At 41.4% G+C, this 144,179-nt stretch overlaps 5 protein-coding genes across 6 annotated transcripts in view; 1 reads left to right on the top strand and 4 right to left on the bottom strand.

The window, feature by feature from the left end:
* Nucleotides 1-33,279, bottom strand: part of srrm3 (serine/arginine repetitive matrix 3) — a gene marked incomplete at both ends in the record, with an annotated part of 41,949 nt that extends 8,670 nt beyond the window's left edge. Inside the window, 8 exons of the mRNA XM_083760192.1 lie at nt 4,122-4,296; nt 5,627-5,734; nt 7,000-7,050; nt 7,253-7,288; nt 11,416-11,484; nt 12,236-12,316; nt 22,491-22,592; nt 32,996-33,279. Coding sequence (XP_083616318.1) covers nt 4,122-4,296; nt 5,627-5,734; nt 7,000-7,050; nt 7,253-7,288; nt 11,416-11,484; nt 12,236-12,316; nt 22,491-22,592; nt 32,996-33,279 — 906 coding nt within the window. The remainder of the gene's footprint in view (nt 1-4,121; nt 4,297-5,626; nt 5,735-6,999; nt 7,051-7,252; nt 7,289-11,415; nt 11,485-12,235; nt 12,317-22,490; nt 22,593-32,995) is intronic.
* Nucleotides 33,280-72,380: 39,101 nt separating this feature from the next.
* On the bottom strand, nt 72,381-99,707 carry mlxipl (MLX interacting protein like; the record flags this gene model as incomplete). The annotated part of the gene is made up of 17 exons (XM_083760185.1): nt 72,381-72,627; nt 73,169-73,298; nt 73,867-73,990; nt 74,226-74,353; nt 75,024-75,146; nt 76,038-76,159; nt 76,756-76,990; nt 77,985-78,058; nt 78,290-78,911; nt 79,390-79,541; nt 81,776-81,856; nt 87,609-87,774; nt 95,186-95,227; nt 95,918-96,007; nt 96,245-96,327; nt 97,779-97,885; nt 99,343-99,707. The coding sequence occupies 17 exons, from the start codon at nt 99,705-99,707 to the stop codon at nt 72,458-72,460; spliced, it is 2,814 nt and encodes a 937-aa protein (XP_083616311.1). The 3' UTR covers nt 72,381-72,457.
* Nucleotides 99,708-100,396: 689 nt separating this feature from the next.
* c1qbp (complement component 1, q subcomponent binding protein) lies at nt 100,397-104,836 on the bottom strand. Its single transcript, XM_083767291.1, has 6 exons — nt 104,388-104,836; nt 103,834-103,984; nt 103,634-103,724; nt 102,207-102,302; nt 101,873-102,001; nt 100,397-100,846 (listed from the first exon to the last, which is right to left on the bottom strand). The coding sequence occupies exons 1-6, from the start codon at nt 104,644-104,646 to the stop codon at nt 100,697-100,699; spliced, it is 876 nt and encodes a 291-aa protein (XP_083623417.1). The 5' UTR covers nt 104,647-104,836; the 3' UTR covers nt 100,397-100,696.
* A 1,369-nt stretch (nt 104,837-106,205) lies between these two features.
* On the bottom strand, nt 106,206-118,443 carry dhx33 (DEAH (Asp-Glu-Ala-His) box polypeptide 33). The gene is made up of 12 exons (XM_083771970.1): nt 118,101-118,443; nt 117,109-117,269; nt 116,711-116,938; nt 116,405-116,575; nt 111,037-111,222; nt 109,975-110,086; nt 109,463-109,622; nt 108,413-108,501; nt 108,188-108,315; nt 107,277-107,480; nt 107,073-107,159; nt 106,206-106,983 (listed from the first exon to the last, which is right to left on the bottom strand). The coding sequence occupies exons 1-12, from the start codon at nt 118,315-118,317 to the stop codon at nt 106,675-106,677; spliced, it is 2,052 nt and encodes a 683-aa protein (XP_083628096.1). The 5' UTR covers nt 118,318-118,443; the 3' UTR covers nt 106,206-106,674.
* A 4,674-nt stretch (nt 118,444-123,117) lies between these two features.
* p2rx1 (purinergic receptor P2X, ligand-gated ion channel, 1) lies at nt 123,118-143,746 on the top strand. 2 transcript variants are annotated; one of them, XM_083769439.1, is made up of 13 exons: nt 123,118-123,421; nt 132,202-132,352; nt 134,843-134,914; nt 135,223-135,280; nt 136,645-136,732; nt 136,871-136,951; nt 138,575-138,716; nt 139,204-139,349; nt 139,543-139,633; nt 139,774-139,839; nt 139,957-140,058; nt 142,749-142,793; nt 142,954-143,746. In XM_083769439.1, exons 1-13 carry the CDS (start codon nt 123,285-123,287, stop codon nt 142,957-142,959), a joined length of 1,185 nt encoding a protein of 394 aa, XP_083625565.1. In that variant the 5' UTR covers nt 123,118-123,284; the 3' UTR covers nt 142,960-143,746. The 2 variants fall into 2 exon arrangements, with proteins under 2 accessions (XP_083625565.1, XP_083625564.1); XM_083769438.1 differs by having other exon boundaries at nt 123,119-123,421; nt 135,223-135,292.
* Nucleotides 143,747-144,179: the final 433 nt, after the last annotated feature.

Raw genomic sequence — 144,179 nt, 5'->3', positions numbered from 1 at the left:
TTCCAAATAGCCCTGTTAAACAATAAGAGAAAACGACACAAAACAATTTACCCACATTTAAATTACAGGGCAAGGGATTAATGAGAAACTTTGAACGTGAAATGTACTTTATGTATGTGATCTGTGATGTACGATTATACATAGACCATAATTGGCAGGTCACAACTAATGGTTAGATCTCCTGGGCAGGTATTGTTCATATAGAAACTTATTTTTTGCATGCACCAACATTTTCCTGTCAGTACTGCCTGGTAAACTAATGCCTGAGTTTGCGTGCTGGGGTTGCGCACCGAAAATAGCCCACCTACAAGCTCACAGTGGATTGCGCTGCTGTGGCAATTCACAACACATATCGTGCTGCAATGCATTATTATCTTTTAGATTTGCTATTTTCGGTGTACGACACCGGTGCGCTACTTATTTAATTTCATTTACAGCAAAAGCATGAACCTTGCTCCTTGCAAAAGAACAGAAAGGAGAGCCTTTCTCCACTATAAAAGGAAAAATAACTAAGCAATATAATAAAGAAACACACGACCACTGGTGCTAATGACAGTTGTTGGAAAGAGTTGAGGAAATCAATATGACATAACTGATAAGACGGATGTACTAATCCACCAACAAACAGAGAAATGCTGAACAAACTGAACGAACAGGAATGCATTCTATGAAAACGGAAATAAGAAATAAAAATGGACCTGGAAGATAGAGCGGGCTATTGGACTTCAGGATGAAGTTTAGGAGTAAAGAGGAAGGAGCAAAAATAAATTTAAAAATTAAATAAAAGACCTCTACGTAATCCAATCTTAAAGAACCAAATCATAATTGATGAAGTAAATTAATTTGGCTGAAGACTGTTGGCAAATAACAGAAAAGAGAGAGAAAGAGAAAGAGAAACATTGATGTCACTCAGGCTAGGGTGCTTTCTCACATTCTCATCTGCATAAAAAAATCACGTGCGTAGGCAGAGCGTTACCTACCTTCCATTTCAATCAGTGACACGTATGCAATATCAACAAAAACAGAGAAAGAAAGGAAAGGAATAAAAAAGGAAAAACAGGGGAGAAAGGAATGTTCTCCGCAGCGAAATGGGAAAAAGACAATGACCTCTTTTAGTATCAAAGCTAGATAATCGTCCAGAGACTAAAGGAGAAAATATATATATACTAAGAAAAAATAAATGGAAGAAAATGAAGGAGTGGGGGGGGGGGGGGGGGGGGGGAGGAGAATGAGGGTTTCAGGAGAATTTCAAATCAAACAAAAAGAAGAAGAAAACGTAAAGAAAAGAATGAACCTACATAGACTACATGATTTGCTGTCTTTTTCGCTTGTACAAATGCAGCCATATTTGTATCAAAAGGGGAGAGGATAAAGGAAAGTGGACAGAGTTAATTGTTAAATGTAAGGAAGGATATCGAGAGAGAATGAATGGAGAGAGAGGTGAGAGGGATGGAGTGAGGGAGGGAGGGAAGGAAGGAAAGAGGAGGGCATGCAGAGCTGGCAGATGACAAAGATAAATGGTTGAAGAGCAGGTTGGGGGAGGAGGGGATTGATACTTGAGTCACACAAGGCACAGATGAACAAATAAAGTAGGGGGCAGTGTGTCAGAGGGGGGTAGTAGTCACTGCTGGAATGGACAACTGGACAGTCAACCAGTACATTTAGAAAGGGACCCCCATTCACACGATAGCCAAGTTATTGTTCAGCACAGCGCAATATTACTTCTCAAGTGTTCCTCTTGGTCATAATTGGGCCATGTTCCTTCAATGCAATTCTTTTTTAATGAACACACCTAGAGAGGGGGGGGGGGGGGGGGGTTGGAAGTTTGGTCAATTTGTCATACTATTGTTCCATTAATATCAAGTTGAAGCTCTCATTAAAACTGCTTTGGGTCCCTTTAAAATACCAGTGTTAATTAATGAGTTGTCCTGGTTAGTTTGAGGATGGCACTGAATCCATGTACTTGTATCTGAAGTGTCTGAACTCTGAAAGCAATCATTCATCATCAAAAGGACTGCTACTGGAGGACAAATTGAGATATATATATATACTGTATATGTATAAAACCAGAGCTGCTGTATACGTGCTGCAGTACTAAACCATACAAAACAGTACTAAACAGAGATGCTACAGCATAGACCAAGTCACTGTTGGATACAGTAGGATCTGTCAAAGGTCTGTGGCCTCATAACCGTATTCCCTTCAAAACAGGGAGAGTGAGACATCTAAATGGAGGTGGGGGTGGGGGGATATTCCAGTTTTTGGTGGAGATTAACAAGAGTGGTAATATTACCTTGCAAGAGAAAAGATGCTGATGGTAATTTGACTGTTTAGAGACAATCAATTGTACCTCGATACCAGTAACACGACTGGCTTGTATCACATTGTTCAGAGACCTCCCTTGCCATTCTCCACTGGCTTGAACAGAAAAGAGAGTCGAAGAATGTACTGTCTCAAAGGACAAAGGGTGATACTGCCACCCAGAGGCAACATGCAGATCAACATGGTAAAACAAAAGTCAGCTTGTTTTAACGCCTGCCGGTTCGGCAGGAGTAGTTCAACGTCTGGAGAAGGGTGTGTACATCACTGAGCAGAACAATGTGCTTGAAAGAAATACAACTGCATTGAATAGAATAAACTATTACACATACCAGTTAACCTACTTGGTCCAGTTCCAAAGCATATGACTGCTTTTTACATAAACAAGACAGAAAAGTTTGCGAATTTATTAATGGGTAAATGCCACTCAAATCCTTAAGAAAAGCGGACAAGAAACAGTAATGAATGACACAAGCACTGAGAGAGAGAGAGAGAGAGAGAGAGAGAGAGAGAGAGAGGTGAGACCTTCTCATAGACACATGAAAGCTGAAATTGGAAATAGGAGACAGCAAATCTAAATAATTCTTCTGGAGAGAACATTGCAGTCCATTTAGTTGCTTATTCAGCAGTGAAAAACTATTATACTAGCTCGCCCTTTGGTTTAACGCAATGTCTTTTGTTTCAATAGCAGTGTTGTCAGTTTCATTCCAACACAATAACTGTTAGCTCAGCACTAATGACCCATTTAAAGTATGGAAGAGCAGTGTCATATTGCCTGATAGCAATTTAATACACCATACATCCGTGGTTAACGTTTCAAAGGGAGCCATAATGTGAAAGCACATGTAATACAAATTACAAATATATCACATCATAGCAATATTGGAGCAGTATTTTCGACATTGAAGCTTTATTGTAAAGTGGGCACTGCTGGGGCATATGGCATGTAGTCAGCCATTGTACGGCACTGTCCTAAAGCCAAATAAGAAAGGGTTACATCAGCAGAACCAGCTGACATCTGTGTTGCTACACTGAATCAGAAGCGTTGCTGTTGCTTCAAATACATACTACTGTAATTTGTTATTAGGGGTCAGACATCTACAGATGCCGTGATCGAGACTGAAACCTGACTGATTAATCTGTTCAAAGACGTAATGCATCATAGACATTTTAACACAACATCCACACTATGATCCTGACACAGGCAGCAATTCCTAATTCTGATTTATCTGCAGTATATATTTAATAACTACTCTGTCATTCCTAACCCAAGAATAAGGGATTTTGACTCTACCAATCTGTCCCTGGCTCAAATATTAGCACATCTCAGTGTTTGGAGCTAACCATTATTAGTGCTGGTTATATTTCTATTACACGTCGGATACTATAATGCTTCGCTTCAGCAACTCAGACGATTTGCATGTCCTCAACAGATCTACAAGAATGCCTGCCCCCCCCCCCCCCCCCCCCTCCCGCTTGCTACCAGAATCAAACACAAAATATAACGCAAGATGGCAGAGAGGTCCACAAAGAAAGTAGCAACAGCAGCACATTTTGGACAGGAGTGTGATCTACACACTTCAGTTCTTCACAATATATACAAATAAAATGCAACGCTTTGGACGAGGCATAACCCCCCCCCCCCCCTTCCTCCCCAAAATAACAATGTATCTACGGAACACCAAATCAAAGAACAGAATATTTCCAAAGACAAAGGTATCTCAAAGTTCATTTGAGGAGACAAGTGTGGTACAGACAGGGAGGGGAAGGACTGGGTTGGCGAAACAGAGGAGACTACATACATCGTGGCCTTTCTCGCCCTCGGCACCATGGGCGAGTCTGCTGGCTTTGCCGTTGCGGCTGCGCTGGGAGGAGTGGTGCCCGTTGTGCCACGTCGTCGGACTGTTGGGGCCGGCGGGGGACAGCGAGGTGCTGGACGCCTTGTTGTGTCCGTCCGTCTTGTGCTTGGACGTCAGTCTGCAGAGGAACGGGCAAGCAGAAAGAGACACTAGAGTAGGCCTAAGCCACAAGAGACATAAGTATCCAAAAATACAAATACCCAAGTAAAGTACAGATACTTAAAGGACAAATTTTATTTTTTTCAACCAAGGCTCATGTTTTAGGTTGTTATTAGAGAAAGTAAAAGGTGAGTGTAATTTTTTTTTCATTTGCCGCTTTCTTTCGTTTTAGGGATTTTAGCTGTTTTTGACAGGGGGGCGGGGGCATTCGAGCATGGGGCTAAATATGTATTTCTTTACAAAGTGTTATAGCGATTAATTTTTTTATTATTTACTATAGTCCTAGTCCTACTAGACCCCAAGAAATTACATTTGGCCACAAAATATCACGGGATCTACTGAATGTGTCAAACTGACATATTGAGTCAATGCCACACAGTGTGGCTTCCCCCCAGTAGGCTACCTTCACATTCAGTAGATCCTGTGATCTTCTGTGGCCAGATGTAATTTCTTGGAGTCTAGTAGGACTATAGTAAATAATAAAATAATAAATCGCTATAAAAGTTTGTAAAGAAATACATATTTAGCCCCATGCTCGAATGCCCCCGCCCCCCTGTCAAAAACAGCTAAAATCCCTAAAACGAAAGAAAGCAGCAAATGAAAAGAAATTAACACTCATCTTTTACTTTGTCTAATAACAACAAAAAACTAAAGTTGTCCTTTTTCACCCTTGGAAAAAGTATGTAATGTCCTAGCCCTTTCTTTTTCATGTATTTAGTTGACTATAATAACCCTGCCCCCCTCCTCTGCCTAATCCCAGCCAGCCTGCTCCCTTGAGGAAAGTCTGAAACAGTTCATGGAGAAAGAATTGTGAACATCTAATGGAGGGTAATCAATTTGTATTGTAATCTGTCCCCCGAGGATTGAGTATAAATGATTGCAGCGAGGAGTCTGACAGGTCTCTACAATTTTAACAGTCTGACTGGAGTAGTTTGCTGTATCATGGTGGAAATACCAGCATAGGCCCACGACATGCAAAGACATTCCAGCATGCAGCATCCAGTAAGTGATCGTACAGTAGTACACACTTGATTATTTTATTTTATTTAAATATTTATTTAATTTATTTTTGAGGGGCACTAGCCCCGACTATGCCCAGCTTTCTGTGTTTGTGTGTACCCCATAACGATGATTTGATTGGCTGAGCAATGTGCGTGCCCCATAGCGATGATTTGATTGGCTGAGCACGGAATGTGACGCATGATGATGTTTGATGATGCATGATGATAAGAGCGCCCCTCACTTCACACGAGTGTGATGTTTAACTGCTCGAACAGGTTTTAAAATACCTGGCAGGAGACTTGGAGGGGCTGCCGGTGGAGGAGACCGAGGCACTGCGGGAGCTGCAGCAACTGCCTCTGCGCTGAGACCTCCTGCTGGGGGAGTCACCGGGGGACCTGTTGGACGACAAACGCAACATGAACCCACCCACGCATTCAGCATACGTTAGCCACGTCGGCGATGGAGCTCATAGTAGTATCACAAACTCACATAATAATACATACAATTCTCAGTGTTCATTTAATGAGTGTAAAAATGGTGATATGTAGAATTGTCATCATGAGTGCTTTGCTTTATACTGTATGTGTTTTGTATTATATATCTTTGGAAAGTGTTTAATCTGTGAGTAAACCTCTTGAATTGAACTGCCTATATGGATGCTAAATGAATTTCAGTGTAAACTGAATTTGTATGATAAATGTGCCCAAATACTAACTGGTGATTTTAATGTGTAGTTTCAATATACTGAACAGTAGTATACACACATTAAAGCACTGTATGGCAAGATGTACTTCTTCAACATTCCTTGCGAGTCTGAGCTGGAGATGGGCCCTATTTTCGCCAGTGCTTTGCTTTTTTTCCTGCTTTTTGTTTTACCATTTTCAAAAACATATTTGAATAGTTCAAATTATCAATCTATCAATCACATTCTACAAGCTCACAACGTGTCAATGCAGATCGGCTAGTTGAGCAATTTTAAAATGTTTTCATAATAGTGAATAAAAAGGCAAAGAAGTTTAGCGATATAATATAAGGGGTATAGCATGGCGATTGCATTGCACAATGCAAAGTACGGTGCCAATCCAACTAAGACAGCCTAAACATCGTTCCTGTTTGCTCAGCTGAACCATGTTCATTGTTCGCTTCCCTCTCTGAAGAACACAAAGCTCCACTAAACTCACATCCTCATGCCACACACGCTCTGTACGTCAAACATTATTCGGAACGCATGTGGAAATAGGCCACGTTGTCTCAACAAGGGGCCAAATATAATCTCTCTCAGACGCAGTGTTGACATAATACGAGGCATCATCAATTGGGTACAGTCCTACTTGGCAGAAAAGGGGGGCATGCTTTACATAATGTCTCGTGGAAAACAACTTTAACTATCATGGATCCAATGTAGTCTTTTTGTTAATGATTTCCATTGTTTAAATATGTATAAAACCCGACAGAGAGACTTAATCGCTTTCAACATAGCACTTCCTATTTTGGGCATATCATTATAGCCAAACATTTTGGCTATACATTTTGTTTTTTCCACAATAAAACAAATATCAAATATTGCGATAACAGCAGATCTAACAGCATGCGATGATGCCTTGTGAGTGAGTGCAGAAAATAATAATAAAATAATAATAATAATAATCTTCTCTCTTACCTTTTCCTTTGCTTGTTCTTATCCTTGTGTTTGTTCTTTGGGCTGCCCGATCTGGAAGACATGTCACAAGTGATGTTCAACAATAGCATATATACCGGTACTGTACATTCCCCTCCTTACATGTAGTTCAAGGAAGGAACAGATCATGGTAGTGAAGTATTCCACCAAAGTCAGTTCTGCAGGAGCAGTGCAGTTCTGCTGTCTGCTGAGCAAAGCTCGAGCTGAACTGATATAGCCCATTTTCCTCACATACCTGTGTCTCCTCTTTCTCCTGGAACCAGATGAAGATCTAAAAGATGAAAAAAGAAAAAAAAAAAAAACTATGAATATCATATTAGCATGACTGCTACAGCATATGATCAGAAGTCATGTGTGATGCACAATGCCCCGGCCTGAACTAGCGAAACAGAAGTTCAGAACACTGTTAGGTACCCTCACAAAAAACATGCAGTAATCCTGGTCTCTAAACTGCCTCCCCCTGGCCAGCCGGGGTGCCTGATGGAGGGGAAAGGAACTGGTTGGAATAACGTGTTGTCTGTCCAACCTTCCACAAGCTACGTCCAACCAGGGAAACTCCCCCCTGTCAGGTGTAAAGGAGTGACTTGGACACTCATGCATGAAGGAAGCATGAGTTCAAGTCCGTTGCTCTCCCCAGGTTGGCGGAGGGTGTGTAGAGCCCAGGATCACATTAGATAATTGACACAGGGGTGAAAAATGGGTTACAAAATTGTGGGCTAAAAATGTAATAAAAAATAAAATAAAAAAGAACACTGAACACACGCTGTAAATTGTGTAAAAGCTTCAATGTTGCCGTGAGAGTTCTGATATGCACAGAATATTCTGAATAACAACCGCCCATGTTCTGGTTATGGTCATATATTCAGGATGAGCTCAAAACAAACACAGTACCACCACCAGTAACACAGAGCCGTATTTACAGACAATACTCTGTATTGTGGGTAATATTATATATTTATGCAAAACTCAAATGTAATATCTGGGGTGTGATGCCCAGATATTACATTTGAGTTTCGCATAAATGGTTAGATTATTGAATATGGCATCCAGATGTGTCATGTTTTAAACATAACTGAGTACGGTAAATAGTGCGACACACAGAAGACACAGGAGACACCGAGGAGACAGCTGTCTCTTATACTGTATGTGCCTTAATGTACGGCGCTCTCCATGGTTTTGATCAGAACACTGATGTTCTGTCATAATTTGTGACTTAACCAAGCATCTCGTTTGGAATATTAACGCTTCTAAAGAGAGATCAGACTTGACAGCGCGAGGTAATAATGGAACATTATACCTCCCGGTTTTGGTGAGGAAATGGAAGGTGGGGCTTTTCTGAGTAAAATCTGCCCATCTGCTTGGCACTCTTAGCCTACTTTTTAGAGTACCTTTTCCACCACTTAAATACTACTACTACTATTTTTACTATGATCTTCTCGGATGCGTTTTCAACAAGACCACCAACATCTTCCTTCTGGTTCTAGATTTGGAGAGTCTGTTGTCCCCTGACACAAACAGTATCAGTCTTAGCAGTGTTAGTCTGTTGTTAATGGTTTTCCATTGTTTAAATATTTATTAAAACCCGCAGAGAGACTTTCAACCTGGCACACTTCCTATTTGGGGCATGATTTACCCCATGACACAAACAGTGTCTGGGGTGTGATGTTCACCAGCTGCCCGTTGAATCATGTCAGCAGGCCATTCGTAGGCCTTCCTGTGTAGGACGGGAACCTCTATTGCTGTTTTTTCACCCTTGGAAACCCCTTTGGGTGTTTTTACCCTTCAAGGCAGCTACGGTTCTTGTTGCTATGTACAGTATATATCAGCATAACATTTTTGTAATGATATCCAGTATATATTGTACATTGTGGATTTTCTCTGTGCACAATTTTGCACCCTGTTACTTAAAGTGTATCACTTTGTATTATATTTCATAGGTAAGTGTACTTTTATTTCTGCCTCTTGGCCAGATCCCACAAGATTTTAGGTCTGAAAACGTAGGTCAGGATTTAGAAGGTTAAAATCACATCACCTCTGCATCACTCTCTCAGTTTGCATCAATCCAGTTTCCATGGTGATGACCTGTTTAGATTTCTCTCTGGGAAGTGAGATTTTATTTTCTTCTTTCTTTCTGTTTCAAATTCCCTCTCCTGTCTTATGCATTTCCAACATGCAGTACAGTACAGTACAGTACAGTACAGTACAGTACAGTACAGTACAGTACAGTACAGTACAGTACAGTACAGTACAGTACAGTACAGTACAGTACAGTACAGTGGGATGGTGGATGTGGAGTGAGTGTGTTGCGTCAATTCGCCGTGGCCCCGTGAGAGAGGCGTAATAAAGCTGTCATTGTAATGTATATACGGTCGCCTGCTCTAGCAGCAGTCTCGGTTTCCCCACCGGAGGGAATCAATTGGGGGGAGGGGGGGGGGGGGGGGGGGGGAGTTTGTTCAGGAGAGCTCATTTTTCTCCTGTCTTCCATGTCCTAGACACCATCCTCTGTCCTCTAGTGCAGTGGTTCCCAAAGTGGGGTCCCCAGCTAAATGATAGTTTGGAACCAAATGGACCCTTATGGGTCTGTAACTCTGAGAGTGTACAAATGGAGTTAAATGAACATCGGTTTTACAATATAAAGTGGGGGTCCCAGAGATAGAAATGCCATTAAATGGATGTCTGTAGACTAATGCATGTCAAACTGGAGGTTCTTGAAATTAATATATGTGGCATGAGCCTGGACCACTAGGCCAGCGGGCGCCCTAGGGAAAATGTATGAATACAGATATAAATTATCTGGCATACCTTGACATGAACACAGAGATTACACACATTTAATCATAGAGCAAGTGTAGCGATATTGAAAGGAAAAGTAATGAAACCCCTCTTTTCCTTTTTTCTTCTTAAAATTGTTAAATCCACCGCACAAGTCCTTAGTATTGATACACTCGATTATTGGCATTGCAAAACGATATGATACAAAGTCAATGTTGCCGTTTACATTTCGATATAGGCTACTTCGATTCTTGAAATTAAAATCGACGTTACTATATCGTTACACCCCTAGTGTATGTTATATACATGCAGCAGTGTGGATAGTACTGTCAGCCAACACTACTGCCTGAGAGGCTGATACCCCGGGTGCCCCTCATATCATTTATACATAATTCATACATACATCTACAATACCTGCAATGCAGAGTGTCTTTGGAGTCCAAAAGAGAGAGAGAGAGACAGAGAGAGAGACTATAGGTGTGTGTAGATTGTAGATGGATGGGAGGGAGGAAATGAGCACCAGGCAGTGCAGTGATGCTCAGCAATTTAGTGAGGGGTTCATTTTTCTTGTATTGCACTCTCGCCCATAGAGGCTCGGTTATTAGAGGGGTTCATTGAATTCCCCCCCCCCCCCCCCCCCCACACACACACACACACACACACACACACACACCACCACGCGCACGCGCGCACACACCACCACCGCCGCCGCACACACGCACGCATGCACACGCACACACACGTCAATATCGAGGAAGAGAGTTCTCATCAACAAACATTTCTGCAATGCCGAGGGATATGGTAACGACAATAAGCAATTGTGAAGAGTGCACTCCTCCCAATCCTCTCTCTCTCTCTCTCTCTCTCATTCTACTAACTGTGATTATTGCATCATCAGCAGAAGAGGTGAGACAATAGGAAAATGTAAGCGTCATTCTTTTTTTCCCCCCCACGGAAAAGTATTAAATGCAATCCATAAATCTATAATGAAAGGAGAGGCGCAATATCTTTTCTAATATCCTTCCTAGAGTGCCCTTGTGAATTCCATATCATATACTCAAGTGCTGCTTGAAAACAAAACAAAAAAAACAGATCAGTATATTTGCTGATGATTTACTTTTGTTTCTTGGTAGCTTTACACAATCCATTGTACATTACTGTACATCACATTGCTGTATATTCGTTTTTGTTTTCATCCATGAGGGCGACAGATGGACAAGAGTCCATCATGGCTGTCCAAGACAGTATTCTCTTAGGTTTTTTTGAGGGGCGCTATGCCCAGCTTTGAGGGGTTGTGTGAACACAAACATTGGCTGATGATTGGCTGATCACCCTATAGCGATGATAAGTACATATTGAAGATAAGAGTGAGGGCATAAAAGTGAAGACTCCAAAAGTAATTGTATTGGCCGGAATGACATTTGTGATGATTTGAATCGGTTGAGCACGGAATGTGAAGTATTGTATAAGAGTGCCCCTCACTTCACACGAATGTGACTTTGTTGCACACACACGCGCGCACACGCGCACGCACACGCACACACACACGCACACACACACACACACGCACACACACACACACACACACACACACACACACACACACACACACACACACACACACACCTGTCTCGTTTGTGCTTCTTCCCGCTTTTCTTCTTCTTCTCTCTGCGACTGGGTGAGGAGCTGTCAAACCTATAGAAGTGCACAGAGAGAGAGAGAGAGAGTGTGAGTGAGTGAGTGTGTGTGTGTGTGTGTGTGTGTGTGTGTGTGTGTGTGTGTCAGACAGACAGACAGACAGACAGACAGACAGACAGACAGACAGACAGACAGACAGACAGACAGACAGACAGACAGACAGACAGACAGACAGACAGACAGACAGACAGACAGACAGACAGACAGACAGACAGACAGACAGACAGACAGACAGACAGACAGACAACCATCTCAGATGCAGTAATTGGCTGGCTCCCTGCTCTAAGTGCTTTATCATCGTTAAATGACATTTATATTCCTCCCCTGATTAGTGTTCCCAGGGGCGATCCGCATCCATAAATTGCAAAACTGCAAACGTGCTGTCAAATATGATGTTATTATTTCATAAGGCTGTGCAGTACACTACCGTATGGATTGTAAAACATAAACAGAGGTCTGGTCCTAGGATTTCTTTCATAGACTGACTGATCAGCTAGTTGACATAGTTTAGCTGTACCTACCCTGGCCTGCATAGGGCATAGCAGTGGCGGCCATTTACAACTTCCACAGATTGAAAGCCCATCCAGGCTCCTTGTGAAAAGTGCCCTATGCCCTATATACCTTATACCGTATGTCAATCCGGGACAGAAAAGCTGTTGTCGTTCACATTCCTAGGCTGATTTGTGATTTTTGTTGCCATCCTTACCTTAAAACAAATCATCAGCAGGTAAGCCATGCATGCACTCACCGAGTCCTCCGGTGGCCGGATTTCTTCTTCTTCCTCTTCTTTGGGCGAGGGGACGGCGAGCTGCTTGATTTCCTCTTCACCCTAAATTGGTCGGACACAATGACAAAGACAGGGGAGAAGGAGGAGAAGTTGAGAAACAAGACAGATCAATTGCAAGACAGTTGTTATTACAATAATCTCTGCTGGTATTGTAATAACTTTTGCTCGGAAGATTAACACATATCACATTCACTACCTTGTTGACCGATAACCAGCCAGATCACATATCAATTACATCCATTTTCTCATTTCCTCTAATTGCTTGGCGGTCACCCGCCGTTAGACACACTCATTTACGTACTGTAGGCAGGCAGGCAGGCCAGAAGTTGTGATTCCACTCACTCTCTAATTACATGAAACCAGAAGGAGTGATTCCACTCACTCTCTCATTACATGGAAACCAGAAGGAGTGATTCCACTCACTCTCTAATTACATGAAACCAGAAGGAGTGATTCCACTCACTCTCTCATTACATGAAACCAGAAGGAGTGATTCCACTCACTCTCTAATTACATGAAACCAGAAGGAGTGATTCCACTCACTCTCTAATTACATGAAACCAGAAGGAGTGATTCCACTCACTCTCTCATTACATGAAACCAGAAGGAGTGATTCCACTCACTCTCTCATTACATGAAACCAGAAGGAGTGATTCCACTCACTCTCTCATTACATGGAAACCAGAAGGAGTGATTCCACTCACTCTCTCATTACATGAAACCAGAAGGAGTGATTCCACTCACTCTCTAATTACATGAAACCAGAAGGAGTGATTCCACTCACTCTCTAATTACATGAAACCAGAAGGAGTGATTCCACTCACTCTCTCATTACATGAAACCAGAAGGAGTGATTCCACTCACTCTCTCATTACATGAAACCAGAAGGAGTGATTCCACTCACTCTCTCATTACATGGAAACCAGAAGGAGTGATTCCACTCACTCTCTCATTACATGAAACCAGAAGGAGTGATTCCACTCACTCTCTAATTACATGAAACCAGAAGGAGTGATTCCACTCACTCTCTCATTACATGAAACCAGAAGGAGTGATTCCACTCACTCTCTAATTACATGAAACCAGAAGGAGTGATTCCACTCACTCTCTCATTACATGGCGTACAGCAGTGATTCCCAAAGTAGGGTCCAGGGACCCCCAGGGGTCCTTGAGGGAGTTCCAGGGGGTCCCCAGCTAAATGATATAGTTAGGAACCAAATGGACCCGTTAGGTTAGGTTATGTTAATTTAACTCTCAGAGTTAAATTAACATTGATTTTACAATACAAATATGCTATTAAATGGGGTCCGCAGACTAATGCATGTCAAACTGGGGGTCCTTGAAATTAAACGGGTTGAGAATCAACTGCTAGAGCTGTAAAAATCTTCTCTTATGGGGGTCTCTGGAATATCTCTTCAAAAAAGTACTGAAATGTAAAAGTAAAAGTATCAATAGTGCCGTGTAGAACTACGCCGTCCTGATTTAAAAATGTATTTGAGTAAAAGTACAAAAGTATTGGCATCAAAGTGTACTTAAAGTACCAAAAGTAGAAAGTACTCATTATGCAGAATGTCTCATTTCAAATAAATATTTTGAAAAGATTTGTAGATCAGCTAATTTCAAATGGCCGAAATGTATATAGGCTGGCTGAAGTATTTAATGCATGTTTTTTTGTAATAATAATCATAGTAACTATACTATCTAAAGCTTTCAAATAAATGTAGTGGAGTCAAATTACAATATTTGCCTCTGTGATGTAGTGGAGTAAAAGTATTGGAAAATGGAAATAAGTACAAATACCTCAAAGCTGTACTTAAGTACAGCCGGGGACAGCCTTTAAATTGCATACCATAGTGACTAGGACAGACCGTAATGGATTCCAAACCATTACACAAATAGAACAGGGGTGAGTCAGCCGAAGCAGACAACACCACTCTGCCCTCTCCTGCCTTCATTGTTTTAATCTTGTTTTCAATGCGTTTGAAATGTTTGTTTTTTGTGGCTTTATTATTATTTTTTTTATGGAGGGACAGACAGTAGACTGACAGGAAATGGGGAGAGAGATGGAGGGAAGACATGCAGTAAAGGCCGTCGGGATCGGGAGTCGAACCCGCGGCACACTGCCAGACTGGATTACCAGCCAAGGTGCCTGGACCGCTGAGCCACGGCCCAGGCCATCGTTTGAAATGTTTTTAATGGCAACATGGCCTTTTTCTCTTTCATACCTGCATTCATCGGTCACGTGACTCGGACTACACCAGTTTTCAACCCTTTCAACCCCAATTTTCAACCCTTTTCATTATTTATTGGGCATTTGAGCCATGGACCACCATTTGATGAGATTTAACCGTTCATACCCAAAACGTAGAATATTTTGTCCACATTTCCATGGTGTATTGATGTGGTATACCATTAGAAGAGATAACAGGCAAACGTTGATTAAAATTATAATTCTTCAACTCTTGAGAGTTGAAGATCTATAAGGGTCCATATAGTTACCAACTCTACATCATTTAGCTGGGGACCACCTGAAACTGAACTTTGAAAAGCGGCCGACCCACTCAGTGAATTGAACCAGTGCATGCCAAGGGGGTCCTGACCAGTGAATTAAACCAGTGCATGCCAAGGGGGTCCTGACCAGTGAATTGAACCAGTACATGCCAAGGGGGTCCTGACCAGTGAATTTAACCAGAGCATGCCAAGGGGGTCCTGGCCAGTGAATTGAACCAGTGCATGCCAAGGGGGTCCTGGCCAAGTGTCAGTATGACAATTTGGGAGTGAGGATGTTTAGCAAATGATGCTTTTGGCATATAAACAAACGAGCAAAGTGAAGTCTGCCAATATAAAAACACTGAGGAAAAACAACTATTATGGGCATTGTGTCCATAATTTGGCCATAATGACATAGTCACAAATGTTTTTGGTTTGTCTTTGTGCTTAACATTGATAGATATTTGAGCCGATTTTTTTAAATGTGATAAACCCATTTTAATATATATATATATATATATATATATATATATATATATATATATATATATATAATTTAAAAAAAAATCTGGCCTTTCCATAGCATGCTGAGCATAGACTGACACCACGCTAGACAGGAACGCCCACAAATGTCACATCCGGTTTTAGCCCGGGGTAAGAACTTTCTATGGCTGCCAATGCAACTCCGTTCAATCCTTTTTTTTTTTCTTTTTTTTTTTAGATATTTTTTTGTGGCTTACGCCTTTTATTGGTTTTTGAAGGGACAGACAGTAGGCTGACAGGAAACGGGAGAGAGATGGGGGGATGACATGCAGTAAAGGCCGTGTCGGGCTCGGGAGTCGAATCCGCGGCACACTGCGACTGGATCACCAGTCGGGTGCCCAGACGGTTACGCCACCGCCTGGGCCTACTCGGTCCAATCCTTAATCACATACGGACAAACATCTATGCCGATAATATCTAACTTGCGGAGGAGTCACAGCTTGACACTCTGAATACGCGCCGTGGTGTCAGTGTATAGCGTCTCTGCATGCTGCACATGTATGCAGAGATCATTGCATTAGAATAATGAGGACAGACAGAGAATCCTGATCATTTCTGAATGCAGCCCCACACAGACAAGAGCAGGCATGAATAATGACACTGAGGCCAGGGACCAACTACACGATTTACAGCTTGATGAGCCCTATATCCCAATCTGGACATCTGGCACCTAATATATAGGAGACATATGCGCCGGCGGCCGTCTAGGGCGCCAGCCAAAGGAGGGGCGAAATTGCAACAGAAATTAGGGTTTTAGTTTTTAGGGTATTCTGAATGATGACACTTGCACAATCTGCATTATATCACTCATTTGCAAGTCACATCACAGCGGGCAGGGTGGTTGGTAGGCAGACAACCTCATCTCATCTCCAACATTGTTGTACAGTCACTACAAAATGCTACCAAACTAAACCACAATTCATACTTTGAAAGTCAGTATTTAATTTCAACACAAAATATAAATGAATACGAAAAATGGTCTATATCAGGGGTGCCCCCACTTTTTTGACTTGAGAGCTACTTTCAAAATGACCAGCTGAACAAGATCTACCCACCGAAATAATGTATTATACCATTGCTAAAAATAGTTTCAATATATACCTGAGGGTGCTTTGGAATAGCGGAGCTGGCGTTACATATGCATTTGAATGGGAAATAGAAGGGGAGAAATGGAATAGGTAATGTTTTGTATTTATTTTGTAATGCCACCACAGACAGCAACACTCATCAAGCAATCGAGTCCCTTAATTCATATTTTTTATATTTCAATTAAATATTATAGGGGCATATCCTGCACAGCCTTTGTGATCTACTGGTAGATCGCAATCTACCTTTTGGGCACCCCTAGTCTATATAATGCCATCAGATGCCCAGTTTAGAGGACAGAAGAAAGTGAGAAGTGTGCAAAATATAAAAGGTGCAGTATGCCAGCTATGTTTGTTTTTGTACTGTATGTGTAGCGTAGTATATAGCAAGAGCAAGCTTGTCTAGGGTGCAAATTGTGCTAGGTCCGGTCCCGTGGCCAAAACAGCATGTCCAGAATAACCACGGACAGACGGCACAGATTATTGTAGCGTGCACGGGTTTGGGATTCAATTCAATCTGTGGTGTCCCGATCGAGTCGGAGCCGTCATGATTATATCAAACCATGTTTGATATTTATACAACTCTGAATGTGATCATTGGATACTGTACATACTGTACAGTACATCGGAAAGGAGCCCGAGCAATGTTTGAGTGAGAGTGTAACTTTCCTCTTCTACGACTTTGAACCGAGTTTTTTTAATCTTTTACCACTGATCTACTAGAGTCCACCTGCTTCATCAGCTGAATATTTTACCACTGATCTACTAGAGTCCACCTGCTTCATTTTGCTCGGGGGATAAATGTAATCTTGGAAATAGAAAAAATAGAGTCTGCAACACTGGTATGAAAAACTCAGCTCCACTGGTTTATTTGATTCAACGTTTCGATCCCTTAGGATCTTCTTCTTCTTCAGGAAATCCTGAAGAAGATCCTAAGGGATCGAAACGTTGAATCAAATAAACCAGTGGAGCTGAGTTTTTCATACCAGTGTTGCAGACTCTATTTTTTCTATTGTACTGCCTTTTGTCTAGCACCTGGGCTAGAGTGGAGGTGCATGCTCTATTTCCTTTATAAATGTAATCTTGACCATCAGGTCAAAATTTGCATAAGATCTTGTGTCTAGGTGAGACATGATCTTTGACTCACGATCTAAATGTCTCAATAGAAGAGCAAGGAGACAAAATATTGTATTAACATACACCATAGTGAGGCTTTAAACGTGTTAATTAAAACATTTTTCTTAATAATAATAATAATAATAATAATAATAATAACCAAATATTTTAACTGCTGCAGTAACTACTGGATGGTGTAAAGCTAACAAAAATAAAATAATATTATAGGTTAATTGGGGAGGCTAGCCTCGTTCCCAGCCTTACTCATCTGCGAACAGGCAGAGAATAGAGCTTTTAATTGGCTGAGGACCACTGGGCCAAGCAGTGGCCAAATACAGTACCAGCAGTAAGTCCTCACTTAACTTACTAAAGTCCTCACACGCAGACATTCGTCTCCATGCCCATATGAGCACAAACGCATGCTAGGGCTCTAAGTAACTAGTCGACTGTTCAACTAGTCGACTAGTATCCACTATTGACAATCAATCAATTTAAGACCAAAATAAAAAACCTGGAGGAGCGAGGACGTCTCTCTCTTTTAATGGAAATGAACTAGATGGCATTTCAAATACATAAAACAATGTCCAACAATCCACTTTGGTTTCCGGCTCTGTGCCACGTACCCTTTTCACTTATGACCAGCAGCAGCAGTGTACTGAAAACAGATCTGTTGGATCACGCATGCAATTTTAAACTATCTAGTGGCCCGTAAATGGACACTTCACTTCCATTTTGAAACCAGATTTTATTTTAATGATGTTTGGGAGACATTTCCCTGTGGTTTTTATGGGGGTAATATGTGTTTTTAGATATTTTAGTATTTCAAAGTGTCGATGATGTCATGGACACTGGGCTCACTTCCTTCCTGGACTACAATTCCCCATATGCTTTGGTGCACTGCTCCTCCTTGTGGATAGGGGAAGGGCTGTCTTACTGAGACAACATGTAGTCCAGGAATTAAGTGAGCCCAGTGTCCACAACATCATGGACAATTGGAAATACTAAAATAAATATCTAAAAACACATATTACCCACATAAAAACCCCAGGAAAGTGTTTCTCGTCTCCCAAACATCATAAAAATAAGATCTGGTTGCTAAAGGGGTGAAGTGTCCCTTTATTGCAGTTACATTAGGGAAGAAACCACTCATTTTCCACCCTGTGTCTGTCTCTTAATTTGTAGGCTTCGGCCCTGGTGAGGCAGCTGTTCTGAATGGGCCCTGGTGAGGCAGCTGTTCTGAATGGGCCCTGGTGAGGAAACTGTTCTGAATGGGCCCTGGTGAGGAAACTGTTCTGAATGGGCCCTGGTGAGGAAGCTGTTCTGAATGGGCCCTGGTGAGGCAGCTGTTCTGAATGGGCCCTGGTGAGGCAGCTGTTCTGAATGGGCCCTGGTGAGGAAGCTGTTCTGAATGGGCCCTGGTGAGGAAACTGTTCTGAATGGGCCCTGGTGAGGAAGCTGTTCTGAATGGGCCCTGGTGAGGCAGCTGTTCTGAATGGGCCCTGGTGAGGCAGCTGTTCTGAATGGGCCCTGGTGAGGAAGCTGTTCTGAATGGGCCCTGGTGAGGCAGCTGTTCTGAATGGGCCCTGGTGAGGAAGCTGTTCTGAATGGGCCCTGGTGAGGCAGCTGTTCTGAATGGGCCCTGGTGAGGCAGCTGTTCTGAATGGGCCCTGGTGAGGCAGCCCAGCAGTTTTCTAATAGGACAGCTCCCCCTGATGGACTATGGTCATGGTGTTCCTCAGGACCTCAACATATCATATCCCACACCCAGATAAGAGTAGGACCAAGCCTGCAGAATGGCTGGGCAATGTTGAAGCTGCCGTCCCTACTGGTCAAAAGTGGTACTGCAGGCCCATGCAGGCCCAGGTACTATGATAGGAGCCAACCAATCACATCAACGCTCGAGGGGTACTAACCGGAAGACTTCGATTCGTCGTGGCTTCAAAACGCCCCTGAGTAACGTCCATTGAAGTGAATAGCAGGGGGCGGGGCTATCGCTCCTCAATTAGTTCTCTAGTTATATTATAGCTCTATGAGTAGGACCCATTGCTGCTAGGAGTTACAGTAGGCTATATTCCCTTGGTCTGACTGAGGGGGGTGTTGGCTGAGTTGATGGGGTTGAATGCTTTTCAGTATAAGGAGAGATGTTGTTGTGGAGGTTATGGTGGCAAGATGGAAGTTTAATCAGGCTGGAAATGTTAGCTCAGGTATCACAGAGCTGCATGTATAGAGCAATTTCACAGTCTTGGGGGACGACCTTGACCTTGATGTGAGCAGTGGTGGAAACTGAAACTAAGTACATTGGTATTTGTACGTGTTGAAAGGGGAAACATTCCCCTTTTCAATCATGAGGAAATGTCTGTATCAGATAATAGTGAACAACTCTAGAAGCCTAGGGCCACATTGATCCTGCTCTGATCGAACAGCAAAAGGTGTTTTGGGCTCAGATGGCTCTGAAAAGGCTTACATGCCACATCCTCTCGCTCTCTGTTGCCATCTACCCTGAAAGAAATCAATACGAGAGCACCGGTGAACAGAGATATGAGCTGACCCAGCCATGCTTACTGCTAGGTGTTTATTGCTAATGACTGGAACATTAAGTTGTGGGGCCCTCTGTCAATAAAACTGGAGTAAGTTGAGAACCCTGGTTGAGCAGTCTGTCTGACTCACAGGCAGTCATCAGGAACATTAAATTAATTAACATTCTGGATTATACTGTGCACCCTTCTCAGTCAAGGTTCAAATAGTCAGGTATGTTGCCTTTATATGTGAAGAACACACGTTCCAGTTTATGTTTTCCGATTCCTTCTTAAACTATATGTCCCGTCTACAGTAGATCACTGAGGTCAGCTAACCAAATGCTCCTTTTTGTTCCTATAAGCAAAGCGGGTGGTGAGCCTTTTTCAGTCATTGCTCCAAAACTGTGGAACCATGGGCTACCTATAGCCATCAGGCTGGCTCCAACACTAACTATTTCTAAAGCACATTGTTATTGCTATGCCTAACTGTACAGCACTTTGCTCAACTCTGTTGTTTTAAATGTGATTTATAAATAAAGCTGGATTTGATTGGAATGGAATGGATATTTTGGGGAAACAAATCAGGTTGAAGTGCGAGTCAACAGCATGGGGCATGGGCATATTTTCAGGTCCAGAGAAGGGTAGAATACCCACGGTGCAGTAGCAAATTGGATTTAGGCTCAATATTGTCAGTGTACCTAAATAGTATTGCTATGCATAATTCAGTGTGCCTCTGTAGAAACTGGACTGACACAATACTGCGCTCGGTGATGTCTCTACTCTGTCATGCCAGCGATCAAACCATCAAACTACTAGCACCAACTGTAAGCTTCAAAAGGCACGTTTGCTTGTCCAGATGGTGGGAGAAAAGTAGCGCTCACTTTGTTACACTGATGTCCCATTTTGGTTGCACCAGAAGAATTATTTGCAATTTTGCAGTCGCACAAATGCAGGCAAGTGTATTTCTAGGTTGCACATATACAATTTTGGGTGCATAAAGTATAAGACTAAGAAGATATAAGATTTTTCGGTAGCACCGCTCGGAATTTAAACCGCTCTGTTGTAGTGTGATACTAATGTGATACTGGAGACATCTTCCAACTAAAGTGAGCATGTGCTTCACGATACACCGGGCAGGAGGCAGACGGCACAAAATGTGGTTCTTGTTGACACCAAAATTGCAGTGCGCTGGTTATTTGCAAATAACACCCCCTACCTACTGCACCGCTTCTTCCACATGAGCGCACGGCGAGTCCCCAAAATACTAAACATATGCGGGGGAAAGTCCTTGTTTCTTGTTGACACCAAAATTCCAGGGCGGTGGTGATTTGCAAATTACCACATGAGCGCTGACTCTCGCGCACCCCCTACTGAACGTTCAGCACCTCCTACTGTAAATATCTTCCCACGGCCATTTGAGCGCATGATGACCCAGTCCCCAAAATAGCAAACACATGCAGGGCAAAAACTTGCCACTGCTTTGTGGGAAATTATTCATTCTCCTGTCAGTTTTAGTATCTCCATCACAGCACTTTCACTAGCAAGGTCTTGCTGAATGTGTGTGCACTGTACATCTTTCTCTTTCTTTGGGCTATGGGCGGTTTCACACCGTCTTCAAGGTTCAAGGTTGTATTTTATTGTTACATCTGGTGTACAGGTACAGTACCTGAGAGTAAAACTTATATTTGGTTTGGCTTCCTTCAGACAATACAGCAGCATAGATAATAACAGTTTAATAATGATTAAAAAAAAGACTAAAAGATTATTTATTTTTTAAAGGAAGAGAGTGCAAATAGAGCAAGGATAGAATAACATAGATTCAGGATCATAATCAAATGTACATGTGCATATAATCTTGGTATAGTGTATATACTATACCAGCAGCATTTTGATATATTTTTTCCCAGTAGCTGCTACAGTACCTAACTTTGTGCAAACAACTTCACACTGCATTCTATGTACAACATATTACTGTGTGCAACTTCACAGTATATTCTATGTACAACAGGACGGGGGGGTGCAGTAGTGTTTTCCTTTGCCCTATATCTCAATGTGTAAATACTTGACAGCACTCTTTGTCTTTCCCCAATGCTCTCTCCCTTGCTTCATCCCTCCCACCTACGTCCCTCTCTCCCTTTTGATGTTTGTTATTACAGTGTGGTCTAGTTAAATGTCAGGTCCTTGCTGAGGTGCCGGGAATAAAGGGAGAGGGAGAGAGTCATTAGTCTACTCTAGCCTATGTGACAGGGAGCGTCAGAATCATTGCCCATCATTAGCTGGGAGACAACAGGAACCACTACACTACGCTGACTCCCTCAATCATCTCACAGAGACATTGTCAGACTGATTCAGGAACCCAATAACAACCTTGATGATAACTACAGCTGGTGTGTGTGTGTGTGTGTGTGTGTGTGTGTGTGTGTGTGTGTGTGTGTGTGTGTACATACACATACAAGCAGAACTTACATTTGTTGTGTGTGCGAGCCCTCTCTCGTGATCACGCCCTCTTTGTCCATCAACATCTGCCTGAAGGTGCTCACTTTCTGTCGAATCTCTTCCTCCGTGTACCTAGATGAGCATGAAAATAGAAGCAGCAGCAGTCAGGGAAAGTACACACGTCACACACAAGCCCCGTCGACACATTAGACTCATTAATCGTGGATGTCATGTCATTACTTGTTAGCAAGGTTCATAAGTCATGGGCTTAATTTCAAAAAGATGTCTCTGTGCCAGTGTGCCAGGAGGGCACTGTCAACACAGAAACTAAATGGACCAAGGAAGAAATGTACGTGGGAATAAAAGCACCAATCCAAGGGAATACGACCAGCTTCATTGGAATGGTCAATGGTTTGCTTGTATTCGAAAATGTGATTTATGGTTTAATTGATAATAATTTATAAAAATTTATTTTTTAAATTAGTTCCCATTCAAAGTAAGAGATATCAGTAACAAACTTGAGGGGTTTCCAGTCTGATGTGTTATGCAGTAAAAAGTAGTAGCACACATCGGCCTCATGGTGGTGCTATAAAAGCCCACTTTGGCCTATTACTTTTGGTTGTAGAATCAAAATGTCCCTGGATTCCTTAGGTCAGCAACTCCCCATATAGGCCATGCCCAAGGAAGAATAATTGTTTTCTAAAAAGTGTACAGTATTTGTTAAAATGTTGTTTTTATGTGGACACGCCCACCAGTAAATTAAGTATGTCTGATTGGTGGGTGGTGATGGGTGGAGATCCACCTGAACTGAAGCCACTCCCACAGCTGTTGTATGATAAAGGGGGAGGGGTTAGTTTTTTTTCATTGGCACATTTGACTGTCAAGTTTTCAACCTCCAGGAAGAAATCCTAAATACAAAGGGAAGACATCATTGCACATAACAACCACACCAAGGGGTCTAAGGGAAGTACTGTCACCTCATAGACACATGAATACAAAAACAAACAAAAATCACAGCACTTAATCTTTTTTTTTTGTCAAATATGTTTTTATTGAACAGATTATAAATTATTATAAACATTATGATATGAAATACTTTTTTTATGAAACAAAATGAAAGAAAAAAATAAACAAGACAAAAAAGAGAAAGAAATCCCTTAACCCTCCCACCCATACTGCTCAGTGACACTGCATACTATAATAAGATGATAGAAAGCTCATGGAAAACATAGAATATGGAGATAAGATGTTTCTGCCCCGACAGCAATGGTTTCTAGAATGACACAGATGCTTTCCAGGATTGAAAGGTATAACATACAGTATAGGCTTTCCTGACTTCATCGCTCACACTGAACAACACCTACAGTGTGCACACCAGTACACCCACTACAAGCCAGAAGCCACAATCACTGACAGCAGGCTGGTTTCAACACTTCTGGTAAACAGAAGTGTTGAAACCTGTGTGTGGAAAAACGGTCAAATCCCCAAATCCTGTCTCTATGAAGAGCCTCATTTATACTTTGACGCATGACAAACATTAGGCTTTAGAATTCCACCACTTCCATCCTTTTCAATTCCATTCTGTTGCATCCAATTGTTGTATCAACTGTAAATTGGCGTACAATGAAGAGCCAATCAGGAATTCTTGAATCATTTGACAATACTGTACATGGCATTTTTGTACTGCACACTGAGTTGCTCTTCAAGCAAATTCATGTCGCCTTCACAATCTGTTCAAGCTAATTACAGAGCTCATTAACTGTTCTGATAATGATCTATAAAGACCTACTAAAACAATATGAGTGATAGAGACTAGAGGGAGAGGGAGACAGATGCTTACGGAGAGAATGACAATTATTTATGCTATGATTGCTAAATAAACTTCAGACTTCAAAACCTCTCTAAGCTGTTATTGTTCTATTGCAATATAATTTGGGTGACTCAGAGCCCATAGCTCTACATAGTCAGTTAAAAACAAAGCAACAGAGACAGAGATAAGAAGTGGTGGTGGGGGATGGGAACGTCCTGGGAGAAGCAAGATATCACCCTCTCAGACAAGCAGAATTCAGACTTATAAAAGGCAACATTGGGATTGAAATATGAATGGTCACATTGTGACTTCATGGCAGCAAATATCTTGTTAAAGGCGTGGGCTGTCGTCTACCATACAGCTGAGCATAATTATACCTACATCAGTAGTTTTGCAGTGTACGTCAAAAGAGTTAATTTTGTAAGAGAAATGTGAAGGCCATAAAACGTGACTCTCTTTGAGTCTATCATATCCATCTACCGGTATCCATTTAATCGCATCTGAAACATGAGCTCTCCTTGCCTGGCATACAGGCCATATAAATGTACTAGGGAGCTGTCCGACCCATAGGTGCTGAAAACATACACTCTCCCTCAGCCACTCTCTCTCAACTCCCAGTGGATGCAAGATGAATTCTAAAAATGGTTTGTTTCATTTGTGTCATTGTGACCACAGCAGTGGTTTGAGGAGTGTTTGCCTTACTACGAGTATACAGCCATTTCAATACATAGGTATTCAAACCCGGATGCTATCAGCAGAGCTGTAAGCTCAGTGAATGAGAGAGAGAGAGGAGGGGAGAGCAAGACAAGCAAGCCGGTGTGACAGCACTGTCAGGTCTCGCTGTACAGCAATCTCTCTCAGCACAGCAGATGTCAGGGCAACACAATGGAGGGCAAATACCAGGATTTTATATTCATTGCTTTCCGTGCACAGAGCAGGAGCCATCACCTTAATGTTAACCACTCGCCGCTTCTGTACAGTACTATACTAACTGTTATTGTCAGTGTGTTTATTTTTTACTGTCTGTCATAACATGCCCCCGAAAGGGACGTGTACACAAGGCAAAAAGGGCTTGTGAAGATAATAATAGCAAAAGTCAAAATGTAGAATGAAGGCCTGTATTGGCTACTCAGAGAATCTTCACCTCTGTTTCCCTTCCTCCTCATTGCTCTCCCTCCCTGATTGGTTCCAGTACTGAGTGTTACGTTGTAAGTAAGTAGGTGTATTACTGGATGATACAATCAAAACACAGAAGAAAATGCTGTATAATTGCCCCTAATTTGTAGAATACTTTTCCTCCAGAAATCAGGGGGGCAAGATCTGTAAACAGCTTTAAGTAGTTGAAAGCCTTCTTCAATTTATCTTTTAATTAGAATCTTTTAGGGAACAATTATGTTTAATTCATTGTCATAATCAAAGCTTCACTTCTCTCATAATTTGGAATACTTGTACCTGTAAAGCCACATGCAGTCAGCCTTTCCTAAAGCAGAGGCCTAAATGGACTTGGCATTCTTAGCCAGGAAGGGGGAAATTTGATTAAAATCTAAATTCTTAGTAAACTGATGCATGAATGTGAAAGTGCGTATCAAACCATCTTATTTGAGGGAAGGAGTCACATGTTATAGGCCAAATGAAAGCTGTTTAGCCAGGACCTATGCCTACAGCAATGCAAAGACCCAGTGAGTTGGGTGGAGAGGGACAGGGACATCGATCAGAGTGGGGGGCTCCCCGTTGCATCAGCCATGACAAATCACCTCGATTAAAGAACCTGATTTAAGTAATTAGACAGCTCCGAGCACCTGCACACTTCCCCATTAGCCAACAATCCTGTTGTGGCCCAGCGACCATCCTTACACTGATAGTCATTGGCTACGTTTACATGGACAGTTAAATCCCCTTTTCATTCAGAATAAAAGTTAAATCCTATTAAAAGTTGTCATGTAAACACCTACAAAAACTTAAATCGGAATGAAAATGGCCAATCTGATTTAAACTTAGATCTGATGTAACTGACCGGATTATTCCATTTTTAAATCCTATTGAAACAATTGTGGACTCATGTAAACACTCATTCGGATTTAAGTTCATTCTGGTCTTTCTGTGCATGCTTGTTTCCATGTAATTGGTATGGCTATATTATGCTCTTGTTTTGCGATTAATTATAAGAAACTAGACATGTTTAATTTCTATAAATATATATAGTAATAATGGTATAGTAACATGTTTAATTTCTATAAATATATAAAGTAATATGGCATAAAAGTGAAATACTCAAGTAAAGTAGAAATACTACTAAAGTAAAACTTATTTACTTTCCACCACTGGACGTAAACATATCCGCCCCGCCCCCTATCCAATCAGAAGCCTTCCCAGCCCCAAACCTGATGTGGAATGAAATAATGGGATTTTAAAGTATTGTCCATGTAAACACTCATTCGGAATGACCATTTCCCATGTAAACACACAGCAAAAAACTTACTTCTGAATTAATTAATTCTGAAGTTTTCATTCTGAATGAAAAAGCCCTCATGTAACCGCAGCCACTGATTTAGCACGGCCATGACTATGTGTGGTGTCTGTTAAGTCTGAGTCATACTAAATAAGAAATAGCCAATCATAGCTCAAAATGTGTCAATGTGACAGTGTGACGCACTATTACCTAGGGTTCAGTAATGAAGCTAGGCTTGTTAAAATGTTCTCAGAATTGACTCGACTCGTGTGACAGGTGCCACCAGTCACCCAGGACATTGTCCCATTATGTTCTGGACATTTTCCAAGCTTTCACATTTTTGGGAACATATTTTTGATACAATCTCTAAAGGTACTGTAAATGTAACTCCACCTGTCAAGATAAGCATCTTTGGAACTAGATGTACTGTACCCATTATTTCTAAGCAAGCTAGTGTGATCAAATTTTGTTCCCTCATTGCCCATCACCAAATATTGTTTCACTATAGACAGGACTCGGCTGATGCTAATTATTTTAAAAAGCCCTCGAAAAAAGCTGATATATCGGCCGACCGATTAACCGTTTGGCCACTATCCACGGTACAGTTACAGTACAAACATTGTTTTGCTTGCTTTTGCTTAGTTTTTTTGCTTTGTGTTTAACGTGTTGATGTGTGTTGTTATTGTGTATCAGTATATCATTATGTGTGGATTCATTGTATTTGTGAGAAAAATGAAAAGATAAATACAAATACCTTAAAATGTTAATAAAATATTGTAAAAAAAAAAGAAAAAAAAGAAAAAGGAAAAAAAGAAAAGAAAAGAAAAGAAAAGAAAGAAAAGAAAAGAAAAGAAAAGAAAAGAAAAGAAAAGAAAAGAAAAGAAAAGAAAAGAAAAGAAAAGAAAAGAAAAGAAAAGAAAAGAAAAGAAAAGAAAAGAAAAGAAAAGAAAAGAAAAGAAAATAAATAATTGTGTGTTCATCTGGGTGTGTTCAAACCTATAGTGCCAAGAGCTTGAGTGTCAACGTAATGCCAGTGTAGTTAGAGAGATTGAATGGCTGTGGGAGCGGGGACTCCGGGGAGGCGACAGAATAAGAAAAGAAGGAAGGAAAAAAGGCCACATTTCTATTTCGGGGACCAAATTAAAGTGACCTAATAGGAATATGGCTTTAACTCTCAAGTAGAGAGGATTTTCAAGCTATGCACTCTGTAGACATAGATTTTCTGGTTATACTTTTAAAATGGCATGGAGGGGGATGCATAGAGGGTGATAGACAGACACAGAGAGAGAGAGAGAGAGTGAGAGAGAAACAGAGATAAAGAAATATAAATAATTCTCTCCCTCTCTATAAAGATCTGTCCTGTTCATCATCAATAGAGTGTAAGCAGATCATTGAATGGCCGACCACAATCTGCCATTGGCTCTCTGTTAGACTGCTTATTGTGTTCACTCCGACCTCCGACAGCAACGAGCATTTGAGGCCATGTTGTGCAGGCAAAACGGATATCAGTTTCGTATCAGTGGGGTCATTCTCCCTTTTGCCATTATGCTCTCTCCGACAACACAGCATAAGACGCAGGTGTTGATCAATTCAATTTTGGTTATCCAATTAAATATCGGACAAGAGGGCAATGGCTTAACATCGACCGGTTTGACGATTGTGTCACTTCATCTGTCCACTGACTTACAGCGATTGTCATTCCAAAATTAACTGAAAATATCGGATTTAACTGTGTAGGCTATTAAACTACAATATATATCTTTCGTTAATTTACTTCTTAATCTATTTCTCTCTGTCGCACACGCACGCACGCATGCACGCATGCGCGCACGCACGCACGCACGCACGCACGCACGCACGCACGCACGCACGCACGCACGCACGCACGCACGCACACACACACACACACACACACTTAAGGCACATACATAGTCTGGATTTTCGGTGGTGGGGTGACCACCGAACTACAACATGATGTCACGAGCCGCGGTGAAGAGCAAACCACCGCTCCAGCCCTTCTCTCTGTTTTTACTCACCACCGCTCAACGTTATTTCAGATCCGGTGGTCACCCCACCACCGAAAATCCAGACTATGAATGAGAATTTCATCGCCGCCGTTTCCTGCGACGCGGCCCGCAATGCACCCGCCGCCCCAAGTATAGTATAGTATTTTGGTGCAGCACAAGTGAGACTTCAAGGCAGCAACGCAACTCTCTTCCATGGGCTATAGACCGTAAGACTATGAAGCAATATAGCATTGGGCATAACAGGCAACGGATAAGGGATCTCTAAAAGCCAATGGCATATGTGGCACGGTGATTGGTTTAATTATTGTAGCGCCCAAACCACACCTATGCATAATATAACGGGTAACGGAGGTGTTTTAGGGATTTAGACAGGTAACCAAAATGCCAACTTTAGTGGGGGAACACCCCTTCCCTACTGCTAAATCCCAAAACAGTGTATTTAGAAAGATCAAACGAAAATGGAGCCCTTAGGGCCCTATTTCCGTCCATGCTAAACCCCATATCCCAAACCTCCTTGCCTTTTTTTGTTTTTTAATAGTTTGACTAAAAGATCTATATCGACACGTTGTGACCTTGTAGATTGGCTATTTTAACTATTCTGAAATGTTTTTCAAAATAGTAAAAAAAAAAGGCAAAGAAGTTTAGAGATAAGGGGTTTAGCATGGACGAAAATAGAGCCCTTATTATTTTCTTCTCTGTCTTCACAGCGGTCACATCCTCTTTATCTGTCTGCTTTTGTGAGGCATGCAGGTAAATACTGTATCTCCCACTGCGTCTTACTTACAACACTATTACTGCATGCTATGCTACTGCATGCAACGAGCTCTGCCGTGCACATACTGTACAGTACACTGTGGTTCATGTCGCCACTTGTGTAGCCTTTCTGAAGGAAACGAGTGGGAGGAGTGCTGGAACCTACATAGCCGCTTACAGTGTGGAGTTAGCGGGTGAGTGAATCTCTGTGAAGAAAGCTCATTACAGAGCTAGGGAAATGCTGAAGAATCTCAAAAGGGGCACTAGTCATTATGGCTCAATTAGCTGGATAAAAACACGAAAACAATTAAGCTGCCCCCAGTACCACTCACTGGGTAGCATTTCCATTTAGTAGGCAAATTAGTTTGTAAAAATGGCAAAATTCAACAAATCAACAAACAATAGAGAATCAATTGCTGGACAAAGGGTAATCTTTTGTTTTTGGTCAGTCATGCACCTTCTTCATTACGCCATGCAGAAATGGTTCTTCAATATCAGATCTGGAAACCTGCCGCCTGGAATGCCAGAATCATTCTGAACAAGTGCACTGAAAGACCACACACTGTTTCGCACAGATAAGCACCTATTCCTGTACAAAGGCTTCCAGCCCACCTAATGTTCAAAACAGGGCAAGAATCCCTGCAGAGGCAGAGGACTGTAACTGCCAATAAATGGGGGAGGATTACTACCAGACCTTGTATAACTAAATGAACAGACTCCTTTAATTGCTGGCCATCCACCTAATTGGCTCCCAGGGTGAGGCCATCACACATGACAAAACTATTCCTCCTGGTCTCAGCCCTGGAGGGATGGAGGCGGATCAAGGGGGCTGTGGGTTGTGTTATTGCTGCTGGTGTTGTCCCCTAGTGTAGCCTAATCTCTCGCCAAGGCTGGGTGGGGAGGGGGAGTGTGGAGGCTGAGCATCCTGGCTAAAATCTGAAAACAGGCTCCAGCCCACCATTTCATCTCTCTCTATCCTATTATCCAAGCATGCACTTTCTCATTTACAGAGCCATAGTAGAAATTTGAGGTGTGGGGGTCAATAAATGTGTTGAACCAAATCTGCAAATGAGATTCTTCTGGGGTTCCATCCCAGAGATTTTACACTCTGAGTCACTGTTGTCCTTCAAGTTCAAGTGTTCTCTCAACCTCTTCTTGTCCCAGCAGAGTGAGTGGAGATTGCCTGTAGGGCTCCTTTACACTTAACAACTTAAACACTACACTTAGTAAACTAAACTGGATCTGAGTTGGCTCTGTACTTGGACCGTTTCCCCCCCCCCATCTAGACCAAATCTCTTCAACAGAAATCGCTGATCTACGGCCATCTAGAGAACTGTAACAATCTCACCAAGACATTCCTCTACGCAAACATACCAAAAAATATTCAGATTTCCGGCTACGGCATCATCATGCACAAGGTGACAGCTGGCACACAGGCTTATACTGTGGGTGAAATACTGTATATCCATCTGGCCAGCCACAGCCAGCCTCAGTTAGCCACATAAATTGTACCTTGTAAAAATGAACATGGCTTTGGAGTGAATCCACTCCACATAAAAGGATCACTGCTGCCAACCGCTGAGTCTAAAAGTCAATGGTAGCTGCAGAAGCACCAGAGAGACTTCAAAGCCTGCTCAGAATGAGCCCCTGGACTCCTGAGCTGCTTATAAAATGTACAGTATCATTGATTGAAGGAGAAGATAAAGGACTGGTTGCAGGCAGTCCAGATCACAATGAAGTTAAACCACCGGCTAATATTGATTCAAATCTATTGAACAGGACATATGTTGCATTGCCGAGGCTTAGGTTTGTTTCAACATTCTTCATAAGGGATGGGTCTGACATGGCTGAATGTACAGTATGTGGCGCAGTATGAATCAGAAAGAGATTCCCAACTTATTCAATCAAACTCTGAGTTTCTCATTTAATCAGGAACGATCTCCCTTTCGACATTTTTGTGTAATGTATGGCAAATATTACAAATAATAATGCGCAATTGTTTGCAATGTACAAACACAAGGTCACAACTTTTAAGATATTTTTTTGCGGCTTACGCCTTTTATTGGTTTTTGAAGGGACAGACAGTAGGCTGACAGGAAACGGGAGAGAGATGGGGGAAGACATGCAGTAAAGGCCGTGTCGGGCTCGGGAGTCAAGCTCTGTTTAGACATAAAGCATCTGTGTGATCTGTGTGTGTGTGCGTGCGTGCGCGCACGTGTGTCTACTGTCTGTGTTTAGAACAGTCTGAGTCCTGAGAGAAGCCCTGCGATTGCGAAGCCGTGAGGATTAGAGTAGACTCAAGTCACCACACCAATTCCCAATCCAGCATGACCATATAGCATTAGCACAGTGAAGCTCTACCTCACTCGGGGCTGGAGGAGACAGGCAGAGCATGCTGATGAAACCCCCCCGGATGGTCTGGGCCTTATTTGTCCTTCACTCTCTGTCTCCATGGCAACCTCATTCTGACAGCTACAACCGGAGTACAGATCGAGCCACTGATCAGACAGTTTAATTTTGGGCGGGAACCCCTTTTGGTGTTAGCATTATGTTATGTTTTAGCTATTGAAAAATAGCAGATCTACAAGCTTGTAGGTCTGCTATTTTTGAAAAACCGAAGAACGACTGACATAGAAACATGGCTTTTTCAGAAAACTGTTTAGAATCTGATATCAGGTCAAAATGGGTTAAGAGTTACAATTATGTTTACAATGTCTTCCATAACATTACCATGACAATATGACTTGTTAATGTTAGCATAGCAGCCACTACAAACCGCCACGTCCAATCTTAGCTCTGACTCTGCCACTGCAGCAGAAGTGCTATTAAGTCACCATGTTTGTATAGACCAATTACCGGTATAAAGAACTTGGCTTCAGTAACTTGCTCTGCAGGGTAAGGCTTTTCCCTACTTTCCCTGCAGTGCAATGAAAATGCCCTTTTGGCACATTATCAGATTGTTTATGTACTATTTGGACACTGCCTGAGCACTCAGCATCCCTGTGGGTACCTGCCAAAGTCACGGTCTCTGCTAGAGAGGAAATATTTAATATATTGCATCAAAAAAAACAGGTGTCGACCAGTTTAGGGCCGTGAACAGACTTTTGGGAGGGCAGGTGGCCTGGTCTAATGTACTGTAACCTCCTGCCAGAAAAAGCATTGACAAACTGAATGAAGGAAAGAAGTAATTAATTTCAGGAGGACAGTAGCTATGGTAATGATTAATAAATAAGCCTGTCGTGCAATTATGGTGTTCATCGATATACATGCAAGGCACATCCTAAAACCAGACCCATGCCAACAAAATGACGTGGCGTGGCATGTATTGAATGAGATCAGGGCAGAAACTTGTGGTTTGCGAGAAATAAATGAGAAATAAAATATATACAGGCTGGCACCTGTGTACATAACTGTGTTAAGTTGACTACAAATAACAGATTTCTGCAATATGTACACTGTAAGAACACAAATGTTCAGCAATGTGTTACTGTCTTACCCTTGTTCCTCCATCATCTCTTGGAGTTCCATGCATTTGAGTTCCACCCTCCTTTTCCTCTCATGATCCAAAATCTCTCTGTGTGGCTTTTTCACGAGGACAGGCTCTGCTGTGGGTTCCCCATCGTCCTCTTCCTCTGGTTGACCCTCCTCACCTTTGGGTCTCAGGACTTGGGTCAGCACGGGCTCTCCTGGGCCTGTAGCCACCCCTGCCACCGGGGCCCCCGGCTGGGGGACCCCGTTTGCACCATCTTTGGGGGATGGCACCCTGGTCTCATCATACATGGTCTCTAAACGCTGTGGACACACATGGGAAGAACAGAGAGATGTTAGATGTGCTAGTGTTGCCTACAATAGTGCCTAGGTTGGTTGTCACACAACAGTGGATGCATATTTATTTTCTTCCATTCATTTATAACATTGACAGCAGTCCACAAAACTATATTTTAGTTTATATAATTTTATAGATATGCGTATACCATATATTGTATTATTTTTACAATCTTTTTTTTGCACTAAGTATATTCATTAAATGAAATAACATGTCATTTCTCAGTGTTGTGTGCAAAATTTGCACTGGCTGTTTGAGTTATACATAAAACGTTACCATTATGTGTACTCACAGGCCGGAGTACACATTTGTGCATTTGTGTTGAAAGTTTGCAAGTCATCCTACAACAACCTCACATATATTGTATGTTACAATAGGGACCAGCGGTTTCCAAGACAAAAAGAACAAAAAAACGTGTGTGGAACTTTGCCAATAAAAGTGGCATGTACAATAGAAATCCATGTGCATATGACCATGTACAAATTGTACATCATCAACATGACATCAGCCATTTCTGACAATATCAGGGATCCCTGTATGTACAATATAGCCCTAGTGCCGCCCTAGTGTACTGGTTAGTATGCCTTTCATGCGGAAGGTTGTGGGTTTGAACCCTGCCTGGGGTCGACGTCAGCAAGGGCATGCGTTCGCAATGGGTTCCTAACGCCAAATCAAATGGGTTCAGATCTGAGCCAAGTCTCCTGAGGAGGCGTGTCTGAAGACTGTCCTGGACGGGGTCTCCGGATGTAAAAACAAATCCATCCTGTATGTACAGTATGTCCATAATTATGTGTGATCGGCTTCCCATTAACTGGGTCTTACAGTAAGAGTATTGCACAACTGGGGTGGGGCATGCATTCCCTACTTGTATCATTTGCATCGTTCCCATCACGCGTGGTCCCCAAGTAGCATCGTACAATAATAGTAGTACTTATCATCTTCAGCATTTTACTCCCTGAGCCCTGAGCTCTTGGCATAACAGACAGAAAGTGAGCTTTCAGCTGTTTGACGATTACATCTTTCGACAGGTTGCAGTGTTTCTGCCTGAACTTAGCAGTTCACTTCACCCACATGCTTGTGCGTGCAAAGGCCCATGGCATGTGCAAATTACTGTAAACACACAGGTTATTTGAGATTTTGGTCACATGTCACTGATGGTTCTGACTTTCCACATTTTTGAGGGGCGCTAGCCCCTCCTATTATCAGCTATTAGTGTAGGTGTTCGTCAAACATGAATAAAATGTAAGTCGGGTCTGCCTACGCCCCCAGCCAGTGTAAAATCCCCGGTAACCTGAGACCTCTCGTGGCTTATTGCTTAAACATTGGCCCGGTTTGGCCAAGGTAGAGAACGGAGAATTAAATGCAGGAGAGAGGAAGGCCTTTGACGTGCTTTGAGTGCAGCACTGCCTATGCAGCGCCACTACCCCTCTACCAGAAAACTAATGGCTTCATCTTTCACTGAGGAGTCAAAAAAGACCATGTCAGGTACTGCATCACTGACACTACCGGTGTGAAACTGACACTGGATGCAAACCTCCTTTGCCCATGCAGCTACCATCAAGACGGCTAATGATTGTGAACAGCTCTCTCTGCAGCACAGTCAGCTGTTAATCCACCAGCCTCTGTAGACATTTTTAAAGCTCAGCTCAAGACCCACTTCTACAACACTGCTTTTAATTGATCTTTTATTTTTATTTTTAGGTATTCATGTCCTCACTGTATTGCATTACTGCTTGTTTTTTAATGTCGTTGCCTTGCTTTTCTTTTATTCTCCATTGTTCTGTAAAGCACTTTGAGCTGCATTTCATGTCATGAAAGGTGCTATACAAATAAAGTTTTATTATTATTATTTCAACTCATTGTTAGTCTTTGACTGGATAAATATAATGTGCATGTTTTTCTTTATAACTGTCACATGACTGTCCTGGCTGACAGTCACGACACACACACACACACACACACACACACACACACACACACACACACACACACACACACACACACACACACACACACACACACACACACACACACACACACACACACACACACACACACACACACACACACACACACACACACACACACACACTTATATTTTCTAATTTCTTATTATTTTCATAATCAATTAAATTGATGAGTTCTGTTAACCGTTGCCCCCCCTACAGTGATAATATTAATGTAATATGTAATAATGTAATCTTTTGAGAGTAGAGGCATCGATTTGACCTCCTCAATTCCTTCCACATTTTGCCCTTCTTGATTGAGCAGTAGCCATACTGATTTCTTTAACTTGACATGGTGCTATGGATGGTGGCCCAGGGTACTTTGTGTTTGGCCTGTGCTGGGTGTTAGCCAGAGAGGGAAGACGTAGCCCATGCTAATTGCAAGCTTCCTGCACATGCATCATGTCTAGGATCTGGTGACACTCACACCCTGCAGCTACCACCATATGCACACAACACTGTTCACCGGTCAGAAACTGACCTCTGACAAGCTGCAACAATAATGAAAATGTCACAAGGGGATCCTCCCATCTCAGAATGAGAGTGCCCATGCTGCCAGATGTGGAGCCTAAAATAGTAGGCTCAGCATCACTCTCTGTTAAACCATGCTGCAAATGTCAAGCCGTCTCATTAGGCTAACACATTTATTCTACAGGCATTCTTCTTCTACCCACAGGGAAGACGCGAAAGCTGTTCTCGCTCAAGTTAAAACAACTAAATCATCTAATTGTGTAATGAAACAATCACGGCAGAAGGGGAGCCTTGTCACAGAGGGCTGATAAGGTGGAAGCGTGGCTAATTGCATGCGAGTCCTCCACAGGGACTGAAGGTTATCTTGAGTCTATAGTATTAGTGGTGGCATCTGCCTTTTCTCCTAATGTTGCGGACAGCGCCATATTATGAGATCCACGTCCACATTTTTGTCATGGTTCACATTCACAATGCTGGGTGACAGTGATATTGGCCACACGCACCGGTTATTTCCGGTTTACATTTGCAGCGATGTAGTGGCTTTGGGAACGCATTCATTTGCTTGTGCTGCTCTCTCCAGGGAAGTCGAAATGGATCCTTTCCATTCCCTCCACGGGACGGCCTATGTTGTCTCTTCCCCACACATAACACATTGTATGGTGCAACCTCTGCTTGATTAGACGCTGCCGCAGTAAGCGCCTGCTGTGTCGGCAACCGCAGCAGCGTGTCCTGCTGACATCATCACACCTCGGAAAACGAAAAAACAGGCCCAGTGTAAATGACAGCCAATTATAGCAAATATGCAATAGTGCCGTTCGTGTAATGGGCACGAGAAGAGCTGCAATGATTTCCACACACAAGTGCCATATAATCCCTCCGTTACGTGGTCAGACAGCCCACGCAACGGTTGCTCATTCGTGCCATGCATAGACGGATGGACAGGAGCCGCTACTTGAAGCTCAATTATAACACTAGTGTGGCAGTCATCATGTCCTCAGGACGAAGACATCTTTAAACCCATTTAGGATGGGAACGCACGCACATGTGTCACTTCAGCGTTTAACTACTTTTAACCATTATTTTAAACTTTAGCTGATCTTTAGATCTGCTGTATTTGAAAAATCGTGAAAATGTGGCGTAAATCTTTTCTTAGAAGAAATTTTGTAGAATCTGGTCTCAGGTCTCAATGGATTAAGGAACAATTACTCTAACAAAACATTAGGCATGGGAATTAGCATCGATATATTATCCAGATACTTGGACCACAACGCTATAATGTGCTTTCTTAAAAAGGTTCCCAGTGTTGGCCTTTCCTCATTTACAAATTGTGAGAACAACCACATTCTTTATCCCCTGGCTGTGGGCATATTTACATATTATGTACCAATAATAAGGTTGCGAATACAAGCAGCCGAAATGAGTTTTCTTCGACGGGTGGCTGGCATCTCCCTTAGAGATAGGGTGAGAAGTTCAGCCTGGAAAGAAGCCAGCTTATGTGGTTCGGGCATCTGGTTAGGACGGCCCTGGGGCATCTCCCTAGGGAGGTCCTTGAAATACAGAAAAGGTCGGGAGCGGTCCATTATCATTGCTACATATCCCACCTTCTCCTTGCTCTCTCCATCACCTTCCTCTTTTTCTGTGTCTTTTTCACTCTTGCAATGTGCGAAGGGTCACCTAGTCCGAGCACAGACGCTCCAATAATTGGAGCTCGCTCAGCTGCACCGCAAACATGATTGCCCTGGTGGAAGTAACAGGGAGCCTGACCTTGACTGAAACTGACACGGAGAACAATTGGAAACCTTCCTGGGGCTGCAATCTCACCGCTTGGATTTTTAGTAAGCTTTCCCATGCACTGTATATGTCTCTTTCCATCCTCTCTCTCTCTCTCTCTCTCTCTCTCACACTCTCTCACACTCCTTCTCCAGAATAATCTGCAGCGGCCGTTGGCTGGAAGGTTTTGGTTTTAACAGTTTGGCACCTAGAGGATGTTTCCTCCTCCTCTCCTCTCAAGGTCGTCCGGCGCCTTTCATTCTGATCACGTGGTTTTGCCCGGAAAACAAGCAGCGTCAACTTTTGTCGTTATCGCTGGGACGGAGGGTGCATGCAAAATGAGCAGAGCTCGGGCTTGAGGGAAGCGAAACAGTAATACACGACGCGACACATGACCTTGTTTTCAGTGTCTGACTGAGGAATCACAAATTCGAAAGACTCTGCAATTCCGCTGCCACTCAGCACTGTTCCGCTGAATATAATTACTTTATGGCTGGAGCTTGACGAAACAACTGCCTTTTTATTTTGTGCTTGTGCAGAAAACAACGGCCGATTGCACTCATGCAGCACTAAATAGCAGAGAAGTGGTATCCAGCTGGTCTGTTCAGTGAATACTATAATAATAAGCCCAGAGAGAGAGAGAGAGAGAGAGAGAGAGAGAGAGGACAGAGAGAGAGAGAGAGGACAGAGTCATACCAGCATAAAATGAAAGAAAATTGCTGTAAAGTGGCCCCCCTTATTTTCCCATTGTGGGACCATTGAGGGTTGTGGCGCAGGGCTGAAATAGGCGTGGAGCTGTGAGAGCAGTAGAGAGAGATGTTGCGACTAACTGGAAGAAAGAGTGAGCAAATTAAAGTACAGAGGTAAACGAGATGCGATGGAGCCCAATGTTGGAGTCACTATACTATGTTGGGAAATACATTCTGCAGACAGCATTTAGAACTGGAAATGCTGTCTTCAGAATGCCTACATTCTGATGTGTTGAGCCACTAGCAATTGCACACAATTCAGCACGTGGGGATCATACACATATAAGACTAATGTTTACATGCTCTGAGATACTGCTCATTTATGTTGACCCCTTAAAAGTCTGGCTGCTTAAAAGTCCAGCTGCTGCTACCTTTAATCTCTCTATTATGACCATGCGATAGAAGTGTGAAAAACATAATTTTTAATTTTCTTTCATTTCATGACTGAGAGAGAGAGAGAGAGAGAGAGAGAGAGAGAGAGAGAGAGAGAGAATAGACAATTGATGGGCTGGTATTTTGTTGTGAAACAGCGTTGGCAGCTTCAGAGAGAGTGTGGAACAGAAATAACCCACTCCTGTCCTAATTCCAAAGCAGCAAATAGTAAATACCTATTAATGTAGAGAAAGACACAGCTGTACAGTTCATAATATGACCTCTATGCTGACTACTTTATAGGGTCTTCTGCATAGTCTTGTTGAGGGGCGCTAGCTCCTCCCACATCTGGCTTTCGAAAATTACTTCATATGACATGTACATTTTATGTAAATGTAACTCTAAGCAGCTACTATTACAAAGAACAATTGGGTACCGTAATTAAATAAAATTACTTACTTAATTATTAATTTGTAATAATAAATCACCAATTGTGAAATCAAAAGCGATATTTCCCTTTATGCCTATCATAGTTTTGCACAACTTAAGATAACTTAAGACTAGACAAAGTGCCAATCGGCACAGGTCTCCACCAGGGCAGGTCAGGTTGTGGCCTCATGGTGGCGCTATAACAGGCTGTTGAGGAAGATTTGGGCCGGAGGTTCGTGTTGGAGGGATGCAGGTACAATGTTTTTCCATGTGTGCATACATAAGTTGTATACAGATCGATGCAGTTATAGCTAAAAACAGGAATTGGCCTGTTATAGCGCCACCGTGAGGCTGATTTTGAGGAAAAAATTGTGGCATGTCGTCCTCGGCCTAGTGAAAATGTGCGTGTATAATTTAACGAAAATTGCACACTGTGTTTGTGATTTGTGGCGTTTTTTCGAAATGGACGAATCGTGTGAGGTTTGGAAGCCAATCTTAGCCAATCAGGATGGAAGATGGGAAATGCTGGCGCTCCGTGTTGATCACATGACTATGGAGATAGTGTATACCGATTTGCGAGTAATAATAGAAAATGTGTTTTACATATGTCGGCCTCCTGGTGGCGCTATAAAGAGCAGATGTGAAAAATTCCAGGCAAAGGTTTTTCCTTGGCCTCTAGGGAGTTGGCATACAAAGTTATCCACAGATCCGTGCAGTTAGAGGTAAAAACACTTTTCGGCCAGTTATAGCGCCACCTTGAGTCTGAGTTGAAATTGTTCATGTGGCATTTCGTCCTCGGCCTAGTGGGAATGTGGGTGCACAATTTCACGGAAATCACGCGATGTGTTCATGATTTGCAGCATTTTGTTTGAAACTGAGCACTCCTGTGAACTTCGGAAGCCAATCTTAACCAATCAGGATGGAGTCTGAGAAATCTGAAAGACCGGTTTCGTTGAATGGCTCTAGAGAGACTGTGTACCAATTTGCGTGATGTTTGGACAAAATCTGTAGGTGTACTGTGCAAAAACTTATTTAGCACAAAGCGGCCTCCTGGTGGCGCTATAACAGGCCGTTCTGGAAAGTTTGGGGCAGAGGTTCATCGTTGGCATCCAGGGAGTGTGTGTGCAAAATGTGGCATCGACCGGGTTAACGGTGGCCGAGATTAGCTGCTCACGGACACACGGACGGACGGACGGACGGACGGACGGACACACGGACGGACGGAGTGCAAAACATACTCTCCCCACATGCCTTCGGCCTGGTGGAGACAATAATGGGATGACCTCATAAGAATGAGTTTGTTTTGACAGTTGGTTTATAAAAAAACACATAACCGTTCACTGGTGTTATAGAAGAACTACAGTAAAAGATTATTCACAACAAACAACTTTGAGCACCGCCATGTGGTGTTGTACAAGGATACCGACAGTTTTTATAATCCTTGTTTTAAAAATGACTGAGAACATACTCTAATAAACAAGCAATTATTACATTACTTGGATACTGTAATTTTTATGAGGGAAATGAGCAATCTGTAATAGATATTATATTTAACTTTCCCAATGCAGATCATTCATTATAACCAGCGCATGGCGCTGATAACGTTCCAGAACACACTGGGCATCAGAACTGTTGTGTGTGGTTTGCCCTTCCTCGATCGCCCCGCGGGGATCAAGCACTCCTGTGTTCATCTCCTCTCTGTGCTCTCTGGCTGTTTTTCTTCTGCCCCAGCTGGCTGATGCCGCAGCCTCTTTCATTCCCCCACACTGCTTGAACTCACACTCGACTCGACCATACGACGTGGGGGGAGTGTGTGTGTGTGTGTGCGCGCGTGCTAGTATTGTGTTCTTTTCTGCAAACGAGTGAGTGTGCAGCGTCCCCAGGGAGAGGTGATTAGCATAGTACTGCACTGCTGACCAGATTAGCAGGGTCACTGGCAGGGGAGAGACGGACTAAGTGTCTGTTCGACCATGTCTCTTCCTTCCCAACATCTATAATTGGGTTTATTGATTACAGAATGTAACAAATCATCATTTAGGCTAGTATTGGCCATATTAATTGCACCTATCAACCTATCATCTGTCTATAGACAACCATAATTTGCCACTATTTACTTGAGAATATCACAGGTAAGCAGAGTTTGGGCTTTGGTCAAACAATGTACATTCTTCTACATTCATAGTCTACCAAACAACTATTCCACAATCTCCGAATGCTGGAACTACACCTCCCAAAATCAGATTAAGGAAGCTGCCATTTCCGTTCACGAAAATATATTTTAAAATATCTTTACATATATATGTTACTATGCTAAGATCACAAAAAGCAAAGCAAATGTAGCTGCAATGCAGCAATGCATCAGCATTGAATTTTTCCATTTGAAATCAATATAACTTGGGGCAGTCTGGTGGATCACAGAGTAAGGGGCGCATACCATATGTATAGTGCTTCATTATTTTTTACAACTTCAGCTTGAGTTGAGAACTATATTCACATTGAAATATGCACAATATAAATATATTTCATATCTTAGCATGTTAGGTCTGCATGGGGTTTCATGTGTAATTGAGATTAAGGGATACGTGTGTAATACCTCAAGTCAGTTTTACTACTTTAAATTGTGGGGCACCCACCCCAGCGGTCCAGGTGCATACCACATATGCACTGTGGGTTCGAATCCCAATTCTACGACCTTTGCTGCGTGTCACTCCCTATCTCTCTCTCTGTTTCCACTAAATACTATCAATAAAGGCATAAAAGGCCAATTATGGTCAATTATTTTACTAGTTAGGCCTACTTAGTGCCACAATTCTTTTCAATTTTCCAGTTTTGCATGTGTCTATGAGGTGACAGTACTTCATTAGACACCCTGGAGTCGTTTTTATGTGCAATGGTGTATAAACTTTGTATTTAGGGTTTCTTCCTGGAGGCTGAACCCTTGACAGTCAAACGGGCCAATGAAATAAACAGTAATATAGTGACACCACACTATCAGCCCCTCCCCTAACCCCTCCCCCTTTATCATACAACAACAGCTGTGTTCAGGTGGATCACCACCCATCAGGCAAACCAGGCATGAACTGGTGGGGGTGCCCACATAAAAACAACATTTTAACAAATACTTTTTGAAAACATTATACCTGATGATCATGTTTTAGGGTGGGAAAAAAATCACGGCACTCCATCTTTAAGAGTTTATTCAATTTCCGTTGGTGTCTTGTACTGTGGTGTTTTTTCATTTCATTCTGCTAATGCATTTCTGATGTAAAGTTATGAATGACAATAAAACATAACTTGAACTTCCACACAGCTGACCCAGGTTCCAAATCCGACACGAGGCATCTCTCTCTCTCTCTCTCTCTCTCTCTCTCTCTCTCTCTCTCTCCATTCATGTGATGTAATAACTCCAGGCAATACAGTCTGGTATTGCCTGGAGTATTATTATATCTAATTTGACATTCTGTTCTCTCTGCAATTGCTTTGATCTTCCTGGTCGTAATCGGCTATTTTCGGCGTGCAAGAACGGCACGCAACAAAGTATAAATCAATCCTTTATTTCACTTCTGATAACAAGGTAACACTGTATGGTATCATACAGTGTGAGAGAGCATCTCCTCCAACCTACAGATTCAGTTTTGAGCCTTATTGTATTGTGGGAATAAGCCTCAAAGTAGAACTGCGGTAAAAAGAAAAAAGGAAAAGAAAAAGTACCTTCCATCTAAAGTATAATATCCCAGAGGGATACAAAAACCAATTCTGGAACTTTCTCTTTTCAAGTTGTTATAGAACTTGACTTCTCATTGAGACTGTTCATCTTGCTTATAGAGGGGAGGTGAAATTGGCCAGTAGAATTTAAGAAATAAATAAATAAATCCCTTTCTTTTATCCGAGAATACAGTGGCAGAGCACTTTTCTCCAACCATGACCCTCCCCCAACATATCTCTCTCTCACTCTCTCTCGCTCAAAATGTCAGACCAGCGGATTAGACTGCCCCATGCGCTTTCGATCCAAACCATCAATCAATTATAGAATTCCTCAAATGTCAACAGACACACTAGACCAGACCTGGGCATTACAAGATTACTTGGAAATTAATTAAAATGTACTTTCTAATTTTACCTTGTGTGTACTAAAACTAAAATTGCTTTTATTTTGAAGCCTGCGTATTCACCTACCTATTCACGCAATTCCCATGCCGTGAATTGCTTGTGATTGATTGACAACCTGTTACCTTCCTTGTCACCCCTCTTGTCACGCCTCAAAAATGTCGGCTCATGCCAAAAAAAGAAAGGTGGATGCAGAATGCAAAAGTTCTAAAGTACTAAATATTTATTTACTGACGTCAGAGCTAATAATAATAACATATACTCTTACCAGCTTGTCAAAACAATGCCATTTACTGCTTTTTATACAGTAATAAAATTAATACTACGCAGAATTGAGTTCAGCCTTTTGGCCCTCCACAATATTTTCTGTTTCTCATTTGGCCCATTGGGAAAAATAATTGCCCACCCCTGCACTAGACTGTCCACGTCAGTGGCGGGGCTGTGAGTACTGTAATCAGTCAACACGATTTCTCAGATTTTCTTTCTCAGAACCCTTCCTCCTGATGGCCCACACTAATAACATGAGACTCACCATCAACTATAATTATGATTAACTGCATACATTTCCATAAAATGGATCATGAGGTTTTTCTTTGAAGCAAGAAAGCAATGGAGCATGCACTCCTCTGTAGGACCGTCACAATTATCGCATAATCGTCTAATCGCAATTATTTGAGATAATCGCAATTAGTTTATGAATAATCGTCGAAATTTACAAAAGCAGAAATAGCAGCTCTACAAACTAGCTTAGAAGGCGTCACTTCGGGACGTGTTGTAAGCTTGTTGATCTACATACTGTGAAATAAATAATTCAATCAATCAAGTATTTTAGGTGTATTATGGAGGTGAAAATAGTTTAAAAAAAAATGTCTTCAGCACCCAGATTATTTGGCACTAAACAAGACATCTCTATGATACGTCCTTTAAGATGAAAGGATATGGAGATAGAGCTAATCTTCTTATGCACCCGTCTGCCACGTAGTGTGGGTTGATGTGAGCCAACCATAAAGACAAAAAGGGCTGAACACTGACTGAACAGATTCAGCGGCTGCCGCAACTTGAATCACTCGCCTGCTTGCAGCCCAGAAACAAGGCTGTCTTCCTTTCCACCTATCTGCGCTGCCTGCTGTCCCTAATTAACATGCCACTTTGGAGCGCTGGAGTGATCAGCTTCCCTGATACAAAGTGACGCCTGTCAATTACCACCAGACATTCATTCCCTCACGGCAATCACCCTCGGACCGCAGGAGGGTCTCCCTCTGAGGCCTCATACACACACATCAAACGCATGTTGATGGCCGCCTCAATGCTTTTCCAATGGAAGTAATATGGTTTGTCTAAACATTTGCGTTTGATTGTCAGAATACAGCCATCAAACAAAAATGTTTGGTCAAACCACGTGACTTCCATTGGAAAAGCATTAAACACAGACAAGACACAGAACATGTGTTCTGTATGTGTGTATGGCCTATGTGTGTATGGGGCCTGAGATTCCCCTAGCGTTGTAGTCGAGTCCACCTAAAACGAGTCCAAGTCAACTCAAGACCAAGGCCGAGTGGGGTCGATTCTGAGTCACGACCGAGTGTGGGAGGGGGTCGAGTCCGAGTCAAGACCGAGACCGACAGGAGGTGAGACCGAGTCGAAACCTGATTTTATTTATTTTCTCATTTGACATAAATTCATAAAACACTGTGAGAGCAGCCATGCACATCAGCTGTGCTCCTTTACTTAACAAGATAGCCGTCTATAAGCTCCAGACAGCACTCTTATGATGTTAATGTGAATGAGATCCTCATAATATGGGTATGATCAAATACTTTCATTGTATTGTAGTGACTTGTGGGAGAAGAGTCCCGAGTCCATTGGTTTCATTGTATTGTAGTGACTTGTGGGAGAAGAGTCCCGAGTCCATTGGTTTCATTTTATTGTAGTGACTTGTGGGAGAAGAGTCCCGAGTCCATTGGTCCGAGACCAAGTCAAACTACGGGCGAGACAGAGACGAGACCGAGTCAATGAAAATGTGGACTGGAGACCGGACTCGAGACGAGTCCATGACTCGAGTACTACAACACTAGATTCCCCCTCACAGCCCTACACTTCCACTACCTCTGAACAATCTCCAGTGTGACCGTATGTACACATGTACACGTATGTACACATCCCACGCAACAACACTGAACAACCACACACAACAGCAGCAACTGAGAAAAAAAAAACTAGAGAGTTTCATACTGTATGTTGCACATTTCATTTCCCAGCGGATTAGAACTTGGCTGGAGTTTACAGAGGTATTGTTTTCCATCACATCTGCCATATGGGCTGATTCTAAATACAGGTTTAACCACCCACATATTTCCTCTATCATAATCTCCAGCCACCAGCAAGCCACCGCCTACTGCGACTGAACAGTTACAAATGAGGAAAACCATAACAGATTGAATGCTGATGAGTCATCAAGCTGAAACTTCTGGTTAATTAAACCAGGGACTGTATTGGCTCTTTGTCATTTAGCTGTAGACAAATGAGACACAATTAAGTTACGTTATTCTTAACTGGAATTGTTCTGTTTGCATTCCAACTACAATAACATACCAATATTTCAAACCAATTAAGTAAGAATAAAAAATAAAACACCTGCACTGTCTTCGATGCTCAATAAAGTAAATGCCCAAAAATCCTAAATGCTCATTCACAAAATCAATATAAAAGAATAACAAATTATCTTAAACGGTGAAAACACAAAAAAACAACAGTGTGGACTCTTATTATAATTAGATAACTAGAAATGCACTCTGTCGAGCTGCCAACGTGCGCTTTGCACACAAGTAGGCCATGTATGGCCTACTTGTGTGCAAGCAGAGCGTGTCGTGAGGTGCGCTCACCACTGCTGGTACGAATGCTGCTCGGAGTCCTAAAGCTCTCTGATGCTGTCTGAGTATGACTGCTGCCCTGAGTCCTAGAGCTCTCTGCTATTTGTCTGGGTACGACTGCTGCTCTGAGTCCTAGAGCTCTCTGCTATCTGTCTGAGTATGACTGCTGCTCTGAGTCCTAGAGCTCTCTGCTATCTGTCTGGGTACGACTGCTGCTCTGAGTCCTAGAGCTCTCTGCTATCTGTCTGGGTACGACTGCTGCTCTGAGTCCTAGAGCTCTCTGTCTGTTACTGTTTATTTAAAAAGATATTTACGATATATTTTATATATTTCCGTGAACATAATGACGAACACGACTCTCAGGAGCCGCAGTTGCAGACTCTAGATTGTATTCAAAGACTGTGGAATACTTCTCTGCCTTGAGAGACAACCTGCATGATACACAGACACAATCTGATGATGTCAATATAACATTCATCATTACTAAACTATTAAACTTGGAATCATATGACCATAATTGCTTGTGCCTGCGTGTGCGTGCATACTGGGTTCAATGTATTCTCACAAAATGAACTTCTTTGCAAGAGTTGCCATGGCAATAAACTAGTCGATCTTAAGTCATCTTATGTCTCTCATTACTGCAATTAGGCTACCACAGTGCATACAATTATTCCTTTCATATATAATATGCAATCAGCAATTTCTATTAATAACAGCAAAAATGTCCAAGTGCAAATTCAGTTTTGTTATAAAGTCTCCATGAAAATATCCAGCCGTAACACATCAAAATCCCATGTAGTCACAAAAAGATATGAATCCATAAATAACTCTAGATACTGTATGATCAAAATGTTTTCATTTCCATGGTTTCTTTCTTCACTTTATAGTCACTCCATTCATGTAATGATACCATTTAATCATATCTGTGGATATATGAAGATTAATTCAGTATTAAGATCAGGATGGATTATTTTAATCCTACATTCCCCCAATTATGTAAATTCACACAACCCCTGCACCACCATAGGACACCCTGCTCAGAGTGAGAGCCAAGGGCATAATCCTGTTCAGTAGAACTTCTTAGGATGGGTTAAATTCAGAGGACCAATTCTGGGTAATATAATGTGCTTCCAGGGAATAGCTTAAATGCTCTCAGTGATGCTACTGGATTTAAAACGTTACTGATATACCCCATGAACTGGTATGTCAATTTTGTAGTGAATTTGTAGTGAACTTTCAGCTGCCATGGCGCTAAAGAGCGGCTGGGCAATATATTGATAGTCTCTCTAAGTCTAAGTCGTCCTCAGACGAGCCCTCCATCGTTGCTTCCAGTCATCCCGGTTCTCCATATACTGTATGTATCTGGCCAGCTCGTTGGTGTCTTTGGCAGTGTCCTGCTAGTCTCATTCTCCTGGCTGCTATTTTCTGGCTCACCCTTGGCATTCCATCATACAGATTTGTGTTGGTAACATGTGTGCTAGCCTCTTACTGATGTTGAGTGCTGCTGTATAGTAGAACAGACTCTACCGTTGCGTAGAAGAAGCTAAGTTTGGTTTGACGGGGCAGATTGGAGTTCCATACACTGGCCATGCCGTTTAGGGCAAGTGCCTTCCTCACTTTCAGGTCTTGTTCGGTTGAGTTGACCCATGAGCCCAGGTACTTGAAGTCCTTAACTTCCTTCAAAGCAGTGCCTCCTGTTGTTGTCAGAGGTGGATGCTCTGATGGGATGTTATAGGTGACCTTGGCACACTCTGATTCCACTCTGGTCAGGAGCTCCTGAGCTTGTTCCACGTGGTCAGAGAGCAGGCTGATGTCGTCCGCATAGTCGAAGTCTGTCAGGACTACTGTTGGGTGTCGTCTCAACCTCCTTGGTGTTATGGTGAGGCCAATGTCCTGCTCTCGTCCATTGATAGCCTTCCTTAACGCATAGTCCGGGACTATGACGAAGAGGAAGGGGGCTAGGGTGTCGCCTTGCAGTACCCCAGCCAAGATGTTAAACTCCTCACTCTTGCCATCTGTCAACACAGATGTCAACACCTTGGCCCTTGTTCCTGCATACATGGTCTCTATTGCAATTGTAAGTTGTGAGGGACACCGTAGGCCTTAAGGATCTTCATCATCGTGCCTCTGTGTATCGAGTCAAAGTCCTTTTTGAAGTCGATAAAACACAACATGGCAGTCAGGTTGTTCCTTTTAACCTCCTCGATGATTCTCCTAGTTAATAGTTATCATCCATCACTGTAGGGCTAATCTAATTGTGGGATTATTTATATTGCTAATTTGTCTAAATGAACAACACTACAATGCAATTACTGAATCAGATTTATGAAATACTTCACAGTTCTTGTTGAATGTGATCCATCAAGTGGAGTAGAACATTTCCCATACATAAAAAGATATGATACAAATACTGTACGTTTTTCTTGTTACCATGATTTTTTTCTACGACATAGGTCTAAGCCTTAGACTCTAATGTGAAAGTGGGTCTCGCTGTGGCTAATTGGACAACTGTGTGACAGGCCAGGAAACCAAGAAGAGGTAGGCTACTATACTATAGGCTCCATATGGGAAGTTGCTCGGTATGCCAGCGCAAGGCTGCGGTGACAGCAATGACATCTGGAACGACATCTACACGACCGTGTGCAAGGAGCTTGTAGCCCTCGCTTTCTAATAAGCTGATCTTCCATTTTTCTGCTAATTAGAGGAGAGTGAAGAAAAATAAATGTAGCAGAGCCTGGGAGATATAGCGCTATAGTAGAGCAATGATGAAACACAACAATGCACTCACTCTAATGCAGGGGTGGGCAACTTTGACGATGGAGAGGGCCACTATATTTCCACAGTCACTCCAGAGAGCCACATTGCATAGTAGTGTTGTAGATCAGATATTTTTGCTATTATTTGAATTGAAATCCTTGATTATTTTTTGCCTTTTTTTTAATTGGAATCCTGAAAAGTAATTTTCGGGTGTGGGTTGGGTGTAGGGTTGTTTTTTTTGTCTCTGATTAATGTACTGTTAAACTGATAACTATGCTGAGTATATCAAATGCTGTGCTGTGAGAAGGATGGGCACTGCCCATGCCTTTTGATCACCTTCACGGGGCTGTTTCTTTTTTTCTTTGCTGATGTAAACTTTGTACTTGATTATGTTCTGTGAAGATGTTCAAATAAACTAAAACTAATTAAAGGTATATTCAGTGATTTCACTTAATTCAAATATCACTTATTTTTTTGTTTTGTTGTGATAATCCTCCCTACTATAGAGTGTGCTGGCCATATAAGGAGTTCCTCCCTGTCCCCAGTTAACCCCTGGGGGTCAAAAAACCTTAGGTTTCGTTTTTGACTCTCTATCCTGATTGGACGAAAGGCTGGGTCCCACAGCCAAAAACGAAACCTAAGGTTTTTTGAGTGAAATCACTGAATATACCTTTAAGACTTTCGATACCGGAGAATTCGCCAGTTTATCAAGTCACCGTGTCACAATGTCTTCATCGTTATGCTAACATGCTGTCTTCATCAGTGTAGTATGTCAAACTCACAGATGTTATAGTTCATTTCCAAAGTGATCAAATTATTTTGTACAATTAAATGGTCAGCTAGATAATGATAAAATGTAAAATGTGAAATGTGAATACCAATGACAAGTAGGCCTACCATTTCAGGATATTGTTTACTAATGAATTACATTGTTTCGGTACTTAAACTTTTACCATTCCTACTCTCTCTCTCTCTCTCAATTCAAAGGTGAAGTAAAACTAAAATGCACTAAATCGCTGTTGGTAAACTGGCGAGTTCTCCGGATACCGTCCCTTCAGCCGTGGTGAGTGAGTGTGTCATCAATGCGTGGTACGCAATTACCACAGTCGTCATTTTGATCGCTGCACCTCACCTTCTTCCGATGTGGCACTGTCATTGCGTGTAAATATTCTGTGTAAGTGGGAGATGGAGTGTGTGGTGCCACAGTGTTTTCTAGATTGCTGAACATTGTCTGAGGCTATACACTGCAGGTTCCATTCACTGATTTACTCCTTTCCTTTCATCGACAGGTTCACATGCGAGAAGGTATTCGGTTCCTACTGTAGTGTGTATGTGTACACAATGCGAAACCAAGTATAAAATCAGGCACTGAAATGGTTAGAGTCCATCGTCTGGGGACCACGATTGCACTCAGCATGTTTCATATAGAATAGGTTTTGAGATATCTTGTTTAGAATTGGAGCTTGAAAAGCTTGCTGCTCATAGCAAACAGCCTTACACGGGGTAGTTGAAAGCTACGGAACAAATAGGAGCCATAGGTGGATGTAAAGAAAAGTAATCTGCCATAGATAGACATTTGCATTGACATTGAGAGCCTAGCCTAGAGGGAAAACAGCAGAAGATTGAAAGATAACTAGGGCACGATGGAATGTCAGTCAGAGACTTGAGAGAGAAAGTAAGCTTTAGTACATTGATTGATGGAGAAATTAGTCAATAACCTGGTTACTTTTAGCTTCTCTTATCTTCTCTGATCTCACCCAAGCCTGAGGTGAGGAAGCCACATAATAATTATGTGGCTCAGGATCTTTCCATGTGCTTTTGATTTTTACAACATATTATGTTGTGATAAAAGCCAAAAGCACATGGAAAGAGTGTTAATTTAAGAAATCGATACAGGTCCCAATAACACTGTCCTACTTTAGATAATGAAACCAAGGGGAGAGGGAAGAAAACAATCCAACAGGCATGTTCCTGTGACTGGGTGACATTGGCCATCTGTCATCAGTTCCTTGCACACTGTACTATGCCCAATTGCACAACACAGTGACTCGTGTACAGCAACTCCGCAGCAGATTTCCCTCAAGTCCAACGAGGAATAAGAGAGTCACGCCTTTCCTTTGTATTACCCTCCTCCCTGCACATCTCAATCTGAAGCCTCCATGCATATAGAATGAGCTGTCAATGGGAAGTTGCACCTACTGTAGTTAGCATCTTGCTGGCAAGATGGAAGCCGTGTGCATATCGTCAATTGTCACACTAGTCTGGACCTACGCACACCCACATGTCTTCCGTGCCTGCTCAGATTTCACATCTCCACCGGCCATCTGTCATGGGGCAATATATATACGACTATGCTATGCAGTGGGAAACCCCACCAGGCCACACTGCACTGGCTTCACAGAAACTATACCAGACATGCTTGTCTGTAAAGCTCCATAGCATAAAAAAGTACTCAATGGTGTGTGTGTGTGTGTGTGTGTGTGTGTGTGTGAAATGGAAATAAAAAAAATGCTCAAAAGATAATTTTAAAATATACTTTTGTGAACGGAAATGACCAACAGATTATTCTGATTTCGGGAGGTGTAGTTCCAGATAGCATATATATAGCATTCGGAGATTGTGAAATAGTTGTCTGGCTATGCAAGACTAATGTGGGGATAACAAAATCGAGGGACAGAAACACTGCCACGGGTGAAATTGGTGGCGACACACATACACTGGACTGACATCCACATTAGGGAAGAGTCGGTGGCCTACTGGAGTGTAACGATCTACATTCTACAGTATCTGTTGCCGTCAGGAATGGATGACACTCTGCTCCTGCTGCAACCCAACCCTCTCAGAGACAGAGTAGGCATCACTCTGGGGACCCGAAGACAGCAGTGACCCTGGCTTGTCAACTCGGGGAGAGGCGGAAGTTAAGGATGGGAGATGGCGTCTATACAGGACTCAGCGGAATGAACGTGAAGGTGGGTGGGGGAGGGGGTGGGGGGGGTTTCCACTAAAGTTCTCAACGGGCCCAAACATTTAGGCCCGCCCCGACCCTACCCTAACTGGGTAGGGTAACTAAAAATAACCAAAATGTTAAGCCTGAAGCACGAAAAAAGCCAGAAAAAAAAAGAAAGAAAAAAAAAAAACACCGTGGTTCAGTGTGAAAGTGAGAACGGAGATCAACGGACTTATCGAAATAAAGGATGCATGTAACTCACGTTAGAATAGGCTGTTTCATTTCCATCATTCTAATTCCAGACAGTGGTGGTGGTGAAATAGCAGCTGCAGCTCCCTCCCTTTAGTTTCCTCTGAAGTGAAGTTGCTTGTTACGGGTAGCGTTTTAAGTTATATCACCATGGATCACTTTGGTGACGTTAATTAATGATTAGGTTGTATTCATCGCAGCCAGCTGGGTTAACAACGAGATAGCTCAGTGCAACGTGACGAAAACTTGACCCTTCAGCTATCGTGTGATCCGATTGATCTTATAAAACATTTTAGCATATGACAACTTGTTTGATGTGCAAACCAGAGGTAAACCAGCGGTAGCAACTAGCAAGCAAGTCTCACACCGTTCACTGTTCTCTCTACTGTACTGCCTGCGTGCAGTGTGGGACTACGGGCTGCTGCTCGGGCCTCGTACAGTACACACATGCTGGACGGACATGATCTGTTCTGTCTGTGTTTCATGGCCACCTCAGGCTCAATGCTTTTCCAATGGAAGTCACGTGGTTTGACGAAAAACTTTGATTTGTCACATCCGATGTCGTCCGATATGCGTGTACGAGGCCCCCCCGAGTCTGAAATGCCAGTGCGATGCGCCCCCGCCTCCAGTCCTCCTGTCACAAGTGAATCGCTTAGCGCAGCCCTCTTCATAATAAATACATACATGTATACACAATTACACATTACAATCACATTACACAAATAACAGAACTGCTATTTTTTATTATAATAACAGTCTTAAAAATAATTAATAAAAAAATAAAAAAATCACCCAGCCCGAGGCTAGGCCGGCCCGACTAATTAGCATATTTTTGGGGCCCAGCTCGGACCGATAACGTTGGGTCGGTACCGATCAGGCCAGGTTCGGGCAGAGATTGAGAACTTTAGTGTCCACACAGCCAAAGGACTCATAATAAAAGGTCAGGTCATGCTCAGACAGCTATTGCTTGGCGCCTCAAAGGTCAGTCAGAGCCCTTGGCTGCACCAGAGGTGCATGATGAGAAAAATGTCACCAGGTCCAATAGACCAGAAGGTCAATACCGGCACCATGCACTAAGCAGCATTGCCACAGCCTTTGTTTGAAATCTATTTCACTCAAGGTTACGAGTGGGGGGAAAGTCACCCTACGGTACATCTCACTGTAATGTAGCAGTTGGCAGGTGAGAAAAATAAATGGAAAAGTATTCCTTCCAACCCACCCGGGTGACTGTATAAAAATGTCCTGGTCAATGGAACACCTGTGTTCTCTAAGTACTCTCTATGGGAAAGTCACAACATTCACCTTTTTATGAATGCCTTTCTTTGCTCTCTGTTGTGTGTTGTGTTAAAAAAAACAAAAAATAATACACAGTCAGAACTCTGACATCTGGACATTAAAAAGTAATAATAAGCAATTGGAAAATTATCAAAAGAGGAGGCAGGATGATAGGACAAAATGGCAATTCAGCTGCGGTAGAATTGCTCTCTTGGAGCACATTAGCATCAGAGTACCTTGCCTGTCCACACTCTCCCATGTGGGCAGCTAGCTACCATGGCAGGCTTATTAATCCCAGGGGAAGTGGTGGACAAACGGATGAGTGTATCCAGGCTTGCTCTAATATCCTCTGGCCAGGCTGCGTTGCGTGCGAGTCTGTGCACCCCTCCCCCGACTGTAGCCATCTGTTTCCTGCCAGGCAGGCAGGCACTCTGGCTAAAGTCCCCAGCGAACCTCGGCCTCTTGTGGTTTTCCGGCTCACTTAGGAAATTGACCTGCTCATGCAGTTGTGACGTCTGGAGCACCGCACACTGCTGAAAAAGAAATGTTATGGGGAGGAGGACCTCCCTTCTGTGCACTCAAGACAGAGTGGATGAGACCAGTTTAATATAGGTGGTGTATCAAAAATGAAACGTTGGGCTGAACGTAGCATACTGACTGGTATACGTAGGGAAAGAGTTCCTGCAGACCCTAGCTGTGCTGTTGATTCTTCACCTGAGTCGGAGAAAGTGTCAGGAAGCTTGACATTTCGAGAGTAATGTATGGTGTATTCATGTCATCTTCACTCTATCCAGGCAGCTTTTGCTCCTTTGCTGGTTGCTATGGCACCCTGCATGGACGACATTCTTTGGAGAGTTTTTGAAAGGCCACTTGAATTGGCAACAGCCTAGCCTAGTCAATATTTAAACATTATACTGTAGCACTGAATTGCACTTGATAACTGGAGCAAAAGGTATTTCTCTTGCTTTCAATCCCTTATTCCTAATCGTCTCTATATCTCTCACAATAGCTAATACAATTTGTAGTGTTAAATAATGATAACAATAATAACAATAATTCACTGGATGGACTAAACACTAATACATGGGCAACTGGCAACACATGCGGCCCCCACCTTCACTTAATGTGGCCCTCAGGTTAATATCTGAATACTGGTACATTATTGGCCTAGTCATAACTAATTAAAGGCATTTCAAAAGCATTTGAAATTAAAAAAAATATATAACTTTTCAGGATTACAATTCAAAAATTGCAAAAGAATATTCAGGATTTCAATTCAAATAATATCTAAAATAGCTGATCTACAAGCTCAAAATGGTTCGCAGTGCAACGAAACAAGCTTGTAGATAGTCTAATTTTGCTACGAATATGCAATGTGGCCCTCTGGAGTGAGTGTGGAACTATAGCGGCCCTCTCCATCGTCAAAGTTTCCCACCCCTGGACTAAATAACTTGTGTTGTTCTGGACACCTCATGGTCAGGCTCTGTGATTCTATGTAAAAAGGCCCTATAGGGTTCATCATGCTCCAGAACTTTAGCAGCATGCCCCCATGGAAGCGGGCGTGACTGTTTCTCCCTAATGGGAAAGGCAGCAGGCGTGACATTTCCCCCGACAGCCAACTCCTATAAGCCCCAGTAATAAGGATCTGCTACACCACAGGGTTAATCAATGGGGTGGGGCTGGGAGCCGGGAGAGAATACAGAGGAGAAAGAAAGAAAGAAAGAAAGAAAGCCAGCCTCTGTCCCTCCGCATCGGAGCTTCTCTTCTTCCCAGCTAAGTCCTGACTAAAGTTCTCAACGGGCCCAAAAATTGAGGCCCGGCCTGACCCTACCCTAACTAAAAATAACTAAAAATAACCAGAATGTTAAGCCCGAAGCCCGACAAAGGCCCGACAAAAAAAAGAAAGAAAAACACCACTAAATGGCGGCGCTGTGGTTCAGTGTGAAAGTGAGAACGGAAATCAACGGATGTATCGAAATAAAGGATGTATGTAACTCACGTTAGAATAGGCTGTTTCATTTCCATCATTCTAATTCCAGACAGTGGTGGTGGTGACTGGTGAGTAAATAGCAGCTGCAGCTCCCTCCCTTTAGTTTCCTCTGAAGTGAAGTTGCTTGTTACGGGTAGAGTTTAAGTTATATCACCATGTTTCACTTTGGTGACGTTAAAATAGGTTTTATTCATCGCAGTCAGCTGGGTTAACAACGAGATAGCTCAGTGCAACGTGACGAAAACCTGACGCTTCAGCTATCGTGTGATCCGATTGATCTTATAAAACATTTTAGCATATGGCAACTTGGCAAGTTAACTGGTTAGAAGCTCGTTTGATGTGCAAACCAGAGGTAAACCAGCGGTAGCAACTAGCAAGCAAGTCTCACACCGTTCTATCTACTGTACTGCCTGCGTGCAGTACAGTACTACGGGCTGCTGCTCTGGCCTCGTACACACATGCCGGACGGACATGATCTGTTCTGTCTGTGTTTCATGGCCGCCTCAGGCTCAATGCTTTTCCAATGGAAGTCACGTGGTTTGACAAAACACTTTGATTTGTCACATGTTCGTCCGACATGTGTGTACTGGCTTCTGGCACGTGCACGACTGCACGTCACATTTTTTTGTACCACAGCGTGGTGCTGCACAACTAGCTTCCTGCCATGCATCTCGTCCATGTTAGAGTTCTAGCCTGTTGACACTCAAGACACTTTCCATTGAAGGAGGGACACAATGGACCCCCATGCACACTGGTGGCCAAGGGCCACTTACTTCTGCTTGGCGGATAAAGGTCAGATTTCACACTTTGTCCAAGGTGCTGCTGTGAATGGAGAGCAAAAGCTGCCATCTTACATTTAGAATTGGTGTACTATGTGTGTGCGTGCGTGCGGGTTGTCTCAGGTCCCACAACAGACCAATACTTAGTCCACAACTGCTTCCACACTTGGCACAAATATTGCTCATGGGTCTGGCTATACAGTATAGACACATTCCGAGACGGATCCCATGGTTGCAGGTAACGTATTTCCTGTAGGTGGAGACAACATAGCTGCGGTGTACTGGCTCTTCTACTACATTGAATGGGAAATGAGTCTGCTCAAACGTTACTCTTTTACCTGCTTTTTACTAACACTAACTTTACAAAGATGCCCAGAACATCAGGATGAACCTGTGTAGTTTATGGCTGCTCCAACAGTAGTGGCAACATTCAACTTTGGAGAGAAACGGAATGTCAAAAAATACACTGCGGTGGCTGAGACCAGAGCCATAGAGTAATGGTTGAAACGAAGCAGTGAAAGGTCCTGAAAGATACATAACGTACAGTCTACCAATACCCAATCTTTCTGTTGTATGAACACACGGCTGCTGTACTTTATACCTCATACTATTAAAAAGCATTTAAAGTATTCAAAGAGCAGAAGGGTACAGTTGCATCTGTAAAATAATGTATGTCTAATTAATATTTCGCTAACTGCATGAAAACTGCATGTAAGATTTATGTTCATTGTCAGCGCAATGGTCATTTGTCACTGATATAAAAATATTCATATCATACAAATGCAGGCAACAATAAATGGCATTCACTTTCAGGAGGTTGTAGGCCTATGTGAAAATAGTAAGAGATAAACAGTGCAATAATATTTGTGGTTTACTTTCACATTCAGACATTTGAATTGGAAATAAGCTTGATTTTTAGGATTACTCTTGGAAGACCATGAAGCTGAACTCAAGTGGAAAATGAGATTTCCAGCTTATTTTTACCCTATACCGTTTTGTGCATGAAGTAGCAAAGCATTATTGCAATACTAGGAACAATGGGGGTTCCACCGCACCAGTTAGATAATAAAGTATATTACGAAAGAAAACTGTCTCTCATCCATCCCCAAGGAAGAGTATGTTTGCTTCCTTCACTCCAACTGCAGCCCTTGAAGTCAGGGAGAGGCAGATAAGAAGAGTAACACATTCTCCTCACTACTAAACAATTATCATCCAATAACAGCACTGCACAGCATCATAAAAGAGCTGCTTCATTGCTGATTTAAGGAAGCTACCAAACCAGCAACTGCTTACTGCGAGAAAGCGAGACTTCGAAATGACAGCCCTTTAAAGTGAAAGTCAACAAAAGATATTTTATAGGCACCGAGAGGCTTACAGACACAAAGGCTGTCAGTGTGTCTCTTTTATCAGATTGGTAATATAAGCAGGCCTTGGTGGTAATACTGGTAAATTGTAGCTCCATTTTGCCAGCGACATGCTTAATCTTCATTTTGTCTTTCCACAGTTCCTGTCTGCTATCACGGCCCTGTGACTTAACGAGGGTGAAGCAGCAGCTTCGTAAGAGGAGATCAGAGCCTGAACTGCATCTCACCGTATACCTCCACCTCCGCCTAAAACAGTTTTTTTGTAATTTTCCCAGCAGAGATCCATAGGGAGCAATAAAGCCAAACATTCTCCCCCGGAAAAGAAACCGGCAGCCGCCCGGGGACAATATGAATGCTCAGCAGCTCTCTGCTGTTTGCATTCCTACTGTATGTTGTTTGGCTTAGCTGAGCTCCGAGGTTAGCTGCACCACCAACACCACCAAAATTGTCTTGATATACAACGTGATTATTTCTCTGATGTATTGCAATCAAGATGTATCAACCACATTTCTTTAGGGTTTGTGTTAACACAAACATTGAAGATAAAGTCCCCCACTCTCCATATATGGGCATGATACATTTGTGACACCCACCGCTGAAGCATGATCCTGTCGTTAATTCAAAAGAAAATCAAACATTGAAACAATATAATTCTCAACTTAAAAAAGGTTCATTAAACTTTTGACATAGTATTGCTTTAAGCTACTTTAAAGCATCTGTATTCATGAACCCTGAGAGGCTGAAACTGTATGAAAACAACCTGAGCTAGATAGTGAGCTTATTGTCCTACATTTACCTGACCTTGTAAGCTACTGACAGTGGCTAGTTTCACTATCTCTGGAGAAGAAAACAAAATCACACCTGTGTGAACTGAGAGGTGCAGGCTGCTCAGTGTGAATGGCCCTTTAGGCTGCTCAACAGTGCCACTTTAGGTCACCCAGCGGTACAGCTGTTCGTACTCCAAACAGACAGACATACACATTACACACGCAGGAAAAAAAGGTTACTCATATGAGGCTCTTTTCTTATTTTGGGGAATCCAACAAAGGGCAGCAAATTAAGCTTCCTTTTCATGTTGTCATGGACTGTAGAGTGCCTGATAAAGGCCGTCTACAGTGCCTGTCATACTGTAGGCTTTTCCTGTCATAGCATAGACTTGATAAAGATGCTTCCCATGCTGCCAATGCTCTCACTCTACAAATCCGGAGGAATTGTTTATGTCCGATGTATCAGAATTCTGACATAGGTTTGGGGACATAAAAGGCATTGACAGTATCGGATCTCAGTTGAATGTCCTCTGTTGATAAAAGCAATGTCTTCTTATGCCATGCCTACTGTTGGATGTTGAGCTAATTTATCAAGAATGAATCCAGAAAATATCTCTCCCTCCCAACTTAACCTTCACAAAGGTATATTGTTGATAGATATTTTAACTGGAAATAAACGTTTTATCACCCAAGTCATATTTATGCTTTTCTATGAGAGAAACTAGATTAGAACTATTCCAAAAAGCCCGATATTGTCAGAGCTACCTATCTCTCATACGGCTCACCCCCTTAAAAAAGTGTCTGGAGATTCTCAAGTGCTGCCTGCAGACTGAGAGGGTTGATTAAGTGGAAGATAGACGCCTTGGTGGGCATGCCATCTTATCTCTCTGCCTATACATCCATATCAGTCAAATATCAGGGTTTGAAATCCCTGTGTGGGACTGTGTCTAGCAGACATGGTCTGATACAGCTTCTAAATAATTCACTAGGCGCTATATCAATGTCCTTTACTTGTAATCTCTCTCTCAAGAGAGACTAGTTACTATATGCCAGACATCAAAGCACTTGGCGGAGGAGTAGAGCTAGCAATGACATTTTCTGTTGTTTTGTTTCCTTGATTAAATGTCACCCTGTAGGTTGCCTGTGTGTTCAACAAGTTAGTTAGTGCACTGACCATTAAGTTAAAATATTTTAAAACCCAATTGAAAAGACCTAACAAAAAATCTTCTTCCCAACATAGCATGTCATAGGACCTCTCAAAAAATAAAATAAAAACAAACAACAACAACAACAACGTGGGCCTGTTAAGCACTTTGAGACTGTAACTGTGGGTTAAAAGCGACATACATGTGAAATCACAAACAACACAGCACTTGCCATTGCTGTGTTTGGTGCGTATTTTCTGTGTGTGTGTGTGTGTGTGTGTGTGTGTGCGTGCGTGCGTGCATGCATGTGTGCATTTGTGTGTGTGAGAGAGAGAGTGGGTATTATTTCCATGAGAAATATATTTGCAACTGAATATGAAAAAGCAGAATGTAACAGGGCTTAGGCACCGATGAATACATTCTGAATGTTACACCCCATGGACTTCCCTGTAATAATTAGGGGCAAATTGTATTGTTCACCTAACAATAAAACTACAGTTCCCCAAAGCCCTTTAACTGTGAGATTCTTAACACCCCCTTATAATAATAATTGAAACGGGCTGTAAATATGTCAAGTCCAAGTGCACATTTAATTAGGGCTTTGAACATGACTGAGGACAAGAGGTCATGCATAATTTCTCTGTAGTCAGACAAAGGATGAATGATCCAGGCATCCAATCAGATATATGAAAGAAGCTTTACTCTTATGTAACTGTACACAAGATGTAACAATAAAGTACAACCTTGAACCCTTGAATTGGTATTGTTGCTGTCGGGCAGAAAACTTGTTACTCAGTATTCAGGAAATTAAAATAAATAAATGAATGTGGTCAAAGTAGTTATTATTTAGTCAGCTCTTTTCACTTCTTCTTTTCGTTTTTCCTTTTCACTTTTCACTGGTTAAAAGGCAGAGTGGCTGCTTGGGAACCAGAAGGCTCCCAGTTCACTCCCTAGCTGCCCTGCTGGCTCCCCCTGGGAGTTACCCAGGGCAGCCAGGGATCGTCAAAGTGTCCTTACTTAAGACACTGAACCCCTCTGCTCCCGATGAGCGGCTTGTTGCCTCTGCCCTGCCGACGGCATGTTAATGTGTGTGTGAATTATGGACTCCGATTATGCACTATGAGGTCAGTCCGTTGCTCTCCCCAGGTTGGCAGAGGGAGTGTAGCGCCTATTAGATAATTGACTCTGGGTGAAACAAAGCGGTTACAAAATCGTGGGATAAAAAATGTAAGAAAATAAAAATGTGTGTGTGAAATGTGAATGGGCGAATGCAACGCACTTTGTAAAGCGCTTTGGATAAAGGCACAATTTGCTATTTACGGGCTTGAAATTATAGACAAAAAATGTTCTATATCTTTCAAAAACGGTGAAAATGTGATGCATTGTGCGCGCATTTAGATCGGTTACATGTAGATCGGCATGTTTTGCTACTTTTGTGCAACACTGTAAGACAAAAAAGTATAAGATAGTTCACTTATTTATGAAAATACATAAAAAAACATTAACGATGGAGATACAAGGTTTCCGCCCCAACAGCGACAACATCCAATTAACCCATTTAGGACTGAGGCCATATTCTACACAACGTCTTCAAAATCATGACGGAAAAACCGTCATGTTTCTATATCAGTGGTTCTCAAACTACTTCATGTCAAGGACCCCGAAAATGATATGTATAATTGGCCACCGACCCCCATCTGAAAAGATTTGTTCCAGGGACTCCCAAGAAGCAAAGATTTTAGTTAAAAAATGTTCACTGTGAAAGAATATATATTCAATGAATTTTCACGATTTTTCAAAAAAGAAATTCAATAGTTAAAGTATAACATAATTGTTAAAAGCTATAAGGTTGTTCCAGTCTTTAATGGATCAATTTGAACGTATGGAGCAGACACTGACACACCAAATGGGACTTGCACCCATGACTTCAGGCCAGGGCTGCACAATTAACTGTGTAAAATGATGTCATGATTTTAGTTTCCACAATCAATAAATCATCATAAACAATGCAATATTATTACATGTTACAATATTATCTAATGTAGCCTAGTTCAATATTAAAAATGTTGACATAAGATAAAAGATGGACAAAATATATAAAAGAAAATATATATTAATGTTGCTCCACGTTATAGGGACTAAAACTCATGTAGTAATCATATCACAATGTCAAGTAAGATAATCAAGATTAGCATTTCAGCAGCATAATCATGCATAATTTAGATCTAAACTGACATGAGAGAACACGGGCGGGCGGGCGGGCGCACACGCACGCACACACGCACATATGAATAATCATACTTGCTTGATTGATTCACTCCACCCCCACAACAGCTGTGCAAATCTCCCTGACAGGGATCAGAATAGTGAGCTATGATTTGTACAGGGTCAGGGGCATAGCTTTCTTTGACCTCCACACACACAGAAGGGAACACTGGCTGAACTCAAACCAAGCACCTGTTCAATTTCTCTATCAAGGTCAATCAAAATGTCATTGGCTTAGCATTGGCCCTTGCAACAGGGCCAGCTTTCCTACGTTATCGAAATCCCTTGTTCATGCCAGGGGATTGTATATAGAGCAGACCGCCGACCCCCCCCCCCCCACCCCCTCACGCCAGTCCATGCTCTCACAAAGGAACCAGACTGATTGAAGTCTGGCCTCCGTGTGCCAGTCTAAATATTGGAAAGGCACGGAGAAGACTGCAGCCTGATATGAATTCCCACAATATACTGGGCTGGGGGGAGGGGGGGCATGGAAACGGTCAGTAGAAGCATTCATCTTTTTAACTCCCTGTGGCACTGTCTCCTACATTAATTTATTCCTCACCATGCCCCCAACCCCACCCCACCCCATCTCTCTGAGATATAAAAAGGGAATTTTACCATCCAGTTCATCTCTGCTCTTGTATTTTGCCGTTTCCTGCTAAATACATCCATCTTGGTTTCAACCACGATGAGCCAGACACACATGCGCACACGCGAACGCACACACACACACACACACACACACACACACACACACACTTGAACATACCTTTTCAAAATGGCGTTTACTCTGAGCAATTAAGATAAAGATGTTTACCGTATACAAACATGTTAACGTGCAAATAAATGCCATTAACACTCTCATTATTTAAATAGACCATGCACATAAACCCCACACCGGGGGGATTACAGCAATTTGCTCACTTTACATCCTGTTGTTAATGTTAAAAGACGAGACAACAGGTTCTGCGTGTCGTTACCCTGTGCAAGACAATCTCCCCGAGTCGTATCCAATGATTGCCCCCAACACATTAACTACAAGAGTGCACAAATGGACACTTTACGGTTCTGTAACTTGGAGAGTGTACACATTTGGTTCCATCTGTTCTGTACACTCAGTGTTAAATGTGGATGCTCTTGTCCTCTCCAGATCACTTGCTCAGCTCCATTGATGCTCTGAACGGAGGACTGACTCTCTGCAATCTTTCTCTGTCAACCTCTCTCTTGCATTCACAGTCTACTCCAAAGATACAATTTGATTAGCATGACTAATGTTGCCCTCGTGTCAAAGTGAAATATATGACAGATCTTAACTCAACAAAGAAATCAACAATAAACAATAAATAATATAATAAATATTATATCAGTGTATGTTACTGTATCCTGCGTTTAAGGGCTGCACACACACACACACACACACACACACACACACACACACACACACACACAAACACACACACATCTCTGAGCTAAAATATGACCTCGGGTTGTTTGGTTACTTAAGGCTTACCGGTAAATACAAGTTGTTAATCAAAACATAGTTTGCCATTGGTTTCTGGGGTCTCACAGCAGGAAGGTAATTGGGCTGTATTTTCAGAAACCTTGGTATATATATATATATATATAATATATATAATATATATATAAAAATGTTATTTCTTTTTCAACATCTGATTCCATTGGGCAACTGAATGCAATATAGTATGTTTAACCCCAGCATCCCTATTCTGGGGGGGAACATTTGCCAAACATTTGTGAGCTTGTAGATCACCAAAGAGATTTGGTGAAGTGAAAAAGTACAGTTGCAACTCAGCTCCATAATTATGACTTAAAACCAGCGGTTCCCAAACTTTCAGGTCGAGACCCAAAAGAGATTAGACGTTTACTTTGCCCGGGACCCAAACTAGTTGAAAATAGCAGATCTACAAGCACACAACGCACCGCTTTGCGTCACGTAGTGAGCTTGTGGATCGGCTATTTTCACTACTACTACTACTACTTAGAAGTGTATATATTATTTTAATATATACATACATATACATACATACATACATACATACATACATAGATACATACATAGATACATACATACATACATACACACAAACACACTAATAATTATAATTATATAAAAATGTGTGTGTGTGTGTGTGTGTGTGTGTGTGTGTGTGTGTGTGTGTGTGTGTGTGTGTGTGTGTGTGTGTGTGTGTGTGTGTGTGTGTGTGTGTGTGTGTGTGTGTGTGTGTGTCAGCCCACTGTTTGGAAACTTAAACAATGGAAGGTTTAAGTGGTTAAGTGTGTTTCAGAGACAATAGGAGTGTGTGTGTGTGTGTGGGGGGGGTCTCTACAGTCAGCATCCCAGCAGATGGCTTTCTGTTGAGGGTGTGTTGGGCACAGCAGCTGTTCTCATCACGTCTCACCATTCTTCTCACTCACACACACTCTCTCACTCAGTCAGTCCAAAGACTGACACACACACACACACACACTCTCTCACTCAGTCAGTCCAAAGACTGACACACACACACTACACACACACTCTCTCACTCAGTCAGTCCAAAGACTGACACACACACGCACACACTCTCTCACTCAGTCAGTCCAAAGACTGACACACACACACACACACACACACACACACACACACACACACACACACACACACACACACACACACACACACACACACACACACACACACACACACACACACACACACACACACACACACACACACACACACACACACACACACACACACACACACACACACACACACACACACACACACACCTCTGATGGAACCGGACACTACTCCCTTCCATTATTCAGCGGTGGGGTGGACTGAGATGAGCTACATGAGCAGCTTATGGTGAAAAACCCTGACACACCAATCCTGCTGTCTGTCTGTCTGTCTGTCTGTCTGTCTGTCTGTCTGTCTGTCTCCTGCATTGTGTCTGTCTGTCTGTCTGTACACAACACCACTCATACTGTCTGTCTATCCCTGTGTCTGACTCTCTCCCTCTGTATGTCTTCACAGTATAGCCTGGCTAATAAGCCAGACTCAAATCACACAGGCACATTTATTTTTGCCAACGGCTGATTCGGCCTGGCTTATTAGCCAGGCTATTCACAGTAACCAACTGCTCACTTAACAACACAAGATTAAATTGGCGTATGACATTGTATTTAGCTTTTGTTCATTTATAAATAATAAATGTAAATGGTCTGAGGCATGAATTGTGAGGACAGGAGTATGAAAGGTAACCCTTTATTTTCAAATGTATTCCATCACTGATCCCCTGCTGCCACCCACCCCCACTACACACCCACACGCACACACACGCACACACACACACCCACCCCCACTACACACCCACACACACACACACACACACACACACACACACACACACACACACACACACACACACACACACACACACACACCCTTATGCAGTACATGCACCTCCCACCTCTCCACCCACCCCCACTACACACACACACCCTTATACAGTACATGCACCCTCCACCCACCCCCACTACACACACACACCCTTATACAGTACATGCACCCTCCACCCACCCCCACTACACACACACACCCTTATACAGTACATGCACCCCCATCTCTCCAGTGAGGGAACTTCAAAGCACATCTAAGTCAGTGGACTAGTGGAAAGGGATCCCCAGAGGACACTAGTGAGTACAAGCGCACACACTCAGCGTCAATAATGTAATTCTGGACTCGCTTCTTTTCACCTGACAGGGAGGAGTTTCCCCAGTTGGACGTAGCGTGTAGAAGGAACACGTTATTCTAACCAGTTCCATTGACCTACATCAGGTGCCCCGGCTGGCCAGGGTAGCCATTGATGTTCATCAATATTCAGCACTACATGACAACATGGCTTCGATGAAACACAGTATAGAGGGGGATCTGAGCTGTGATTTTAAACTATTTTGTTTGCAATTGCACCTCCATGTCTTAATCAAGTTTAGTTTGCAATAAAGTGTCGTCAACAACAACTTGGATGTAAAGGCTTTTGTTGCTTCATTTGGTATCACTGCTGCCCTGATGTGGGAGCATCTTCTGATCTCCAACGATAATATGAAGCAGATATAAAATGATCTGTTTGGATATTATAATGGTAGTTGTATACAAACAACATACTATAGGCACTTCATTACAACATTACAGGCAGTTCTCATGTTTTCATCAGGAATCTTTACACCTACACATTTTTTGTGTAGGTGCCAGTGGTTCTCAAAGTGGGGTCCGGGGACCCCCAGGGGTCCTTGAGGCAGTTCCAGAGGGTCCCCAGCTAAATGATAGTTTGGAACCAAATGGGCCCTTATGGGTCTGTAACTCTGGGAGTGTACAAATAGAACCAAATGGACCCGTTATTTGTACACTCAGAGTTAAATTAACATTGATTTTACAGATAGAAATGGGGGTCCGTAGCCTATTGCATATCAAACTGAGGGTTCTTGAAATTAAAATGGTTGAGAATCACTGCTAGAGCCGTAGAAATCTTCTCTTATGGGGGTCCCTGGCATGTCTTTTCAAATGGGGGCTGTCAAGTACCCCCAAATTGACATGAAAAAGTTTGGGAACCACTGACCTATGCACTGTCCTGACTTGATAGAAAAACTGCCTTGCTCAACAAGGCCAGCATTTCATTGAGTAGTAGTTCTGTAAAGTACTGTGTACTTAATTACAGATTAAGCAAATATCAATTTACAGAGGGCAAAGTCAAAGCCCCCCCCCCCCCCCCCCCCCCCCCCCCGGCACCACCACACAGAGGAAAAAAGGAGGACAAAAACAGACTATTTAAAATTGAATTATTCCATTCCGGTCCTTGTTCTAGATTTTATCTGGGTTTTTCCCCCACCACTGCTTGATGAGAGGGAATGTGGGGCTGTAACTCCCTTTGATCAAGTTGCATAAGTCCCTCCCTCACAGGGAGGCTGACCTTGAATGCAAAGTTGCTCATTTATAGTCTCCTAAACCTAATCAACTTTTGACGGTCAAGGATGATTTGGGAGTAGTTTGTGAGAGGAGAATGGGACTCTCAAGGGGCACACCGCATATCTAATCTTAGTGTCATTGTCAGTTCCTACAGTATATTGAGCTAGAAGACCCGATCTAGTTTTAAAGGTGAATATTGTTATACAACCTCATCCCCAGCAGTTCACAGATACAGGAGAGCTACACAGTTCAGGGAAGGTGAAAGGTTGGGGATGTACAGAAGTACAGACAAACACTCCAAACTTTCATATGCCGTTTCTTTGTAAGAAATAGACCCCTCTCACACATTTTTTAAGCCAATTAAAGACAAACTGTACCTAATTTGTAAAAAAATAAATAATAATAATCACTTGCCTAGGTATGCGCAATAGGCAGCGGTAATAGGAGTTGCGTGATGATCCAAGGAATCCCGTTCATAGACTGTAACGGTAGCCACGCCCCTCAGAACATGCGCGACTTTATGGTAAAAAAATATATAAATGGGACCATAACCATGAGACTTTAAACTAGTGACTGGAAGCAAAAAGTATTCATGACCATGTTTATTAAGGTAATACAGTCTAGGTGAAGTTGGGCCAAAATACATGGACTTCTATGGGGCTATGGGTTTTTTTGGGCCCAGTACAGCGCCACAACAGGCCATTATATGAACTTTCAGGAAATCCCGATTTCCTTGTGGCTTCACAAAATATCTGTCTGACTGCCCCCCTGGCTAAAACACATGTTTACTTGGCCTACTGGGAGTGTACATGCAAAGTTTGATGCTAGTAGCCGTCGGAGCTGTACACAGACACACATGAACACACATGGACACACACCCAGACAGGGATGAATACATATTCTCCAACTGCAGAGATATTAATGATAAATGTTTACATTCTACTGTATAGTCAGTCCCATGCAAACAACTCCAAGTGATAGCCATCCATTGATGTTCATCAATAATCAGCACTACAGAACAACATGACTTCGATGAAACACATCATAGAGGGGGATTAATCAAATTTAGTTTGCAATTAAAGTGTCACTGCCAGAGGAATGGTCTGATGTGGGAGAGTCTTCTATTCAACAACACATCATTTACTATAAAACTATCTGGTTGGATTTTAGGCTATACATATAACAGACTATAGGCATAGACTAAATTACAACATTTGAATCTTGCTCAGTATATGCGTCACATAGCTTCCCTGTTCACGGTGCACTCTAATAAAGCAGCAATGCATGAAAATAACCTTTAAAAATAAGTAAAAACCAACTGCCAATCCAGTAAGATTAGAAAAGTGGCTGTTGGCATGCCAATTTTAAACAAATGATGAAATGTAGGCCAGCTTACTATCTTAATAGTAAGCTGTTGTTTATATTTCATAGTTTATAGTATAAACTATGAAATGGAGTTATGCCTATGCTAACCTTGGATGCCAGGCTTGCTTTCAGAAAGAGAATACGGGTTGGCCTGTTACATACTGTAATCTCCATAATACTTTCCATTTTGAAAAACAATTTCAAACATTTTCCAAAATGAGCATAGATAGCATATCTACAAGATCACAACGGAAGATTGAGAGCCACTGTTTCAAGGTCACCAAAATCACTACGGATCATCGTCCATTTAGAGCATGCGGTTTCACAGCAAAATATAACAGAAGAAAAATGAGGCAAAACTCCTTTATATTGCTGATTTACACACACACATAAGAGATGTATTGGTAGGTAATTAAAAAATGATAATAGATTTCTTTCAAGCAGACAATGTTTGAGCAGTTTCATTCTTCTTGACAGCCATTAAAAACAATCTCAACATCGATTTCAGTATTGAAATACTAGACATATTCTTATATAATTTTCTAAAGTAAGGCCAAATAATTTTCCAATACCACATCCCCATTATTTATTTATTCTCATTAGTGCTAAATAATGAAATTAAATCTTTACTTCACATTACTGTTGTGCAAATTGTTGACTCTTTTAATTTCATATTTATTTGCCCAATAACTACAATGATATCACGTCATACTGGCCAACCCCAACATCCTTGCACACTTCAGCAGTTGATACAACCCCCTCCTGTTTAACTGCAGTTTGCAATTTCAAGTCGAACGTGAGAATACTGTTTCAGACAGATCAGATAATCTGTTTGTAAGGACTCTCCTTGAATTTGAGCAGATACCCTGCTGTGCTCTACCATTTTAGGACACATTTTGGATTGTCCTTCAGGAGAGCGAGGCCGAGGATGGGCATGAAGGAAATAGGACAGGAGGAGGGGGCCTGGTGTGTGTTTGCTGGAAGGATGAGTGTGTTGAGGAGGGACAGTGAACCATAGTGAGCTGTGATGGGGGGTGGAGTCACTGCTCACCAAAGAGCAATGCTACTGTAAAGAATGCAGGAGAAGGCAGATGTGTTTGGGCAGACATAGTTTTACTGAGGTTAGGTTTAGGGTTGCAAAAACGAGAACTGTCACTCACAGCGGCTACTGGCCAATCACAACTGGGCATTCCTAGAAGTGAAAAATAAAGTGGATCGCTTCCTTCCATCATCATTGCACATCATGTAGGCACAGTGTGGGAATGGGAATAACAGGATTGCCTTGTTTAAAAGTCAGCAATACCATGAAATATTACAAACAATTTACAGTAGGTGAAATTGTGCCTATTATGGTCGGTCCATCATATGAAATTGGCCTTCTGTGTTTACCCTACGGGCACAGCAGAAAAGACCTACACGTGTGACACAACAATTCAGATAAAAATGACACAAAGCAAATGACGGTTTACCAATTATTATATAAATTATAAAGGCAACAGCATAAGCTATACCAGCTTCAGTTCCAAATGCTAGCAATACTGCGGACTGAGAATAATTTCAGTGAATTTAATTAACATGAAAATAAAAAGCTCTTTCTTGCTGTGCATGATATAACAAGAGAATTATACAGTACACTCACAAAGGGTCTTTTTTCCCTTCTTCTCCATAGCATATTACAAAGCAGCCATAATTATGGCAACAATGAGAAATCCAGTCTCGCTGCATGCAGCTACACAGTAAAACCATCACTTAATATCTCCGTCTGTAAATCCGAGTGTACAAATGTAGATCTATTTTCTGTCACATTGTCCAGCTGGGATTTTAACCCTGCGTGTACCCAGCCCTGTGGTTTTCAACCAGTGGTCCTTGAGGGGGTTCCAGGTGGTCCTCAGCTAAATCAAGGAGAGTTGGTAACCCAATTGACCCTTATAGATCTTTTTAACTCTTGAGAGTGTAAACCATTTGGCTTCATTTTACGCTCTCAAGTTACATTATTGTTAAACAACTACATTGCTAAATTTAAAAGAAGTTCAAACAATTACAGAATGTAGAATTGTTATGTTGATCAATGATTGCCGGTGATATCTCTCCTAATGGTACCAACATCAATACTGCCTGGAATTGTGGACAAAAATCCAATCCAACGTACGACAACAAATATTCTAAGTTCTGGCTGGGTCTGAGAGGTCATAATGGACCTCGACATGAAAAGGGTTGAAAACCATTGCCACAGGGAATCCCTTCTTTACCGGATATGGTACTTATGGGCTTTAGGTAGTACTACTCGTCACCCGGTAGGTGTCCTACCCGACACAAGGGTCTACAATACATTTCTACGAGTAGGGAGGAGCTAGATCACCTCCTCCTTCCAACCATACTGCAGAATATTGAGGTGTACTACTACTAATTGTATCGCATGAACACATTATTCTACCGCACAGATTGGTTTACAATATATAACGTTTTATTCGTTGAAATACGTCCCTGGTCGCGGTCTTATTCCCTGAAGGTTTTACTGTTTACGCTGACTGGCTGCTGGCAGCGGAAATAAACAAAACCACGGACGGACATCTGCAAAGCGGAGACAATCACAAAACAACGGTCTTTGTACTACCGTACGATACGGTTTGAATCCACTCTGTCTGCCTGGATCTCTAGAAACTAAAACTACACCACGTTTCAAGTAACTCAAGCACAAAAACACACAAACAAACGCAACAATACATGAAATTCAAGTCAGTGTTTGTTTATAGAACCACCAGGAAGGGAGCGATGAGAGATTATCTCTGCTCCTGCCTCCTAGCACGCGCTTGGTCAACTTGATCCTATTTGCACCACGGAACAAACCAACCAACCATCATGGAGAAACTCTTACCTGTTCCAGTGTTTCTTTTGGGCGTGTTGGTGGCGTCCTGACGGCGGCTGTCTGTCCGTCCGTCCACGGTGACGGTTCTGTATTTTTGGGGGGACAGCGAGTGGTACTGATGTTGTAGTATGGTGCCTTCTGTCTCTCCTCCGTGTGTGTGTGTGTGTGTGTGTGTGTGTGTGTGCTGCCTGTGGTGCTGAATTGGACAGCACCAAAGGAACAGTTGCCAGATTGTGAGAGAGAAATAAGCGACCCAGGTCTATCAAAATCAATCTGAGAACCCATCGTCAAAAAGTAAAGGAAAAACAGTGACCTCTTTTCTTGAAGGAGTCAACAGTCTGTCTCGAGAAACTAATGAGTCCAAAAAGAAGCGACTAGGGCTACTGGGCTATTTGAAAATGGCCGATCTACAAGCTTGTAAATCGGCTATTTAAAAAAAGAATCTTGGAAAAAAAAACGGACAAATGTGGAATATTTTTTGAATACGTCATTGTTGTGGGGGTCCTTCCTGGACATGGAAACAAGCCCAAATAAGCAACCACAATTAAACAAGACCCAAAATCCGCAACCTGCAACTAACAAAGCATTTCTCTTATTTCAATTGACTCTTCGTATTTGCCATTCCATAATTGCATTTTCATTTTAATATTGTCCACTAATTAGGAATTTTTTTTTAATTTTAAATTAAATGATCATTTATTTATCATTTTAATAGAATGAGCATAAATAATAATGTAAATGCTACTGCATTTTAGATTTATTTTTGTCTCAAGAAATGCGTCAGCTTTATGCTTCCATAAGCCCAAAATCGCTTACAATACGCAGACATGGCAACACTGTAAAGGAGCTTTGTTAAAAAAACAACAAAAAACTAAAAAAACACTGACTGCGCTTCTCGTCCTTCTTACAGCGCAGTACCCCCTGCTGGATTGGAGGGGCTCCTACATCCTATCGACAAAAATGGCATAATTTTGTGACAAAGAAGATACCACTTGTGTAGCGCCATCTAGTGCAATTTAAAGACAATGATGATTGAAAAGGGTGAAGGGGGGGTGGCAGAATTTAACAACAATACATCCGTTTATAGATTTGTCTCTTGTCTTGCTCAATATTAAAATGCACACACACACACACACACACACACACACACACACACACACACACACACACACACACACACACACACACACACACACACACACACACACACACACACACACACACACACACACACACACACACACACACACACACACACACACACACACAATCAAAACAATCTGTTCACAGCATGGATTGATAGATATCTTTTAACACTATACCTGACGTTCTGCTTTTCGGAAACAAAGTTAAAATATAAGATTGATTATTAAGCGCTTAAACATAATTATAAAAAAGATGAGCTTGATTACATAACGGAGTAGGCTACATATGTATAGCTTTAGGTGATGAAAGGTAAGGTACAAGATATAACTTGGGGGGGGGCAATAGGTTGTGCAGCATTAGAAATTGCAAAAGGGGTTATCCATTATTAAGTGAACAGGTCTTCTCTGCAGGTGAGCATCAGTTTCTGAGGTGAGGTGGCGTTATAAGTGTTCCATAAAAGTGTGTCCTTCACGGTTACATGGGCTGTGTGCTGTCCCGAGACGTGAGCTGCAGGGAGTGTTCCAAGACAGCAGCAGCAGCAGGGTTGCCCTGAGTGACAGCCAAGGTGGCCTGCTCTGGCAGGAGGTTGGGGTCTGTCAGAATGGCGGTGGATGTGCTCAGGAGACGGAGTGAACTCAGAACCACTGAGGGGGCACGCACAAACAGAGACAGTGCACAGGTGTTAGCGATTATGTGCAAAGGCAGTGGTGGGAAAAAGTACTCACATTTTGTACTTCAAGTAAACGTACCAATACTGCAATGTAGAAATACTACAATACAAGTGAAAGTCCAGAATTCAAAATGTACTTGAGCAAAAGTACAAAAGTATTGGTACACAAGTAAAAGCTGATCTGCGACGCATTTTGAGCTTGTAGATCGGCTATTTTCAAATGGTCAAATGTACATAGGGCTGAACTTACAGTAAGTATGTTTTGTAATAATAATCTAAATCTACAAAGTAACTAGTAGGCCTAACTAAAGTTTTCAAATAAAAGTACGATATTTTCCTCTGAAATGTGGTGGAGTAGTAAAAGTAAAAGTGCTCTAAATTGAAAATATTCAAGTAAAGTAAAAAAAATACCTCAAACGTGTATATAGTAAATGTATGTTACTTTCCACCACTGTGTAAAGGCAGATAAAATGCATTACAACAATGTGTAGTTTCTAAAACACAAGCAGACTTACTGGGTCTAAGAGAAGGCAGGGAACAATGTTGTTCTAGCCATGATAGTGTGGATCGACACAGGTCTTCCACACTCGCCGTAGACACCATCCCATTATAGGACTCGAACAAGGGCTCAATGATTATACTGAACTGACAATGGTTGAGGAAAGCAACTTGAATCATAGAATATTTGCGACCGCAGGTCGCAGTTAACTATGGAATGAATCTATCATTTCCCGTCAGTGGGTGTGTTGGTTGGTTGGTTGGTCACCCCAGGCAAGCCCCAGGCAACCCCAGGCAAGCCCCAATAGGCCTATATGGTTCACAGGCTAGGCTACTAAGGCTAGGTCATAAATGCATACAGTCATACTGTGAAACAATTTAGTAGTATTTTTGGCAACACTTATGATGGGGGTCCTGGCACCCGAGGATATTTTGTATACGTTATCAGAAATGGTAAAATACATAATTTATTTTTATATATATATATATATATATATATATATATATATATACATTTCCGATCACTACATCCTTTTGCTGCGAGTGTCAGGGGCAGACACACAGATAAAAAAAATTGTGCTGAATAGTGTTTAGAGAAGTTCTATAAACTATTGAAAACGTTACACATGAACGTTACACATGAATTTACAGGTTTTAAATATGTTTGGATCCTTGGCTGAATGCATGTGTCCTAGGCTATAACAGATGAGGATACAATCCAGAACTTCCAGTTTTGCAGGGTTTGTGCCCGAACATACACTCGAAACTTCTCCCTCATACTGTCAAAGCGCTGGCGTGTGATTGGCACACCGGTGGCAGGCAGCTGCTGCTGGCACACACTGTATACACAAGATTTGATATTGGATGAATAACCTACTCCTAATTCAACTAAATACAATTACATATAAATGAGGTCATGGCTACGTTACTACTCATTTTCCCCCTCAGATTCCTACCCCACCTTAACAATTTACAATGCAGACATTTATCTCTTAGGAACATATGAGTGCAGAATTAGAGTAAATGGCATGAACCCTAGACTAGTCAACAAATGGCAGTACTTGTCTCACTCACTTGATGGCAGAGTTGAGAAGCTGTATTTCCTCTCTGAGTCTCTGAGTCTCCTCGTGAAGCTGGGCCCTCTCCTGCTGCATCTTACTGATGTACTCAGCTGTCTTGTGCAACGTGGTGGCCTTGCTGATCTGTGCCAGTAAACAGAGCGATTAGCACAGTGGTTCTGCATTAGTTAAGCTTCACTATCAATCAATTTAGATGGGGACCCCCTAGAACCCTCTCAAGGACCCCTGGCAGTCCCTGACTACACTTTGAAAACCACTGGATTGGCCTATGTCAAGCCCTATACAAAAGCTGTTGCATAATTCAGGATTCTTCTTTTGTTTTTCACCTCTGTTATTATGAGTGTACAATAAGGTCAGACTGAAGAAGTATTTTGTCCATCAGTCGACTTTGAGGCTTAATCAGGTTTTTGGCCACTGTTTTTGTGTTATGTCAATACAAGGCCATACTTGCATACAAGGCCGCAAGACAAATTTCAGTGCGAACTGACAATAAAGTACTATATCATATCATATCATAACTGTTGGCATCCATATTGTTTAGACTATTATTTATTGTGCCCATTCACTACAATATACAGCACCTGATATGTTCCTTGTTACTGAGGCCAAGTTAAGAATTGAATACATACTTTAAATATCAATACAAGGTAACTAAAAAGAAACATGTTTCAATGGCAGTGGATGGAGAGAGAGGATTTTCATCCAACCAAGCATCAGCAACCACAAAGAGGGGCGGGACCGCAGGCGGGACTTGACATTGACATTGACATGTCACATTCCCTAAAAGTAATACCTTTATGCTTGGCTGAGAGCTAAGGGTTGTCACCAAGTTGTGTAGCGTATCAAAACCCAGTTTGATGTTGAACCGCCTCTTCTGCTCAGCTGAGATGTGAGTTATCCGCCTGGTCTCTACCTGCTACAGAAAGCACAGTTTTTAGACATCACAGTGAGATCTGTTTCTTATGTCGCATTCACACCAGAATGCTTTACTGCGATTAAAACGAATCCTGCTGCGTATTGTCGGAAAGTGCGCTTCGTTTGGCAGGTGTGAAGGCTCAATTGAAATCTGATGCGGATCAAAGAACCACATTCTACTTCGCCAAAAACAAGGGTTTCACTTCGCTTCCACGTGCACCTGACTTCGATTCACTGCAGGTGTAAATGCAACCCGCATCAAATAAAGGAAATTAAGCAAACAATGTTGCGGATGAATGATGAGGAAATACATTTGGAGACGGAGAAGGCATATTTTAGGCAGTGCAAAGATGTCCTGTTACCGTGGATAGACGTGGTCGAATGAGGAGACTGAATCCCTCATCGAAATATAGGGCTTCAGTATATATATATACATATAATTTGAACACCATAGATTTCACTGTGTAGTTTATGAATTGAACACATTGATAAAGGTCCCTGCTGCGTTTCCAATTGCTGCGGATGACAGCGCAGTGTGAAATAAAATATGCAAAACTTGATGCAACTTCTACGCCCATTCTCATCGAGTCTACCGAATTAGAGGTGTGAATGCGACTTTACTCACAGGGTATATACGCTAATAACTATTTAATTTGGTCATATCTGTGGGAACCATAAAGTATTGAATACACTTTTTGCGACCGCAGGTCGCATTTACTATGACATTGTATGTTTTTTTTGTATGTCAGTCAGTCAGTCAGTCAGTGTATCACTCAAAATCCCCATACATGGGGAAAGCCCCCATATATGGTGCCCACGTCTCATGACATCATCAGTGATGATGTCACGTTATTTTTATTTTTTTATTGGAATTTTGTAACATATATTTTACCTTGTTGGACTCTATTCTACCATGCCCAGAGAATAAAGACAGCGGGGACTCCGGGTTGGATGCTTTGTCTATAGGATTTGTTGGTTGGTCTGGATGTTGGTCTGGATTCCCTGAAAAACTAGCTATAAAAAAAGGACACAGCATTTCTAGGGGAAAACATGATATTCATTATTAGATCTATGTAAGGGACAATACTCAAAACCTCACTTAACCACATTAATCCTGGATTCCTTACATTGGGCAACTAGATGAACATATTCAAAAATAGCGGGAAAAACGCCGATCAATAAGGTCACATTGCGGCGCGATATGACACATTGCGAACTGAAAGATCGGCCATTTTCAACACGCGGCATCACCATATGATTACAAATATATAGGGCTTAAATATGGGACTACTTTTATTTGTATATTAAAGGATGGTTGCATTAACAATTTGTAATTGGTAATACATTACAGATGATAGAATCACTATTGTCAACAACAGAATGTGTTGGGTGTGTCCATTGGGGTTATGCTAGTTGTGTTTTGTTTTGTTTGTTTTTTCTTGTGTAAGTCATGTGTATTTTGTATGCTTTATTGTAAAATTAACATTATAAAACTTTGATGACAAAAACAAAGTTGGTAACTACAAAATAACACGACAGTGGCGGCTTTTAGGTTCATCCATTTAAAGGAGGGTTCATCCCCCTGTGCCGGTAGAAAAATGAAATCTTACCTGAGAAGCTGATCTTCCTATCAGTGCCGTAGATTTGTACCGGGGATAATTTCTCACTCTTGGGAATTAAGAGGGCAGACACTGCTGAGACTCTTGAGGTGCTGGTGCTGGGAGTATTGCGGCTGAGGACTGAGGTCTGGCTCTGTAGTGGTGTCAACAGTGAGATCCCTGACGGCCACTCCATTCCATGTTGCAGCTGAGATGTAGTTGCTTGGACGTGCATGCTGCTACCCGACTATTGAACAACAGAAATCCTTTAGTCTCTCATCTCATCTAATCATGAGTGTTACAATGTATTTGGATCTTGTTGGAAACCTCTATCTATGTCTTGTCTTTAGTGCCGTGATTTTTTTCTACCCTAAAACATGATCATCAGGTCTTATTGTTATATAAGAAGGTATAATTTTTTAAAAAAAGTGTACAGTATTTGTTAAAATGTTGTTTTTATGTGGGCACGCCCACCAGTTCATTAAGTATGCCTGGTTGCCTGGTGGGTGGTGATCCACCTGAACTGAAGCCGCACCCACAGCTGTAGTTATATGATAAAGGGGGAGGGGTTAGGCAAGGGGCTGATAATGTGATATTACTGTTTATTTCATTGGTACGTTTGACTGTCAAGAGTTCAGCCTCCAGGAAGAAACCCTAAATACAAAGTTAATACACCATTGCACATAAAAACGACTACAGGGTGTTTAATGACCTGTGTCTATGAGTCACCTCATAGACGCATGAAAAACTGGAAAAATACAAAAAAATTATCTTTACTTTGAACTGTCTTGCATTTATGCCAGAGGAACAGCAGAGGTCATAACAGCTCTAGTAACTGGCCTGCACTTACTTACTTCCTACATGCTGTAGTGTGTATACACACATGCATAATAAGTAGATACACACATGAACGTCCTGCGCACATCAGCACATTCTGAATTGCACATGCATGCATCTAACAACATAATCAAAGTTGGCCCACTGTGATTCATTGTACAGGCGAAGAAAATGCGAAGGAAAATACGCAGGAAAAATGCGAAGACAAAATGCAAAGAAAAATACGAAAGAAAAACGCGAAGACAAAATCGAATTATAGAAAAAATGCGAAGAAAACATGCAAAGAAATAAGTTAAGTAAGTAAGTAATAAATACGTGCAGACAAATTGAAGGACATATTAACTTAAGGACATTTGATTTCTGGGATATTTCCCCAGTAATTTTAGTGATGAGTTGGGACTTACTGGGGAGCTTGGAGATGATGATCTCTGTCCATTGGTTGTTCCTAAAGGTGGTTCAAATCCCAGCATGGGTTTCCCTGCAAACAACCCATTCAGTTGTTATAATATTTGTGATGTAACAAACAGGCATATTGTCTCTGTCGGAGCAGAAACCTTATATGTACAGAACCACAGGCAGACTTAACCTGGCATCCGTATTTTGGGCATATCATTATAGGCTATATAGGTTTGTAAAAACATCTTCTCCAAATAACAAATATAGCCGTTATGACGGAGACAATTAAAGAAGAGGGAAAAACTTTACTGACTTTCTTGAGCAGCGGAGGACAGCAGTTTGGCGAGGCAGCTGGTCTGCGGAGGTGTGGTGGGGGGAGGCCGAGGCAAAGCCACGGTGGGTCGTACTATCTTCATCCCTGCCATATTTTGCTTGTGCTTCGGCCTCGCTCCAGCAACGGTGACCTGCTGGGGGACTGAGAAGCACTCGGCCATGCTGACAGATGGCGAGGTCCCACGTGCTGGGTCGGAGACCGCAGACGGGTAACTCTGAGAGAGGCAGGGTGTCTGTGGATGTGGGTATATGTCCTCTTTGGTAGGGTAGCCATGGGCCTGGGCCACAGGCCCCAGGCTGCCCATGCTGGAGGCTGTGTGGGTGATGACGGTGGAGGGCACAGTGCTGGCTGTCGTCACATAATAGCCATACTTATGACACGGCGGTGGATACATGAACGAACTACTTTCAGAGGCAACAGGCTGTTGCACGCTGGTAATTGCCATAGAAACAGGTGGTTCGTGGTAAGATTGATGGCCATAGGACATGACCCCCGATATTATGCTGGCTGTGCCGTACTCGCTGCAGTCTTGGGTTGGCCTGGACTGGACTGGCTGGACATCAGATGAGGAGGGATGAGTTAAAGTGCCAGATAAGTTAGGCTGGAAAAGAGAGATGCGTCTTCTTATTGTTTGTTTTTTATTTGTAATTGAAAAGAAGCTTGTTTTCTTATGGTTTAACTAACCACTTTCAACCTAGACTGAATTTCATTATAGGCGAAAATAAAAACTAATTTCTAAATTCTAAAAACAACTAATATACGGTAGTAGCTTGCAGTATAGCTTCTACAAACTTGTTTACTTTCATAATTTTTTTCGTACGCCAAACTATATAGAGCTTGGGGCAGCTGTAGTCACCATTTCGCCCCCCAGTATGTACGCATGTCGAAGACACTTAACCCCCAACAGCTCCCCCAAGCACTCATCATGACAATTCAGCTGATTTTTTCCCATAAATGAATGTTACTTACGTGGTTAAACAGGATTAGTTGCTTTAGAAAAGTGTAGGCTATTATCTGAGCTAAAGTACTATATATTTGTACAGGATCAAATGAAAGGCAGCTGTCAATAGTATGCCTACCTGAGCTAATTGGGTGTCAATGAGAACCTCTGGAGTGTTTACCACATGGGACAAATCTGGTGCAAATGCTTCACTGGATGAGCTTGCAAAGTAACAGTCTGAAAGAAAAGCCTGCTCCAATGGCTGGCTTCGTGAATAGTTCATGAATATATCTGAAACAGACAGATTAACAGTTATTTACAGACCCCCAAGTATTTATATATATATATATATATATATATATATATATATATATATATATATCTCTCTCTCTGAATTCCAATAGAAATTCTGGGGAAGAGAACTTGAGCATGAGATATCCAGTGTTAGATGCATGATCAGTTGCATATGTGACTTGAAGATTTGTTCATTATTAACACATTCCCTCACATTACCAATAGGCGGTAACGTGAGGCCAGTGCCAGTGAAATGCGTGGCATAAACAGAGAAGAAGCAGCATTGTCCTCCATTGCCGCGCCACTCTCGCTCGCGGCTGTGAACTGCCGATTGGACTATTATTATGCATAGCGTTACCTTGAATTAATGTTTTATTACGCTCCCAACATCTTACTTTATCCCATTCTGAGCACTAAAAAACACTAATGACTGTGCGCGTGTCATAGTATGTTAGACAATGTGTGTGCTACTCCCAGTTTAGCTGCAGCTGCAGTAGCAGGCATACAGTATATTCAATATGATAATGCCCAAAACATCTTTGTTATATTTGTTATTGGTTCTATTAATTAGCTTACTAGCTAACCGTAGAACAGGTCAGTTCTCCTCTCATCTAAAAGAAGTTAGCCACAACATCTGTGGTACGTGGTACCCAGTTTCAGGCTCATGGTGAACCACATCCTCTTTCATTTCCGCATTCTACTGACACAGCTCAGCCTTTGACCCCCCCACTGACTCCTGGGGAGCCCATTGGGTTACTGCAGACACAACAACAACACAAAGGACTGTCACCCACCCAGAAACCATCAGCTACACCATTAAAGTGACATTTCACCACTGGAAGGAACTGCAGTCACTCAATGTTAATATTATTTGTAGTAAATAACAGCACAATTTGAAATTTGCACCCTATGGCCAGAAATAGTTTGACTGGATTGCTGAATTCCTACAATGTCCATAATGCTTTAGTGCACTGCCCCTCCTTGTGGAGAGAGGGGAGGCTGCATGGAGGTGTGACTTTTTAGTCCAGAAAGGATTTTGGTCATGAACATGGTGTTCATGACTAAAATATATAAAAAACATATTACACACATAAAAACCCCAGGAAAGTGTTTCTTGTGTCCTAAACATCATTAAAATAAGCTCTGGTTGCAAAATGGGTGAAGTGGCCCTTTAAGTTCCCCCAAAAGGTTTCACACGTGAACAATGAAAAAGAGTTAAGAGAATAAGTATGTTAAGTAACATACCATGCCCACACCATAGGAATAAAATGGAGAACCAAAGGTTACCGGGGACTCTCTATACAATACTGATAAGGCAGCTGCACGTATCACAAGCTCTTATCAGGAGTCTATCATCTCCAGTGGGTCAAAAGACTTTCTGTCATTTACCAGATTAGGTCTCGCTATCTGATCAGCCCACTTGGATCACAGAACAAAACGGTGTCATAAATAGAGATGGAGCGTGTTCATTTTTATTGATAACGACCACCTTATCGATCAAGCCTATTGAGCCGGAGTCTTATTGAGCCCACTATAGAGCATTTTCTATTATTTTGTGGCAAGGCGGGAGACGACAATAAATTCGGAACAGAACCAGTATCCTTTTTATTGGCCAGTTGTAGGTGATTGAGTTCGTAGCTAACCACCATCTAAAATTAAATGCAGATGACAAAAGTTAAAATATTTTTTCCTAACATTAAAACAACCATTCATTCGTGCAATAAGTGTTAAATGGCTTGATTTTATGAATAGTACTGTAATAATTACGATTAAAATCTCCATGTATCTTCAGCTCTTTATAAACAGAGGGGCCTTTAAATACAGACGGAAGGCAATTGACCTTTTAACTTTTGGAAAATAATATTGAAGCAACAGTTAACTGGTTAATGTGTGTGCCGTCACTTTAAGCCCAAACTACACCAGTTGTTGGTGTGTTTTGGGCTTAAAAAGAGTAATTTTGTTTGCCCGGGCAGCACTGGTTGGCAGGTATCAATACACTTTTAGACCAACATGTTAGACCGACATGTTTGTGCCAGCGTGGGTGATTCGATTCGATTCTTGATCGCCTCTTCTTCTGATTTAAGCTTATTGATACCGGGTACTAAATAAGCGTGTTATCAGGATTTTTCAGGTATCGGGTTTCGAGCTCCATCCGTCATTCTGTAGCAGTAGGAGAAAGATCCACTATGAGACTCAACGGTAAACAGACAGACAGACAAAGGGTGAGGTACCTGGTATATCCATAAAATCATCCAGGTTAGGCTGTAGAGGTGTCAGGCCTGGCTGGATCATATCAGCATTGCTCATGTAGGCTGGGGAGGGAAAAGACACAACATAAGACATGAGCACATCAACGTGAATGTTTTGGTGTGTGTTTCACAAAAAGCTCAGCTTTCATCATGTGAATTTCCTTATTTTGGTGGGATGGGTTCTTATAGACTCACATGACCATTTAAGTACTGATTTATAGTACTTGCATATCATGTCTCACGCATAACATACTGTAACAGATGTTCAAGCTTACAATGCGTCGTAGACACCAGCAGTCATTTGGATAACAGCAGGAGATAAGTCATAAGGAATAAACACAATTCTAAATGTGACAATTGCAAAGCATTAATGCAAACAACAGTGCAAAGTAAAGTAAACATAAAGTAAACTAGAACTGCACTCTGTCGAGTGCATACTTGCTTGTTGCACACTAGTAGGCCATAAATGGCCAACTAGTGCGCAAGCAGAGCGCGCATGTAATCTTTTCGCCCGCTTTAAACTGCCAAATTTCAGTATCTCTGTGAAGGAACGTTTGAAATGATTAATGTTTAGATGTAATTATTTGCTACCTACTATACATGTAATCATTTAGTATTAAGTATGATTCTAGTTTCTATCTATATAAGAAATACTGTTTTATTGTTGTAGATATATTCTGGATCCATTTTTTGTTTTTCAGAGACAAATAAATCATTTATATGTGTTGAAAAAAAAGGTATATAAACTGAATTAAAATATGTTATACAGTATACTTTTTCTGTAAACGGTGGAATCTCAATATCTCTGTGAAGGAACATTTGAAATGTGTAATTATTAGGTGTAACTATTTACTACCTATCTAATTTATGTATGTAAACGCCTATAAAAAAAAGTATATAAACTGAATTAAAAATGTAATTTTAATTTTAAATCTATTTCATGTTAGACTATAGTGATATTAATACTAAATCATGGTCAGAGTAATATGTGTCTCTAACTTCAATTTCTATAATAATACTTTCACATTTGTTAAAATATACATGATCTAAAATATTTCCGTAATCTGTAGTTGGATTTGTATTTAATTGTTTAAAGCCTAATTTTGACATGTAGGTCTTTATACTTCTTTCTATCTCAGTATTATGGTCTTCATTGAAATCTCCTATTATCAAAATTGCAGAAGTCGGAGATGATATGTACTGTATCATGTATTCGAGAAATGTGTTTAATTTTGAAAGGTCTGTTTTAGGTGATCTGTACATAAGAATGATATATAGATTTTTATCTTTTACATGTATACATATATGTTCTACTTTCTCTAATATCCTGCTTTCAGTTGGAATTCTTTCAATGGAAATATCTTCTTTTATAGCAAACATAACTCCCCCACCTATATCTTTTTCTCTGTCATTCCTCATTGTATTGTAATTCGTGTTCGTTGTTTTTAATGGATTATCGTCTCCCTCCGCCCTGCTGCAACGATGCCAGGTCCCCAGCGTGACCTGCCTCGCTCCTGTTGCTAGCCTGGATGTGCTATTCCAGCCCTGCCGTTCCTGCGCTCCTCAGCTCTGGAGACGCGGGGTGAATCTCTGCAATCAGCGGTCGCTGCGCCGCGATCCTAACTCCTCCGGATCAAAGGCTCCAGCCCCTGTCAGGATTGGCCTGGTGAATGCCAGATCGCTGACAAATACAACATTTATCCTGAGGGATTTCTTCAGCTCCCGCGCCCTGGATCTCCTCTGTCTGACAGAGACGTGGATGGTGGCGGGTGAGTGCAGCGCCCTCGTTGAACTGTTGCCGGCCGGCTGTTCCTATTTCAACTCCCCGCGGCCCTTGAGCAGGCAGGGTGCGGGAACATGGAGCAAACACCATAGGACCTAAAGGATGAAGCGTTTGAATGTCGTGTGGGTGTCCAGCTAGCCAACAGTCCAACAGTGTGAACAGCTGCGGTTGTCAGTAAGATTACCAGAATGGCTAAACCTAACCGGCCTAGCCTAGTCGGCCTGGCTTTGTTCGGTTTCGTCTCATTGATCTGCAGCGGCTCTCCATCAAGCAGGGCGTTATCGCTTCTCCTGGGCGTCGTGTGGGATGTCTTCCCGGCGATGGTCTACTGGTAGTTGCCGTCTCGGCCCTTGTCACTGCGGCAGCTGGCGATTTGAGGCCGTTTGCGTCGTGAAGCTGAACCTCCTCAGTGGTCGCATGGTCGACCACTGCCTCAGCATTCCTGGCCACTCCGTCACTGAAGAGAGAAACCTGGCAGCGAACCTCCACTCAGGATTGTTTATTTTAAGGACCTTTTTCTTCATAGAGTTTAGGTTTCCAAAAATATCATGTATTTCAGTTGAAAAAAAAACATTTAAAAAATAGGTTGTTCCAAAAATATCATGGATTCAAGTTGAAAAAAAAAATATTAAAAAAATATATATTATACTCGTATTTATTTACATAAAGAATCAATAAATTTGCATTGTTTTTTATCAATTTTCTTTACATTTGTCGCTGTGATAGTTACATTCTTTTTTATGTTATTTGTTACTATTTTCAGGCAGATTTTAAACATAACGATTTCTGATTTTAATGCATCTAAATGTTCATTAAACTTATTTTTATTACTACCATTTAATTCAATCAAATAATCTTCTGACTCACCCAACATTTCAGAAATAATATCATGTTGACAACTTATCAAAAGGTATTGATCACACACTGCTATATCTTGCGTTTTAAATATGATCTTTAATCCTGATTTACAATTGTCAGATGTTGTATTACACGAATTACAAAAGTAACCTTCATCCACGAGTCGAATGACCGATTCATCACAAGTTCGACATAAAATCGTTGGCGAATCTTCCAATTTAAACTCAATAATCCTCCCCAAATAACTATATAATATTTCCGTCTCTAAGTCATTTACGTTGTTCATATTAAAAGAAAACTTTTCTGTTGGTTCCTCATTTAATATTACTTTTTTTCCTTCTTTTTCAAACCATAATCTTAATTCTTGAACTTCTGGTATATCAAGCTCCCTATATAATATAGTACCTGTATTACTAGTCAGATTCTTTTTGTCATTATAGCTAGTTATGATGGTTCCCTGTAAAATTAAAATAGGGTAAAGAGAACCGGTATCCATGGTTGTGTCTTCTTCCCAAGCTGTATATATAATTTTTGTATTTGATGAATCCAGTAACTGTAATTCCCTTTTTCTACGTGGTCCATTATTTGTAGAAATAGTCTTTACTTCTGAGAAATTAATGCAAATCCCCAATACGTCTATGACACATTTGTCTTCTAACAACTGTATGTCAGGTATCCTGGTGAAATTAAACTTAGGTTTCAAAATTTCCACATCTCTATCAAATACAATAATTTCTGTCCTTGATTTCAGTATAATTTCAAATTTTTCGCGGTCCGTAGAATATTTTGCATTTATTTCTTTAAATTGTCCGTCAGTGATGAAATAACATTGGTTTACTTCAATCAAATTAAAATATTTGTCACATTCTTGAGTAAATCCTGTTACCTTAATTGTTGCTGTACTGTCTGTAATCCGAAAGAAGAAATATATTCCGTTAGTAAATTTACGTTGTTCACTTTTAGTAACTACCTTTCCACAGATTTTCCATCTTTCACGACTTCCAAATGATAATGAACTTAATGCTGAGATTTTAATTACGGGGTCCTTCTTCATCCTTTTATTTGAAGGTATATCTGTAGATAGTTCCATTGTTTTTCTGTATGTTTCGGTGTGGAGGTGTCCTATTGATCTAGATCTGTGTTTACAACAGGCTTCCGTGTGAAATTGTCAAATGATCTGGAGTGTTGATATGCCCGAGTCTGTCTGCGTCTTCCTCGGAGAGTCCTGGTTTCAATATCTTCCTTCTTTCACTGTGCATAGGATAGCTGAGAGTCTTTGGCTGAGAGTCACCCCAGCTAACTGGTACACCTGAGAGTCTTTCACCCTTTCTAGCCTTCCCCCGTGGACGTGTCAAATGATCTGGATTGTTGATATGTCAGTTTCGGTGTGGAGGTGTCCTTTTGATCTAGATCTGTGTTTACAACAGGCTTCCGTGTGAAATTGTCAAATGATCTGGAGTGTTGATATGCCCGAGTCTGTCTGCGTCTTCCTCGGAGAGTCCTGGTTTCAATATCTTCCTTCTTTCACTGTGCATAGGATAGCTGAGAGTCTTTGGCTGAGAGTCACCCCAGCTAACTGGTACACCTGAGAGTCTTTCACCCTTTCTAGCCTTCCCCCGTGGACGTGTCAAATGATCTGGATTGTTGATATGGCCAAGTCTGTCTGCGTCTTTCTCGGAGAGTGTTAAATGACTGAGCTTCTTGCGATATTATAACTTAGTTTTTGCATATATAATTATATACTTAGATATATATTTAATTTTGCAAACCACACTAATATTAATAATTATGGTAACATTTTTGACACGTTGTGACTTTTATACATTCCAGAATCATAATGTTGTATTACATACGTCATTACTGAGAGCAGTTATACAATATCTATATACGTATATAGGCATATACTATATACGTATATCTATATACTCTATACTCTATACTGTATAAAGTGTGTAGTTGTAAGTTGATTAGCGTTATTCTGTGATCGGCCTGGTCCAAAAACCGTGACAGCAAAAAAAACGTTCCGCCATTTCAGGACCCCCCCAGAAAAACATCAAATCTGTGCCCGTATTGCTGGACCAATGATGACGAAATGACCATATTTCTTACGTCATCATTTAGAGCTAGTCATACACATACGTGTGGTCATTTCGGCATCATTGGTCCAGCAATACGGGCACAGATTTGATGTTTTTCTGGGGGGGTCCTGAAATGGCGGAACGGCTGTCACGACAAATGGACCAGGCCGATCACATTACTTGCGCGCTCTGCTTGCGCAAGTAATTAAATAGCACCAAATTACAGTACAGTGCTGAGTACAGTAGTGCGTCCATGGGACTCCCAGAAAGGTCCACGGATGGGTCCATTAACAATAATCTGCGTTTTGGGATGCAAAATGCACCCTATTAGCATCACTGATAATGTATCCTTTGCATTTTGTTGAACAGCATCTTTAGATAAATAGATCCATCAAATGTTGTATTCAACATTTATTTATTTCGAAAATTGAGACCTTTTCCTGAAAAGGTCTCATTTTCACACCATATATTGAGCGTGTCTTGAGTGTACTGGGTTGTGTGAGGTCAGATTAACATATGGAATGTCAGAACAGGTCAGCTAAACAGGTCTCCATATATGGACTATATTGACTTTTTTCAGACTTTTCAAAAAGTATTTATTTAAAGACGATTACGCCATGGACAAAGCCAACTCAAGTTGTGACACATCATGACAATAAACACAATGTTTTTCGCTGATCAAATAATTTGTAAGAAGAAAAACGAAACAAAAAGTGTTGTATCCTGCCATGTTTTTCTTCTTCCAAAACATTGTGTTTACTGTCATTTGTCATCACAACTCCAGTTGGCTTTATATAAATACTTTTTGAAAAGTCTATGAGGAAAACGAACGGGGAATTGATTTCTGGTCCTCGGGAGGGACCAGAAGTGAAGCTCTATAGCATAAATGTCTGCATGTGTGTCAGACGCTTGCACACCTGGAGAACTGTCCGACCGATCAACTTCAAACTTGCCATTTGTATCGTGGAGGACATGGTATGTCATGTGCGGAATATGGGAATATACTGATGACAACAGGCATCTCCATAAAATGCAGACAGCAGATACAGAGAGGTTGATCGATAGATATGCCACATATGCTCTTATATACACTCACTGTTGTGGCGGTCACTGTTCCAGGGGCATGGCTTCTGGGTCATGGTGAACAGGGTATCAGAGATGTCAGACAGGAAGCAGTCCAGGTCAAACATGTGAGCTTCTGCTGGCACAGCTTCAGGATCATTGTACATCTGATTAGACCATTTCTCCAGCTCAGCCCAACCCTACAATACACAAGAAAGGGGATTTTTCAAACATTGACTGGACCAATTTATTTGACACACCAAATGAATCGCTGATCCATACAATTAGAAATTGCTGCAGTGGATAGCAATGGATGAAAAGTCCCAAGTGCCAACTACAGTATGAATCAATTTAAGTTGGGATTGATGCCCAAATAGTGCCATGTAATTTGAACATTTGCTGACGTTTGGAACCTTTTTAATAAGATTTTAACAACTCTTCTTCTTTCAGCTAATTCCCCTCAGGGGTCGCCACAGCTGATCATCTGGTTCTGTCTGGTTCTGTTTTCGACATCTTCATCTGTGACTCCTGTCACCTGCATGTCCTCTCTCGCCGCATCCATAAACCTCCTCTTTGGCCTTCTTCTTCTCCTCTTGCCTCGCAGTTCCATCTTAAGCATCCTTCTCCCAATATACAACTCATCCCTTCTCTGAACATGTCCAGAACATCAGTGTGACCAGTGCCAGCAGAATATGCCTCATGTCGCCAGAATGAACATGCCTTAAATCAATAAATAAACTCGTTTTTTTTTTAAATGTGATTTTCTTTTTTTTTCATATTAATACAGTTTGAATGTTGAAGAAGGTTTTCATTCAAACAGATTGTTCATTTGGGCAAATGAAATGTATACATTTATACGTCAAAGTGGGCTTGTTTTTTAACAAGTTTCTGGAGGCAGAAGAGCGCAGTTCCGAGATTTGCATGTTGGTTACGATTGGTCTGGAATCTCTTTGTCCTCAGGTTTCACGCTCTGATCACCGCCCATTAGCGTGCTTGTGTTTGTAAACACAGAAGTATTCTGGGCATTTGGGTTAGACTTTACAGAAAATAAACAAAACCACGTATAGCTACTCGCTGAAATACACTTCCCAGCTTGGAGTCTTTCACCAACAAACAACAGGCTAGAAGCTAGCTAGCTAGCTAGAGCAAAGAGATCACACGTCTTTTCTTTTAATCACAACTCGCTCATTTCTTGCTCATTTAAAAAAAGGTTATATAATATGTAAACTATGAAATGCAGGCTTTCATTTGGTATATAGAACGTTTGTGTAGGCCGTCTCTAAGAAACGGTATCAATTGAAAAGTAAATGTCGGAAAATCGCTAAAAAAAATTCCTCGCGCACCCAGCAAAGAGCTACGTCTTTTCAAATACGGCCGTTAGTACTGTTAATTCAACATCCGGTGAGGGGAGGATACGGATCGTGTATGTATTGTGTATATAAATCAGGGCATACAGTGGGTGGGCTTTAGACCGGATGTAAGCCTTGCACACTAAATAGACACCCGATGTAGTATGAATCCACCCATCGAATGCACAGGAATTACTATAAATGAAACCAGGCATTGTGACTGCATGTGGACAGATCTGTTTATTAAAATAGCAAATCTACAAGCGCACAACATCATAGCCTGATGCGTCGATTTTATTTATTTAAAATACTGGGTCAATTGTCTGACTTTGATTGCTTAAAGTAGACCTGCATAAAATGGTGTACTGCAGCTATTTACAACCAGGTAGTGTATAAGTTAAATTGAACACTTAACTTAATATTTAATACTTGAATACTTATACTTAGTATTTAATACTTAGTACTTTCAAAAGGGTTTATTGGGGCACCTTACAAATTGCATTGTTTGTTCTACTGGCTTAAACATGTCAGTGTTTCTAGTGTTGCACTGTTGACAGCTAAAACGTCCTATTGTCTCTTGTCCCTCCCATTGTCACACCCACTTCTGTCCAGCTCTAAGGTGATAAAATGTTGTGAATATTGAAAAGGGCTTTTCTCAGCTTTGGGTGAAAGGCCCCAGTCATTTTAAAATGGTTATATCTCCTTCAATTATTGTCCAATTTCATTGAATGATACATCATATGAAAGCTTACATTCTGTACTTTAATAATCTGTAAAAATCTGAAAAATGGAAAAGGCGACATGAGGCATGTTTTGTTGGCACTGGTCACAGTATTATTCTCAACCTTGCCTCTCGCGTATCCCTTCTAACCCTAGCCATTGTCTTCCAAAACCTTTATGTCAGGGGCACACCCTTAGCCTTTGTCTTCCCGGACTTACCCACAAGGCAGTGGGGCAGCGAGAGCAATCATAGCGAGAGTAAAGTCGTTAGCTTAGACTAGTGCATGGTAGAGAATAAGAAAAACGGGTATACCTCGCTGGGCCCCAGCTTGAACACAGCAGATACAGCACAACCGTGGTTTTGCCAGTCAGCTAAATGTCTGTAGCCCAACAGCTGAGAGGTGCGAGGAGGAGGAGAAAAAGTTTAGCCCTTCCCAGTTATCACCTCTAAATCAGGACAAGTAGTGTCATTTTAACAACTCTATCCTGAAAAACTAAAGTAATACGTAATACAATGTACACAACGTACACCGTAAAATAAGAATGTCAGGAAGTATATAAGATAAGATAAACCTGTATAAATCCTCAGTAGCAACATCAGTGAGAATGAAAAATGGGAGAGGTACAGGTAAGAGTGAGAGTCAGAAACCAATCCAAGATGAAATATGCTGCAAGGCAACAATAAAGTACGTCACATTTTTTTGTTGATTACGCTGATTGGCTGAAGGGATTGTCTGTACTCCCGCAGCCAACCATGCAGCAGGGTCCAGATTCTTCCGCACAAATGAATGGACATACAATGGAGTGGCTAGAGTGGATCATATAATTCATACAATCATGTAATTGGTAGATCTAAAGGTCAGAGGTCCTTTGACGATTGACTGTGAGCTTCAGTTCTTGACTTGACTGTGTCCCATGACCCTCTACATAGTCTACCATATTGCTGAATTTCGTGGAAAGCGACAGCACAGAACTGCAAAACGTTGTGAAAGAAGAAAAGACGGTATAAAAACAATAGGGCCTTCGCCCCTTCGGCTTGGCCCCTAATAAGAATACAAATACAAATAAAGATCAAATAAAACACTGAGCTGCTGTGGATGAGTACACAGATGGATATACTGTATATGTAGGCCTACAGTCTATCAACACTGAGTATATTAATTAATAATTATGTATAGTCTATCAACAATATACAAATGGATATTTGTGTTTATGGTTTGTCAACATATCTCCAATATTGAGTATCTGGATAAATATAGGCTATGTGTACAATCTACAGTCTAAATACAATATTTGATACATGCTAAAATATTTTATCCACTTACCAATGACATAATCAATATCAATATAAGGACAACATAAATTCTTTAAAAACAAAAACAAAAAAACAACAACACTTGCAGTGTCGGAGTAGCTTCAAAATGACAAAAAGGTCTCTCTCTTCCCAAATCCTGTGATATTAAAAGCATGTTGTAGCCAGTGCATGGCATCCAAGGTTTTCCAAAGAAAATCTAATAAAAACACTCACAAAAAATGTGGATCCAGGCCCAGCTGTTCCCATGTGCCTGGGGTGCTTTACTTCACCTCATCTTGTCTTTAAGATATGAGATGAGAGATGAGTCACAAGCTACATTTATAGGGAAGCCCAAACTGAGCCGGAAACCGTTTTCATTTTATCTACGCTCTCTCTTAGGGAAAAGGGTGTGGAGTAGTAATGAATTGAAAATGTGTGTCTGTGTGTGTGTGTGTGTGTGTGTGTGTGTGTGTGTGTGTGCGTGTGCGTGTGTGTGTGTGTGTGTGTGTGTGTGTGTGTGTGTGTGCGTGTGCGTGTGCATGTGCGTGTGTGTGTGTGTGTGTGTGCGTGTGTGTGCGCACGCGTGCGTGCGGTTGTTACATATTGAAAAAGCAGTTTACCATATTGTTCAAAAAACACTAGTCACCTACCAGGCATCATTATGTTGGCTTTGTTCATTTCTTTATTTTCATGTCTCACCATTTCAAAAAGAGCAGCAGACCTTTGTCCTCGACCTAATTCTGGCAATCACACTCACGTGTGGACCAGCAGAAAACCCTCACATTACAGCCTTCACACGACACATGTAGACTAGAGACGGAGACACATGTTGTGAAAAGAATAATCATAAAAATACTACTCCCATGTGGTCACTTCCGATGTACTAGCCTGTACATTACATTTACACACGGCAAATGTTTCAGCTGAAAACATTTTTATTTATTTTTGTCATAAGCTTCAGTTTTCAATCAAAGATCCCATCATGTTTAGTCCCATTGTTTATGCTCCTGCACTGCTTCTGCTATGTTCAATTAACCTGGTTTGTGGTTAGATACTGATTAACATTATTGCAGCTGATAGCAATCCCTCGGCGACCTTTAGTGCCAAATCCATATGGCCACCATTGACAACCTACTGTATATATAGATTTCATTTATATATGCTTAAAGTAGCATGTGACGTGTCAAACTAGGGGGGTTTCATGATTCTGAATCCATTCCAAGCATTAGTTTGCATGAAAAACACTATTCGGGCTAAATTCGGCCATAGCCACTTGCCCAAATATTCTGACCTCACCTCATCACATTTGTGATGACGAGGCCGTTTTTTCATGCAAAACTAATGCTTGGAATGGATTCAGAATCATGAAACCCCTTGTTTGACACGTCACATGCTACTTAAAGCATAATGAAATTTAGAAACTATTGCCTTATATATGATCAATGGTTCATATGGATTTGCGACCCCGAAGGTCCTTGACTCCGGGCGCCCTACCTAAATCATTAGAGCATGTCCTGGGCTACATCTGTGCAAAATTTGTCGCTTTTAGATAAATTAGTGCAAAAGAACCATTCTCTCTCCCTATGCTCCTCTACTACAAGGCAACTTCCACCAATTGAGTGGCAATGCGGTGCCTTCACCCATCACATATTAATAATCCAAATCTAGTGCACAAATACAAATATAAACCCTGCACATGAGTTCTTTAAAAGTTCTATACCTTTGGCTTTGAGTAAAGATCAATGTAGAAGCAGGTTAGAAGGTGACGAGCTTTAAAGAGGATCCAAGGCAGCTCTGTGCAGTTGAGGTAGAAAAATCCTTTATTTCATTAGATTTTAAAAACAAGGGTTAAAAAAACGACCAACGCGTTCGGCCTGCATGGGCCTTCATCAGGGTCAATGTAAAGTTCGCCACCTTCTTACCTCCTTCCACATTGATCTTTACTCAAAGGTATCAACTTTTAAATAATTCCTGTGCTGTATTATTGAAACCCTCTCCAAAGAGCACCTTTCTGCAGTTTTCTACAGAAAAGGACGTACAAAGCGCTTCTTCTTTTCTTTTTTTCTGATAAATATAAACCCTGTTTGGCTCCTACAAACATCTTGATGTACAAGGAGATAGAGACCTCTTTTCATTGTGTCTAGTAGCTCCATTTGACAGGGTCAGGAATCAGGATGTTGCAATAGAAAAACACAATACATGCCAGACAGGTACCAAGTTAATGGAAAAGAAACTGAATAACTGAGTGGAGAAACAACCAATACATCTGCTTCCATACAGGTGTATTGCATGATACACAGATACACAGTGATGAATTAAACAATTAAGATCTTATCACATGGTAAGATCCTCTGTGGTATATGTACAAAAATGGCAAATAGTGTTTAAATAACAACTAGATAAAGTGCCCCACTTTGACTACGCCAAAACCTTGGCGTAGTCTTTGACAGCTCATTTAAAATAGACAAACATATCAGTTCCGTCATTAAAGCTAGCTACTTTCAACTCGGATTACTCACCAAAGTCAAGTCCTATCTCCCCCGCCAATAATTAGAAATAGCCATTCATGCCTTCCTTTCCTCAAGATTAGACTACTGCAATTCCCTGTACATCGGCCTAGACCAGTCATCCCTCAGGCGCCTGCAGCTGGTCCAGAACTCAGCAGCGAGCCTTCTTACTGGCACAAGGAGACACGAACATATCAGTCCTGTTTTGGCCTAACTTCATTGGCTCCCTGTCAAGTTCAGAGTTATTCTTAAGGTCCTTTTATTTGCCTATAAATCCCTAAACGGGCTAGCCCGATATACCTCACCGAGTTTCTGCAGCCTTACATTCCAGCCAGGGCTCTGAGGTCCGCTGAGCAGTCACTACTAACTATACTCGAAACAACCCAAAAGGACCAGGGGCGATCGTGCCTTTGCCTCAGCCGCCCCCCCCCCCCCCCGCTCTGGAACAACCTACCTTTCCCTATCCGATCTGTCCAGTCCATTGAGGAGTTCAGATCCTTATTGAAAACCCACCTTTTTTCCTTGGCTTTTAATTGCACTTTTAATTGCAATCTGAGTTTTATGATTATTTGTCTGTGCGCTGATGGGCGCTGTTCTGTTTGTTTTTAACCTGTACAGCACTTTGGTCAGCTTTTGTTGTTTTGTCTATATAAATAAAGTTTGATTGATTGATTGATTGATTGAACAGACACACACAAGGACGGAGTGCAAAACATACTCTCTCCCCATGCCTTCGGCCTGGTGGAGACAATAACGGTTTTAGGTCAATGCTGAGGGCTACTGTACATCATAGCATTGTACTGCAAGTCTCAATAGCTTAGTGATCTTTAACCTGTTACTATCTGCTGGCTTGTGTTCCTTTGAACCCCGCTCAGGTAGCAGACTATATAAATGCACAATCAGTCTGGACTCCAGCCAGACAGTCAAATATTATCGTCTCAATTTTGACCTCATGACAACTCGGGACCTCCAAGGCGAACACAATTAAACTACGGGAAGATTTAGACTGTAACATGATGTGCCATTAAAGACTCAGACAAGGAATTGTGATTGTATAGAAGTATAAATCACCCATAAGGAGTCATGTGAGCACTGTCGTCAGTGAGGTGTTTCCATCTGTTTTCCTCTCTCCCATTTCTCTAAACCTCTCTTTTAATTTGTGATGATTCGTTTGTTTTTGCCCATGTGTGATGTCAGGGTTAAATTGTCCACATCAAAACCTTGTTCTCAAAAGCATCCTGAGAAGTAGGTCGGATTTGATTAAATGATTAAATTTGGAAGCCATTTGAATTCAACAAAGCTAAAGCCTGAGTAGAGGTTAGAGGTATTGTGGAGAATAGCAATCATCAATGTGAGCCTACAAATGTCAGTCAATGACGCAAGTTGTTTAGCACGTTTCTTCTAAACACTACTGGGTCAATCTCTCAGTCTCATTTAGTACAAAGATGCATGCACGCACGCACGCACGCCATGCCCATGCCCATGCCCATGCCCATGCCCATGCCCATGCCCATGCCCACACACACACACACACACACACACACACACACACACACACACACACACACACACACACACACACACACACACACACACACACACACACACACACACACACACACACACACACACACACACACACACACACACACACGATGCAGAGCTTAGGGTAAACAGCAAGATCTTTTCAACATAAAATGGGCAAAGCATTAAACATAAATTGGTTTAATGTTTCCATTACCTGATGTAGTATGGAAAAGAGGTCATCCTTATTTTTCTGGAGCTACAAAGAAACAATGAATATATATTATTCATCATAGCCTAAGCATATACATAAAATAAATAAAATACACAGGAGATAGATGAATAGCGATCACTATACTCATGGATTGCCAAAATGGTAACACTTTTACAAACTGGATCCTCTTTACCAAAAAATTAAATTAAAGGTAGGGTAAGTGATTTTCTTTGGTTAAAATAAGTGTTAAAAAGCTCTATATTGTGATAGTACTCATTGCTATAGAGTGTTTGTTCAATAACAGCATAGACTGAAAAACAGGAGTCTCCACATCTCTCCAGCTTTTTATTAAACAGAAAATGCATTTTCAGGTTGGGATACCAATTTTAGTCAATCAGAATAGAGAACTCAGTCAGGTTACAGATAAAACAAGTGGAATCGTTAGTGATGACGCAAATAAATGAGAAATGGCTACTTTCTCCTGATTGGCTGAAATGTTGCCACCGACATGAACATTTATTTTCTGTTTAATATTAAAGAGCTGGAGAGACAGGGAGACCTCTCTGTTACTGAACAAACATAGCTATGATTACTATCACAATATAGTGATGTAACCTTTTAACAAAAAACAATATCACTTACCCTACCTTTAAATGGTTCAGCACTGATGTATGGGTGTTGGAAAATAACTATTTTATATTCATTATGTATCAGGAAACTCAAACATGCACTCACCCTTTTCTTGTAGTAAATCCTCCACTTGTGATATTCCTTGATTACCACTTCAATCCTGCGCTTCCAGTAGCTGCCCTCTAACACAATTGCCTTTTAACAGGAAACAGAAATACAAAAGGCATGACTGACTTCAGTTAAAAACCATATAGTAATTAATAATGGACAACTTGCAAACTTACATTTGCTTATAGTGTAAAAGCAAAAATACAATACTTTGCAGGTAAGCTTTACCCTCAATGGTTTTCGTTTTACTTTGGGGAAGTTCAGCTGTATTGTTCACATTCAATTAAAATACACTTTCCTTAGATCAAAGGAGAGGAGACTCACTTCAGGTTTGCGATGTGCATCAGACTCCGAGCCATACAGTGGGGTGACAAAACCACATGTTGCGTTCTTTCTCTTCTCCACATCTGAAGCACATATAGTATAACACTCAATTGATCATCTTCATGTTCTGAATGTAGAAATTATCTGTTTATTTCTTTAGTTATTCTAATCAGCTATTTGCTCAGAATACGCATTTGGAGAGCATCTCTGATGCCAATTGCAAATCCAATCAGTCAATCTCCAAATGCATATTCATCGCAAATGCTGCTTAAATAACCACGGTTATTACATAACCTTCAGTTTCCTAACTTTTTCAGCTGAAACACAGAAGATACATTTGGTGTCTCCCCAGGACCAAAACTTACAAAAAAGAGATTATGAATTAACCACTCAAGCACTATTTAATAGCGAAAATAGACTTTAGCAGCGGTTGGTTCTCGAGTGCTCAGTGAGCAGTTAGGGGTTAAGTGTCGTGCTCAGGGACACTTCGAGATATGCTGAGTCCTGAATCGAACCTAGGACCTTTGGCTTCCCAGATGGACTCTCTAACCATTCAGCAATGGCATATATGACAATTATAATTATTTTGAAGAGGGTGATAATTGGCGTGGTGATAAAAAGACTAATACAGAAATAAATAGTAGTAGCGTTGATGAGTTTATTGAGTTGTCATCGGAGAAGGAGGAAGAGGACAACAAAAACAACTCGCAGGTATTTAGCATTGCGTACTGTTCTGATGATGGGCCACCATAACTTGTTATACTGTATTTTATACAGTATCTAATGTTATACTGTAGTGTTCTCAGTTGAGCCGCTGTGCCAACTGAACTGCAAATGCCTATGTGTTCTTACAGCCAGCGTGTCCCTGTGGAAACTGCTGCTGCAAATGTTTTTTGAATGAAATTGATTGATTGGAAATTGTATTCACAGTTTGTAGAATGGGTACAGTTCAAACGAAAGTAGCCTACACAGGTCAATACAAAATCTGACTGCTACGAGTATAAAACCAGAAAAAGCACTAAGACTTGTTTACATCAGGATCCTCCATTTTCAATTCATCAGAACATTTAAAGACGTACAAAAACTACTCTATTGTGTTCTGACGGGCGGGCTGGTTACTGGCCGTTGGTTGTGTTAAAAAAAAAAGGTAAAAAAAGATAATACAAACAAATTAAGCACTGGGGTCCTGTACTCAATTCATCGAAACAATTGATGACAAAACATCATATAAACGGGTAGGTGAGTCAGTAGGATACAATACAATAGCATAGTGACAACACAGAAATGTGTGGGGAGGAATGAATTGGCCTAAAGACGCAATTGCGCAGAAAAATGGGCAAAAGGCAGATTATTTTTTACATTTTTTTAAGGATTTTTACTCGTGAGTCTCGCAACCCATAAGAATGGGACTGGGATATAAATTGTTTTGGAAACACTGGTTTGTTTGTTTGAAATTGTGATCCTTGTGTGTAATCAGTCTCGAGCTTTCTGAGGACATGTAGTGTGTATCAGTGAGGAGGGGTGATGGACTCACACTGAATGAACCAAGCTCTCCAGATTGCATTGTTAAGACGGATCTTATCTCTCCACAGCAACCGCAGGCCTTTGAAAGACTTCCACTTTGGGGAGGCAATCTTACCACTGAAAGCAAGTTAACAGAGGAATTAGAGACTGATCAATTGATATTTAAAAACATCTGATGACAGTACTGGAAGGGTGTTTGCATTACCTATGCTGAAAACCTGTAGGCCTACTGATTTTGACAAATTGTGTCCAGTCACCTTGTTCAACATTACACTGCCAAGCTGTTTTGGCTACTTTGCCCCTTCATGGTCTCTGCACACATAATGTGAGAAAAGCTCTCCTTTTGCTAGGTACTCATTGAGTTGCTAGGAAGCCAGGTGAAACATTTTAAAGATGCTTTTAATGGAGTGAGTTTAATGCATTTTCTAGACTCCTACACATTGTGCAACACAGAAGGGCCACTACATGAACATGTGACTGATTGATTGAAGTGGGGAAAAACGAATAAACACCCGACTGGTTAATGAAAAACAATGTTGTGCAAAAATACTGTTTGACAGGCTCATCTGCTCAACTGATCAAAACAGGCCTACTGTTAATGTAATTTAATGGTTTAGAGAAGAGGTGCAATAGCCTATGTTGCCACTGATTATGCAACTGTCAGTAAACTACAAAAGACAAGAAGGTAATCTGGCAGAAGTAGCATTAATTTCATAGTAGCCCATGCAACATTCCAAAGCTACTGTGTTTTCTCAAGGATGTTTATCTTAAGAGATTTACCAGTAAAATACTGCCATAATAATAATATCAGTGGTGGAAAGTAACTAAGTAGGTCTACATTTACTTAAGTACTGTATGTAGTTAAGTACAATTTTGAGGTATTTGTACTTGAGTAATTCCAATTTCCAATATTTTACTTAGTAAGGTTAATGGTAATCATTTTGTGGGTGGTCATTAGCAGTGGTGTAAAAGTAACCACATACATGTACTCAAGTAGTTTACAAGTACAATTTTGAGGTACTATTACTTTACTGGAGTATTTCCAATTTTCTATACTTTATACTTCTAAGTTCTACTCCGCTACATATAATTATTATATTATTATTATTAGTAGTAGCAGCAGTAGTAATAGACTATATCAGATGAGGAGGATACAGGCTTGAAAATACAAACAGGTGTTTTGGGCAGCAATTCAGTTTAGAAATAGAAAATATTAAACTACTTTGAACATATCGACATGTTAAGATTCAGGCAGTTGAAACAGAGTTGTGTAGGCTACCATCTGGTTTGGTGGCCTTTAATGTCAAAACTGTTTTCTGCAACTGCAAGTCAGGCTAATCATCATGCCAACTGGAGGCAAAGTCCATCTTTCTGTCAGTTTTCAGAGATGTTGCACAAGCAGACACAAAAACAAGTAAACCTATTTGCTTTAATAATAAATAAAAATAGGCTAATAAAAATAATAATCGGCGATTATTATTATTATGACGATTATTATTATGAATGGCCATTTTATAGGGAAGTACATCATAAAGTTTTGATTTGACAAATCGTTGCAACATACATATACGTACCTGTAGGCCAGTGACATACACTCAAATAACCGCGTAAGTGTAGGATCAATGCTCAAACTTCCAGAACTATACGGACCAAACGTGTATGTTTGGCACCAAGTCCTGTTCACTGTATCAAAATCATATCCCACTCTTTTTCTTCGGCGCGGTGTGGAATCGCTGTGGGGAGAGGACACCATAAAGTGGCCGCTGTGAATGATCTGGCAGCGCCGCAAGGAGCCCAAGGGTGGCCCGGTACCGACTGTCGGTGCGTGTTCTTCCTCTGGTTCCGTGTCCGACTCTGAATAGGGGACTTGGTTCTGTATATTTGCTTGTCCAGACAACCCTGATGCTGTAGACGTACTTGCCGCTGCGATCATTGCCATTTCAGTAGGCTATTGGTCGGTGAACTTTCTCCCAGTTTAAAAATCCCAGGGTGGAATTTAATTTCGTATCAAATGTCACGATTATCCAGAGCGAATTCAAGACCCAGACTGGTTCCCTGCTGCAGCACGTCTTCTATATGGCTTTCATCTGTGAGCGGGCGGTAACTGAGAAGGGACTTACAGTAGCCTAGGTTACACCTTATCTACACTTCTACTACAGACTACAGCCCTACATCAGTTCAACCCCAGTTCAAGGTTGTGTAGTGTAGAGATTGACAATAGACTATTGTGCAAGGAGATAGCTAGGCTAATAGTAATAAGGCTACTACTATCCCTATGTACTAAACAGGCCAAATGGCCCCGTGGTAGTAGGCTCAAATATTACTCAACTATAAGTGAAAGTTGCTGTCAAATTTGTAGGCTACATGAATTAATAATTATTATGTAGGACCAATGACCATGCTTTTTTTGGTTAATAAATTGCTTGTTGGAAGTACTCAAATTTGATCAATGCATAGCTGCATAACAAAAAAAAAGCTCAAAACATCAAGTGAGAATAGTCAATGTACAAGCTCACAAGACTGAGCTTGTAGATTGGCTATATCTGCTTTTTCCCCCCTTCCTAGAAATGTAATGAATTCAAAAGTACAATATTTGTTTTTAAAAATGAGATAACATCAACATCAACATTGATGAATATGAAATAACTTTATTGGAAAAAGAACAATTATTGTTTGGGTTGTTGAAGTTCACAAATACAGTATATACTGAGCTGGCATAACATGGCATCTCTCTCAAATTGTACGGGTCTCTTCACATACCGTAATCACATTCAGACACACAGCCATCAAAAAATATAAGTCACAGCAAAACACATAAACTAATACAAACATATTGTAAGCCAATGTTCTTACGAGACGCAAACATATGCTATTCAGAAAGTGCTCTGACATTTTTTAAATATCCTGAACAGCCATGGTGTGTATACATTAGTTGCATTTGACGAAGGTACCGAGTTGTTCCAGGAAGCCGATATACTCCTGATGTTCAATAGCAGTGCTGAGCTCAATCAGTTCATCAGCAAACGTGTTGTCAACCCCTCGGTCAGCTAAGAAGTCCATTAGGTGGTCGTACAGGGCCTGAAAAACACCCCCCATACACTGATCAGCAAACACAGCTACAAACCCGTTCGACAGGATGACAGCATGAGCTGCGAGCAGAGAGAGAAGAAAATGAATCTGCAGCATGACAGGCAGTTGAGCCAGGCAATGCTGAAGCGGCACAACACAACAAGCGGCAGCGCTAAATAATAATAATATAGATATAGGTCTAGTGCTGGTTCTGGTTTATGTGTTTGTAAAGCGTTATACTATTAGTATGAAGCCAAAGTCCTGATGCAATCACTCCCCTGACGTTTCTCTCTATGGAGAATAACATGGGGTCATCTTAAATCGTCTCATAAGAATCGTGGTCCAAAAATAAACAAACAAACCGTGTCTGCGAAATTGTTGGGGAGATGTCTCTGTATCGTTTACAATAGTCAGTATATATTTGTATACTGACTGTATCACTGTATATTTGATACAGTCTGTCGCAGCCAGAGGAGCGGGGAGGCGGGTGGGCATGAGAGAGCCCACGGCAACTGGCACGGGAATTAGTCACTCGCGGCAGGGAGGGTGAGTTTTGTTGCTGCACATATTCATACGACTGGGGCGGCGTCTATTAGCAGGAAATGTTTATTTCCTGGTGGGGGCTCCTCGCTGGCAGGTGAGTGAGTAGGTAGCAGTAGCAAGCAACACAGAAATGTGTTGAGAGGAATTCATTTGTATGACAATGAGATCTCAGTAACAGACCATGCACTAGATTGACACCAGAACACATTGACATGATAATCTTTCTTAAATATGTTTACAATAGGCTATCCTACAAGCAGCCAGTAACCTAGGTCGGTTGACTCAATTTAATTTAGCTAATGGCAACAGGAGGCCATTGCTCCCTCAGTTACATCTGTGTGCGTGGCTGTGCACTGCACTATAGGAAAGTCTTCAAGGAACATCAAGGCAAACCAGATTTAGTAATACTGTCATTGGGAATTTCTGCAATTCATAATTGAATATTCTCTATATCAGCAGTGTGGTTCACTGAATGCAAGTACCGGTACTTACCCAGTCCAGAGAGTCTGTGTTGAGTGTATAGCTGGTCTCCTTCCAGTCAGCATCTCCCTCAGGCTGGAAACTGACCTCACGAATGGCAAAGATGTCACTCTCTTCTTCACCATCACCACCATGCCCGACCTAGAAAAACACATTAGGAAATGTACCTTCCATGGGGGGGGGGGGGGGGGGGGGGGTTTCGGAAAACCGATGGAGAAACGTAGCTAAAAATCCGAATTCGCATCCGATTTGTGCCCGGTGTGTGGAGACCTTAACAGTAACATGTTTTTGACAATGATAAATCATAAGTTGTTCATTCAACAGAATTCATATGGAGAAAGCTTACCTCATCTTCAGGGTAATGGCAGTCAAACACTAGGGAATGTTTCTGTTGCTGTTTTGTTACTTCAACAACAAAGTTTGGTGATGACACAAGTTCTGGCTGAAAGTGGAAGAAAAAAAGAAAAGAAAAAAGGAATTTTCACTTCTGTTGTGGCTGGCTAAATCTGATGAGAAAGTCATGAGAAAGCATTATGCTTAACATATTATCCAAGTATATAAATGAACAACCTCTGTCTGTCCGCCATTCCGTCTAATCTGCATTTTTCTCCCACACCATTTTTCACTTTCCCCAAATTTAAGCTGGACTTCTGTAGTCTTCTAGCGTAAATGTGTCAACAGAGCCCATAGCCTGTGGCAACGCATGCACAGTAACTCAGAAAGTCTGCTGCTTAGTACTACTAAGCAGTAGGCTATAGGATCTGCTCTGTTGTCACCGTTATGGTCCCCACAGGCTCTAGGATCTGTAGCCTTGCGGTGGGTGGACCCATAGACATATATAGGTAGACGCCCCTTTCGGCTCTGGAGCGTACATGTGCTCAAGGGAAGCATGAGCGTGCGTCACAGAGCGCATGTTTGGGTCTGTAAGTCCCGGAAAAGATGCGCTGTGATTGGCCAGTAATCACTTGAGTGGCAGCGTGACGTAGCGTGCATTCCACAGAAGTTCCACTCTTCCAGCGTACTTCCTCTCCCAGTGTAAATTCTCCCGCCCTCCCATCGACTCATATCGCTCCAACGAACTGGAGCGGCCAATGAGGCATCTATTTTTTATTTTATCTATGGGTGGACCTACCTTCAGAGTAGCCTAAGATTTAGATTCTCTTGTAGATGCATTTCATTGATGTTGACATTTTCAATCTGCTAGTCTTAAAACCCTTTACCCCCGACGATGTTGGACAGAATATACTGCTAAATATACGGTTGCCTTATATTTTTGCCCCAAATGTTAGAGAGGCTGCCGGAGTGCTTGTGCAATGTATTTGTCCGTAGTTTTCAATAAAAGTGTTTTAGTCGAACGCCATTTCCCCCCCTTGTTTACTTAAAAGCCCATAGAAAACGATAGACTTAATCCCGTACCATGTAGTGTTTTGTTTCATTAGTGCGAGTGTGACAAAATAGGCTGCAGCTTGTTATTGTTCCGCTGCTGCTCTGAACACAATCATGCTAATGGTAAAGATAAAAAGGATTCGAAGGTGACATCACTGTTATGCTACGCAACACGGAAGTAACACAGACTCTAAGAAGTTTATAAAGTATAAACAAGTCAATGACACGTGCGTCCCTGACGAATCCTTTGTATTTTCATTCAACTGGACAGTCAACTTTTTACCGCCGTTTGGAAAATCCTGGTGACGGTCGGGAAAACTTGGGATTCCTTTCTCGCGTACCAGTGGGACAGGGACCGGTTGAGAACCTCTGTTCTAACCTACTCACCTCGTTCTCTGCAGACTTCTGCTGTCCTTGATCAGCCTCCTCCTCAAAGTTAGGAGGAACACTGTTATTGACGTTGAAGGTGATAGTGACTCTGCAAAATGAACAACAGTGTTGAACCGTAACACATTATTTGCTGAATGAGCAGTTTAATTCGTAGGCTGGGGGGGGGGGGGGGGGTGATAAACGAGTTATAAACTTACTCGTCTCCAGAAATGAACCTAGTGAGTTTGGCTTCTGTGCCATTCATCTTCAGCTCCCATCCTCCAGACATCTTTGGAAGCGTTTTGTTTTTCTGGATCTTCTTCTCCTCTTTGATTTCATCAGACAAGAAATCAGTGAATGCTTTGTCTCCTGTATTTTTTACAAGACAAACAGATCACAAGACTGTCAAAATCAAGTCTATATCTTACACATTTGTTGTATGTGTTAACTCACTACTTCACACATTTCTATTCTCCACTTTGACATTCAGACAGTTATGCAACAACTACAGTTAAGACTACAAGTTAGCCTACACTAGCCATGGTTCACATGACGCTCGTACTTGACAGTCATATTTCAGGGCTAAGCCCTACACATGCATATTCCGGCATTTGGCTTACATGTTCATTGCACCATCCAAATTTAATAATGTTCTCACACACTCACTCACACTCTCACACACACACACACACACACACACACACACAACTGGCTACTACTAGCAAACTAAACACGTCGTTGCTCGTTGTGCAAGGTGACAAGAAACGTTTACCTTCTGTGTGTAGACTCCCGCATCCACACGACACCGACGGTCTCGGTATCTTAGAGCTGAACAGTTTGGGTCTGAAGCCCGAAGAAGCTCCGTTACCACTGCTCATCATCCACAGGGACCGGGTGAATGGCCGAGTTGTGGCCGAGCTGGGAGCGCATAGCGCCGGGCTGCTTGCGAGTGGAAGAGACCGGGACGTTGACGTCGTAGCTGCAGAGACTCGAACAGCCGTTCCCACCGCGCGAACAAGAGACTTTAGCATTCTAACAATAACAACAAGTCCAGTTAATTATAGAAAGTATGTATATGAAGTTAACGAGAACAGTGAGTCGGGTAACCGGCGTCTTGCTCGCCGTCAACACACGTGTGGAAGGAAGGACACGGAACGACCTCTCCAAACTATGACCCTTCAACCGGAAACTGTAGGTCCAGAGCCGAGCCATCTAATAGAAGAGTTACGACAACTCCATTCACTTCATGGGGCCAGTCCAATCATAGACATATCCTTTCTTAAGTTATATGTACGGTAGGCCTATAATATATCTCTATATAGTCCAATGGCGGCTCTCGGACTCAGGCAACCATAGCAGGCAACGGCCCAGCTTCTCCAGGCTGCAGCCGCCTCAATGTCGTAACTACGGGTATGTCTTAACTCTATGGCCCAGTCATGCTAGCGGGTCTATGGAGCTAGTTATGTAAGGAAAGTGCCCCATCTTGTGACAAAGCAGAGGTACAGTGCGTGCTGCCGTAGGAAGCGACACAGTGATCACAGATATTATAATGTAAAAATCACACCCATGTGAAGTGAGTGATGCAAGTCTATTTCAAACAGTCAAAAAGTGTTTTTTGACTGGGGGGGGCATAATTTGACCCCCCAGTATCAGGATGTATTAGGATGTTGATATTCATTAATCAGCCAACACTCCCCACTGACAGGTAGTACCCATGATGATAATAGTAATATGATTATGAATTAGGATTGCATTTAATGTGAAGTGAATGTTGTTAAGGCATACTACAGTTTTTCACATGCATGTCTCCCTGCTTCTTTAATTTCAGCCAATCATGAGAGTACCCGCTTCAATTTATAGCATTCCAGTTCCAATTTTGTCTGCTCGTTTCTTCGTCACTTCCAATCTCACCTGTATACTGAGAGTTCTCTCTCCCGATTGGATAACCTGTATACTGAGAGTTCTCTCTCCCGATTGGATAACCTGTATACTGAGAGTTCTCTCTCCCGATTGGATATGGTATCACGACCTGAAAATGCATTTTCTTTGTACTTCAGTACTAGTTACTGAACAAACATTCAATGAGTAATATCGTTATACCTTTACTTGCGTTACATGTTAACATATATATCCTATCCTTATATCTTTCTAGAATAAATGTGATAATGGACACCATTATATATCCCATATCAAATTTGAATTTGAACAGTTGATAATGATCTGTAATACGTATATATCAGTTAAGAGTACAAATCGCATTTTCCTGGGAAACATTACCTTTTTTTCTCCATGGGAGCACATTATGCTCAGTTGAGCAAGACCAAGTAGGTTACAAACTCCACAGCCATGCCAACCTTTCATCCATCTTTCTAGAAATCAAGGATTCTGTGTGTGCAAGCTCGCATCTGTTTTTTGACCATATACAGATGATGTCACAGTACTGCCAACACAGACTTGCCTTCATGCACTGACATCAAAGTACTACTGATATGGCAGGCTGAGTCATAGAATGGCCTCCAAATACTCTGCTAAAGTCTTCAAATTATGATCAGATAATTAAATAAGTCCAGACAATACCATAACATTTTGGGGGAAGTGTAATGCCCCATTTAAGTAATCATTGGGATTCAAAACATGCTAATTGTAGAACATAGGAAAGAAAAGAAAATATTGTGAAACCTGAAGTAGAACATACGGAGTGTTATGTGGCAACAGGGAAGACAGACAGTGCATGTATTAAATGTGAATTAGAGTCCAGAAAAGTTAGAGCATGTGAGGCCCAATTAATGAACATTTCTGCTCAGGCAACACATGCCAGCTGCTTGTCAATTCGGAGGTAGTGAAAATTGGAAAACCATTCAAATCTACGACTGTAAACATCCAGTGATATGTTGTTTTGCTCTGGCACACAACAGTTTCTGTATTGTCATACAGCTTAGAAGAGAGTGCTGAGACAAAATACGTCTTTACATTATTCTTCAGGATTTATTTTCACTGGCTCAAGAGAGGCATTTCTCTTGGCGGGGATTTACGCCACAGTAGTCCTGTTTCTGTATTGGTTAGCTTTTGGTAGGTCGGAGTTTGCGGCAAAAGTACTCTGGTGCTGCATCCATCAGCCAATCAGCATCCACCAAGCAAAGGTCTCGCATGTAGCAACGGGACGTGTGCAGCAGTTCATTGAAGACTACGTATGCTGGCTTGGCCTGGAAGAGAACAGAGGATGGGTGGATGGACACGGGCTGGTGCGTGTCAAGGGCGATGTAGCTGCCGTCAGGTTGGAGCTCTGCAGCATTGACAAACATCCCGTGTGCCAAGCAGCGGCGGACATTTCCGGAATCTGTCCCACATGACTCAAGCTTCAGATTCAGCTACGAAACCCAAAGAAGAAAATAAGTGAACTGCTGTAAATCAGTGTTTGAGTAACACATAACGTAATAGATGTGGTGTGGTGATGTACCTTAAGGCAGATGTCTCTGAGCTGGGCTCGAACCTCTCTCACTAGACTCATGTTCCTGCTGTTGACAAAATTCTCCCGACACCACTCCTGTAGCAAGAAGCATAAAAAGAACTAGTGTTGCATGACATTGATAAGGAACAATATTTCCAAACTGTCTTTTTGTTTAGGTGATACACATTATTGTACTATTGCACAAGTCATTACCTTGTTGCCGCTGACTTTTTTAAAAGCTCTGTATATGTTGAGGAGTGTCATGTGATCTCCTTCACTGGAGGCAAATCGCCTCCGTACAGCAAGGACCTCTTCGCGACGGGCTGGGGGGTTGTATAGCACTGTGTCCACTGACAGCAGAGACACAATGCTCAAGATCTCCTCGGAACAGGAGAAGTCTGGGGACACCAGTATCGTCTGAGGAACAAAGAGAATAAGATGGATAAGTATTCAGAAGTTTTCAAAATCATAGTTTGATGCATGTACTACATACAACTATACAAAAGTTGAATGTCCCAGTGCCGACTAAACTAGTTTTGTATTTTAGTTCAGTTTATATCATAATGATTACTTATGTTGTTATGTATACTTGCTCATGTGTATTACACCTGTCTTGTGTTCATCAATGTGCAATGTCCCGACCAAATAAATAAATAAATAAAGCCGTTATTGCGCATTCATTAATTGTTCAGACTATACTGCAGGAATAACAAATTGCAAATTCTGTTAATCTCATCATTTCATATGAGGGGCATGTGTAATTGTGTATAAGCATCATTAAGTGGGAAAATGATGTCATTCTAAAATGGTGTACTTTGAACTCATTTGTTACTGTGTTTAGTGTGTTACTAGTCGCCAGTGTTGCAATTCCTTGCAACAAAACAGTTTTAAGGACATGTCACACCAATGCAACTCGATCCTTGCAACTGCTATTGGGCATAATGGTTGCATGCAACTACATGCAACTACTCGTAACCGTTTGGTTGCAAGGAGGAATCATTGATGCGGTTTGGGCCTAAGGAAGAATAATGTTTCAAGTCTGACATACAATGACCAAAGAGCAGTAGCACATATATATTAGTTGGTGTACTTTTGATGTAAATAAATGTATATACTGTAATTACCTTGGAAAATCTAGGCTCTAGAGGGAAGCTAGCCATTCTCTTGCCCAATGCAGTGAGGGAAACCCGTTCCTCCTTCCTTACCACAGCTCCCAGCAGTTCCAACTGCTCCACAGCAGAGCGGATGGCCTCTGAGATCAATAACGATACCAATTATAAGTTACCGCCATAATTAGATTTATTATCCATTTGAAGACTTATGTTGATTTATAATAGATAACACCTTACCGGGGGAAGGCTTGGACATAAAATCAAAATTCATCACATCTGGAACCCCCAAGGCCATTAGTTGTAGCATCACACTGGATAAATTGCATCTGCAGAATATGAACACACATGTACAGATTGTACACGCAGAAAAAGAGAACAGAGCAGCAGAGATTTAAATTATGTTGGTCTAAATGAAGCAACCATTTAATAGGGGATTCACACTGAGACGGACTGCATCCGTTTCATTGGAACCGTTTCCGAATACGGTTGCCTGGTCCCCGATGGCCATGATTCACATTGCCCGAGATTCAACAGCGCACCCGGGTACACTTGCATAACACACTTTAATCCTCCTGATGACGGTGTGCTTGATGGCTGGCGCGCCCGGACACTGACCATCAACTGTGCGACATTGTCTGAAATAAATCCAGACACACTGAATTGCATTGCCTCTTTGGCTTTTTGCCGTTATACTACTTCACTGTCAGCCTGCCTGCTATTCACTGTGTCAGTCAGTTATGTGCTCCAGTGTATTAGTTTGCTATGGATTCTACTTTAGCATTATTATTATTTTGTTTTACTTTGGAAACTGTGCCAAGCAAAGCCCAAGAGCCACGTGTAGTCCGCAGAATAAGATCAGCGCGCACTGCGGTGCTGCGTGTATACAACAGGAGAAGGGCGGCGTTGAGAAATGCGCTGGTGTTACGCGTCGTGCAGCGGCTGTGTTTTTTTTTGTTGACGCTTGGCTCGTCGACTAGAGATTAAAAAACAGTCCATTTCCTTCTTTAGGTACGCATGCATTCACATTGGAACGATCCATATCTGAATACACTTCAACGGTCCAGAGACCCGCCCCCCATGCGGTCCCGGGGACGGTTGGGCGATCCGCTCCCGGGAACGGTACGCATCATTCACACTACCACAACATCTGCCAAGTGGTCCCGAGTGCGCACCCGGGACCATAGTGTGAATCCCCTATAAGAGAATCAGATTCCTCTAAAAAGCCATATGAAGGCAGCACATACTGTAGGCATAAGAGATAGCGTGGTCCTACGACAACAACTTTACCTCTGGATCTCTGGCACAGTCATAGGTGTGAGGTTGTCAAACTCTGCCTCTGTGTAGAGACGGTAGCAGGCACCCGAGTCTTCTCTGCCAGCCCTGCCCGCTCGCTGCCATGCCTGAGCTTTGGACACCCGCTGCACCGCTAGCACCTCCAAGCCGCTGTCTGGAAGCCACGTAGAACATGCACAATCCATTTAGAGCAAACTGACAACAGCACCATATATATTATATACACACCATTTGATAATTTCATAATATACATTGTTTATTCAAACATTTGACAATTCTTTAAAAAAAAGTATTGACAATAGAATCGAAATAGGACATTATATGGTATAATTTCCCATGAGACCACCTCATCATGCTTTATGTCTTACTTAAGATAGCTCCCCTGGTTTATTGAGAGGGGTCAACCATATTAGGTCACTGTTGGAGTTAGGCATGTGGTTACAAAGTTAATGTAAAGGTTTAGCAAAAAAAGTGTGAACTGTGAAGTGAATAGAAAATTATCTAACCAGGATTGAAGTGTTTTGCTTTCACCATCCCGGTATCTATGACATATTTGATGCCAGAGATTGTGATCGATGTCTCTGCAACGTTGGTCGAGAGGATAACCTTCCTACAGCCCTGTCAAAGAGCAAAAATGGTACAAAAAAGGCATCATTCATTAATATTCTATAGATAAATGGAAACTTAGCGTTAGTATGCAAGACAATATTAAGAATTTTACATATCCAAAATGTTCTTTACCGTTTTAAAGCCCCATTACACAATGCTATCAGCAAATCTGCATTATGATCGATAACCTCACAACATGGCCCAGGAAAATGCATTGTGAGCCTGTAGATCAGGGGTCCTCAACTAGAAATGCTGAAGGTCCACAAATCATTTTTGAATACGACCATGGTCCAGTCTCATGCACACGCAAATATAATTGCGGGTCGTGGGCCTCACCCCCCCCCCCCCCCTAGAAACAACTATTCCTGTTTAGTACAGTCAAACCAAGCTATACAAACCGGGTCCCATCCCAAAAATATTTTTTTTTCACTTTGACAAATATTCATTATTCACACCTCCAAAAATCAAATTTTGTTCATTCAACTGAATGTGTGAATGTGTCACTGCTAGTGAGCCAGTCAGCGAGACATTGTCATCATGACATGCCGGCCCATAATACACACATTCAGAGTGTTAATTGCGTTTCTCGGCATTGATCGAATACAACGGAGAATTCAACTTGCGGTTGCGGTGACTTTCTTTCTTCTCTTTCTTCTTTTTTTTTAAATGTTTTTTGTGTGGCTTTCGGCCTTTATTTTATATTGTTGATAGAGGGACAGACAGTAGGCTGACAGGAAATTGGGACAGAGATGGGGGGTGGGTCACTCCCGCTGAGCCACGGCCCAGGCCTTTTCTCTTTATTCTATCATTTCTCCAGGGTCCGCAGAGACGTGTGCCGCGGTCCGGTCGTGGGCCGCGGTCCGCCTGTTGAGGACCACTGCTGTAGATCGTCTATTTTGTGTTGTGTGTGTGTGGGACCCATAAGCAAGTACAAATCGAGCCTCAAGTTTCACCGTTACCTTAGGTGTAGACTGGAAGACCCTGAGCTGCTGTGCAGGGGGCAGAGAGGCATATAATGGGATAACCATCATGGGGCCGCAGCTGTCAGGCAGGTGCTTGGCAATGTCTCTGCATGTTCTGGCAAGAGCCTCGATCTCCTCCTGGCCCGTCATGAAGACTAAGATGTCATGAGACGAAGGCGCTTCCTGCAAGCAGACCCCAACAGACCCCGTTGCTATAGATTATTATTATTATTATAGATTGGTTGCATAAACCTGCTGTGATGTTTTTCTGTAGAGCAGAGCAGTCACTGACAAAAAGTCTGTTTTAAGACAATTAATGATAGTGATACCACTGTATTTTCAACTGGTTTTGAATGAATCACTAAAGTAATAAATAATAGACAAAATCTGTAGGGGGAGAAAAAAGTGTGTTTTGAAAAAAAGTCTATCCAGAAGGAAATGGGCGTGGCCTATATGGGGAGATGGGTTAGGCCCAAGGAATCCATGGAAAAAGACATTTTGATTTACGACTTACGGTTCAAGATTTATAGGGAAAAACAACCGATCTCTTATCAAAATACAAGCACACGATTCCCAATGAAGCCGGTCGATTTGACATATGGCTCGAGTGTGTGTGTGGAAAAAACTGTGGGAGGAGTAGCGCGGCAAAGTATCGCTCATTTACAATAACAATAGTGCAACCACACTAATTATGAAAGCAATATTGTTTACTAGAATTTCGCGGCCTTGCCGCGCACTATGGGAAGAAGGAAATTGCGGGAGTTGACTCCACATGTAGTAACGGATGGGTTATTAGTCTATTAATTCGTGTCCTTATTAGTGTAGTGTAGTCAACACTTTATGGCTCATACAAACTGACCGGTATTTGCTCCGATTATGCTGTCGGGGAGCATTTTTGGCGCTGACCGACAAAACGGCTGATCTGACGTTAAGCGGTGCCCAAAAGGTAGATCAGGATCTACCAGTATAGATCACAAAGGCTTTGCAGGTAGACCACATGACATGGCCCTAAAAATATATATAATTTTAATATAAAAAACGATTTTTGCATCTGCCGCTTGAGATGACCTGAGATGACTTGATTGATTGACATCAAAAAGGGCCTGTCAGCTCAAACACACAATGCAATACTTGTTGTTGCGTACAATCATCAGTAGCAAAGTCAAATACCAAAAATAAAAACCAATGGGATGATAGTTTTATTTTGCTGGTCGTTTTGAAAGTAGCTCTGAAGTAAAAAAAAGTGTGGGCAGCCCTGGTATAGATAATTATATATATATTAATTCCGTGGGTAAATCCCTGGCTGTAGGCTACCCACATATTGGTAGCATATTACCTATATTAGCCCAATATTGGCGTTACGCATTTCACTTGAATAATGTTGTGTGCGCACGTGCGCGTGCGGAGAAAGACAGTTATTTAATGAAACTCAAGATTATAACGTCCTGTCTCGCTGGCGCCGTGTATAGGCTGCACGGCTATTCCTGTGTGTGTGTGTGTGCGTGTGTGTGTGCGCAATGAAAAGTACTCGGCAGGCGAAATGGCGAATTCAAACGGTGTAATTGTAATAGTTTTGAACAAACCAAGTTCTGTGGAAGAACAATGTTGACGTAACTAAGAGATTCGCTGAGTAAGCGATATTTTATATACAGTGATTTAGAAGGAATAGGCCTAAGCAAAATCGTGAGGCGAAGATTCCTCTCCTTCCTTGTTTTATTCTCCTGCGGACAGGACTGTCAGGGAGACTATCAGAGCAGCACAGGGGAGTGGCTTAAAAGACGGGGTAGTAGTTGCCAGGTTGGCGAATTGTAAGCGAGTCGTAGTGTGTGTTGAATGGCATTTGAATGGCATTTGTGGGCTTGTGAATGAATTTTCTCACATGTAATTTGTGCTCACTTGCATAGACCTGGCGAATTTAGCGTGGTGAAAGGGCAACAGTGTTCCGGGGGTGTGGGTGCTTCAGGCGATAATGTTTGTAGTAAACAAATGCATTGGCGGCGTGAGTGTGGACGGGAGGCATTTTTGGTGGCAGTGCCAGTGCCAGTGTTTGGCGGGTGGTGTCGAGTTTTGGCGTTGGGCGCGATAGGAGATAGCGTTGCAACACTGCGAAGGTAAGTGTGTGACGTCACTGCCGTGTGAGTGTGTGTGGGTGTAGTGTGTAAGATGGTGTTGTGGGTGTTGCAATAGCGACGTAGCTGTTGTGGCTTTGGGTTTCTTGCCATGTGTTGGGTACAACTTCTCCAATATAGAATAGATAACAAGCCAACATATTAGACAATTCTCTGATTATTTTAGCCAAAAGGTTTCCAATATTGTATACGATTATAGACCAGGTGTCAGTAACCTCTTTCAACCCCATAATATTTCATATTATAAAACACTTCAAACTGTAAACTGTCAAATCTCAGTATCTCTGTGAAGGAACGTTTGAAATGTCTAATTATTAGGTGTAACTATTTGCTACCTACCTACTTTATGCATATAAACACCTAGTATTATTAAGTATGGTTCAAGTTTCTATCTATATAAGAAATACAATTTTATCGATGTAGATATATTCTGGATCCCTTTTTAGTTTTTTAAAGAAAAATAAATCATTGATATGTGATGAAAAGAAAAAGTATATAAACTGAATTAAAATATGTTATACAGTATAATTATTCTATTATTTATTCTAAATTGTCAATTGTTTTAAATGTATTTCATCTTGGAATATAGTGATATTAATACTAAATCATGATCAGAGTAATAGGTGTCTCTAACTTCAATTTCTGTAATAATACTTTCACATTTGTTAAAATATACATGATCTAAAATACTTCCATAATCTGTAGTTGGATTTGTATTTAATTGTTTAAAGCCTAATCTTGACATGAAGGTGACGTAAGACATACGTATACATATACATATACTATATAGAGTATGTAGTTGTAAGTTGATTAGCGGTATACTGTGGTTACTTTGCGCCAAAAACCGTGCCAGCCAACCCGCCACTTGATGCGTATGCAAATAAAACAGCAGATTTGTGCCTGGTTTGCTGGGACCAGATTACATAAATGACCATATTTCTTACGTCATCATTGAGAGCTAGTCATACATATACACACCATGTACTCTGGTCCCAGCAAATCAGGCACAATTTGCTATTTTATTGTACTGATTATGTATATAGTATACGTATGACTAGCTCTAAATGATGACGTAAGACATACGTATACATATACATATACTATATAGACTAGTATGTAGTTGTAAGTTGATTAGCGGTATACTATGGTTACTTTGCGCCAAAAACCGTGACAGCCAACCCGCCATTTGATGCGTATGCAAATAAAACAGCAGATTTGTGCCTGGTTTGCTGGGACCAGATTACACAAATGACCATATTTCTTACGTCATCATTGAGAGCTAGTCATACATATACACACCACGTACTCTGGTCCCAGCAGATCAGGCACAATTTGCTATTTTATTTGACTGATTATGTATATAGTATACGTATGACTAGCTCTAAATGATGACGTAAGACATACGTATACATAATATTACATATACATATACTATATAGACTAGTATGTAGTTGTAAGTTGATTAGCGGTATACTATGGTTACTTTGCGCCAAAAACCGTGACAGCCAACCCGCCATTTGATGCGTATGCAAATAAAACAGCAGATTTGTGCCTGGTTTGCTGGGACCAGATTACACAAATGACCATATTTCTTACGTCATCATTGAGAGCTAGTCATACATATACACACCACGTACTCTGGTCCCAGCAGATCAGGCACAATTTGCTATTTTATTTGACTGATTATGTATATAGTATACGTATGACTAGCTCTAAATGATGACATAAGACATACGTATACATATACATATACTATATAGACTAGTATGTAGTTGTAAGTTGATTAGCGGTATACTATGGTTACTTTGCGCCAAAAACCGTGACAGCCAACCCGCCATTTGATGCGTATGCAAATAAAACAGCAGATTTGTGCCTGGTTTGCTGGGACCAGATTACACAAATGACCATATTTCTTACGTCATCATTGAGAGCTAGTCATACATATACACACACCACGTACTCTGGTCACAGCAGATCAGGCACAATTTGCTATTTTATTTTACTGATTATGTATATAGTATACGTATGACTAGCTCTAAATGATGTCGTAAGACATACGTATACATATACATATACTATATAGAGTATGTAGTTGTAAGTTGATTAGCGGTATACTGTGGTTACTTTGCGCCAGAAACCGCGACAGCCAACCCGCCATTTGATGCGTATGAAAATAAAACAGCAGATTTGTGCTTGGTTTGCTGGGACCAGATTACACAAATGACCATATTTCTTACGTCATCATTGAGAGCTAGTCATACATATACACACCACGTACTCTGGTCCCAGCAGATCAGGCACAATTTGCTATTTTATTTGACTGATTATGTATATAGTATACGTATGACTAGCTCTAAATGATGACGTAAGACATACGTATACATATACATATACTATATAGACTAGTATGTAGTTGTAAGTTGATTAGCGGTATACTATGGTTACTTTGCGACAAAAACCGTGACAGCCAACCCGCCATTTGATGCGTATGCAAATAAAACAGCAGATTTGTGCCTGGTTTGCTGGGACCAGATTACACAAATGACCATATTTCTTACGTCATCATTGAGAGCTAGTCATACATATACACACCACGTACTCTGGTCACAGCAGATCAGGCACAATTTGCTATTTTATTTTACTGATTATGTATATAGTATACGTATGACTAGCTCTAAATGATGACGTAAGACATACGTATACATATACATATACTATATAGAGTATGTAGTTGTAAGTTGATTAGCGGTATACTGTGGTTACTTTGCGCCAGAAACCGCGACAGCCAACCCGCCATTTGATGCGTATGCAAATAAAACAGCAGATTTGTGCTTGGTTTGCTGGGACCAGATTACACAAATGACCATATTTCTTACGTCATCATTGAGAGCTAGTCATACATATACACACCACGTACTCTGGTCCCAGCAGATCAGGCACAATTTGCTATTTTATTTGACTGATTATGTATATAGTATACGTATGACTAGCTCTAAATGATGACGTAAGACATATGGTCATTTATGTAATCTGGTCCCAGCAAACCAGGCACGGATTTGCTGTTTTTTTTTGCATACACATCAAATGGCGGGTTGGCTGTCACGGTGAACGAAGACCGGGCGAAATTATTACTTGCGCGCTCTGCTTGCGCAAGTAATTATTATAAGTGAACTTCACCAACGTGAAATGTTGTTCTTTACTTTGATTACAGGTTGAAGCTTACTAGCTTAGCTTACTTGGTGGATCTGGAACACAGAGACCAGTGCAGCCTGGAGGTAGTCTGACTGAGGCTGCTTGGTGTAGTAGATCTGAATGGGATGCTGCCTCCCCTCCAGGTACAACACAGGAGACTTATTGAAGTATTCAGAGAACAAATCCACATCCATGGTGGCTGACATCACTATGACCTGTAGTGTTTACATGGAACAAACAACATTTTTTTGTAGGATTTGTGGGCTGTTACCCACTTACCCCAGTCAAAAACGAATAAGCGCAGGTGAACAACTATAATCAAAGTTTAGACAAATGTTCAGGTCTCCTACCTTCAAAGGGAACTTATTAAGTTCTCTACGCTTGCGCTGAGCAGCCTTTACTACACCAAAAAGGACGTCCGTGTGCACAGTGCGCTCATGGGCTTCATCGAGGACCACCACTGTATAGCGCAGCAGCAAGGGGTCCCCAATGGCTTCACGCAGAAGCATGCCATCTGTCATGAACTTGATCTTTGTCTCAGAAGAGGTGACGTCCTCAAAACGCACTGTGTAGCCAACCTGAAGAGAAGAAGGTTATTGATTTACTGTGGATTTGTCATATCTGACAAGATCTCAAGTCTAGTGATGACAAAATCATGCTCAATCCGTTTTAAATTTCCATGCTTTTGCACGAACAGAACCTGTACTTCAAATGTGTGAATAGTAATACAGAGGTCTGGTCTACACACCAGCTTTCCAAGCTGAGTCCTCTTCTCCTCTGCCACCCTCCCTGCCAGTGAGATTGCAGCCACACGACGGGGCTGAGTGATAGCAATAATGCCCTGTCTCCCGATGCCAGCTTCATACACATACTGCGGGACCTGAGTGGTCTTTCCAGAGCCAGTCTCACCTGATGTAAAATAGAAAGATAAAAGTTCCAACAGTTCAGATGCAAGATTTAGTTTGTGTGCGCACATGTGTGTCTGTGTGTGTGTCAAAGGGAGATTAAAGGGATTGTAGTCAGTGATGCAATAATGAATGCTCTTTTCACATTTTGTGCACACAAAATCAAAAACAAATGACATTCACACATGAGAATAGCTCTATACTCCTGTAGTAATCATAGAGAATGTTTGTAATCAATTACAGAGTGAGATCTCTTCACCCAACTGACTCTTTAGTAAACGGAACATACATTTTCATGTTGGGATACCATTTTCATCCAATCAGAAGAGAGTAGACCTCACTCATAGGTGAGAGTAGACCTCACTCATAGGATACAGGATAAACAAGTGGAATTGGGGCTGAAGAAATAGCAGACACAGACATTTGGAAAACTATCAAATTGAAGCTGTTCTTTCTCCTGATGTATGAAAGCGGTGTCCCACATGAAAATGCACACCATGTTGATACTGAACAATAAACACTCTGATGGCTACTAACAGAGCTTTAACTTTTAATTGCAAATAAAATGTCACATTCTGTACAGAATGAGCGTAGGGACTGAGGGAACGTATTGGGGCTAGTATAGTAGCTTAAATATGGAGATTGTATGATTTAATTCCACTCAATCGTCTGTAATGAAACATGAAACAAAATAAAATGTGGATTCGACACTATTGTTAAAACAAAATAACCCGTAAATTAGCTTAAAAAAGTATCGCCTGCAAAATAACACACAGTGGTGGACCGTGGATGTACTTCATGAGTTAATGTTTTAGAATTTGATACGTTACGTTACCTATCAGGACAGCATTGTGAAGCTGTCGGAGTTGGTTCAACAGCTGGGACTTTGCCTGGTGGATTGGGAGGTTTTTTCGCTGGATTTCTATGGAAGTGGTGGATCCATTTCCCTTTCTAGGCAGCAGCATTCCAGGCTTACTGTTCTTGTCGTGACGGAAAAAAGCGGACCCCGGCTTAAACCTTTTAGCCGGAGGAGGATCGGGGTCGTGGGGCATGGTCTAGAAAAACACGCGTATGTTAAACGGAACGTCGGCGCTTCTTCTACTTAATCAATCATAATAAGCAGCACAGATAAGAAACAAATTCTTCATGGCAGCGATGCAGTTGTTTACGTCCGCAAAATCTTTCCCACGTGGTAAAAAGTCGGCGCATGTATTCGACGTAATGCTGCCTGCGTTCACACGGCCCAGCCCCCCGCGGCCCAGACACGGGCAGGCATGCAAAAGATGCAAAGCTGCTATACTAGTGTATTTGTAGCTGTTGTAGCTTTTGCACAAACGTCGGATGCATCTTTGCATCTTCATGTCGCTGGCTTCCACTGACAATGAATGGTAGACTCAAAGATACAGTCTACTATCACAATATATTTAAACAGTCCTAAAATCAATTTCGTTTTATATAATACAAATAAAAAACACACATTCTATATAATTATAAATTGTATAATTTATTTAAAAAAATATATAATTTGACATATATTATATAATTTCGTTTTATATATATTGTACATTATCTGTACAATCTGCTATCAAAGAGGAAACTATATAGGCCTACTGCAGTAAAACTGAGCTTCAAGTGCTGCCATCAGGGGGCGACAAGAGCGACACAATGCAGCAAGCAACAGCTGTCCAGCTGTACAGCCGTCCAAGTTCACATGCAGTTGGAGCATAAATTTGACTGTTTGTGGTTACTTCTGTTCTAGCCTTGGATCAAGACTACCATAGATTTGTTTTATCGATTTTGATATTTGCATAGCTATGATAGATATATATGCAAATATTAAAATCGATTAAAAAAATACATCTATGATAGTCTTGATCCAAGGCTATTACTTCAGATTCTGCTAGTCTTTTTCATTCTGAATGTAGTTTACAAGTGCTGCTGTGGATGATATAGGCTACGGTAGACATTGATCTGTTGGAGGAAAGAACCTTCTAATCAGCTTTAAGGGAGAGTTGCAGAATGACTCAGAGAATGAGATGCATTTAAAATGTTGTTGGTGGACATACATCAACCTACATGATAAACCTGTCCAGCATGTTTCGTATTTATTTAGACCGTTTAAAAACTAAATAGGCTATAATTGATATTGGGTAATTATGCAATTTACCTCCTGCTGAATTGGAATTATTATAATCCATCCATTTAGTTTGGTTATTGATATTCTGTTTAGCTAATTAATCTAAAATTCTATAAATTCCAGTTTGCATACTGTCTCAGTATTACCATTACTCAGAAGGGAGAAACCAGAAGTCCCTGCTTCCTGAAGACAGAAAACAAATGAGTGGTGATTTGTTTGGCTCCAAAATCTCTACACTCCAAATATGGCCAACCAGCCACTTGAAAATTCAGAAAATGCATCTTCAATAGCCTAAACATTTCAGGCTATGCAATCAATTAATAGACAATACCATCTGGTGGATAGTAACTAAGTACATTTGAGTACTGTACTTAAGTAAATCTTTTGAGTATCTGTACTTTACTTGTATTTTTTGATACTTGACTTTCTATTTCAAAGAAAAGTATGATTATTATGAGTTAACCACACTAATTCAAATACCGCAGTGACATTAGCTGATCTACATTACAAGCAATTATTTTCAAGACATTAAAGCAGGGGTTTTCAACTGATTGTGAATGAGGGACCACCACCCTGACTTAGAATAACCTGGGGACCACTGTTGTGTTGGGTGTGGATATGGGCTAAGATGAGTGCTTTTGTAACACTTACTATGCATCCCATGTGTATACATCCCACTGTTTCTCAACCAATGGTCCATTGATTACTAATAATTTTCTAATAATAATGACTCAACCAGACAATCCAGTGCAATTCCTTCTCTTGAGATTCTAACTCCCTTTTTCTGTTGAATTTCTTGACCTTCAATGCATGGACGGTCATCATAGTTCACCAGGTCATTGAGTTCACGGTCTCTCAACTAGTCAAGTGGGGGGAAAAACATGGGTCTTAACATGACATGTTCAGAGATACTGGCAACAACTGGGCAATGAGCCATTGAAGTTCTGGCTGAAACCAGTAGCTTGACTGGCCCATTGATAGATGTAGTAAAAGTCGCGACCCTGATAAGGTAGACCCTGAGAAACCGGTTGCTGGGCAGAATTATTTACACTCAGCATCTGCGCTCGTACCTCTCAAAGGGCCTCCTGACCTTGTCTCCTTGGTCAGGGTGTGCTCCCTAGAGACTTATCAGTTAGTAGCATTGGAATTTGAGAACAACATGTTAAAGTGAAAAAATAAAGGGAATTCATTGTATATGAACATAGAGAATATTTATATTCTCCAACCACACCCCAAATCATCATATACAGTTAATATGTGTGTGTGTGTGTGTGTGTGTGTGTGTGTGTGTGTGTGTGTGTGTGTGTGTGTGTGTGTGTGTGTGTGTGTGTGTGTGTGTGTGTGTGTGTGTGTGTGTGTGTGTGTGTGTGTGTGTGTGAGTGTGAGTGTGAGTGTGTGTGTGTGTGTGTGTGTGTGTGTGTGTGTGTTAGGCTGCGCAACAGTGACATTTGGTAGTGAAAACCAACCAAAAGCTATTTTCATGTTCGGACACATACACACATAGCTGTCTATAGGAGTGGTTGCACCACTCAATAAAATAAAAAATCCTACACTAAATTCATGGTGACCACATGCAATACCTTCACAGACCACCAGTGGACCATGGACCACCTGTTGAAAACCCCTGCATTAAAGCATGCATAAACACTTTTTTAAAGCAATTGTTCTAGTAGCCTACATAAATTTGACAGAGAAACTTTCACTTGTAGTTGATTTGACCAGGAGTATCTAGATACTTTGACTCAGTTGTTGTGAGTACTTTGTCCACTACTGCTGAATGCATTCTAATAAAGGTGACTTATGTGAAGATATACAATATATATACAAATGGGCTTGGCTGCCAGTGCTTATAAAACTCACTGTAACACTCCAGTAAGTTCAATATTTCCCTAACATCAAATGGCAGTACAACAGATGATTTATAGGCTACAATCTAGATTTTATCAGCACTGCTGAAATATCATACCATAGAAACAAATGTTCTTGAATCTGTACTGGACTTTAATAGGAGTTATTCACCCATATGCAGGAACCAAATTGAATCAGGGCCTCAAAACCTACTCGACAGTCAATTCTTGCATCCTTGGCTTGAACCACACCACAAATTTAGTCATACATTCACCTACAATGATGACTGCACCTACTGTGAAGGGAGGAATTATCAGTATACCTTAGGGGAAGAATGGAAATTGTGGAATGAATCAATATGTTTAATAACAAAACTCCGGAGCTCCTGGAGACTGCCATGCGCATGGACGTCTCACAAATACTGTTCACAGGGTCCTTATACTAACAGCCAACAGGACACAAATAAATGGAGTTTGTTGGTGTGTGCTCACAACATTTGACGGGTTGGCAACCACAAGGTTCCCAGTTCGAACCCGGGCTCCCCAGAGTTAGTTTCGAAATGTCCTCGTCTCCTTGAGCAAGACTCTGAACCCCAAATTGTTGCAAAGGTTAGTGCCTTGCATGGTTTCCTCCGGCATTGGTGTGTGAATGGGTGAATGTAATGCACATTTTCTGTAAAGCGCTCTATATAAATGCACCACAGGGTAATGCTACAACTGCCTCAATGAATATCCACACTACAATGACACCACCCGTTTCCAGAGACTGTCAGTTCCACATGGTGAATTCCGCCACTGTATGTTCCTTCTGTTCACATGGGCCTGCAGATGTTGTCCAAACATCACTCAAATTGATACACAGCATCTCTATAGTCACTGAACGAAACAGGTCTTTCAGATTTCTCATACAGCATCCAATTGCTGTGCATTGCACATTTCCACTACGTTAAGGAACAATTAAATGCCACCCAGTGCCCTATTGTCTATTAACTGCTACTTCTATAATCACTCAAACAATGCAAACCCACAACAAACGTTCCTGACCTGGTGGAGACTTGTGCTGCTCTGAGGAGCACTTTTTCTAGTTTATCATTTGTCTGTGTTATTCTGATTTACGGAAGTGAATCCCACACAGTAAAACCTGGTGTTAATTTTTGTCTTAAATTAACACTCAGTGTTATACTGTGTATTGTGTAGATATATCAAATACAGCACAGCACTACAAGAGAAGGTAGGATGTTAATAGAAATAAGGAAAAACATCAGCCTGTGCCACCCCACACATTAACAATAAGACATAAGGAGGCTTAATGTCTGAATTGGATGACAGCTAACTTAATAGGCCAAAAAAAGAAAAAGAAACCCCAACTGTGACATATTTGTATATTTTTGTTAAGCTTATGTGCTCTGTCGCTATCTTTGCATTCCACACAGGAAGAGTGTGTCAAGGGGAAGTCTTATTTGAATGAGGTTCATAATTCATGTGACAGTCACTGAATTGAGTGAATTGGTGTATAAGTCACTATTTGGTGCAAAATTAAAAACAAAAATCATACAATTCGTACAATTGAATATTCAAAGAAGAGATAAGGACAGAGGGAGTAGTTGGGAAAGATAATAAGGGGAAAACAGAGAGCAGACGAAGAGTCAAAGATAAGAGTACAGGGTCAGAAAACACAATTGATTAAGAGGATGTGCAAGTCCAGGAGCGACAGTGAAGGGGACTCGATGACTCGTTCATGTGAGAGAGGGGAGGGGAGGGGAGGGAAGGAGAGAGAGTAGGGAAGGAGAGAGAGGGAGGGAGAGAGAGGAAGTGAAAGTATGGGAGGGAGGGAAGGATCCTAACACTTCAAGACTAACTGCTGAAGTGTGTCAGCTGTTACTTATGGGTGGAGGCAGTGGACCTCTGGCATTAGTGGGAGTCAGGGAGCGAGAAGCACATATCCAGATAGTTGGAGAGAAGAGGTATATCAGGTGGTTGTATCGACACAAGTGGAGGGGAGAGACCCTCCTCTCTCTGGATCAGCCGGCACAAGATGAAGAGTCACATCAGCAACGCCCTTTCGGACTTCTTCTTCGAGTACGAGACCCCACGCCAGGTGCTGGTGAGGAACAGGAGAGTGGGAGTAGTATGCCGACTGATACAGCTGGGGGTCCTGGCTTACATCATCGGGTAAGATCTCCCTTTAACTGAGTTGTTTGAGGGGACAACACGGAGAGCCACTGAGGTACATTATTGGCTGGTGTGCCTGCAGTGTCTGTGCAGAGTTTCAGCATGCAAAAATGACAGAATCAGGGTCAGAATCTTTATTCTTTGTTTTGCCAGGTATTTTTGCACATAAGGAATTTGACTCGTATTTGGTGCATTGGAGTAAATATACTATAACTAATATGAACCATATTTCCAAATTTTCATTTTCTCAATACAAAATTAAGTCAATCCTATAAATTGCTATGTAAATAGGCCACAAACAATGGCTGTGCATGCTGCAAACAGGCCAGGTGCACTAAGGAGAAAGACCCCACATAACTAATATTGCCCAAAGCACGGATGCAAATGTTGCAATGCATTTCTTACTCCTAAATTCAAGTCAAGGCAAGACATTTTACAGCATTCCTGTGGAAAGCCTGGTGAGGCGAGGTTACAGCATTCCTACAAAACTACTCATGTCAGCCTCTAAATGCATGTTCTCTGGAAGATGATTCATTGTTGTACATGTGTACTGTGCGTGCATGTGTGTAATCTGACTGAGGTTGCACCTGTAGGCAGAAGAGGATTGTATGTGATGAATATATACTTAGACACATGCTATCACAGATAACAATCAAATACAACAAACATTTAAAAACAGAGGTATTATTACCATAATATATGGTAATACATTCTGGTGGCATATGTTGGAGGCCATTGTACCAAAAAAAGCTGTCTCCTAGTTTTGTTTTCCTTTTAACTGTGTTTTTGTATCAACTGTTTTGAACCTGTACGGCGACCTTGAGTGCCCTGAAAGGCGCCTTATAAATAAAATGTATTATTATTAAATTGTAACAGCCAGGCTATTCTATTGATTTACACTAATCTGAATTTACATGGCCCTCGTTTTGTTTTTCGTTTGTGGTTTTCGTTTGTGGTTATAATTTATTCATTCCTTTAACCACGATCAGCCTGGAGTCCCAATTTAGGGCATGTCATACAGGTGATTTAAAAAAAGAAAAGATCTACAAGCACAAAACTCCTTACAATGCGATACATTGTGAGCTTGTAGATTGGCTATATTTACTATTCATCGTACAAGGAAGTATAGGATATGGGACACAACTCAAGTGGTTAACCTCGACAGCCTTCAGTTAGCCGACATGGTAATGTGGGTTTAGCTTGCACAAATGCAAACAAGTACAAAAGGATTTATATGGTTTTTAAATATCAGGGATATAGGGAACAAGATTTGGCAGTCATGGAAAAAAAACCTCCCTACAATGTTCCTCCATCTCATCATCTACTCACATCACAAGATAGCAGACATTGATGGGCATCGTGGAGGGATGCTGATTAGAAGAGACTGTCTGGGGTTCTGCTCTTCAGCAGCCAGCAGGCTCTGACAGCCTTCCTGTCAGAGCAGCAAGAGCAGACAGAAAACATGCAAGCAAGCAGATTCAAAGTGAAACAATCTTACTTATGCTAATCCTGCCTGACAATTACTTTTATTTCAATGTATTATTATTATTATTAGTAGCAGCAGTAGCAGCAGCAGACAAAACCAGACAACCAGTAATTGATTAAGCTATTGAAGTAAAATATACCTAAAATGTGCCTAAAACCTATGGCTAAATACATTTCTAGAATATCCTTTGGAATTAGACATAAGAGAGTATATTTGTTACCTTTATTACATAACCAAACAAAGTTTGGACTAAGCCTGTGCAGTCCACAATGAGTATACAATGAGTTGCAACTTGCAACCAGTTGCAACACCTGTTGCAGGTCAGCGCAGTTTAGGGATTCTGTTGCCAGTCGTTGCAATGATTTGAAACAGCTTACAACGGTTTGCATTTGTACATTCTACATCCAGACACCAAGCTGCGACCGAATGCCATTTCCATGGCAAGAAAAGTGATAAACAGACGGGGCCAGAGCAGAGGTTTGTTGCAACTTTTTGTTTGCGATTAGATAAGCAAAGCGCGCAAGTATTTTCGACCGTTGTAAACTGTGGAATCTCAGTATCTCTGTGGAGGAACGTTTGAAATGTCTAATTATTAGGTGTAACTATTTGCTACCTATCTACTTTATGCATGTAAACACCTAGTATTATTAAGTAAGGTTCAAGAAATACACTTTTATCAATTTAGAAATATTCTAGATCCCTTTTTAGTTTTTCAAAGAAAAATAAATCATTGATATGTGATGGAAAAAAGGGTATATAAACTGAATTAAAATATGTTATACAGTATAATTATTTGATTATTTATTGTAAATTGTCAATTGTTTTAAATGTATTTCATCTTGGACTATAGTGATATTAATACTAAATCTATGTATACATATACATATACTATATAGAGTATGTAGTTGTAAGTTGATTAGCGGTATACTGTGGTTACTTTGCGCCAAAAACCGTGCCAGCCAACCCGCCACTTGATGCGTATGCAAATAAAACAGCAGATTTGTGCCTGGTTTGCTGGGACCAGATTACATAAATGACCATATTTCTTACGTCATCATTGAGAGCTAGTCATACATATACACACCATGTACTCTGGTCCCAGCAAATCAGGCACAATTTGCTATTTTATTTTACTGATTATGTATATAGTATACGTATGACTAGCTCTAAATGATGAAGTAAGACATACGTATACATATACATATACATATACTATATAGAGTATGTAGTTGTAAGTTGATTAGCGGTATACTGTGGTTACTTTGCGCCAAAAACCGTGCCAGCCGACCCGCCACTTGATGCATATGCGAATAAAACAGCAAATTTGTGCCTGGTTTGCTGGGACCAGATTACATAAATGACCATATGTCTTACATCATCATTTAGAGCTAGTCATACATATACACACCATGTACTCTGGTCCCAGCAAATCAGGCACAATTTGCTATTTTATTTTACTGATTATGTATATAGTATACGTATGACTAGCTCTAAATGATGACGGAAGACATATGGTCATTTATGTAATCTGGTCCCAGCAAACCAGGCACAAATTTGCTGTTTTATTCGCATACGCATCAAGTGGCGGGTCGACTGGCACGGTGCACACAGACCGGGCGAAATTATTACTTGCGCGCTCTGCTTGCCCAAGTAATTAGCCGGCATGTGCCGCCGACCTGCGGTCACTGCAGCGGTATTCTCGCGTTGATAATCTGTTAAACCCAGACCACACCAATGATTGACAATGAAAAAAGTTGCAACTGCAACCACTTAAGGCCCCGAACTGGGTGGGTGGATTTCTACAAAATGACATCACTGAGCAGAGATGATAAGTCGTGAGGTAGCTGTTTTTACTCTCCATCATCCACCCCTCCAATGGCGCGTTTGGAACCAGAGTGAGGTGCGGTCAACCCTACCCGAACATCAAACAGCCTCTGTGTGACCGCGAGCCCCCAGGTCATTGTGACATCACGTGACATCAGCCACCATATATGGTGCTCAGGTCATTGTGACATCACGTGACATCTGCCACCATATATATGGTGTCCGCCCAGGTCATCATGACATCATCAGGGATGGATATAGATAGATCCCTGATGCCATCAATATTGGCCAGCAAGTCTACATCTGACCTCAGTTCTCCATATGGATATATGTCAGAACCTGTTCTAACATTCCATATGTTGATCCTTCCCCATCCATACTTCCTCTTCGATGTCTCCCTTTTGACTTAAGTTATACCATATGCCCATTTAAACTCTAGACAGGCGTGCCCCAAAGTTATTAGTGCAGGCCCGAAAATTAAGACCCAGCCCTACCTGGGCCCTCATCAAACCCTGTACACTCAAGAGAATGTCCCTGCTACCACCCTTAGATCTCCATATACTGTATGGAGCTGACCTGTTCTGACATTCCATATGTTGATCTGGCTTCATCAAGGCATGTACTCTCAAGACATGGTCCATATATGACCAGTAAGTTCTCAACAGACCCACCTGTCCATTCAAACTCTAGACCAAAGTTATTATTGCAGCCGCACCCGGCAGCTGGCCAACAGGCCCAGAAATTAAGGCCCGGCCTTACCTGGGCCCTCATCAAGCCCCGTACACTCAAGACATGCTTCTTTTTTTGTTATCAAATGTTTTTTATTTTAAGACAAAAATCACAATAATACACGTTAACAACATGAATGACTTAAAGAAAACAAAACACATAAAACAACACATAACAGCAAAAGCAAGGAACACAAAAGCAAACAATCCCTGGATTTTCGGTGGTGAGGTGACCACCGGAGCGGTGGTGAGCTGAAATAACGTTGCACGGTGGTGAGTAAAAACAGAGAGAAGGGCTGGAGCGGTGGTTTACTCTTCTCCACGGCTCGTGACGTCATGTTGTAGTTCGGTGGTCACCTAACCACCGAAAATCCAGACTATGTATGAGCCTTAACAGTGACGCGGTCTATGTCGCTGTAATTAAGTTACCACTTTGTCAGACATAACCCCAAAAGTTCTACCAGCGGTCCCCAAACCTTTTTGGCCCACTGACCTAGCTGACGCTCAGGCCAAAAATGATAAAATAATCACAGAATGTCACTGCACTGAGAGACATGCCGCTGCTGTATACTCCTGCAGCTGCTCTATACATCGCCCTACAACAGTGTAGCAACCGGATTTTACCGCTTATGCTAAATAACCGTCATTACCCTTTTCATGTCACACACCCCCTAGAGGCGTGCATGCACCACAGTTTGGGAACCCTTGACCTAAACCATCATGATACATTACTGCAAGTGTTTAAACACTCAGTTTACCCAAGGCTTCCAGAGGGAGGGATCCAAAAGTTCAAAACAACAACATTAGATGTTCTAATGTCCACGCATCAAAACAATGAGGGGGACCATTTAGATAAATTGGGGTAGATAACAATGTTATAATGTTGCATGTTAATGGCTCCCTTTATCTCATGACCCGCCAACCAACCCATTTGTAATCCTGAGAGTGTAAATGGATTCAAATGGGCTCTCGTTGCAATGTTGGCTTCCAACTATATCAAGATCCAGTAATCACTAATCATACACTAAATTATATGAGGTATATTACTACGGTAATTTAATAATAATAAAAAGGTTATCAAACTAAATACCAATTACTCCAGGCCATTTATAATGGCATTGATTTGTACAGTAGTAAATGTAAACCAAACAACATCATTTGTACATTGTTGATTGAGGACAAATTGCATGCACATAAATGTCACAAAATATAGCCATATCAATACTGGGCAGGAAATACGAAAAAAGATCCCAAAACATCCATGGCACTCTTCAAAAAGTTGAAAGATTTAATATAAAAGGCTAGTTCATAGTGGAACAAATAAAAATAAATGCCAATATGGTTTGAGCAAGCAAGAATATAATATAATATATTGTTGTAACTTTTTGAACCTTGTAATCATTTATTTTGTATTGTTGATGCTTTTCTCCAATTTTGGACAGAAGAACTTTGTTTTACCAGCCTATGCCGTAGGCTTCCTCCTTTTCTGTTCTTGGGCAGCAAATCCTAAAGAAGATTACAAATCCTCCCTCTCTGTGTGTGGAATCAGATAGCGATCTTACTTGGCTTGCTGGAAGTGTTGTAGGATCCTTAATTCATTTCACAATCATGGGGTTTTCTTTATAATAGTTATGAACTCAGCTTTCTATTGTTTTTATTTCTCCTTGATGCCAACTCTATCTGATTAATCATTAGTGTATCCAGTTAGCTGCTTCTGTACTTAATATACAAAATTCATATGAACATATCCTGTCTTTATGTCAACAAGCTGTTGCTTTGATACTGTGTGTGTGTGTGTGTGTGTGTGTGTGTGTGTGTGTGTGTGTGTGTGTGTGTGTGTGTGAGAGAGAGAGAGAGAGAGAGAGAGAGAGAGAGAGAGAGAGATACTTTAGTCTAGAGAAGACCATGCAGGGGTGGGTGTCCAAACTATGATGAAAATAACTTAGGGCTAAGGGCCGATTCATACGCCTATTTTAGAGCCGAATAAAAGTCGGTTCGGCGCTGTAGAGCCTACAATTTGACGTCATTGCTTTTTATCAAATTATTGGCCTAGGAATGCGAAACATATCCATGAATTCTCCATGGGGTGAGTAATCGATTAAAAAAAAAACAATTGCGGGTGAACTATCCCTTTAAACTTTAAAGTTTAAACAAAAATGAATGAAGGCAAAAACATTATAATATTATAATACTGATATGGTTCCCAATTCACACATATTTAGAGCTGTAAATGACGAGTCGGTTCGCCACCAGAGATTCTATACTGTAACTACAATCTCTGTCATTACTCGCATCATGTGGTCCTGTGAAAATGTGCTGATTGAGGCAGCGGCAACAACTACGGGGGTGCCTGGGAGCTGGAGCACCCCTGAAAAAATAGGAACACAAAATAGAACCCCTGAGCTTCCCTCCCCCATGACTGTGGTTTTATCACGTAGTCACACCTTTACAGGTGGTAGGGGTGTTCTCTCAGAACAAGTATTCAAATGCTAATATGGTGGCTTTTGTTTTAAATAAGCGACCGCCACAATTACACTACAATAGACATTCATTAATTATTTACTTTACGGTTGATAATTGAGCATGCTGAAATGTTGAAACAAGATGCTGAAACAAGTCATGAGTGAATCATGTGTTCGTTGTGAACTGAAATCGTACCACTGTGTTTATTAGTTTATTTTCAGTTTATTTTGGTGGCGGAGTAGGGGGGGGGGGGGAGTTTACCCCTGGCATGCACAGCGACATTGGCAGGGGTTTCCATCCACAGCTTCCCCACAACATAGCATCACTGTCTGAGCAGAAGCCCTCAATGTTTTAACCATAATTCTAAATGTACAATAACCAAACATAAATGTCAGGGTGAGCTGAGGGTGGGCTACAACCCGGGGGTTCACCCCTGGCAGCATGCAGGCTGCCATGCACAGCGACATTGGCAGGGGTTTCCACAGCTACCCCACAACACAGCGTCACTGTCTGAGCAGAAGCTCTCAATGTTTTAACCATAATTTTAAATGTACAATAACTAAACATAAATCTCAGGGTGGGCTGAGGGTGGGCTACAGCCCGGTGGCTCTCTGTCGGGGGCTCCCGGGCTGTAGCCCACTCTAGCCCAATGGTAAGTCCGCCTCTGGTGATGCGACATTTCCTGGTTTAATGCGCTCCGCTGTTTCTCCGGAGCTGAGTAGCTCACACTTTCTGGAGGGGGCGGTGGCTTTGCAGGCTTCTGCGGGCGTGTGTGTGTGTGTGTGTGTGTGTGTGTGTGTGTGTGTGTGTGTAGTGGCAAAACATGTGTCGCCCGTGTGTTGTGTGTGTGCAGCATTACATGAAGAGCGTGTTGATGTGACGGGAGCCTGTATAGCGTTACTGCACGTTTGCATAGTAAGTGCGATTTGCGGTCGCAATAATACAACTTTCATGACATGAAATGTAGCTCAAAGTGCTTTACAGAGCAATAGAAGAAAAAAGAATAGCAAAGGCATTCAAAAACATTAAAATAATAGCAGTAATGCAATACAGCGAGGACATGAATAACAATGATTTTAAAAGCTCAACAAAAAGCAAGAGTAGGTCTTGAGCTGTGCTTTAAAAATGTCTACAGAGGTCAAAGGTATAGTGGGAGTTTGTTCCACGCTGTCGGCCCGTAGAAGCAGAAACCTGCTTCACCGTGCCATTTTTGAGCGGTGGTACACCTGCACACCAATGCACAGCATTGGTGTAAACTATTCCAAAGCTTCACTCCACGGTAAACTATTCCAAAGCTTCACTCCATGGTAAACTATTCCAAAGCTTCATTCCACTGACAGTTATGCACATGGTCTTCAGAGACTTTGAAATGTAGATCCCTTCTTAATTCATACCCCTTTCCTTGAAATAATTCTGTATATTTTTGGGTAGTTGTTTATTCCTTGCCATATAGATAATTTGTGCAGTTTTACAATATCCAGAAACTTCAATGTATTAGACCAGGGGTTTTCAACTGATTATGAACCAGGGACCACCACCCTAACTGAGAATCAACCTGGGGACCACTGTTGTGTTGGGAGGGGGGGATATGGGCGTTGTGTGGGGGGAAAATTAACCTTCCATATTAAAATCATGATGCTATTGTTACTTACTGTATGTATGAGCGAACCAGGCAATCCGGTGCAGTTTCCCTTGAGATTCAACCTCCCTTTTCTGTGGAAGTTATTGACGTCTGACTTCCCAGTAACTGACAACATTGACGCGTCATGTGTCACCACGTCATTTACTGCATTTTTTCTCAACTTGTGGTCAATACAATAAATTAAAGCAGTGGAGGACCTGAGGTGGCGGTTTGGGACATATCTAGGCAGGCAGGTAGGTAGGAAGGTGCGAGAAAAAAAATCAATCCTAAAAACAACTGGGAGCCAATTCAGTGAAGCTAAAAATGGAGTAATACCGTATGTTCTCTCATCTTAATAGTTTTAGTTAAAACTCTGGCTGCCGCATTTTAGACAAGTTGAAAGTTGTTTTCTTTGGCAGACCAGAAAAAAGGGCATTGCAGTAATCAAGCTGAGAGAAAACAAAGGCGTGGATCAGCGTTTTTGCATCGTCCAATGACCGATAGTCCCTAATTTGCGCATAAAGGCACTGAGGGTAATACTATGATTTCAATGTCCCATGTATTACGCTTTCAGGTCTTTTTTTTAACCTGTTATGTGTCAACCAAATTTGTTATAAGTGCACATTCAGTTTCTGCGTCTCATTGTGTTCCCATACAGGTGGGTGTTCATCTATGAGAAAGGCTACCAGTCCACTGACACAGCAATCAGTTCTGTTTTCACAAAGATGAAAGGTGTAGGCTACACCAGCGAGAAAGGACATGAGAGAGAGAGAGTCTGGGATGTGGCAGACTACGTCTTCCCTGCACAGGTTGGTGATTGCTGGGAGGAGGACGAGGACCCGTCCCATACTAAGGTCAAATGTGGAGACGTGCATGTCTATGTGAGCAGGAAGAAAACTGTCAGAGTGAATGAACGTCACAAAGTCTTAACTTTGGCTTTCAAGCAAGGTCAAAATGCTTTAGAGCCTCAAGCTTCAAGTCAGTCACCAAATACATTTTTTATGATATTTCCCTAAAGTGTGTCACAATGGCCTTAAACTGATTACTAATATTGTGCTGACTGGAGCGCATGAAATCAGTAAAGTCTCCAAAGATTTAGAATAGCTGGCGGTAAGAAGACACTTCCCACAACTTATTGCGTGCATCCTGCATAAAGTTAAGCAAACACAGTGGACAAACATACTTCTTTGTTTGCTTAAAACGTCTTGTTGACTGTTGTAGAGAAATAATATAAAAAAAGACACAAAGATTGCTGTGTTTTCTTTGAAGTGTGCGTGAGTGCACCTGTGTAATTCAGAACTGGTTGTACAGATGGGTAGACCACTAACAAACAAGATTAAATCACTTGAATGTAAGGTCGTAAACTTTGATCTAATTCACACAGGACTAATATTACACGTGATCTCATGTAATTTAGAAAATCTCCCTGATGTCACTTTCACATGGAATAAGGAAAGTCTGTATTTTACTCTAATTGACATTATCCCCTGGAAATGATTGATGAAGGCTTTTGTATTGAGTCTGGTGTAAGAGAGACAATTTCCCTAGTACTGCCATGCATAAAAATAAATAAATAAAAAGTGTCTCACCACCTGAGATTTCACTTTTCTGATGGATTTCAGGAATTGTTCACACAGTAAAATACTCAACTCTGAAAGTGTACAATATTGTAACCAAATGGTTTAGGTAAATGAGGATTATACCGTACATGCTGTTGTGAGAGTAGACAGACAGGGCTGATACACGGGATTAAGACAACATACAACCTCCACAGTTATTAAAAATGACCAGAGGTCTCCATTTAATAGTCCCGTGCGAATAAGGCTTTTGTCAGAACAATTTCCATTGAACACCATCAGCCTCTAAAGTATTAAGGATTATGTGTCACTACTCACACTGTTACAAGCAGAAAAGTGTGATAAAGTCCACAAGACAGTGTTAACACAACATAACAATAAAGAATAATCTTTCAAAGATAAAACTCCCTGAGGAGTTCTCTAGCAGTTATAGGGAGGGGTAGCTTTAGTGTCTCATCTCTACACTTCCATCGAATTGTGTCACGCGTGTTGTGCAAGATAGCGTGTGAGAGAGACGAATGTTGACATAATACTGTATACCATAGTACAAACATCAGTGGTTCCTTTGTGCAGAAAAGGACACAGGCATTCAAAGTCATAGCGTTACTCACTGTGACAGAGTCACAGGCAGAAAAGCTCTTCTGCAAAAACGCGTCTATCATATGGGCCCTTATGGTCAACATGACCCAGGAGGAATCTGCTGGTGTCTTGTTTCCATGGTGACCTTTACAAAATGTTGTTACTTGCATCAGAGAAATTACTTGAAGGGACCCTCACCTGGGTCAAACGCTAACCTCTTAAATTACATGTGACCTCACATCCCAACATCTTGAAAAGATGGCTGACAGAGGGCTCTTACGGGTCAAATAGTTTTCAATGCATACAGGTTAACATCTATACCCACATGAGACACATCAGTAAGTGCAACCAGAAGAATTGGACTCGGCCTGTGTTTGCCACCTACTGTAGTACCGGGGAAAGGTTTCATATCCTGCCTTTGAGGAAAACTAAGTTTTGTTTATATTTACAAGGCCTGAAAGAATAGTACCAGCTAATTTGTACTAAATGAAGCAGTCCTAAAAGCATGCTCCCCTCATTTTATTCCCATGATACAAAAGCCAGTCTAGACTAGTCTACAGATAATTTCCGCTGGAACTGTGACTGGTGGTAATCATCATTATTATATTCCATATTAGGATAAACTATTTTGAAGAGGAATTCATACCTTTAAGTGTAGTGATGTCATTGCATCCCAAACCCAATGATAAAGAAGATAAACTGGTCAAATTATTAGTTTGTCCTTGCACAAATGTGTGCCGTTTTGTTTTATTTTTTCACTTACATTCCGATTACGACATCAGACACATGAGTCAACACGGCCCTCTGACTGTTTCCCCAAAATGTATTTTGTGCCAGGGACTGCCATACAAGATTTGTGTTAAACATTTTCAAAGATATTCCTTTTTTAATTTCCTTTTATTCTAGATGTTTTGATCATCGCACTGTGATGTGTTGTGAGTTTGTTGATAATCTATTTTCAATTGGCCAATGTATATAAAGTAAAATGTTAAAGGAAGTGGTTTGACTGAGTGGTTAGATTTTGATATTTTGAGAACCACTGTTAGTTTTATTTATTTATTTATTTATTTATTAGGAGACTCTCATATACGGTAGCTGCAAACACCTAATTCTTCTATCCTGCTCTCATTCCAAACATCGCAGGGAGATGCCTCTTTTGTGGTGATGACAAACTACATTATAACTGAAGGACAGAAGATGGGAAAATGTCCAGAGGTACAGTATTGTGAACATTCTCCATGTACCTTAATGCACTCCACTTTTTCCTCCACTAGCATATTCACTTGGAAATTATTTCCATATAAAGCAAAACAACATTCAATGTGGTGTCTTATCATCTTGAATCTGTTTCCATAACTGGGCATTTGGCCTGAGGTCTGTATGCTGTATTGATGCTAATCATTTAAGGTGGTTTGCATGAGGATTCCTTTGATGCAAATCTATTTCATAATGTCAATGTTTGAATCCGCTGGTTCAGAAGCACATTTATACACAGACTGACCACACATCCTTGTGTCTTGCAGCTCCCGGGCAAGCATGGCTGCAGTTCAGACGCAGACTGTGATGAGGGGAAATACAAACGTACGGGGCATGGTAAATCCTGACGGCGTGACAGTGTGTCCTCACTGACTAACCGTCTGTCCTCTTTAGCCAAACTTCTCTTACCTAACCACACTGACCCACCACAAAGCTTCTCATACCACGAGAAACCTCTGCCACCTTTCATTGATTCTGCTATCAATTGAGCAATGAGCATAACCTACTGGTTATTATTCTGTTTTGTTTTTAGGGGGGGTGGTTTTGTTGTAATCAGAAGGACAAAATAAACTTGACACACGTTCCCATTAGTGTGGCCTTCTATAATGACAGGTCTATCATCGTCCCCCTTGTGTCAATGAAGTGAAAACAACGTTGTGTTTTCAAGGAGTATATTTACAGAGGGTTGTGGTTATGTGGTAACTGGTAACTATAGCTGACATGAACAGCAGAAGCAAAAACACACTAGCCCGCATCTAACTCCCATAGCCCTGAGTAATTGCAAATACGCAAAGACAAACATTTACGCTATTCATGCATTCCTCTGCTCCAGCTAAAAAGGGGGAGATTAGGATCAACAGCCTTGGGGTTTTTTTGTCGTAGCAACCAATCACACACAATTTGAGTATAGCTTATCCCCTAGCTTGCAAAGTTGGCAGAAGTCAAGCCTGGCCCTGGCAGGTAGACACCCATGTATGCATAATGACAGGTGTATAGAGAGGCTTGAACACACAAATTTCTACGACTATATTCTTTATAGGACAATGACCATTATCGCAGCCCTTTGAAGTTATGTACTGTACAGCATCCCCGCTGTCCCTAGTATTTCCACATCTCTACAATAAACATCAGCTTCAATCAAACTTATATTGGCTGATGCTTTAGATCTGTCTGTGTCACAACAGTCATGTTTACCTTGAGGCGCCTGCATCCTTGTTGAAGCAGTCAGTCACTAACCCTACATACATCTAAACAGAGGCACCAGCACCACCCCTAAGCTATACAAGCACTAGTAGACCCCAGTTAAAAGGTCAAACAAAGATTCAAGCCGAGTAAAAAAATTAAATAAAAAACACCCCGTGGATCTCCATCTATGACGTTCACACTCCGACACACAATGGGAGACGGTGATAACAGAAATGCTAATCACATGGAGGAAATTATACTTTGAAATCAGAGATAAATGGAAGTGCTGTTTCTGCACTTGCTTCCAGCGTACTGAACCAATTTCCTTCCGTGTCTGCACACTAATTGAAGATAAGACCAAAAAGAACGTTTGATAAGGCTTTGCTGTAAAAGACAACTTTCTCTGTGCTCCCCGGCACATGTGTTATGCTGTTAACTCTGTTCGTGCTCAAGTCTTTATTAAAGATTGCCACTCAATCACGTCTCTCCTCTGTATCCCCAAGGGCAAATGACCGGGGTCTGTGTGAATGAGACACAGACCTGTGAGGTGATAGCATGGTGTCCTGTGGAAGACGACCACACCATACCAGAGTATGTACACGATTTTGTTTTGGGCTTTGCTCATCGTAAAATATTACGAGACTGCATACAGTATACACAGTTATTATACGGTATTATACATGTATATGTGTTTTTATGGAGCTCTCTTTGTTATTCCATTCTCTCCAGTCCTCCTCGTTTGATGTCTGCAGAAAACTACACGCTGTTCATCAAAAATTCTATCACTTTCCCGTTATTTAAAGTTACAAGGTAACAGACTCTTTGTATCACCTTCTCTGCCGAGGTTAAGTTCAAGGTTGGGTCTGTCACGCCATGCTTTTCAGCCGTGAGGTCTTATCTTGAAGAGCCCAAAAACTGATTTGTTCGAAGCGGAAGTAAAAATATTTAATTTCCAGGGCAGCCACTAGTTAATGGAGAGTTCCGCACAAGCTGTTTGTTTTTTACCTTAAATTGTAGACTTAAGCTCCATTCACACCAACGAAGCTAGCTTCTGCTTTAGCTTCGTGGTCCCATGTTATCTCTAAGTAGTGAATATACTGAATTCAAAGCCATATAAAATCCATTCAAATGCAACAATAGCATAACTTAATATTTACTGTACTGTACTAATCTCTGAAAGTGGATTTTCATACAATGCTGAAATGACGAGAATCAAATGGAAAATCAAATAATTTACATGATCACATTCAGTATTAAATGTCAGTCCACCGGTATGATTGTGGGTCACGAGTCAAGACACGAGTAAAATCCCATTATAATAATAATAAAATAATGTTATACATTTGAATACAAACAAACAAATCTTAGAAATTCCATTAAAAAAATTGTAGTGAAACATGAGGCGACGAGTTGTGCGATTCTTTCACTAGTTTAGGTCCCAGCAAACGTGTAATCTCTCTTTTGGGTCTCGAGCTAATTAATTTGGGAACCACTGTGTTAGAATAATGTCTTTCAAGCTAAAATCAAAGTATTTTTTTGTTTCCAATTCTTTCTGCACTATTGAAGTTTCTCTCCTTGATATACTATGGCTAGTCACTCTATCAAGGGAGTATGATGGAGAGGCTCATTCAAGGTGATATTTGTGAAAAGGTTCAAGGTTGTTCTTTATGCTTACATCTTGTACATTAATACATAATAAAATATTTTTTATTCAGCTTCCTTCACACAACATAGCACTGAGCAGGTAGTAATGGTTAAGAAAAGAGGGAAACAAGTGCCGAACGAGAAGGGACGAGGCCGGGGAAACGGCCCGGTTAAAAAAACTACGGCGAACGGAAGGCTGACGGCCAGCAATCGCCACACATTCCGTCTCGTTTGGGGGGGGGGGGGGGGGGGCTCAAAGGGTCGTCCATGGCCTCCCACGGTGGAAAAAACGGGTGTAACATATACAACAGTTTAGGCAGGAAATCAACCTTAGGAAGGTGCTACTGAAATATTTTACACTTAAGTAGACTTACAGTCCACTTAAATAAATACACCAGAACATGACTGGAGCCAGTCACACAATCTATATATTCCCCAGTTAATGTTTTCCAGGACGGAATTCCAAGACATATGTGGTGAACCACATACACTAATCTAAATAAAAAAGCTGTTCTGGATAAGACCATATATGACCATCAATGCATTTAACCACTTAAATACCACAAAGATATATGGTGAATAGCGGAAATAGCAGCTCTATAAGCTCATAAGGCGTCACATGCCAAGTTGAAAGCGGTTAAGCACTACATAGGATGTATGTAATAGGAGGTGCTTAGAACTGACTATAGGCAATAAAAGCACTATACTAAATGGCAGAGTTTAATGCAATAAAGCATTATGTCCTCATTCCCCATTAACGATAACAACCACGACTAATTCTCTTTTCAGGAGTAACTTGGTGGAGAATATTGATGCCAAGTACATTGGCAAATGCGTCTATGAACCAAAGAAGGATCCACTGTGTCCCATATTCAGCCTGGGAGACATAGTGAAGTATTCAGGCTTTAATTTCACCACAATAGCCAAAGTGGTAAGTGCGCTGCATATAGGATGTGTTGTTTATGAATGACTGTGAATGACGTGCAAGTGAATGAGCATTGTTCCACTTGATTTAAATCAGTATTACATCTACACCTGGAACATTTATATTTTGTTTGGATGTTGATGAGTGGGAGCTGACAATAGGGGCGCAACAGTCAATCGAACAAATCGATTATGAAAGATTATCGATAATCAATTTCAGAAAAACAGTAAAAAGGGGCGATGTTATTTTTGTACAACACGGTTGTTTGACGAGGTATACTTATTTATTAGGTTAATGAGACTAATTGCTTGAGTCGATTATACATTTGATTCCCATGTCGATTCATTGATAGGCCTATATAAAAAATATAAACGGATCATATTTAATTAAAAATTGGTTCTTGATCATTTGAGTGATGGGAATAGTAATAATCGCTAAGGACATGGATGGTTGCCGCCCTGGCTGACGCTACCATTTGTGTGTGTGTGGTCAGGGAGGGGCCATTGGCATTGTGGTTGACTGGACATGTAACCTGGACCTGGATGTCACTAAATGTAAACCCAAGTACACCTTCCACGGTCTCTACGGAAACCCTGAAGAGATGGACAAAGCCAGAGCATCAATTGGATACAACTTCAGGTAAAATGCACTAACTTAATTTTGTCTTGATTTGACAGGTCTTAATTTATATTCCATTATTGACAATTTCAGAACAGCCTTGTTGGAGTTCTGTGCCGTTTTACCAATATAATTTCCACCACCCCCCATTTAATTGATACTGTTGTAAAACCAAATTTTATACTATGTTGTGCTGCTTCTATTGGTACTGTAGGTTTGCAAAGCCTTTCTTGGAGGACAAGGTGGAGAAAAGAACCCTAATGAAAGTGTTTGGCATCAGGATAGATATCATTGTGCAATCACTGGTAAGCACCATGTTGGACTTGGAAAGTGTGCCTGCGTGCGTTTTATTACATAATTATGACGCATCTCTCCAAGTACATTTCTAATCAGCCTTTAGGCCTATAGACATTAGAACATTTTAACATCTTGCTGCTCTTTATAGGCACGGAAATTTGATATCATCCCAACACTGACAGCTATAGGCTCTGGGGTGGGCATATTTGGCGTGGTGAGTTTCAACATGAACAAACTGTAATGCCAATGTGAGTTACAGTTTTCTATGATATAGCTAATGTTTTCCACCGTGAATGAACATGAAAGTCATTGCCTGTGATTTTCTTCGCAGGCAACTGTGGTTTGTGACTTGGTGCTACTAAATTTGCTACCAAAAAGAGAATTTTACCAAAAGATGAAATTCAAATACACGGACACGCACACCAGTACGCAGGTGAGCTGTACGTATGTTGTACAAGAGTTTTCAGATAAAACGTCCTGTTAAAAGACAAGATGGTGGCAGAACAGTATTGAAGTACAGCCATACACAAACTGGTTCCCAAACAGTGGGTCGGGACCCATTTGTGGGTCACGGACGCATTTTTATGGGTCCCTTTATTTTCTGTTTCCTCCATTTTGTTTTGTGTCATTATCTTTTCTTTTCAAAATACTTTATCAATAATATAAATCTCAGAGATCTCAGGGCAGACAATAATGAAAAGACTATGTTGTTGAGCAAAACATGCCCCTCCCAGACAAGAAAAAAAACATTTTCTCCCCTTCAAGTCCCAATTTAGTAAAGCCAATTCCCAATTCCCCAGCCTCTTTACGAGTACTAAATCTCTGCCAGCCCCCACAATAAGTCATTGGGAGGGTGAAGATAGCCGTCAAGCAACCATCTTCTTTTCGCCTGACAGTGAAGGGTCTCACTAGGGGGGGGCGAAACGCATGTGGCGGTACACACTATCACCCCCACTTCCTCCCCCCCTGAAGATTATCATTTATTATCAAAACATTTTCAAAAAACATTCCCCCAAAAAAGCAAAAATTAAAAACAAACTCAATGATTTATTGAGTAATTTCATAAAAAAATAAAACAAAAAAATCTGAGAAATACTCTAAATTAGAAAACTAGTGAAAATAGCCGATCTACAAGTTCACAACGCTGCGCGAAGTGATGCATTGTGAACTTGTAGATCTGCTTTTTATATCACTAGTTTGGGTCACAGGCTAAAAAGTTAGGGAACCACTAGTGTACAGTCAAATAGTGTTTTTATTTTTTCTATATTTTGATCCCATGATTTTGTAACCCCATTTTTTCAGCCACTGTCAATTATGTAATGTAATCATGCCAACCTGGGGAGTGTAACGGACTGACCTCCTACTTCCTTCACTGTATGAGTAGTCCAAGACGATTATTTTCACCTGACAGGGGGGAGTTTCCCCGGTTGGATGTAGCACGTGGAAGGAACAAGTTATTCCAACCAGTTCCTTTCCCCTCCATCAGGCGCCGGCTGGCCAGGGGGAGGCAGTAGTATAGAGACCAGGACTGCATGTATTTTGTCAAGGGTACCTACCCTAGGGGACACGTGGAGAACATGCAAACTCCACACAGTGAGTGTGGGAAAAAAGATTGACCCATAAGGGTCAGGATAAGACTGTGGTACAGCTACAGAGAAGCAGACATTCACAAAATAGATATGATTAGTGACACAACCGCGTATGTGCGTCACTGTGTTGTCTCTGTCCTCTTAAAAGGAATGCAAGTCAGCGTCTGCACAACATCTACAATACAACACACACTACCAACACCAACGAGATCAGATAAATGTCGTCTGGTGCCTTTGAAAAGAACACCATGTTCAGTATACGTATTGTAGATAATGCCAAACTCTACTAAGTCATTCATAGTTCCAAGGCAACACAGCCCTGGCTTGTACTCTTACAGAAACCCTCCCCATCCCACATGGTTTGGACACCGTTGATGTGAATACAGGGCAACACAAAGCCAATGTGTTCAATGAGGGCATCTATGGCACCGTTTCTATTTTTCTTTTCTAAATACGAATAAAAACATGAAAATAATTCTCTCTTTTGGGTCTGAAATGTTTGGGAACCACTGATATATGGTATAGCCCCAGAAACCAGAGTAGGCCTCCTATATCCTTAATATATCTCTCTCTCACTCACTATCTGATGACAATCAGATTTTGATCCCATGATCAGAAATTATGTAATGATATAACTATTATGTAATGTGTTTTATTGTCTCCACCAGGCCGAAGGCATGGGGGGAGAGTATGTTTTGCACTCCGTCTGTCCGTCCGTGTGTCCGTGTGTGTGTCCGTGAGCAGCTAATCTCCGGCACCGTTAACCCGGTCGATGCCAAATTTTGCACACACACTCCCTGGATGCCAACGATGAACCTCTGCCCCAAAATTTCCATAACGGCCTGTTATAGCGCCACCAGGAGGCCGCTTTGTGCAAAACAAGTTTTTGCACAGTACACCTACAGATTTTGTCCAAACATCGCGCAAATTGGTACACAGTCTCTCTAGAGCCATTCAACGAAACGGGTCTTTCAGATTTCTCAGACTCCATCCTGATTGGTTAAGATTGGCTTCCAAAGTTCACAGGAGTGCTCAGTTTCAAACAAAATGCTGCAAATCATGAACACATCGCGTGATTTCCGTGAAATTGTGCACGCACATTCCCACTAGGCCGAGGAAGAAATGCCACATGAACAATTTCAACTCAGCCTCAAGGTGGCGCTATAACTGGCCGAAAAGTGTTTTTACCTCTAATTTACTTTTGTTGCCCTTTTATCCAACCACCAGATGAAGGCAAGCTGCAATGTCCTACATTCCTATCCTGGTGGAGACCTGTGCCCAGAAGGGCACTTTTTCTAGTTTTGTTCTGTATGGACATTTCCTGATGTTTCTTCGAAGATTTTGTTTTGTATTTGTGGGGGGGATGTGGGGGGGTAAATATATGTGAATAATTGCTTTGAAATTACTATGTTGTAAAGAAAAATCTATAAACTTATGTTGTTTTTTTTTAAATGAAGAAATTATGTAATGATGGGGAGAAGGTACACGCGGGGATGGGATATGTGAGGGAGTCTAACATTGCGGCTCTTTGCAGGAACAAAATTCAGACATGTGTATCACAGAGAAAGACGGATCCCAAGTAAGTGGCTAATGCCATTCCACTTTCCCTGTCATTTAACTATTCTTCACGTTGGCATTTAGCTACATTGTCCTAGAGTGCATTTGAATTGATATAGTCGGTAATAATGACATTTAGTGTGGTGATTATCTTACCTGCTGTCTATGTGTATTCTGTATAGGAGTGATGGAAGGATCGACCCATGAGCCATGCTGCTGTGACTATACTCTGCACTGAGAACCTGGATTAGCATTAATAGATTAACACACACAAAGTTAAAATAATATACATTCACATCATCATCATGTCCGCCAATTTTACAGGATTTGACTTCAGTCTTCAACACTCGCCATCTACATCTTTGTACAAGAACAAATAAAAAGGACCGTCATCACATTCACAACGTCACCCTTGGTGACTGACTCTATAGTCATCGTATGTAGAGCCACATATTTGTTTTTATTTAGCTCAGTTGTGTTCCTTTTTTGTAGGTAGCTCAAAGTAGTGTTTTGTTTTCTTGATACTGTAGCCGTTGTCCTTTGTCGTACTCTCTTCCACTCTTCTTTACTTGTGACTGCTTATATTGTTTTTATATAAAAAACACAATCAATACACCTGCAACTGGCTGTACCACTAGGTAAGTGGTTTGCAACCTTTTCAGGCTGTGACCCCCCAAAATAATCATATTTTGTTTGACTTGGTTCCACAGATAAATATTGTGAAAATAGCTGAAGCTCACAATGCCTCGCAAATGGGAGGCGTTGTGAGCTTGTAGATGAGCTAATTTCAAACATTTTGCATTTACATTTTATATGGTATAGTTTGTCGATTACTTTTGATGCAGAAATGGTCTCTTTTCGTTCTTTTTTTGAGGTATTAAAAAGGTCTAAAAAGTCCTTAAATTGTCACTTCACCGTCATCCCCAAAAAATCATGACAGACAGGTTGATAACCACACTGCACTAGGCGACAATCAGAGCAATGCATTCCCCATTTTACAGTTTGTGATTGACAAGTGAAATCAATAAAAATTGTACAGTAATTTTCTTTCTTTCAATGTCGGATGGTTGCAATTACATGACATCTTTAGCATACAATGGGTAGACAAAAGCAGTGACTGAATATCAAGTAACTGATATTTGTTTTATTGTCTACGTGTACAAAAAGCATGCAAAAAATAGCATTTTCATCACTTTAGTACATATTTACATTGTAACAAATGCATTCCATATACTGTAGGGGTGACATGCTTTTTTTCTTTCTTTCTTTTGTATGTAGGAGTCGACTTAGGACAGTGTAAACGGTCGTTCAGAGACATATGACACATTACAGACATCCAAAAACACAGTGACAAAAGACACCTTCAACACAGTGACAAAAGACACCTTCAATACAGGTATCTGGTTAC

The sequence above is a fragment of the Protomyctophum parallelum genome (assembly GCF_964188405.1).
Source record: "Protomyctophum parallelum genome assembly, chromosome: 1".
In the NCBI taxonomy this organism is placed as follows: domain Eukaryota; kingdom Metazoa; phylum Chordata; class Actinopteri; order Myctophiformes; family Myctophidae; genus Protomyctophum; species Protomyctophum parallelum.
This window is presented reverse-complemented; position numbering and strand designations above follow the sequence as displayed.

Bases quoted from the DNA above. Each gene is read 5' to 3' on its own strand.
- c1qbp (XM_083767291.1), bottom strand. From the start codon at position 104,646: ATGCTAAAGTCTCTTGTTCGCGCGGTGGGAACGGCTGTTCGAGTCTCT. The intron at 103,985-104,387 runs GTAAACGTTTCT...TAAAAAATACAG, and splicing joins CGGGAGTCTACACACAGAAG to GAGACAAAGCATTCACTGAT. The intron at 102,002-102,206 runs GTAAGCTTTCTC...GTGTTTTTCTAG, and splicing joins GCCATTACCCTGAAGATGAG to GTCGGGCATGGTGGTGATGG.
- dhx33 (XM_083771970.1), bottom strand. From the start codon at position 118,317: ATGCCCCACGACCCCGATCCTCCTCCGGCTAAAAGGTTTAAGCCGGGG. The intron at 116,939-117,108 runs GTGTGTAGACCA...TCTTCTCTTCAG, and splicing joins GGACTCAGCTTGGAAAGCTG to GTTGGCTACACAGTGCGTTT. The intron at 110,087-111,036 runs GTAACGGTGAAA...GCTCTTTGACAG, and splicing joins TCTTCCAGTCTACACCTAAG to GGCTGTAGGAAGGTTATCCT.
- p2rx1 (XM_083769438.1), top strand. From the start codon at position 123,285: ATGAAGAGTCACATCAGCAACGCCCTTTCGGACTTCTTCTTCGAGTAC. The intron at 136,952-138,574 runs GTAACAGACTCT...TTCTCTTTTCAG, and splicing joins CCGTTATTTAAAGTTACAAG to GAGTAACTTGGTGGAGAATA. The intron at 140,059-142,748 runs GTGAGCTGTACG...GGCTCTTTGCAG, and splicing joins ACACGCACACCAGTACGCAG to GAACAAAATTCAGACATGTG.